Source organism: Ranitomeya imitator, chromosome 2 (genome assembly GCF_032444005.1).
Source record: "Ranitomeya imitator isolate aRanImi1 chromosome 2, aRanImi1.pri, whole genome shotgun sequence".
Taxonomy (NCBI): Eukaryota; Metazoa; Chordata; class Amphibia; order Anura; family Dendrobatidae; genus Ranitomeya; species Ranitomeya imitator.
Window position 1 is genome coordinate 560,266,037 of NC_091283.1, and position 121,896 is coordinate 560,387,932.

Sequence of the window (121,896 nt, forward strand, 5' to 3'; positions counted from 1 at the left end):
CTGGCAGACGCAGTGCTGCACATCTCGCATACACTGGCAGTGCTGCACATCTATACTGGCAGTGCTGCACATCTCCTTATCTATACTGCCAGTGCTACACATCTCCTTATCTATACTGGCAGTGCTGCACATCTCCTTATCTATACTGGCAGTGCTGCACATCTCCTTATCTATACTGGCAGTGCTGCACATCTCCTTATCTATACTGGCAGTGCTGCACATCTTATCTATACTGGCAGTGCTGCACATCTCCTTATCTATACTGGCAGTGCTGCACATCTCCTTAACTATACTGGCAGTGCTGCACATCTCCTTATCTATACTGGCAGTGCTGCACATGTTATCTATGCTGGCAGTGCTGCATATCTCCTTATCTATACTGGCAGTGCTGCACATGTTATCTATACTGGCAGTGCTGCATATCTCCTTATCTATACTGGCAGTGCTGCACATCTCCTTATGTATACTGGCAGTGCTGCACATCTCCTTATCTATACTGGCAGTGCTACACATCTCGTTATCTATTCTGGCAGTGCTGCACATCTCCTTATCTATACTGGCAGTGCTGCACATGTTATCTATACTGGCAGTGCTGCATATCTCCTTATCTATACTGGCAGTGCTGCACATGTTATCTATACTGGCAGTGCTGCATATCTCCTTATCTATACTGCCAGTGCTGCACATCTCCTTATGTATACTGGCAGTGCTGCACATCTCCTTATCTATACTGGCAGTGTTACACATCTCGTTATCTATTCTGGCAGTGCTGCACATCTCCTTATCTATACTGGCAGTGCTGCACATGTTATCTATACTGGCAGTGCTGCACATCTTGTATACACTGGCAGTGCTGCACATCTCGTATACACTAGCAGTGCTGCACATCTCGTATACACTAGCAGTGCTGCACATCTCCTTATGTATACTGGCAGTGCTGCACATCTCCTTATCTATACTGGCAGTGCTGCACATCTCCTTATGTATACTGGGAGACGCAGTGCTGCACATCTCGCATACACTGGCAGTGCTGCACATCTATACTGGCAGTGCTGCACATCTCCTTATCTATACTGCCAGTGCTGCACATCTCCTTATGTATACTGGCAGTGCTGCACATCTCCTTATCTATACTGGCAGTGCTACACATCTCGTTATCTATTCTGGCAGTGCTGCACATCTCCTTATCTATACTGGCAGTGCTGCACATGTTATCTATACTGGCAGTGCTGCACATCTTGTATACACTGGCAGTGCTGCACATCTCGTATACACTAGCAGTGCTGCACATCTCGTATACACTAGCAGTGCTGCACATCTCCTTATGTATACTGGCAGTGCTGCACATCTCCTTATCTATACTGGCAGTGCTGCACATCTCCTTATCTATACTGGCAGACGCAGTGCTGCACATCTCGCATACACTGGCAGTGCTGCACATCTATACTGGCAGTGCTGCACATCTCCTTATCTATACTGCCAGTGCTACACATCTCCTTATCTATACTGGCAGTGCTGCACATCGCCTTATCTATACTGGCAGTGCTGCACATCTCCTTATCTATACTGGCAGTGCTGCACATCTCCTTATCTATACTGGCAGTGCTGCACATCTTATCTATACTGGCAGTGCTGCACATCTCCTTATCTATACTGGCAGTGCTGCACATCTCCTTAACTATACTGGCAGTGCTGCACATCTCCTTATCTATACTGGCAGTGCTGCACATGTTATCTATACTGGCAGTGCTGCATATCTCCTTATCTATACTGGCAGTGCTGCACATGTTATCTATACTGGCAGTGCTGCACATCTTGTATACACTGGCAGTGCTGCACATCTCGTATACACTAGCAGTGCTGCACATCTCGTATACACTAGCAGTGCTGCACATCTCCTTATGTATACTGGCAGTGCTGCACATCTCCTTATCTATACTGGCAGTGCTGCACATCTCCTTATGTATACTGGCAGACGCAGTGCTGCACATCTCGCATACACTGGCAGTGCTGCACATCTATACTGGCAGTGCTGCACATCTCCTTATCTACACTGCCAGTGCTGCACATCTCCTTATGTATACTGGCAGTGCTGCACATCTCCTTATCTATACTGGCAGTGCTACACATCTCGTTATCTATTCTGGCAGTGCTGCACATCTCCTTATCTATACTGGCAGTGCTGCACATCTCCTTATCTATACTGGCAGTGCTGCACATCTCCTTATCTATACTGGCAGTGCTGCACATCTCCTTATCTATACTGGCAGTGCTGCACATCTCCTTATCTATACTGCCAGTGCTGCACATCTCCTTATGTATACTGGCAGTGCTGCACATCTCCTTATCTATACTGGCAGTGCTACACATCTCGTTATCTATTCTGGCAGTGCTGCACATCTCCTTATGTATACTGGCAGTGCTGCACATCTCCTTATCTATACTGGCAGTGCTACACATCTCGTTATCTATTCTGGCAGTGCTGCACATCTCCTTATCTATACTGGCAGTGCTGCACATCTCCTTATCTATACTGGCAGTGCTGCACATCTCCTTATCTATACTGGCAGTGCTGCACATCTCCTTATCTATACTGCCAGTGCTGCACATCTCCTTATGTATACTGGCAGTGCTGCACATCTCCTTATCTATACTGGCAGTGCTACACATCTCGTTATCTATTCTGGCAGTGCTGCACATCTCCTTATCTATACTGGCAGTGCTACACATCTCCTTATCTATACTGGCAGTGATGCACATCTCCTTATCTATACTGCCAGTGCTGCACATCTCCTTATGTATACTGGCAGTGCTGCACATCTCCTTATCTATACTGGCAGTGCTGCACATCTCCTTATCTATACTGGCAGTGCTGCACATCTCCTTATGTATACTGGCAGTGCTGCACATCTCCTTATCTATACTGGCAGTGCTACACATCTCGTTATCTATTCTGGCAGTGCTGCACATCTCCTTATCTATACTGGCAGTGCTACACATCTCCTTATCTATACTGGCAGTGCTGCACATCTCCTTATCTATACTGGCAGTGCTGCACATCTCCTTATGTATACTGGCAGTGCTGCACATCTCCTTATCTATACTGGCAGTGCTACACATCTCGTTATCTATACTGGCAGTGCTGCACATCTCCTTATCTATACTGGCAGTGCTGCACATCTCCTTATCTATACTGGCAGTGCTACACATCTCCTTATCTATACTGGCAGTGCTGCACATCTCCTTATCTATACTGCCAGTACTGCACATTTCCTTATCTATACTGGCAGTGCTGCACATCTCCTTATCTATACTGGCAGTGCTGCACATCTCCTTATGTATACTGGCAGTGCTGCACATCTCCTTATCTATACTGGCAGTGCTACACATTTCCTTATCTATACTGGCAGTGCTGCACATCTCCTTATCTATACTGGCAGTGCTGCACATCTCCTTATGTATACTGGCAGTGCTGCACATCTCCTTATCTATACTGGCAGTGCTACACATCTCGTTATCTATACTGGCAGTGCTGCACATTTCCTTATCTATACTGGCAGTGCTGCACATCTCCTTATCTATACTGGCAGTGCTGCACATCTCCTTATCTATACTGGCAGTGCTGCACATCTCCTTATCTATACTGCCAGTACTGCACATTTCCTTATCTATACTGGCAGTGCTGCACATCTCCTTATCTATACTGCCAGTACTGCACATCTCCTTATCTATACTGGCAGTGCTGCACATCTCCTTATCTATACTGGCAGTGCTGCACATCTCCTTATCTATACTGGCAGTGCTGCACATCTCCTTATCTATACTGGCAGTGCTGCACATCTCCTTATCTATACTGCCAGTGCTGCACATCTCCTTATCTATACTGGCAGTGCTGCACATCTCCTTATCTATACTGGCAGTGCTACACATCTCGTTATCTATTCTGGCAGTGCTGCACATCTCCTTATCTATACTGGCAGTGCTGCACATCTCCTTATCTATACTGGCAGTGCTGCACATCTCCTTATCTATACTGGCAGTGCTGCACATCTCCTTATCTATACTGCCAGTGCTGCACATCTCCTTATGTATACTGGCAGTGCTGCACATCTCCTTATCTATACTGGCAGTGCTACACATCTCGTTATCTATTCTGGCAGTGCTGCACATCTCCTTATCTATACTGGCAGTGCTACACATCTCCTTATCTATACTGGCAGTGCTGCACATCTCCTTATCTATACTGCCAGTGCTGCACATCTCCTTATGTATACTGGCAGTGCTGCACATCTCCTTATCTATACTGGCAGTGCTGCACATCTCCTTATCTATACTGGCAGTGCTGCACATCTCCTTATGTATACTGGCAGTGCTGCACATCTCCTTATCTATACTGGCAGTGCTACACATCTCGTTATCTATTCTGGCAGTGCTGCACATCTCCTTATCTATACTGGCAGTGCTACACATCTCCTTATCTATACTGGCAGTGCTGCACATCTCCTTATCTATACTGGCAGTGCTGCACATCTCCTTATGTATACTGGCAGTGCTGCACATCTCCTTATCTATACTGGCAGTGCTACACATCTCGTTATCTATACTGGCAGTGTTGCACATCTCCTTATCTATACTGGCAGTGCTGCACATCTCCTTATCTATACTGGCAGTGCTACACATCTCCTTATCTATACTGGCAGTGCTGCACATTTCCTTATCTATACTGGCAGTGCTGCACATTTCCTTATCTATACTGGCAGTGCTGCACATCTCCTTATCTATACTGGCAGTGCTGCACATCTCCTTATGTATACTGGCAGTGCTGCACATCTCCTTATCTATACTGGCAGTGCTACACATTTCCTTATCTATACTGGCAGTGCTGCACATCTCCTTATCTATACTGGCAGTGCTGCACATCTCCTTATGTATACTGGCAGTGCTGCACATCTCCTTATCTATACTGGCAGAACTACACATCTCGTTATCTATACTGGCAGTGCTGCACATCTCCTTATCTATACTGGCAGTGCTGCACATCTCCTTATCTATACTGGCAGTGCTGCACATCTCCTTATCTATACTGGCAGTGCTGCACATCTCCTTATCTATACTGCCAGTACTGCACATTTCCTTATCTATACTGGCAGTGCTGCACATCTCCTTATCTATACTGCCAGTACTGCACATCTCCTTATCTATACTGGCAGTGCTGCACATCTCCTTATCTATACTGGTAGTGCTGCACATCTCCTTATCTATACTGGCAGTGCTGCACATCTCCTTATCTATACTGCCAGTACTGCACATTTCCTTATCTATACTGGCAGTGCTGCACATCTCGTTATCTATACTGGCAGTGCTGCACATCTCCTTATCTATACTGGCAGTGCTGCACATCTCCTTATCTATACTGGCAGTGCTGCACATCTCCTTATCTATACTGGCAGTGCTGCACATCTCCTTATCTATACTGCCAGTACTGCACATCTCCTTATCTATACTGGCAGTGCTGCACATCTCCTTATCTATACTGGCAGTGCTGCACATCTCCTTATCTATACTGGCAGTGCTGCACATCTCCTTATCTATACTGGCAGTGCTGCACATCTCCTTATCTATACTGGCAGTGCTGCACATCTCCTTATCTATACTGCCAGTGCTGCACATCTCCTTATGTATACTGGCAGTGCTGCACATCTCCTTATCTATACTGGCAGTGCTACACATCTCGTTATCTATTCTGGCAGTGCTGCACATCTCCTTATCTATACTGGCAGTGCTACACATCTCCTTATCTATACTGGCAGTGCTGCACATCTCCTTATCTATACTGCCAGTGCTGCACATCTCCTTATGTATACTGGCAGTGCTGCACATCTCCTTATCTATACTGGCAGTGCTACACATCTCGTTATCTATTCTGGCAGTGCTGCACATCTCCTTATCTATACTGGCAGTGCTGCACATCTCCTTATCTATACTGGCAGTGCTGCACATCTCCTTATCTATACTGGCAGTGCTGCACATCTCCTTATCTATACTGCCAGTGCTGCACATCTCCTTATGTATACTGGCAGTGCTGCACATCTCCTTATCTATACTGGCAGTGCTACACATCTCGTTATCTATTCTGGCAGTGCTGCACATCTCCTTATCTATACTGGCAGTGCTACACATCTCCTTATCTATACTGGCAGTGCTGCACATCTCCTTATCTATACTGCCAGTGCTGCACATCTCCTTATGTATACTGGCAGTGCTGCACATCTCCTTATCTATACTGGCAGTGCTGCACATCTCCTTATCTATACTGGCAGTGCTGCACATCTCCTTATGTATACTGGCAGTGCTGCACATCTCCTTATCTATACTGGCAGTGCTACACATCTCGTTATCTATTCTGGCAGTGCTGCACATCTCCTTATCTATACTGGCAGTGCTACACATCTCCTTATCTATACTGGCAGTGCTGCACATCTCCTTATCTATACTGGCAGTGCTGCACATCTCCTTATGTATACTGGCAGTGCTGCACATCTCCTTATCTATACTGGCAGTGCTACACATCTCGTTATCTATACTGGCAGTGCTGCACATCTCCTTATCTATACTGGCAGTGCTGCACATCTCCTTATCTATACTGGCAGTGCTACACATCTCCTTATCTATACTGGCAGTGCTGCACATCTCCTTATCTATACTGCCAGTACTGCACATTTCCTTATCTATACTGGCAGTGCTGCACATCTCCTTATCTATACTGGCAGTGCTGCACATCTCCTTATGTATACTGGCAGTGCTGCACATCTCCTTATCTATACTGGCAGTGCTACACATTTCCTTATCTATACTGGCAGTGCTGCACATCTCCTTATCTATACTGGCAGTGCTGCACATCTCCTTATGTATACTGGCAGTGCTGCACATCTCCTTATCTATACTGGCAGTGCTACACATCTCGTTATCTATACTGGCAGTGCTGCACATCTCCTTATCTATACTGGCAGTGCTGCACATCTCCTTATCTATACTGGCAGTGCTGCACATCTCCTTATCTATACTGGCAGTGCTGCACATCTCCTTATCTATACTGCCAGTACTGCACATTTCCTTATCTATACTGGCAGTGCTGCACATCTCCTTATCTATACTGCCAGTACTGCACATCTCCTTATCTATACTGGCAGTGCTGCACATCTCCTTATCTATACTGGCAGTGCTGCACATCTCCTTATCTATACTGGCAGTGCTGCACATCTCCTTATCTATACTGGCAGTGCTGCACATCTCCTTATCTATACTGCCAGTGCTGCACATCTCCTTATGTATACTGGCAGTGCTGCACATCTCCTTATCTATACTGGCAGTGCTACACATCTCGTTATCTATTCTGGCAGTGCTGCACATCTCCTTATCTATACTGGCAGTGCTACACATCTCCTTATCTATACTGGCAGTGCTGCACATCTCCTTATCTATACTGCCAGTGCTGCACATCTCCTTATGTATACTGGCAGTGCTGCACATCTCCTTATCTATACTGGCAGTGCTACACATCTCGTTATCTATTCTGGCAGTGCTGCACATCTCCTTATCTATACTGGCAGTGCTGCACATCTCCTTATCTATACTGGCAGTGCTGCACATCTCCTTATCTATACTGGCAGTGCTGCACATCTCCTTATCTATACTGCCAGTGCTGCACATCTCCTTATGTATACTGGCAGTGCTGCACATCTCCTTATCTATACTGGCAGTGCTACACATCTCGTTATCTATTCTGGCAGTGCTGCACATCTCCTTATCTATACTGGCAGTGCTACACATCTCCTTATCTATACTGGCAGTGCTGCACATCTCCTTATCTATACTGCCAGTGCTGCACATCTCCTTATCTATACTGGCAGTGCTGCACATCTCCTTATCTATACTGGCAGTGCTGCACATCTCCTTATCTATACTGGCAGTGCTGCACATCTCCTTATCTATACTGCCAGTGCTGCACATCTCCTTATCTATACTGCCAGTGCTGCACATCTCCTTATCTATACTGGCAGTGCTACACATCTCGTTATCTATTCTGGCAGTGCTGCACATCTCCTTATCTATACTGGCAGTGCTACACATCTCCTTATCTATACTGGCAGTGCTGCACATCTCCTTATCTATACTGCCAGTGCTGCACATCTCCTTATGTATACTGGCAGTGCTGCACATCTCCTTATCTATACTGGCAGTGCTGCACATCTCCTTATCTATACTGGCAGTGCTGCACATCTCCTTATGTATACTGGCAGTGCTGCACATCTCCTTATCTATACTGGCAGTGCTACACATCTCGTTATCTATTCTGGCAGTGCTGCACATCTCCTTATCTATACTGGCAGTGCTACACATCTCCTTATCTATACTGGCAGTGCTGCACATCTCCTTATCTATACTGGCAGTGCTGCACATCTCCTTATGTATACTGGCAGTGCTGCACATCTCCTTATCTAAACTGGCAGTGCTACACATCTCGTTATCTATACTGGCAGTGCTGCACATCTCCTTATCTATACTGGCAGTGCTGCACATCTCCTTATCTATACTGGCAGTGCTGCACATCTCCTTATCTATACTGGCAGTGCTGCACATCTCCTTATCTATACTGGCAGTGCTACACATCTCCTTATCTATACTGGCAGTGCTGCACATCTCCTTATCTATACTGCCAGTACTGCACATTTCCTTATCTATACTGGCAGTGCTGCACATCTCCTTATCTATACTGGCAGTGCTGCACATCTCCTTATGTATACTGGCAGTGCTGCACATCTCCTTATCTATACTGGCAGTGCTACACATTTCCTTATCTATACTGGCAGTGCTGCACATCTCCTTATCTATACTGGCCGTGCTGCACATCTCCTTATGTATACTGGCAGTGCTGCACATCTCCTTATCTATACTGGCAGTGCTACACATCTCGTTATCTATACTGGCAGTGCTGCACATCTCCTTATCTATACTGGCAGTGCTGCACATCTCCTTATCTATACTGGCAGTGCTGCACATCTCCTTATCTATACTGGCAGTGCTGCACATCTCCTTATCTATACTGCCAGTACTGCACATTTCCTTATCTATACTGGCAGTGCTGCACATCTCCTTATCTATACTGCCAGTACTGCACATCTCCTTATCTATACTGGCAGTGCTGCACATCTCCTTATCTATACTGGTAGTGCTGCACATCTCCTTATCTATACTGGCAGTGCTGCACATCTCCTTATCTATACTGCCAGTACTGCACATTTCCTTATCTATACTGGCAGTGCTGCACATCTCGTTATCTATACTGGCAGGGCTGCACATCTCCTTATCTATACTGGCAGTGCTGCACATCTCCTTATCTATACTGGCAGTGCTGCACATCTCCTTATCTATACTGGCAGTGCTGCACATCTCCTTATCTATACTGCCAGTACTGCACATCTCCTTATCTATACTGGCAGTGCTGCACATCTCCTTATCTATACTGGCAGTGCTGCACATCTCCTTATCTATACTGGCAGTGCTGCACATCTCCTTATCTATACTGGCAGTGCTGCACATCTCCTTATCTAAACTGGCAGTGCTGCACATCTCCTTATCTATACTGCCAGTGCTGCACATCTCCTTATGTATACTGGCAGTGCTGTACATCTCCTTATCTATACTGGCAGTGCTGCACATCTCCTTATCTATACTGGCAGTGCTGCACATCTCCTTATGTATACTGGCAGTGCTGCACATCTCCTTATCTATACTGGCAGTGCTACACATCTCGTTATCTATTCTGGCAGTGCTGCACATCTCCTTATCTATACTGGCAGTGCTGCACATCTCCTTATCTATACTGGCAGTGCTGCACATCTCCTTATCTATACTGGCAGTGCTGCACATCTCCTTATCTATACTGCCAGTGCTGCACATCTCCTTATGTATACTGGCAGTGCTGCACATCTCCTTATCTATACTGGCAGTGCTACACATCTCGTTATCTATTCTGGCAGTGCTGCACATCTCCTTATCTATACTGGCAGTGCTACACATCTCCTTATCTATACTGGCAGTGCTGCACATCTCCTTATCTATACTGCCAGTGCTGCACATCTCCTTATGTATACTGGCAGTGCTGCACATCTCCTTATCTATACTGGCAGTGCTGCACATCTCCTTATCTATACTGGCAGTGCTGCACATCTCCTTATGTATACTGGCAGTGCTGCACATCTCCTTATCTATACTGGCAGTGCTACACATCTCGTTATCTATTCTGGCAGTGCTGCACATCTCCTTATCTATACTGGCAGTGCTACACATCTCCTTATCTATACTGGCAGTGCTGCACATCTCCTTATCTATACTGGCAGTGCTGCACATCTCCTTATGTATACTGGCAGTGCTGCACATCTCCTTATCTATACTGGCAGTGCTACACATCTCGTTATCTATACTGGCAGTGCTGCACATCTCCTTATCTATACTGGCAGTGCTGCACATCTCCTTATCTATACTGGCAGTGCTACACATCTCCTTATCTATACTGGCAGTGCTGCACATCTCCTTATCTATACTGCCAGTACTGCACATTTCCTTATCTATACTGGCAGTGCTGCACATCTCCTTATCTATACTGGCAGTGCTGCACATCTCCTTATGTATACTGGCAGTGCTGCACATCTCCTTATCTATACTGGCAGTGCTACACATTTCCTTATCTATACTGGCAGTGCTGCACATCTTCTTATCTATACTGGCAGTGCAGCACATCTCCTTATGTATACTGGCAGTGCTGCACATCTCCTTATCTATACTGGCAGTGCTACACATCTCGTTATCTATACTGGCAGTGCTGCACATCTCCTTATCTATACTGGCAGTGCTGCACATCTCCTTATCTATACTGGCAGTGCTGCACATCTCCTTATCTATACTGGCAGTGCTGCACATCTCCTTATCTATACTGCCAGTACTGCACATTTCCTTATCTATACTGGCAGTGCTGCACATCTCCTTATCTATACTGCCAGTACTGCACATCTCCTTATCTATACTGGCAGTGCTGCACATCTCCTTATCTATACTGGCAGTGCTACACATCTCGTTATCTATTCTGGCAGTGCTGCACATCTCCTTATCTATACTGGCAGTGCTGCACATCTCCTTATCTATACTGGCAGTGCTGCACATCTCCTTATCTATACTGGCAGTGCTGCACATCTCCTTATCTATACTGCCAGTGCTGCACATCTCCTTATGTATACTGGCAGTGCTGCACATCTCCTTTTCTATACTGGCAGTGCTACACATCTCGTTATCTATTCTGGCAGTGCTGCACATCTCCTTATCTATACTGGCAGTGCTACACATCTCCTTATCTATACTGGCAGTGCTGCACATCTCCTTATCTATACTGCCAGTGCTGCACATCTCCTTATGTATACTGGCAGTGCTGCACATCTCCTTATCTATACTGGCAGTGCTGCACATCTCCTTATCTATACTGGCAGTGCTGCACATCTCCTTATGTATACTGGCAGTGCTGCACATCTCCTTATCTATACTGGCAGTGCTACACATCTCGTTATCTATTCTGGCAGTGCTGCACATCTCCTTATCTATACTGGCAGTGCTACACATCTCCTTATCTATACTGGCAGTGCTGCACATCTCCTTATCTATACTGGCAGTGCTGCACATCTCCTTATGTATACTGGCAGTGCTGCACATCTCCTTATCTATACTGGCAGTGCTACACATCTCGTTATCTATACTGGCAGTGCTGCACATCTCCTTATCTATACTGGCAGTGCTGCACATCTCCTTATCTATACTGGCAGTGCTACACATCTCCTTATCTATACTGGCAGTGCTGCACATCTCCTTATCTATACTGCCAGTACTGCACATTTCCTTATCTATACTGGCAGTGCTGCACATCTCCTTATCTATACTGGCAGTGCTGCACATCTCCTTATGTATACTGGCAGTGCTGCACATCTCCTTATCTATACTGGCAGTGCTACACATTTCCTTATCTATACTGGCAGTGCTGCACATCTCCTTATCTATACTGCCAGTGCTGCACATCTCCTTATGTATACTGGCAGTGCTGCACATCTCCTTATCTATACTGGCAGTGCTACACATCTCGTTATCTATTCTGGCAGTGCTGCACATCTCCTTATCTATACTGGCAGTGCTGCACATCTCCTTATCTATACTGGCAGTGCTGCACATCTCCTTATCTATACTGGCAGTGCTGCACATCTCCTTATCTATACTGCCAGTGCTGCACATCTCCTTATGTATACTGGCAGTGCTGCACATCTCCTTATCTATACTGGCAGTGCTACACATCTCGTTATCTATTCTGGCAGTGCTGCACATCTCCTTATCTATACTGGCAGTGCTACACATCTCCTTATCTATACTGGCAGTGCTGCACATCTCCTTATCTATACTGCCAGTGCTGCACATCTCCTTATGTATACTGGCAGTGCTGCACATCTCCTTATCTATACTGGCAGTGCTGCACATCTCCTTATCTATACTGGCAGTGCTGCACATCTCCTTATGTATACTGGCAGTGCTGCACATCTCCTTATCTATACTGGCAGTGCTACACATCTCGTTATCTATTCTGGCAGTGCTGCACATCTCCTTATCTATACTGGCAGTGCTACACATCTCCTTATCTATACTGGCAGTGCTGCACATCTCCTTATCTATACTGGCAGTGCTGCACATCTCCTTATGTATACTGGCAGTGCTGCACATCTCCTTATCTATACTGGCAGTGCTACACATCTCGTTGTCTATACTGGCAGTGCTGCACATCTCCTTATCTATACTGGCAGTGCTGCACATCTCCTTATCTATACTGGCAGTGCTACACATCTCCTTATCTATACTGGCAGTGCTGCACATCTCCTTATCTATACTGCCAGTACTGCACATTTCCTTATCTATACTGGCAGTGCTGCACATCTCCTTATCTATACTGGCAGTGCTGCACATCTCCTTATGTATACTGGCAGTGCTGCACATCTCCTTATCTATACTGGCAGTGCTACACATTTCCTTATCTATACTGGCAGTGCTGCACATCTCCTTATCTATACTGGCAGTGCTGCACATCTCCTTATGTATACTGGCAGTGCTGCACATCTCCTTATCTATACTGGCAGTGCTACACATCTCGTTATCTATACTGGCAGTGCTGCACATCTCCTTATCTATACTGGCAGTGCTGCACATCTCCTTATCTATACTGGCAGTGCTGCACATCTCCTTATCTATACTGGCAGTGCTGCACAAGTCCTTATCTATACTGCCAGTACTGCACATTTCCTTATCTATACTGGCAGTGCTGCACATCTCCTTATCTATACTGCCAGTACTGCACATCTCCTTATCTATACTGGCAGTGCTGCACATCTCCTTATCTATACTGGCAGTGCTGCACATCTCCTTATCTATACTGGCAGTGCTGCACATCTCCTTATCTATACTGGCAGTGCTGCACATCTCCTTATCTATACTGCCAGTGCTGCACATCTCCTTATGTATACTGGCAGTGCTGCACATCTCCTTATCTATACTGGCAGTGCTACACATCTCGTTATCTATTCTGGCAGTGCTGCACATCTCCTTATCTATACTGGCAGTGCTACACATCTCCTTATCTATACTGGCAGTGCTGCACATCTCCTTATCTATACTGCCAGTGCTGCACATCTCCTTATGTATACTGGCAGTGCTGCACATCTCCTTATCTATACTGGCAGTGCTACACATCTCGTTATCTATTCTGGCAGTGCTGCACATCTCCTTATCTATACTGGCAGTGCTGCACATCTCCTTATCTATACTGGCAGTGCTGCACATCTCCTTATCTATACTGGCAGTGCTGCACATCTCCTTATCTATACTGCCAGTGCTGCACATCTCCTTATGTATACTGGCAGTGCTGCACATCTCCTTATCTATACTGGCAGTGCTACACATCTCGTTATCTATTCTGGCAGTGCTGCACATCTCCTTATCTATACTGGCAGTGCTACACATCTCCTTATCTATACTGGCAGTGCTGCACATCTCCTTATCTATACTGCCAGTGCTGCACATCTCCTTATGTATACTGGCAGTGCTGCACATCTCCTTATCTATACTGGCAGTGCTGCACATCTCCTTATCTATACTGGCAGTGCTGCACATCTCCTTATCTATACTGGCAGTGCTACACATCTCGTTATCTATTCTGGCAGTGCTGCACATCTCCTTATCTATACTGGCAGTGCTACACATCTCGTTATCTATACTGGCAGTGCTGCACATCTCCTTATCTATACTGGCAGTGCTACACATCTCCTTATCTATACTGGCAGTGCTACACATCTCGTTATCTATTCTGGCAGTGCTGCACATCTCCTTATCTATACTGGCAGTGCTGCACATCTCCTTATCTATACTGGCAGTGCTGCACATCTCCTTATCTATACTGGCAGTGCTGCACATCTCCTTATCTATACTGCCAGTGCTGCACATCTCCTTATGTATACTGGCAGTGCTGCACATCTCCTTATCTATACTGGCAGTGCTACACATCTCGTTATCTATTCTGGCAGTGCTGCACATCTCCTTATCTATACTGGCAGTGCTACACATCTCCTTATCTATACTGGCAGTGCTGCACATCTCCTTATCTATACTGCCAGTGCTGCACATCTCCTTATGTATACTGGCAGTGCTGCACATCTCCTTATCTATACTGGCAGTGCTGCACATCTCCTTATCTATACTGGCAGTGCTGCACATCTCCTTATCTATACTGGCAGTGCTACACATCTCGTTATCTATTCTGGCAGTGCTGCACATCTCCTTATCTATACTGGCAGTGCTACACATCTCGTTATCTATACTGGCAGTGCTGCACATCTCCTTATCTATACTGGCAGTGCTGCACATCTCCTTATCTATACTGGCAGTGCTACACATCTCCTTATCTATACTGGCAGTGCTGCACATCTCCTTATCTATACTGCCAGTACTGCACATTTCCTTATCTATACTGGCAGTGCTGCACATCTCCTTATCTATACTGGCAGTGCTGCACATCTCCTTATGTATACTGGCAGTGCTGCACATCTCCTTATCTATACTGGCAGTGCTACACATTTCCTTATCTATACTGGCAGTGCTGCACATCTCCTTATCTATACTGGCAGTGCTGCACATCTCCTTATGTATACTGGCAGTGCTGCACATCTCCTTATCTATACTGGCAGTGCTACACATCTCGTTATCTATACTGGCAGTGCTGCACATCTCCTTATCTATACTGGCAGTGCTGCACATCTCCTTATCTATACTGGCAGTGCTGCACATCTCCTTATCTATACTGGCAGTGCTGCACATCTCCTTATCTATACTGCCAGTACTGCACATTTCCTTATCTATACTGGCAGTGCTGCACATCTCCTTATCTATACTGCCAGTACTGCACATCTCCTTATCTATACTGGCAGTGCTGCACATCTCCTTATCTATACTGGTAGTGCTGCACATCTCCTTATCTATACTGGCAGTGCTGCACATCTCCTTATCTATACTGCCAGTACTGCACATTTCCTTATCTATACTGGCAGTGCTGCACATCTCGTTATCTATACTGGCAGTGCTGCACATCTCCTTATCTATACTGGCAGTGCTGCACATCTCCTTATCTATACTGGCAGTGCTGCACATCTCCTTATCTATACTGGCAGTGCTGCACATCTCCTTATCTATACTGCCAGTACTGCACATCTCCTTATCTATACTGGCAGTGCTGCACATCTCCTTATCTATACTGGCAGTGCTGCACATCTCCTTATCTATACTGGCAGTGCTGCACATCTCCTTATCTATACTGGCAGTGCTGCACATCTCCTTATCTATACTGGCAGTGCTGCACATCTCCTTATCTATACTGCCAGTGCTGCACATCTCCTTATGTATACTGGCAGTGCTGCACATCTCCTTATCTATACTGGCAGTGCTGCACATCTCCTTATCTATACTGGCAGTGCTGCACATCTCCTTATGTATACTGGCAGTGCTGCACATCTCCTTATCTATACTGGCAGTGCTACACATCTCGTTATCTATTCTGGCAGTGCTGCACATCTCCTTATCTATACTGGCAGTGCTGCACATCTCCTTATCTATACTGGCAGTGCTGCACATCTCCTTATCTATACTGGCAGTGCTGCACATCTCCTTATCTATACTGCCAGTGCTGCACATCTCCTTATGTATACTGGCAGTGCTGCACATCTCCTTATCTATACTGGCAGTGCTACACATCTCGTTATCTATTCTGGCAGTGCTGCACATCTCCTTATCTATACTGGCAGTGCTACACATCTCCTTATCTATACTGGCAGTGCTGCACATCTCCTTATCTATACTGCCAGTGCTGCACATCTCCTTATGTATACTGGCAGTGCTGCACATCTCCTTATCTATACTGGCAGTGCTGCACATCTCCTTATCTATACTGCCAGTGCTGCACATCTCCTTATGTATACTGGCAGTGCTGCACATCTCCTTATCTATACTGGCAGTGCTGCACATCTCCTTATCTATACTGGCAGTGCTGCACATCTCCTTATGTATACTGGCAGTGCTGCACATCTCCTTATCTATACTGGCAGTGCTACACATCTCGTTATCTATTCTGGCAGTGCTGCACATCTCCTTATCTATACTGGCAGTGCTACACATCTCCTTATCTATACTGGCAGTGCTGCACATCTCCTTATCTATACTGGCAGTGCTGCACATCTCCTTATGTATACTGGCAGTGCTGCACATCTCCTTATCTATACTGGCAGTGCTACACATCTCGTTATCTATACTGGCAGTGCTGCACATCTCCTTATCTATACTGGCAGTGCTGCACATCTCCTTATCTATACTGGCAGTGCTACACATCTCCTTATCTATACTGGCAGTGCTGCACATCTCCTTATCTATACTGCCAGTGCTGCACATTTCCTTATCTATACTGGCAGTGCTGCACATCTCCTTATCTATACTGGCAGTGCTGCACATCTCCTTATGTATACTGGCAGTGCTGCACATCTCCTTATCTATACTGGCAGTGCTACACATTTCCTTATCTATACTGGCAGTGCTGCACATCTCCTTATCTATACTGGCAGTGCTGCACATCTCCTTATGTATACTGGCAGTGCTGCACATCTCCTTATCTATACTGGCAGTGCTACACATCTCGTTATCTATACTGGCAGTGCTGCACATCTCCTTATCTATACTGGCAGTGCTGCACATCTCCTTATCTATACTGGCAGTGCTGCACATCTCCTTATCTATACTGCCAGTACTGCACATTTCCTTATCTATACTGGCAGTGCTGCACATCTCCTTATCTATACTGCCAGTACTGCACATCTCCTTATCTATACTGGCAGTGCTGCACATCTCCTTATCTATACTGGCAGTGCTGCACATCTCCTTATCTATACTGGCAGTGCTGCACATCTCCTTATCTATACTGCCAGTACTGCACATTTCCTTATCTATACTGGCAGTGCTGCACATCTCGTTATCTATACTGGCAGTGCTGCACATCTCCTTATCTATACTGGCAGTGCTGCACATCTCTTTATCTATACTGGCAGTGCTGCACATCTCCTTATCTATACTGCCAGTACTGCACATCTCCTTATCTATACTGGCAGTGCTGCACATCTCCTTATCTATACTGGCAGTGCTGCACATCTCCTTATCTATACTGGCAGTGCTGCACATCTCCTTATCTATACTGGCAGTGCTGCACATCTCGTATACACTGGCAGTGCTGCACATCTCCTTAGCTATACTGGCAGTGCTGCACATCTCCTTATCTATACTGGCAGTGCTGCACATCTCCTTATCTATACTGGCAGTGCTGCACATCTCCTTATGTATACTGGCAGTACTGCACATCTCCTTATCTATACTGGCAGTGCTGCACATCTCCTTATCTATACTGGCAGTGCTGCACATCTCGTATACACTGGCAGTGCTGCACATCTCCTTATCTATACTGGCAGTGCTGCACATCTCCTTATCTATACTGGCAGTGCTGCACATCTCCTTATCTATACTGGCAGTGCTGCACATCTCCTTATCTATACTGGCAGTGCTGCACATCTCCTTATCTATACTGCCAGTACTGCACATTTCCTTATCTATACTGGCAGTGCTGCACATCTCCTTATCTATACTGCCAGTACTGCACATCTCCTTATCTATACTGGCAGTGCTGCACATCTCCTTATCTATACTGGTAGTGCTGCACATCTCCTTATCTATACTGGCAGTGCTGCACATCTCCTTATCTATACTGCCAGTACTGCACATCTCCTTATCTATACTGGCAGTGCTGCACATCTCCTTATCTATACTGGCAGTGCTGCACATCTCCTTATCTATACTGGCAGTGCTGCACATCTCCTTATCTATACTGGCAGTGCTGCACATCTCCTTATCTATACTGGCAGTGCTGCACATCTCCTTATCTATACTGCCAGTACTGCACATTTCCTTATCTATACTGGCAGTGCTGCACATCTCCTTATCTATACTGGCAGTGCTGCACATCTCCTTATCTATACTGCCAGTACTGCACATTTCCTTATCTATACTGGCAGTGCTGCACATCTCGTTATCTATACTGGCAGTGCTGCACATCTCCTTATCTATACTGGCAGTGCTGCACATCTCCTTATCTATACTGGCAGTGCTGCACATCTCCTTATCTATACTGGCAGTGCTGCACATCTCCTTATCTATACTGGCAGTGCTGCACATCTCGTATATACTGGCAGTGCTGCACATCTGGTATACACTGGCAGTGCTGCCTGTTTGGATGGTTCTGCCCAGCTCTCTGCTGACGCCCACCTTCCTCCTCTGCAGCGCCCCTTCCTGTTCGCACTTGTCAGCACAGAGGTTTCACTTTCTTTTCCAGGCTCTGGAGCTGCACCTGCATTTACAATGGAGGCGGACGAGGGTTTGTCCCACGTACTGAACGAGCTAAACTGCAGCATCTGTTGGGAGCTGTTCGCCACCCCCCTCAGTCTCTCGTGCGGGCACAGCTTCTGCCTGACATGCATTAATAAGTACTGGGACAAGGAGATGCCTTACTACATCTGCCCGGAATGCCGGTTCCCCTTCACCCAGCGGCCGGAGCCTCACAAGAACGTCAACCTCAGTAAGGTGGTGGATGGCATGAAGGCGCTGGAGCTTGGCAGAGCCATGGTGCCCCCTGTGCAGGCAAGCCCCGGTGCCGACAATACCGCGCCAACGCTGTGCCAGCGCCATCACCAGCCGCTGACCATGTACTGCGCCACCGACAGTCGCAGCATCTGCGGCAAGTGTCTGCTGACAGGCTGCCGGCAACATGACGTGCAGGACGTGGAGGAGCTGAGTGGGCAGAAGAAGGTGAGGACCGCCATGGCCTGCTAATGCTGAGCACTATAATGTCCTGTGGGTGTAGTGCCATGCATGCTCTGTATACACTGTACATAACTGGGCATGGATGTGTATCAGCACAGGCAGGGCAGCAGCTAAAGCCCTTCATCCCCGGAGCTTTTTTCGTTTTCGTTTTTCGCTCCCCTCCTTCCCAGGGCCATAACTTTTTTTTTCTCCGCCAATTTGGCCATGTCAGGGCTTGTTTTTTGCGGGACGAGTTGTATTTTTGAACGACATCATTGGTTTTAGCATGTCGTGTAACAGAAAACGGGAAAAAAATTCCAAGTGCGGTGAAATTGCAAAAAAGTGCAATTCCACACTTGTTTTTTGTTTGGCTTTCTTGCTAGGTTCACTAAATGCTAAAAATGACCTGACATTATGATTCTCCAGGTCATTACGAGTTCATAGACACCAAACATGTCTAGGTTCTCTTTTATCTTAGTGGTAAAAAAAAATTCCAAAGTTTGCTTAAAAGGAAAAAAAAAAGCGCAATTTTCCAATACCGGTAGCGTCTCCGTTTTTCGTGATCTGGAGTTGGGTGAGGGCTTACTTTTTGCGTGCCGAGCTGACGTTTTTAATTATACTATGTTTGTGCAGATATGTTCTTTTGATCATCAATTATTGCATTTTAATGTAATTTCGCAGCGACCAAAAAAACGTAATTTTGGCATTTTGATTTTTTTTCTCACTACGCCGTTTAGCGATCATGTTAATCCTTTTTTTATTGATAGATTGGGAAATTCTGAACACGGGGATACCAAATATGTGTAGGTTTGAATTTTTTGTTTTATTTTGATTGGGGCAAAAGGGGGGTGAGTTGAAGTTTTATATATTTTTTATTTTTTTATATTTTGAAACACTTTTTTTAAATTTTGGAATGCTTCAATAGCATCCATGGGAGGCTAGAAGCATGCACTACTCGATCGCCTCTGCTACATAGAGGTGATGCACAGATCACCTCTATGCAGCAGAATTACAGGGTGGCGCTCATAGCAATCTGCCATCAACAACTATAGAGGTCTCGAGGAGACCTCTGGTTGTGATGGCAACGCACCGATGCCCCCCCCCCCGATCACGTGACGTGGGTCAGCGGTGCGAGTACTTCTTGTTAAATGCCGCTGTCAGAGTTTGACAGCAGCATTTAACTAGTTAATGGGCGCGGGTGGATCGCGATTCCGCTTATGCCCATTATGGGCACATGTCAGCTGTTGAAATCACCGCCGGAGCCCACCTCAAAGCGGGGGATGCTGCCAGCTGAAGTACTATTCAGCTGGCAGAAAGGGTTGCACAAAGTTTCCATCGGGTAGGATACTTTCCTGACCGTTGGGACCCCCACTGATCTGGAGAACTTGAGCTAATGTAACAGTGATCGATCATGTGCACCTCTACCCCATTCATTATCAAAACTGATATATCTGCAGTCACTCTGTGTGACTGCAAACTTATGATTTCCCCCCGGCACAGAATTGGTGATTCGTCGGTTTCAGATCCGGGACCGGAGGGTATGTGCGGTATACATACTCATGTCCACTTGCATGGAGCGAGGCTGCGCCCTCTATTCGGAAATGCTCACTGGCTATCCATGTCACTGGTGTGTATGTTGTAAGGCTGCAACTAGTGATGAGCGAGTATACTCGTTGCTCGGATGATCTCCAAGTATTTGTTCCTGCTCAGAGATTTAGGTTTCCTTGCCGCAGCTGCATGATTTACGGCCGCTAGACAGGCTGAATACATGTAAGGAATGCCTGTTTGTTAGGGAATTCCCACATGTGTTCAGTTTGTCCAGCAGCCGTAAATCATGCAGCTACTGCGAAGAAAACTAAATCTCCGAGCACTAAAGGCCCCGTCACACATAGCGACGCTTAAGCGATCCCGACAACGATACGACCTGTCAGGGATCGTTGCTGCGTCGCTATGTGGTCACTGGTGAGATGTCAAACAGCGAGATCTCCCCAACGACGCAGCAGCGCAGGGCCGCCATCAGGGCATGACAGCCGTGACTGGCGTATGGGGCCCGGTGAGCAGAGGGGGCCCGCATCGGGCTCCGTCTCATCTGGTCACCGGGCCCCCCCTGCAGGCGCTGCGGCAGCGGCAGTGGCGTAACTACCACGGTCGCAGCAGTCGCCACTGCGACCGGGCCCGTGGGAAGTCAGGGGCCCCGGCAGGTCAGATGCACGCCGACACCAGCAAAAAGTTAAAAACGGTTGCCGTGCAGGTGATTCCTCCCGCACGGCAACAGACAGACCGGCCCTCCACCTGACCTGCCGGGCGCACACATCAGATCAGCAGCCGACGCCTGATCTGAAAGGAAGAGCTGAAGATCCTGTGGTGACGTCATCACTATCATAGGGCTTTCACCATTTATCAGCTCCGCCTCCTGATCACATGACGATGACGTCACCACAGGTCCTTCAGCTCTCAGCAGCTCAGTCCTGGTTGTGTGCAGCTCGTGTTCTCTGGTATCAACCAGCAGCAGATTTCCGGTTCCTGCTGTTCTGGTGAGATGTGGAGACAGGGGCAGAATGTGGAGACGGATGGGGCAGAATGTGGAGACGGATGGGGCAGAATGTGGAGACGGATGGGGCAGAATGCGGAGACGGATGGGGCAGAATGGGGAGACGGATGGGGCAGAGTGCGGAGTCGGATGGGGCAGAGTGAGGAGTCGGATGGGGCAGAGTGAGGAGTCGGATGGGGCAGAGTGAGGAGTCGGATGGGGCAGAGTGAGGAGTCGGATGGGGCAGAGTGAGGAGACGGATGGGGCAGAATGCGGAGACGGATGGGGCAGAATGGGGAGACAGATGGGGCAGAATGCGGAGACGGATGGGGCAGAGTGCAGAGTCGGATGGGGCAGAGTGAGGAGTCGGATGGGGCAGAGTGAGGAGTCGGATGGGGCAGAATGAGGAGTCGGATGGGGCAGAGTGCGGAGTCGGATGGGGCAGAGTGCGGAGTCGGATGGGGCAGAGTGGGGAGTCGGATGGGGCAGACTGAGGAGTCGGATAGGGCAGAATGCGGAGACGGATGGGGCAGAGTGCGGAGACGGATGGGGCAGAGTGCGGAGTCGGATGGGGCAGAGTGCGGAGTCGGATGGGGCAGAGTGCGGAGTCGGATGGGGCAGAGTGCGGAGTCGGATGGGGCAGAGTGCGGAGTCGGATGGGGCAGAGTGAGGAGTCGGATGGGGCAGAGTGAGGAGTCGGATGGGGCAGAGTGAGGAGTCTGATGGGGCAGAGTGCGGAGTCGGATGGGGCAGAGTGCGGAGTCAAATGGGGCAGAGTGCGGAGTCGGATGGGGCAGGAGCATGGGCAGGATGTGGATTTGGGTGAAAAATATTTTGGCGGGGGGGGCCCCATTTGAAAGTTCGCACCGGGGCCCATAACTTTGTAGTTACGCCACTGGGCAGCGGCACACTATTGACGTGCGGGCCCGCGCCCGCACGTCAATAGTTAACAGCCGCCCGCCAGTCTGAGGCTGGCGGCTGAATAGGGCCGCAGTGCGCACTCGCCGGCGTCGCCGGCGTCTAACGTCATTGTCAGCAGCCGGGCCTGGCGGCGAGTGCGTCTGTGTGGAGCCTGGAGAGGGAGCTTCACCCGGCGCTGGAGCTTGGCCAGGTAAGAAGTTGTGTTTTTTTTTTTTCTTTGAGAGCTGCTGCGATCCAGGGGGGCCCGGGGGGCAGGATGATGGACACACAGGGGCAGAAATGCTGGACACACAGGGGCAGAATGGTGGACACAGTGGGGCAGAATGCTGGACACAGTGGGGCAGAAATGCCGGACACAGTGGGGCAGAAATGCTGGACACAGTGGGGCAGAATGGTGGACACAGTGGGGCAGAATGGTGGACACACAGGGGCAGAAATGCTGGACACAGTAGGGCAGAAATGCTGGACACAGTGGGGCAGAATGGTGGACACACAGGGGCAGAATGGTGGACACACAGGGGCAGAATGGTGGACACACAGGGGCAGAATGGTGGACACACAGGGGCAGAATGGTGGACACAGTGGGGCAGAATGCTGGACACACAGGGGCAGAAATGGTGGACACAGTGGGGCAGAATGCTGGACACAGTGGGGCAGAAATGCTGGACACAGTGGGACAGAATGGTGGACACACAGGGGCAGAATGGTGGACACACAGGGGCAGAATGGTGGACACAGTGGGGCAGAATGCTGGACACAGTGACACAGGGGCAGAAATGCCGGACACAGTGGGGCAGAATGGTGGACACAGTGGGGCAGAATGCTGGACACAGTGGGGCAGAAATGCTGGACACAGTGGGACAGAATGGTGGACACACAGGGGCAGAATGGTGGACACACAGGGGCAGAATGGTGGACACAGTGGGGCAGAATGCTGGACACAGTGACACAGGGGCAGAAATGCCGGACACAGTGGGGCAGAAATGCTGGACACAGTGGGGCAGAATGGTGGACACAGTGGGGCAGAAATGTGGACACACAGGGGCAGAAATGCTGGACACAGTGGGGCAGAAATGCTGGACACAGTGGGGCAGAAATGCTGGACACAGTGGGGCAGAAATGCTGGACACAGTGGGGCAGAAATGCTGGACACAGTGGGGCAGAAATGCTGGACACAGTGGGGCAAAAATGCTGGACACAGTGGGGCAGAAATGCTGGACACAGTGGGGCAGAAATGCTGGACACAGTGGGGCAGAAATGCTGGACACAGTGGGGCAGAAATGCTGGACACAGTGGGGCAGAAATGCTGGACACAGTGGGGCAGAAATGCTGGACACAGTGGGGCAGAAATGCTGGACACAGTGGGGCAGAAATGCTGGACACAGTGGGGCAGAAATGCTGGACACAGTGGGGCAGAAATGCTGGACAGAGTGGGGCAGAAATGCTGGACAGAGTGGGGCAGAAATGCTGGACAGAGTGGGGCAGAAATGCTGGACAGAGTGGGGCAGAAATGCTGGACAGAGTGGGGCAGAAATGCTGGACAGAGTGGGGCAGAAATGCTGGACAGAGTGGGGCAGAAATGCTGGACACAGTGGGGCAGAAATGCTGGACACAGTGGGGCAGAATGCTGGACACACAGTGGGGCAGAATGCTGGACACAGTGGGGCAGAATGCTGGACACACAGTGGGGCAGAATGCTGGACACAGTGGGGCAGAATGCTGGACACAGTGAGGCAGAATGCTGGACACAGTGGGGCAGAAATGCTGGACACAGTGACAGGGGCAGAATGCTGGACACAGTGACAGGTGCAGAATGCTGGACACAGGGGCAGACTGTGAGACCCAGGGGCAGAATGGAGATACGGGGCATGATTGGAGACACGGGGCAGGATGAAAGACATGGGGGCATGACTGGAGACAGATGGGGCAGGATTGGAGACAGATGGGGCAGAATGGAGACACAGGGGGCATGATTGGAGACAAGTGTCAGGATTGCAGACATGGGGGCATGGTTGGAGACATAGGGGGCAGAATGGAGACATGGGGCATGATTGGAGACACTGGGGCAGAATTGGAGACAGATCGTGCAGGATCATGGGGCAGGATGGATATGATGGAGACAGATGGGGCAGGATGGAGAGATCACATGGGGCGATCATATGGGGCAGGATAAGGAGATCATATGGGGCAGAATGGATACTCATGAGGGCAGGATGGGAGAATATCTGGCTGACGCCAGGAATGAGACACACGGGGCCAGGCTGGGTGATATTATTAATACCATAGGGGCTAATTTAGGGATATTATTACTGCAGTGATGTATTTATTTTATTTTTTGAGTATACTATTTTAAATGGGGGGCGGTCCTGTTACTGTATAGAGTGATACTATGTCGCCTTCTTCATGTGGTGTAATGTAGAAGTTGTGAAAAATTAAGTAATGTGTTCTGCAAGCGGAGCTCGAGATAACTGTGTTATGATGGAGACAGATGGGGCAGGATGGAGAGATCACATGGGGCGATCATATGGGGCAGGATAAGGAGATCATATGGGGCAGAATGGATACTCATGAGGGCAGGATGGGAGAATATCTGGCTGACGCCAGGAATGAGACACACGGGGCCAGGCTGGGTGATATTATTAATACCATAGGGGCTAATTTAGGGATATTATTACTGCAGTGATGTATTTATTTTATTTTTTGAGTATACTGTTTTAAATGGGGGGCGGTCCTGTTACTGTATAGAGTGATACTATGTCGCCTTCTTCATGTGGTGTAATGTAGAAGTTGTGAAAAATTAAGTAATGTGTTCTGCAAGCGGAGCTCGAGATAACTGTGTTATTTCCTGCAGAGAGAAGTCCTGGCTGGATGAAATGATGGCGGTCTGTGCTGGATGAAAGATGAAGGACTTCACCTAGAGACGTCACTGGTGAGTCAGTGTGTTACCTATACACTGACACTATACACTGTATACAGAGCTCCTGTGTATAATTTCACTAGTGATCACTATATTATCTGTACACAGACACTGCATACTAAGTACAGATCTCCTGTGTATAATGGCACTTACGGTGATAGTATGGTGCTTTTTTAAAAATTACTGATCAGAATTGTAGTATTCAGTCACTATGTGGTGGTAATATGTGGTCTGGACATGGTGTTGTGGTATTTGTTCCTTGTATGTGATATTATTCGATCCCTGTGGTGGTAATATGTGGTCTGGTCATGGTGTTGTGGTATTTGTTCCTTGTATGTGATATTATTCGATCACTGTGGTGGTAATATGTCATCTGGTCATGGTGTTGTGGTATTTGTTCCTTCTATGTGATATTATTGGGCATTTTAAAAATTGATAAATAAATAAAAATATACCTAAATTGTATTGCATATTTTAACAAATATTTAATAGGTTACAGCAGAGTAGGGCCCGGCCAAAAGTGTCTACCGTGTTATGGTGGCGGCTTAAAAAATCTTTTGGCCAAAACAAAAGCTGCCTGCTATATGTGTGATCTGGTGATGGGAACTGTTAATGTGTGATTGGTGAGAAGTGGAGTTTTTCCAAGAGAGAGCGGTGGGACTGTGGACAGTTCGAGGGGGTGGAGCCTGGAGGCGGGGCTGGGGTGGAGCCTGGGCGGAGTCTCAAGGGGGCCCCGAAAATTTTGCCAGTATGGGGCCCCGAAATTTCTAGTGGCAGCCCTGCAGCAGCGATGCGGCGACCTGTACAACAATGCTATTTCATGACGATTCAATGGGACGTCCTGTCAACGAAGTCGTTGGTAAGGTGTCAAACACAGCGATGTGTGCTACCCAGCGGGACCTCAACGATCAAAAAACGGTCCAGGCCATTCCGACACGACCAGCGATCTCACAGCAGGGGCCTGGTCGCTACTACGTGTCACACATAGCGAGATCGCTACTGAGGTCGCTGTTGCGTCACAAAACTTGTGACTCAGCAGCGATCTCGCTGTGTGTGACGGGGGCTTAACAAATACTGGAGACCACCCAAGCGTGCTCGGGAAAATCCAAGCAACGAGTACACTCGCTCATCACTATCTGCAACCATTGGCTGGGGGTATGTATAACTCATACATACCCTCTGGTCCCGGGCACTGTGCATAAGTCTTAAGTCACACAGAGTGACTGTAGACTTATCAGTTTTGAACAGACAACCCTTTTAAGGGAGTGCTGTAGATCTGCAAAACGCTGAGTTCCCAGAAAGAAAGGAATGGTGGTGCGCATGATCGACCATGGCTCCCTTTGTCCCTTTTATCAGTAAAGTTAGGTTTCCCAGTGTTCGGTAGGGGATAGGCCCAAACTTGGTACAACCCCTTTAACCTCTTTCTGACCTCGGACGGGATAGTACGTCCGAGGTCAGATACCGTTCTTTGATGCAGGGCTCCGGCGGTGAGCCCGCTTCAAAGCCGGGACATGTCAGCTGTTTTGAACAGCTGACATGTGCCCGCAATAGCGGCGGGTGAAATCGCGATTCACCCGCCGCTATTAACTAGTTAAATGCCGCTGTCAAACGCTGACAGCGGCATTTAACCGGCGCTTCCGGCCGTGCGGCCGGAAATGAGTGCATCGCCGACCCCCGTCATATGATCGGTGGTCAGCGATGCGTCAGAATGGTAACCATAGAGGTCCTTGACACCTCTATGGTTACTGATGCCAGCCTGCTGTGAGCGTCCCCCTGTGGTCGGCGCTCATAGCACACCTGCATTTCTGCCTCATAGCAGCGATCTGATGATCGCTGCTATGTAGCAGAGCCGATCGAGTGGTGCCAGCTTCTAGCTTCCCATGGAGGCTATTGAAGCATGGCAAAAGTAAAAAAAAAAAAGTAAAAAAAAATGTGGAAAAAATAAAAAAATATAAAGGTTTAAATCACCCCCCTTTCGCCCCATTCAAAATAAATCAATAAAAAAAAAAAATCAAACCTACACATATTTGGTATCGCCGCGTTCAGAATTGCCCGATCTATCAATAAAAAAAGGATTAACCTGATCGCTAAACAGCGTAGCGAGAAAAAAATTCAAAACGCCAGAATTACCTTTTTTTAGTCGCCACGACATTGCATTAAAATGCAATAAAGGGCGATCAAAAGAACGTATCTGCACCAGCTCAACACGCAAAAATAAGCCCTCAACCAACCCCAGATCATGAAAAATGGAGACGCTACGGGTATCGGAAAATGACACTTTTTTTTTTTTTTTTTTAGCAAAGTTTGGAATTTTTTTTCACCACTTAGATAAAAAATAACCTAGACATGTTTGGTGTCTATGAACTCGTAATGACCTGGAAAATCATAATGGCAGGTCAGTTTTAGCATTAAGTGAACCTAGCAAAAAAGCCAAACAAAAAAACAAGTGTGGGATTGCACGTTTTTTGCAATTTCACCGCACTTGGAATTTTTTTCCCGTTTTCTAGTACATGACATGCTAAAACCAATGATGTCGTTCAAAAGTACAACTCGTCCTGCAAAAAATATGCCCTCACAAGACCATATTGACGGAAAAATAAAAAAGTTATGGCTCTGGGAAAGAGAGGAGCGAAAAACGAACACGGAAAAACTGAAAATTCCAAGGTCATGAAGGAATTAAGGATCAGGGGTAACCTTTACAATGAACAACCGTATAAAAATAGATAAAAAAAAGTGGCAAAAAACTATGGAATAAGGCTCCTTTCACACTAGCGTCGGAATCTCCCCGTCGCAATGCGTCGGGGAGAGATTCCGACGCTAGCGTTTGCTGCATTGCACAATGGAGGCAGCGGATGCATTTTTCCGGCGCATCCGCTGCCCCATTGTAAGGTGCGGGGAGGTGGGGGCGGAGTTCCGGCCGCGCATGCGCGGTCGGAAAAAGCGGTCCGTCGGGAGAAAAAAACGTTACATGTAGGGTTTTTTTCTCCCGACGGTCCGCCAAAGCACGACGCATCAGTAGCAAGACGGATGTGAAGTGTGCCAATCCGTCGCAAATGCGTCATCAATAGAAGTCTATGGGGAAAAAACGCATCCTGCAAGCACTTTTGCAGGATGCGTTTTTTCTGCAAAACGACGCATTGTGACGGACTTAAAAAAATGCTAGTGTGAAAGTAGCCTAAGGCACAATTAAAAAGGCTTATGTAAATAAAAAACGTCATCTTGTCCCGCAAAAAACCAAAACTCCATACAGCTCCGTCAGTGGAAAAATATATATAGCTCAGAATATAGATGCAAAAACAATATTTTTTTAATAAAATTATTTTATTGTGTAGAAGCGACAAAATCTCAAAAATATAAAACTGGTATTGCTGTAATTGTACTGAACCAAAGTATAAAGTTGTCTATTATTATTATTATTATTTATTTATATAGCACCATTGATTCCATGGTGCTGTACATGAGAATGAGTTACATACAAGTTACAGATATCACTTACAGTAAACAAACTAACAATGACAGACTGATACAGAGGGGCAAGGACCCTGCCCTTGCGGGCTTACATTCTACAGGATTATGGGGAAGGAGACAGTAGGTTGAGGGATGCAGGAGCTCCGGTGTTGGTGAGGCGGTAGCTCCGGTGTTGGTGAGGCGGTAGCTCCGGTGTTGGTGAGGCAGTATCTTCGATAGTGATGAGGCGGCAGCGGTGTCAGTGCAGGATGTAGGCTTTCCTGAAGAGATGGGTTTTCAAGTTCCGTCTGAAGGATCCGAATGTGGTTGATAGTCGGACTTGTTGGGGCAGAGAATTTCAGAGGATGGGGGATATTCGGGAGAAGTCTTGGAGGCGGTTGGATGAGGAGCGATTAAGTGTGGAGGAGAGTAGGAGGTCTTGGGAGGACCGGAGATCACGTGAGGGAAGATATCGGGAGATTAGTTCAGAGATATATGGAGGAGACAGGTTATGGATGGCTTTGTAGGTCAGTATTAGTAATTTGAACCGGATTCGCTGATGGAATGAGAGCCAGTGAAGCGATTTGCAGAGGGGGGAAGCGGAGGAGTAGCGAGGAGAGAGATTAATTAGTCGGGCAGCAAAGTTAATGGGACTCTGTCACCTAAATTTGGTGGGCTCTCTGTACGGTCCGGTGGGCAGTGTTTTCTCTCCTTTCATTCACCCCTTCCTTTCCCACTGGCCGCAATATTATTTTGAATATGAGTCTGTTTCCTCCGTAGTTCACGCGTGCGCAAAGCAATCTTGCCTTGCGCACAAGCAGTATGCTTTGCCCAACTACGGGCAAAACCGAAAAGCATTAGTGCGCATGCGCAGCCGCACTATGTCACGGAAGTTTCGCTGTGTTCCGGGACATAGTGCGGCGACGCATGTGCACTAATGCTTTTCGGCTTTGCCCGCAGTTGGGCAAAGCATACTGTGCGTGCACAAGGCAAGATTGATTAGCGCACATGTGAACTACGGAGGAAACAGACTCATATTTAAGATAATATTGCGGCCAGCGGGAAAGGAAGGGGTGAATGAAAGGAGAGAAAACACCGCCCATCGGACCGGACAGAGAGCCCGCCAAATTCAGGTGACAGAGTCCCTTTAAGGATGGACTGGAGAGGTGCAAGGGTGTTAGCAGGGAGGCCGCAGAAAAGGATGTTGCAGTAGTCAAGGCGGGAGATGATGAGGGCGTGCACAAGCATTTTAGTAGATTGACGGTTGAGGAAAGGACGGATTCTGGAGATATTTTTGAGCTGGAGGCGACAGGAGGTGGATAGAGCTTGGATGTGCGGTTTGAATGACAGAGCAGAGTCAAAGGTTATTCCGAGGCAGCGGACTTCCGGTACGGGGGAAAGCATGATGTCGTTGATTGCGATAGATAGATAGGTCAGGTAAGGAAGATCTATGGGATGGAGGAAGATGATGAGTTCAGATTTGTCCACATTGAGTTTGAGGAAGCAAGAAGAGACGAAGGAGGATATGGCTGATAGACACTCTGGGATTCTGGACAGCAGAGTGGTGACGTCTGGGCCAGAGAGGTAGATGTGAGTGTCATCAGCATAGAGGTGGTACTGGAGTCCATGGGACTTTATGAGTTGTCCCAGGCCAAGTGTATAGATTGAGAAGAGTAGGGGTCCTATAACAGAGCCTTGGGGGACTTCAACAGAGAGAGAGTGGAATGAGGAGGTGGAGTGGGAGTGGGAGACGCTGAATGTGCGGTTGGAAAGGTACGAGGAGATCCCGGATAGGGCAAGGTGCCAAAGGAGGAGAGGATCTGTAGTAGGAGGCAGTGGTCAACTGTGTTGAAAGCAGAGGACAGGTCTAAAAGGAGTACAGAGTATTGTCCGTTAGCTTTGGCGGTAAGTAAGTCGTTAGTGATTTTGGTCAGAGCTGTCTCGGTTGAGTGATGTAGATGTAGAATGTAGATTGTCAAAGAGCAAGTTAGATGAGAGGTGGGAGGAAAGTTCAGAGTGGACGTGCTGCTCCAGGAGTTTGGAAGCGAATGGGAGCAGCGATATTGGGCGATAGCTGGACATAGCAGTTGGATCAAGGGTTGGCTTTTTAAGGATAGGCGTGATTGTGGCACGTTTGAAAGCAGAAGGGAAGGTGCCAGAAGTTAGTGATAGGTTGAAGAGGTGGGTTAGGGATGGGATAAGTGTGGTGGTGAGGTTGGGGAGGAGGTGGGATGGGATAGGGTCGTGCGCACAGGTGGTAAGGTGCGATTTGGAGAGGAGACAATTAAGCCATAGGGGGTTCAGTGATGTTGGATAGGGAGGTTATGGGGTCTAATCACTTATACCGCATAAGGAACGGCGTAAAAAAAACAATCTCTGAGTTGCTGGTTTTTGTTTATTCTGCCACCCAAAAATTGGAATAGAAAGCCATCAAAAAATATTATGTTTCCAATAAGGGTACTAATAAAAACTCCGACTCATCCCGTAAAAAACAAGCCCTCACATGACTGTTGGCAGAAACATAGGAAAAAGGGGTCTTTTAGTGTGTGATATTAGCAAAACCTAAAAAAACTTTATAAATCTGGTATTGCTGTATTCGCACGAAACCTGAAGAATAAAGTCAACTAATCGCTTATACTGCACGAGGAGCGGCGTAACAAATAAATAGAACCAATTCTTCACCTGCTGTTGATTTGTTCATTCTGCCTCCCAAAAATCGCAGTAAGGCGCAGCTTACATTTATCCTGCACTCTACACTGTGCACTTATACCGGGGTTTCTGTGGAAATCTCTGAGATAATTGATCCCCCGGCAGAAGATTCCCTATAATAAGGCAGATGGAGGCACTGTGAACTTTGTCTGGCTTGTGATCTGTCGGTGTCTGACTTTTTAGTCGTGTGTAAAAGCACGGTCTTCCACAGTTTTCAGTTTTGTGCTCTTCTGAAATGCCGAACAGAAGCCACACACAGTCCAGAATAACTCTGCTGCCTCATTAGTGAATTGATCCCTCGGGAGTTGCATCCAAATCATGTATTTTGTAGCTTTAGATGAAAACCTTTATGTAAGGCCGGCGTCACACACAGCGTAAAACAATACGGTCCGTATATTACGGCCGTAATACGCTGAAAAGTCCCGAAAATAGTGGTCCGTAGCTCCTCCGTAGGCAGGGTGTGTCACCGTTTTTTGCGCATGGCATCCTCCGTATGTAATCCATATGGCAGCCGTACTGCGTGTTTTTATCGCAGGCTTGCCAAACCGACATACGCCTATACAAGGGATCCATGTGTTAAAAAAAATAAAAACATATATACTGTCTATATATATATATATATATATATATATATATATATATATATATATATATATATGTCAGTAGACACATATATATATATATATATTATTCCTTCATACAGCGCGAGATAGCAAAAAGCCGGTAATTCAATTACCGGCTTTTGCTTTCTCCTTCCTAAACCCGACATGATATGAGACATGGTTTACATACAGTAAACCATCTCATATCACCATTTTTTTTGCATAATCCACACTACTAATGTTAGTAGTGTGTATCTGCAAAATTTGGCCGTTCTAGCTCTTAAAATAAAGGGTTAAATGGCGGAAAAAATTGGCGTGGGCTCCCGCGCAATTTTCTCCGCCAGAGTAGTAAAGCCAGTGACTGAGGGCAGATATTAATAGCCTGGAGAGGGTCCACGGTTATTGGCCCCCCCCTGGCTAAAAACACCTGCCCCCAGCCACCCCAGAAAAGGCACATCTGGAAGATGTGCCTATTCTGGCACTTGGCCACTCTCTTCCCATTCCCGTGTAGCGGTGGGATATGGGGTAATGAAGGGTTAATGCCACCTTGCTATTGTAAGGTGACATTAAGCCTAATTAATAATGGAGAGGCGTCAATTATGACACCTATCCATTATTAATCCAATTGAATGAAAGGGTTAAAAAAACACACACATTATTAAAAATTATTTTAATTAAATAAAAACAAAGGTTGTTGTAATATTTTATTTAACGCCCAATCCAATCACTGAAGACCCTCGCTCTGTAAAAGAAAAAACATAATAAACCAACAATATACTTACCTTCCGCAGGCTTTCTAGGAAAGTTCCCACGATCTATGAACAGCCAGCAGAGGGCGCCTCACCGCAAATGAAGCTAAATATAGATCAATGACCTATATTTAGCTTCATTCCCCGGGGTTTTGCAGCAAGGAGCAGCCTGCATTAGCGGAACTCCTTGCTGCAAAATGTTTTAACCCCTTCAGAAGGATTTACATCGTTGGACTTTACAGATCTGCGGAAGGTAAGTATATTGTTGGTTTATTATGTTTTTTCTTTTACAGAACGAGGGTCTTCAGTGACTGGATTGGGCGTTAAATAAAATATTACAACAACCATTGTTTTTATTTCATTAAAATAATTTTGAATAATGTGTGTGTGTTTTTTTAACCCTTTCATTCAATTGGATTAATAATGGATAGGTGTCATAATTGACGCCTCTCCATTATTAATTAGGCTTAATGTCACCTTACAATAGCAAGGTGGCATTAATCTTTCATTACCCCATATCCCACCGCTACACGGGAATGGGAAGAGAGTGGCCAAGTGCCAGAATAGGCGCATCTTCCAGATGTGCCTTTTCTGGGGTGGCTGGGGGCAGGTGTTTTTAGCCAGGAGGGGCCAATAACCGTGGACCCTCTCCAGGCTATTAATATCTGCCCTCAGTCACTGGCTTTACTACTCTGGCGGAGAAAATTGCGCGGGAGCCCACGCCAATTTTTTCCGCCATTTAACCCTTTAATTTAGTAGATAGAACGGCCAAATTTTGCAGATACACACTACTGACAGTAGTGTGGAATCTGCAAAAAAAAGGAGAGAAGACATGGTTTACTGTATGTAAACCATGTCTCAAATCATGTCGGGTTTAGGAAGGAGAAAAAAAAAGCCGGTAATTGAATTACCGGCTTTCAAGCTGTATAGCGCTGGAATAAATATTAATATATATACATATATGTGTCTCACTGACATATATATATATATATATATATACTAGATGGCAGCCCGATTCTAAAGAATCGGGAGTCTAGAATCCATATATACTTGAAATTCGGCAGGAGCTTGAAGAGCAACGTCACTGGGCCCGCCTCCACGCAGTAGAAACTTGCTGTGAGGTAAAAATTCAAAAATCACACCAAAATGGCGGGCGGAGTGTGTCACAGTACGGCACGTTTCTGATTGGTCGCTCGCAGCAGGCGGCAACCAATCAGACACTGGACACTGTTGACGTCACTTATCTCCGGACATTAGCTCCGGACATTAGCTCCGGACATTAGCTCCGGACAAAGCCACGGAAGTTGGCACAAATTGCAGGAAGTAGTATTCTAGGCAATTATATATAAGATACCTATTCTATGTGTACACATTTATTCTACCTATTGGACTGTAAGCTGTCAGTGTGATTTTACTGTACACCGCACTGAATTACCGGCTTTTCTCTCTAATACCGCTGCGTATTTCTCGCAAGTCACACTCCTTGTCCGTGTGTAATCCGTATTTTTCACGCTTCCATAGACTTTCATTGGCGTATTTCTTGCGCAGTACGGTGACAAACGCAGCATGCTGCGATTTTCTACGGCCGTAGAAAGCCGTATAATACTGATCAGTAAAATACGGCAGATAGGAGCAGGGGCATAGAGAATAATTGTGCCTTTTTTTTGCGAGTTTTACGGACGTAGTTTCTGCGCTCTTACGTCCGTAAAACTCGCAAGTGTGACGCCGGCCTAAGTGCTCAGTGTAGAGTGCAAGATAAATATAATCTGATCCAAAATGCCACCAATAAAAGCTTCTACTCAATACACAAAAAACAAGTTCCTACTTAGGTCTGTCATCTGTTAACTGAACTATAGGGGTGTCCACATTACTGGTATTACAAAGGCTTTGGAACACTTTACATGGCTCCCTCCAAAAGAAATCCAGCTCCCAAATCCAAACGCCCCCCTCTTCCTGAGCCCCACATGTGCCTAATCCACAGTTAGCATCCATATGTGTGGTATTACTGTAGCTATGAGAGCCCACTTCATTTAGGCCGGGTTCACACTTGCGTTTGGGTAGAGTGCGTAGGGCTGCGTACTTCCTTAAGCTCCGCCTACTTCTGAACGTCTTCTCTTAAGCTCCGCCTACTTCTGTATGCGTCCTGTGTACCTATCTTTAACATTGGGTATGCACGGACATGTGTTGTATGCGGATGCGTCCGCAAGAGTCGTTTTGACATGCACGAAGATGATGATCTCATCGGAGTTAAGGACTGGCTAGCGGCTCTCCTGACCTGAATGTGACAGCTTCATGTATTTCTATTCAGCTGTCATGCTCGGAGCAGGAGAGGTGCTGGTCAGCCCATGCACTGCTATTCTATAATCGCCTGTGTTATATGGCTGTCTGGCAGCTTTCAACTTTAGGGCGCAATTAGTTATACAGCTGTCCGACTTTGTCCATATACACATTGTACATGGAAAGCTGCCAATCAGTCGTGTGAGCAGGGTTGTAGAGAGCTCAGCTTTCAGAGCACTGTTAAATCTGCAGCAGAATAAAAAGTTATTTTGTCAAAACTGCAGCAAGCAGCCCAGTAAGTGATGCATCATTAGAATCAGGGTCTCTGCCTCTACATCATGCTGCTCGCAGGTCGTGTAGCTAAAACCTGGTGATAGATTCCTTCTAATGTGGATTTCTCAATAGATTCATTGCACGATCGAAATTGTGTATGTTATTAAAATAGAAATGTTTGACCTGATGGGACAGGTGTACTCCCTGTCAGAATGTTTTATTCCTGATATTAAGATGAGCATTTTATGATCTTAGCTATACAGTGAAATAGATCATGTGTACATGTGTATGCAGTCTCCACTCTCACCTGCAGCTTGTACTGAAATGTGTGAGATCTCAGCAAGAGGGACACTGAGGAGCTACCAATCAGGCTTGGTAAGTTGAGATGGAGGTAAACTTTCATAAAGGATTATACAGCCATTTTTACACAGATTTTTAAAGTAAGTACAACATCCTCGTGATGTCTAGGATCTATTTAAAAATATATGCAGTTTGCATTTGGGGATTGGGTGACAGACCAGCTTTAAAGGGCATCTGTCAGTAGGATCAACCCTTGTAAGCCGTTTATATGGGCATGCATCTCATAGAAAGTTCATACATGTAATGACTGACACTTTGCTCTCATCATCATACGCAGCATTACAGTGATATCAGATTTAACACAGTACAGCAGAGCTAACACAGTAGAACAGAAGTGAACTTTGTCTCATTACAAACATTTGCAGCAGCATTTGTCCTCTCATTGTGCTGTCAGCTCTGTTGCAGAGCTGTGTCTGATTATAACTAACACAGTGCAGCAGAGTTGAACGGTGTCTCATTACAAATACAACAAGCACATTTGCAGCTATCGGCTCTGCTGTACTGCCCTTCCCCCACACTAGCTGCCTGTGAGAAGGAAGCTGAAGTACTGTGAGTGGACCGCAGCTGCAAATATTTTTGTAATGAGGCACAGTTCACTGCTGTTGTGCTGTGTTAGTTCTGATCTCCCTGCAGAGCTGTGTATGATTATGAAAGCGAAGTGTCAGTCAATACATGTCTCACTGGTAATGCCTTCTTTTATTTAAAATAACCTCTGAAGGCAGATTCTCAGGGAGATCTGTGTCCAGCCCATAGTTCTGAACAGCTTATTTACATATAAAAAAAAGGTGGATTACTGTGGAATAAGACATCAGATCGCAGATATCAGGGTGTCACTTTATTCAGCTTCCTATGACCTACATGCCCACGTAGACAGCATGGGAGGGTTGATCCTATTCTTTTTAAGTCAACCCTGTTGCTAGATGTGACAAGTAATCCATTCATCCTATACCTGTATAATGCTGTTTTTTATTTCATACATTTTCTTTATTTCCACACAAACAGAAGAAACTCTCAAATGACTTGATAGCCAGCGTCCATCAACAGAAGCATACGGAAGAAGAGATTGAAAAATGGAAGTGTAAAATAGAAGACATTAAGGTAGTATGCATGCAGCAGGGTTACTGTACCTGTTATTGTGCTTTGCTGGAGATTTCTAGTGAATGGGGCACAGCAGTGCTGGGGGTTCTGTGCTCTTTAGAGCATTTTTGCTTCAGCGTGAGATCGAAGCTCAAAGAATGTTATATGATTATTTTATATATGACGTGCTAGAAGGCTTCTACTTATAAGTGCTATTTTAAGGTGGCTGTGTCGTGCCATGCTTCTCAAACTCTGAGGGTATGTGCACACGTCAGGATTTTTTCCTGACAAAATCCTGAGTATCCTGCCAGAAATCCGCGTGCTTTTTTCACGTGGATTTCTCGCGGAATTTGCGCGTTTTTTTGCACGGATTTTGCGCGGATTTTTTGCGTTTTTTTTCTTTTTCTGAATGACCTTTTTGATAGGAAATCCGCAAAAAATCCGGAAAAAGATAGAGCATGTCCGGATTTTTTGCGGGATGCGTTTTTTTTGCGGAAAAAAACGCTAACATCTGCACAAAAAATGCGGAATGCATTCTAAAAGATAGGATGCATAATGTTAGCATTTTTTTACCGGATTTATAGCGTTTTTATGGCAAAATTCCGCAAAAAAAACGCTAAAAATCCTGACCTGTGCACATACCCTGAGACATGTCTTGTCAGCTGGTGTGGCAGAGGTTCGTTCTTGTGTTAGGCTTTGCGAAAAGTTGGGACTCCAGAGCACAAACTACACATTTAGAAAGCAGGCAAAGGGAAGAAAGTCCCTCTGTCCTAGAATCGGAGACGCAGCGATGTCATGCAGCGATGCCTACAACCTTCACTGACCCTGCTGCCTCCTCACCACTACCGAAGCTACCGCCTCACCAACATCGGAGCTCCTGCAACCATCAACCTATTGTCTCCTTCCCCTTCATCCTGTAGACTGTAAGCTCGCAAGTTTGTTTTATCAGAAGGAGATTATCACTCTCATCTTATTGAAACAAACACACAACCCAGTAAGTGACCCATCCCTGTAACCAGGGTCCCATCACTTACATCATGCTGCTCTCAGATTACATAGTAAAAACATGGTGACACATTCCCTTTAAATCTATGTGCACATGGCGACTTATCGCTGAGTTCTATAGGAAGAAGTTATGGGAAGCATCTTCTTTGTCATTTTTTTATCATTGTGGTGGCTTGGCTGCTCAATTTGTTGACTACCACATATACTCAAGCATAAGCCAACCCGAGTATAAGCCGAAGTTCCTAATTTTACCACAAAAAACTGTGAAAACTTATTGACTCGAGTCTAAGCCTGGTATGCATTGTCCCCTCATCCTCATCCTGGTATGCATGGCCTCCTCATCCCCATCCTGGTATGCATGGCTCCTCATCCCCAACCTGGCATGCATTGTCCCCTCATCCCTATCCTTGTCTGCATGGCTTCTCATCCCTATCCTTGTCTGCATGGCCCAATCCCTATCCTTGTATGCATGGTCCCATCCATATCCTGGTATGATTGGCCTCCATCCCTATCCTTGTATGCATCGCCCCATCCCTATCCTGGTATGATTTGCCTCCATCTCTATCCTTGTATGCATGGCTCCATCCCTATCCTTGAATGCATGGCTCCATCCCTATCCTTGAATGCATGGCTCCATCCCTATTCTTGAATGCATGGTCCCATCCCTATCCTGGTATGATTGGCCTCCATCCCTATCCTTGTATGCATGGCTCCATCCATATCCTTGTATGCATGGCTCCATCCCTATCCTTGAATGCATGGCTCCATCTCTGTCCTTGAACGCATGGCCCCATCCCTATCTTTGTTTGCATGGCTCCATCCCTATCCTTGTATGCATGGCCCCATCCCTATCTGTGTATGCATGACCCCATCCTTATCCTGGTATGATTGGCCCCCCATCAAAAAATATAAAAAAAATAAACCATTATACTTATCTTCCTGTGCTCCCTCGCAGCGTCTTGTTCCGGTGCCAGCAGCTGCTGTATGCTTGAAAGCAGCGCATGGCAGGGATGTCATGCGCTGCTCAGAAGCAGAGCACAGCTGCCGGAATACTCACCGCTCCCCACTCGGGAACTATGTGCGTGGAGGGCAGTGAGTATTAAGTAGCGTGCACAGTGTCAGCCACTGGGCGGTCACGTGTGCCGCTACTTAAGAGAAATGAATATTCATTTATATCCATGCCCATGATAGTGGAGAGAGGTGAATATTGATTTCTCTTAAGTAGCGGTCACACGTGACCATCCGGCAGCTGCAGTAGACGGTTGTGGCTGACACTGTGTGCGCTTTTACAGAGAACTACATATTATAATAATAATAATTTGCCAGTGCAGTGAATATTCATTTCTCTTTAGCATTTGGAACATGAGTTAGCCGCAGCAGCCAGCTCCTGCCTTCTTTTGTTAATTTACATAATTTTAAGAACCATTAAAAAATTATGCACCCCTTCTGAGGAAGATTCAACATCAAAACGTGCGTCAAGGGGTACGCTTGACGTGACCACACACAGGGTATCTATACTGGTTCTTGGTATCTATATTGTTCATTGTCACTACCTTGGGCTATGGTGTGCACATTACTATCTCTGTTTTCCCCTGGAAGCTGTGTACTTCTTATTGATACTCTGTGCTCCCAGGTGAAATCTGACAAAGCTAATATAACATTATATAGATAGGTAGATATCACCCCTAATTGTGCATGACCATCTCTTATAAACCTTGCATCCTTGTACACCATTCAACCATTTTGCATTATGCACTTTATTTTGCATGTAATTTATATATATAATTGTCTAAGGTCCATTTCCGTCTTTTTGTCTGTAACGGAAATCTTCCGTCGCTGATTGGTCGCGCCCAGCCGGCCGCGACCAATCAGCGACAGGCTTTACTATTGATGCTGCACATGCAGCATCAATAGTAAAAAGATATGTTAAAAATAATAAAAAAATAAACAATTGTGCTATTCTCACCTTCCGGCGGCCCCCGAGGCCTTCCCCATCCTCGCAATGCTCTCGGCAGCTCCGTTCCAAGTAATGCTTTGCGAAATGACCCCAGATGACGTAGGATCACGCGAGACCGCTACGTCATCACGGGTTATTGCCGCAAAGCATCACTGGGAACGGACCTGGCGAGAGCATTGCTAACTCCTGGGCTGGATCCAGGGGCTGCCGGAAGGTGAGTATATAACTATTTTTTATTTTAATTCTTTTTTTAACAGGGATATGGTGCCCACACTGCTATATACTATGTGGGCTGTGCTATATACTACGTGGGCTGTGTTATATACTCTATGGCTGTGCTATATACTACGTAGCTGCTATATACTACGTGGCTGTGCTACATAGTATGTGCACTGTGCTATATACGTGCTATATACTACGTGGATTGTGCTATATACTACGTGGACTGTGCTATATACTACATGCACTGTGCTATATACTACGTGGGCTGTGTTATATACTACGTGGACTGTACTATATACTACGTGGGCTGTGTTATATACTATGTGGACTGTACTATATACTACGTGGACTGCTATATACTACGTGGCTGTGTTATATACTACGTGGACTGTACTATATACTACGTCGACTACTATATACTACGTGGAATGCGCTATATACTACGTTGTTATGATCAGGTGACCTTGGAGCCGCATGGAACTTTCTCTGGAGTAGGTGGTAACTATACTGACAGCAAACCCTGATCTTAACACCGCAACTAGAAGTAGCCGTGGGGTGTGCCTAACAAAACCTAGACACCTCGACACAGCCGGAGGACTAAATACCCCTATAGATGGAAATAGGAATTCTACCTTGCCTCAGAGCAGAACCCCAAAGAATAGGCAGCCCCCCACAAATAATGACTGTGAGTAGTAGAGGAAAAGACACACGCAGGCAGGAAACAGGATTTAGCAAAAGAGGCCACGCTAGCTAAAATAGGAAAGGATAGGACAGGATACTAAGCGGTCAGTATTAAAATCCTTCCAAAAATATCCACAGCAGAAAATACAAAAACTCCACCATCTAACTAAAGATGCGGAGCGTATATCTGCAACTCCAGAGAATCCAACAAGACTGAGAAAACACTGACACAGTCTAAGCTGGACAAGAGAAAACAAATGAATAGCACAGAAAATAAGCACACTGCATGTGTGCCACAGAAAAAGAAACAGACACTTATCTTTGCTGAATTGGCAGCTAAGCTGGAGAAGCCAGAAAGAGATCCAACACTTCCCAAGAAACATTGACAACTGGCAAGGACTAAAGAATCCTGCACACCTAAATATCCCAGTCAGAACTGCAATCAGCAGATACACCTGGCCAGGACTGCGACTGAGAGACAACTGCATTCCCACCTACAACCACTGGAGGGAACCCAAAAGCAGAATTCACAACAGTACCCCCCCTTGAGGAGGGGTCACCGAACCCTCACCAGGGCCCCCAGGACGATCAGGATGAGCCAGATGAAAGGCACGGACCATATCAGCAGCATGGACATCAGAGGCAAAAACCCAAGAATTATCCTCCTGGCCATAACCCTTCCATTTGACAAGGTACTGAAGCCTCCGCCTCGAAAAACGAGAATCCAAAATCTTCTCAACCACATACTCCAACTCTCCATCAACCAACACAGGGGCCAGAGGATCAACAGAGGGAACAACGGGCACCACATATTTCCGCAATAAAGATCTATGGAAGACATTATGGATAACAAAAGAGGCCGGAAGCGCCAGACGAAAAGACACCGGATTAATAATCTCAGAAATCTTATAAGGACCAATAAACCGAAGCTTAAACTTAGGGGAAGAAACCTTCATAGGAACATGACGGGAAGACAACCAGACCAGATCCCCAACCTGAAGCCGGGAACCAACACACCGACGACGGTTAGCAAAACGTTGAGCCTCCTCCTGAGACAGCACCAAATTGTCCACCACATGAGCCCAAATCTGCTGCAACCTGTCAACCACAGAATCCACACCAGGACAGTCAGAAGGCTCAACCTGCCCAGAAGAAAAACGAGGATGAAAACCAAAATTACAAAAGAAAGGCGAAACCAAAGTAGCCGAACTAGCCCGATTATTAAGGGCAAACTCGGCCAATGGCAAAAAGGCCACCCAATCATTCTGATCAGCAGACACAAAGCATCTCAAATAAGTCTCCAAAGTCTGATTAGTTCGCTCGGTCTGGCCATTTGTCTGAGGATGAAATGCAGAAGAAAAAGACAAATCAATGCCCAGCCTAGCACAAAAGGCCCGCCAAAACCTAGAAACAAACTGGGAACCTCTGTCGGACACAATATTCTCCGGAATACCATGCAAACGAACCACATGCTGAAAAAACAATGGAACCAAATCTGAAGAGGAAGGCAATTTAGGCAAAGGCACCAAATGAACCATCTTAGAGAACCGGTCACAAACAACCCAGATAACAGACATCTTCTGGGAGACCGGAAGATCAGAAATAAAATCCATCGAAATATGCGTCCAGGGCCTCTCAGGGACTGGCAATGGCAAAAGCAACCCACTAGCACAGGAACAACAACAAGGCTTGGCCCGCGCACAAGTCCCACAGGACTGCACAAAAGAACGCACATCACGCGACAAAGAAGGCCACCAAAAGGACCTACCAACCAAGTCTCTGGTACCAAAAATACCAGGATGACCAGCCAACACAGAACAGTGAACCTAAGAACATCAGCACCTTTCTTCGTCAAATCGGTCAAGGGTTTAACCACGCTGGAAAAATTAGCAATGAATTGGCGATAAAAATTTGCAAAACCCAAAAATTTCTGAAGGCTCTTCACGGATGTGGGCTGAATCCAATCATGAATGGCTTGAACCTTAACCGGATCCATCTCTATAGACGAGGGAGAAAAAATAAAGCCCAAAAAAGAAACCTTCTGCACCCCAAAGAGACACTTAGACCCTTTCACAAACAAAGCATTGTCACGAAGGATCTGAAATACCATCCTGGCCTGTTGCACATGAGACTCCCAATCATCGGAAAAAATCAAAATATCGTCCAGGTATACAATCAAGAATTTATCAAGATAAGTCCGGAAGATATCATGCATGAAGGACTGAAAAACAGATGAAGCATTAGAGAGTCCGAATGGCATCACAAGGTATTCAAAATGGCCTTCGGGCGTGTTAAATGCAGTTTTCCATTCACCACCCTTAATACAAACAAGATTATATGCCCCCCGAAGGTCAATCTTCGTAAACCAACTAGCTCCCTTAATCCTAGCAAACAAATCGGAAAGCAAAGGTAAAGGGTATTGAAACCTGACCGTAATCTTATTCAAGAGGCGATAATCAATACAGGGTCTCAAGGAACCATCTTTTTTAACAACAAAAAAGAACCCCGCTCCCAACGGTGAAGAAGATGCTCGAATATGCCCTTTCTCCAAAGACTCCTTAATATAGCTCCGCATGGCAGTATGTTCAGGCACAGACAGGTTGAAAAGTCAACCCTTAGGAAACTTACAGCCTGGAATCAAGTCAATAGCACAATCGCAGTCCCTGTGCGGTGGAAGGAAACTGGACTTGGGCTCATCGAATACATCCTGAAAATCAGACAAAAACTCTGGAATTTCAGAAGAGGAAGAAGAGGAGATTGACATCAAAGGAACATCATTATGAACCCCCTGACAACCCCAACTAGTCACAGACATGGACTTCCAATCCAACACAGGATTATGTACCTGCAACCACGGAAAACCCAGCACGATAGCATCATGCAAATTATGCAACACCAGAAATCGACAATCTTCCTGATGGGCTGGCGCCATGCGCATGGTCACCTGTGTCCAAAACTGGGGCTTATTTTTAGCCAAGGGTGTAGCATCAATGCCCTTTAAAGGAATAGGGTTCTGCAAAGGCTGCAAGGGAAAACCACAACGCTTGGAAGTCCATTAAGTTCAAGGCGGCGCCTGAATCCACAAACGCCATGACAGAAAATGATGACAATGAGCAGATCAAGGACACAGATAACACAAATTTAGGTTGTACAGTACTGATGGTAATTGAACTGGCGATCCTCTTTGTCCCCTTAGGGCAGACAGAAATAACATGAGAAGCGTCGCCACAATAATAACACAACCTATTCTGACGTCTGAAACCTTGTTGTTCCGTTCTAGACAGAATCCTATCACACTGCATTGGCTCAGGAATTTGCTCTGAGGATAACGCCACAGCGCACACAGTTCTGCGCTCCCGCAAGCGCCTGTCAATCTGAATGGCCAGAGACATAGAATCACTCAGACCGGATGGCGTGGGTAACCCCACCATAACATCTTTAACGGATTCAGAAAGATCCTTTCTGAAAATTGCCGCCAAAGCATCATTATTCCATTTAGTCAACACAGACCATTTTCTGAATTTCTGACAATACAATTCTGCCGCCTCTTGACCCTGAGACAGGGCCAACAAGGTCTTCTCAGCTTGATCCACAGAATTAGGTTCATCATATAATAATCCTAAAGCCTGAAAAAAGGAGTCTACATTAAGCAAAGCCGGATTCCCAGATTCCAGGGAAAACGCCCAATCCTGCGGGTCGCCACGCAGCAGAGAGATGACGATTTTAACCTGCTGAATGGAATTACCGGAGGATCGAGGTCTCAAAGCAAAAAACAGTTTACAGTTGTTTTTAAAACTCAAAAATTTGGACCTGTCACCAAAAAACAAATCAGGAGTAGGAATCTTCGTTTCTAAGACAGGAGTCTGAACAATATAATCAGAAATACCCTGTACCCTAGCAGCAAGCTGGTCTACACGAGAAGCTAATTCCTGAGCATTCATGCTAGCACAAGGCTCTTCAGCCACCCAGAGATAAAGAGGGAGGAGAAGACAAAGTAGACTGAAGAAAAAAAAATGGCTCAATACCTTTCTTCCCTTCTGAGATGCATTTAACTCATTATGGGCCAGTTGTACTGTTATGATCAGGTGACCTTGGAGCCGCATAGAACTTTCTCTGGAGTAGGTGGTAACTATACTGACCGCAAACCCTGATCTTAACACCGCAACTAGAAGTAGCCGTGGGGTGTGCCTAACAAAACCTAGACACCTCGACACAGCCGGAGGACTAAATACCCCTATAGATGGAAATAGGAATTCTACCTTGCCTCAGAGCAGAACCCCAAAGAATAGGCAGCCCCCCACAAATAATGACTGTGAGTAGTAGAGGAAAAGACACACGCAGGCAGGAAACAGGATTTAGCAAAAGAGGCCACGCTAGCTAAAATAGGAAAGGCTAGGACAGGATACTAAGCGGTCAGTATTAAAATCCTTCCAAAAATATCCATAGCTGAAAATACAAAAACTCCACCATCTAACTAAAGATGTTGAGCGTATATCTGCAACTCCAGAGAATCCAACAAGACTGAGAAAACACTGACACAGTCTAAGCTGGACAAGAGAAAACAAATGAATAGCACAGAAAATAAGCACACTGCATGTGTGCCACAGAAAAAGAAACAGACACTTATCTTTGCTGAATTGGCAGCTAAGCAGGAGAAGCCAGAAAGAGATCCAACACTTCACAAGAAACATTGACAACTGGCAAGGACTAAAGAATCCTGCACACCTAAATATCCCAGTCAGAACTGCAATCAGCAGATACACCTGGCCAGGACTGCGACTCAGAGACAACTGCATTCCCACCTACAACCACTGGAGGGAACCTGTTGTGAATTCTGTGGCAGAGCTCCCTCCTGTGGTCACAAGTGGTACTTCGGCTGGTTCTCTCTGTGAGCTTCCGTTGGTGGAGGAAAGTGGTACTGCGGCTTCTGAGTTTCCTTCCTCAGGTAGTGTGGTGAAGTCGTTAGGTGCTGCTCTATTTAACTCCACCTAGTGCTTTGATCCTGGCCTCCAGTCAATGTTCTAGTATTGGACCTGTTTCCTCCTGGATCGTTCCTGTGGCCTGCTGCTCTGCATAGCTAAGTTACTCTTTGCTATTTGTTTGCTGTTTTTTTCTTTCCAGCTTGTCAATTTGTTTTTTTCTGCTTGCTGGAAGCTCTGGGACGCATAGGGTGTACCTCCATGCCGTTAGTTCGGTACGGAGGGTCTTTTTGCCCCCTTTGCGTGGTTTTTGTAGGGTTTTGTGTTGACCGCAAAGTTACCTTTCCTATCCTCGCTCTGTTCAGAAAGTTGGGACTCACTTTGCTAAATCTATTTCATCTCTACGTTTGTCTTTTCATCTTAACTCACAGTCATTGTATGTGGGGGCTGCCTTTTCCTTTGGGGTATTTCTCTGAGGCAAGGTAGGCTTATTTTCTATCTTCAGGCTAGCTAGTTTCTCAGGCCGTGCCGAGTTGCATAGGGAGCGTTAGGCGCAATCCACGGCTGCCTTTAGTGTGGTTGGAGAGGATTAGGGATTGCGGTTAGCAGAGTTCCCACGTCTCAGAGCTCGTTCTTGTTTTTTGGGTTATTGCCAGGTCACTGTATGTGCGCTGACCTCTATGTCCATTGTGGTACTGAATTACCTCTCATAACAGTACTGGAGGCCAAAAGTACTAATGATTCTCAATAGAGGGAAAAAAGAAGTTCTGAGACCATTTTTTTTTTCTTTGCACTGTGTTTTGCCTTTTTCTTTTCCCCTAGACATTTGGGTGGTTCAGGACACAGGTGTAGCAATGGACATTAAAGGTCTGTCTTCATGTGTGGATCAGCTCACGGCAAGAGTACAAAGTATTCAAGACTTTGTGGTTCAGAATTCTATGTTAGAACCGAGAATTCCTATTCCTGATTTGTTTTTTTGAGATAGAACTAAATTTCTGAGTTTCAAAAATAATTGTAAACTATTTCTGGCTTTGAAACCTCGCTCCTCTGGTGACCCAGTTCAACAAGTTAGGATCGTTATTTCTTTTTTGCGTGGCGACCCTCAGGACTGGGCATTTTCTCTTGCGTCAGGAGATCCTGCATTAAGTAATATCGATGCATTTTTCCTGGCGCTCGGATTGCTGTACGATGAGCCTAATTCTGTGGATCAGGCAGAGAAGAATTTGCTGGCTCTGTGTCAGAGTCAGGATGAAATAGAGGTATATTGTCAGAAATTTAGAAAGTGGTCCGTACTCACTCAGTGGAATGAAGGTGCGCTCGCAGCTATTTTCAGAAAAGGTCTCTCTGAAGCCCTTAAGGATGTCATGGTGGGATTTCCTATGCCTGCTGGTCTGAATGAGTCTATGTCTTTGGCCATTCAGATCGGTCGACGCTTGCGCGAGCGTAAATCTGTGCACCATTTGGCGGTATTACCTGACCTTAAACCTGAGCCTATGCAGTGCGATAGGACTTTGACCAGAGTTGAACGGCAAGAACACAGACGTCTGAATGGGCTGTGTTTCTACTGTGGTGATTCCACTCATGCTATCTCTGATTGTCCTAAGCGCACTAAGCGGTTCGCTAGGTCTGCCACCATTGGTACGGTACAGTCAAAATTTCTTCTGTCTGTTACCTTGATCTGCTCTTTGTCATCATATTCTGTCATGGCATTTGTGGACTCAGGCGCTGCTCTGAATTTGATGGACTTGGAGTATGCTAGGCGTTGTGTGTTTTTCTTGGAGCCCTTGCAGTGTCCTATTCCATTGAGAGGAATTGATGCTACGCCTTTGGCCAAGAATAAGCCTCAGTACTGGACCCAGCTGACCATGTGCATGGCTCCTGCACATCAGGAGGTTATTCGCTTTCTGGTGTTGCATAATCTGCATGATGTGGTCGTGTTGGGGTTGCCATGGCTACAAGTCCATAATCCAGTATTAGATTGGAAATCCATGTCTGTGTCCAGCTGGGGTTGTCAGGGGGTACATGGTGATGTCCCATTTCTGACTATTTCGTCATCCACCCCTTCTGAGGTTCCTGAGTTCTTGTCTGATTACCGGGATTTATTTGATGAGCCCAAGTCCGATACCCTACCTCCGCATATGGATTGTGATTGTGCTATCGATTTGATTCCTGGTAGTAAATTCCCAAAAGGTCGACTGTTTAATTTATCTGTGCCTGAGCACGCCGCTATGCGGAGTTATGTGAAGGAGTCTTTAGAGAAGGGGCATATTCGCCCGTCATCGTCGCCATTAGGAGCAGGGTTCTTTTTTGTAGCCAAGAAGGATGGTTCACTGAGACCTTGTATTGATTACCGCCTTCTAAATAAGATCACGGTTAAATTTCAGTACCCCTTGCCATTGTTATCTGATTTGTTTGCTCGGATTAAGGGGGCTAGTTGGTTCACCAAGATAGATCTTCATGGTGCGTATAATCTTGTGCGTATTAAGCGAGGCGATGAGTGGAAAACTGCATTTAATACGCCCGAGGGCCATTTTGAGTATCTAGTAATGCCGTTCGGACTTGCCAATGCTCCATCAGTGTTTCAGTCCTTTATGCATGACATCTTCCGAGAGTACCTGGATAAATTCCTGATTGTGTACTTAGGTGACATTTTGATCTTCTCGGATGATTGGGAGTCTCATGTGAAGCAGGTCAGAACGGTGTTTCAGGTCCTGCGTGCTAATTCTTTGTTTGTGAAGGGATCAAAGTGTCTCTTTGGTGTTCAGAAGGTTTCATTTTTGGGGTTCATCTTTTCCCCTTCTACTATCGAGATGGACCCTGTTAAGGTCCAAGCCATCCATAATTGGACTCAGCCGACATCTCTGAAAAGTCTGCAAAAGTTCCTGGGCTTTGCTAATTTTTATCGTCGCTTCATCTGCAATTTTTCTAGTATTGCTAAACCATTGACCGATTTGACCAAGAAAGGTGCTGATGTGGTCAATTGGTCTTCTGCTGCGGTGGAAGCTTTTCAAGAGTTGAAGCGTCGTTTTTCTTCTGCCCCTGTGTTGTGTCAACCAGATGTTTCGCTTCCGTTCCAGGTCGAGGTTGATGCTTCTGAGATTGGAGCAGGGGCTGTTTTGTCGCAGAGAAGTTCTGATTGCTCGGTGATGAAACCATGCGCCTTCTTTTCCAGGAAGTTTTCGCCTGCTGAGCGAAATTATGATGTGGGCAATCGAGAGTTGCTGGCCATGAAGTGGGCATTCGAGGAGTGGCGTCATTGGCTTGAAGGAGCTAAGCATCGCGTGGTGGTCTTGACTGATCATTAGAACTTGACTTATCTCGAGTCCGCCAAGCGGTTGAATCCTAGACAAGCTCGTTGGTCGTTGTTTTTTGCCCGTTTTGACTTTGTGATTTCATACCTTCCGGGCTCTAAAAATGTGAAGGCGGATGCTCTGTCTAGGAGTTTTGTGCCCGACTCTCCGGGTGTATCTGAGCCGGCGGGTATCCTCAAAGAGGGAGTAATTGTGTCTGCCATCTCCCCTGATTTGCGGCGGGTGCTGCAAAAATTTCAGGCTAATAAACCTGATCGTTGCCCAGCGGAGAAACTGTTTGTCCCTGATAGGTGGACGAATAAAGTTATCTCTGAGGTTCATTGTTCGGTGTTGGCTGGTCATCCTGGAATCTTTGGTACCAGAGAGTTAGTGGCTAGATCCTTTTGGTGGCCATCTCTGTCGCGGGATGTGCGTACTTTTGTGCAGTCCTGTGGGATTTGTGCTCGGGCTAAGCCCTGCTGTTCTCATGCCAGTGGGTTGCTTTTGCCCTTGCCGGTCCCGAAGAGACCTTGGACACATATCTCTATGGATTTTATTTCAGATCTTCCCGTCTCTCAAAAGATGTCAGTCATTTGGGTGGTCTGTGATCGCTTCTCTAAGATGGTCCATTTGGTACCCTTGTCTAAATTGCCTTCCTCCTCTGATTTGGTGCCATTGTTTTTCCAGCATGTGGTTCGTTTGCATGGCATTCCAGAGAATATCGTTTCTGACAGGGGTTCCCAGTTTGTTTCGAGGTTTTGGCGAGCCTTTTGTGGTAGGATGGGCATTGACTTGTCTTTTTCCTCGGCTTTCCATCCTCAGACTAATGGCCAGACCGAACGAACCAATCAGACCTTGGAAACATATCTGAGATGCTTTGTTTCTGCTTATCAGGATGTCTGGGTGTCCTTTTTGCCTTTGGCTGAGTTCGCCCTTAATAATCGGGCCAGCTCGGCTACCTTGGTTTCACCGTTTTTCTGCAACTCTGGGTTCCATCCTCGTTTCTCTTCAGGGCAGGTTGAGTCTTCGGACTGTCCTGGTGTGGATACTGTGGTGGACAGGTTGCAGCAGATTTGGACTCATGTGGTGGACAATTTGACTTTGTCCCAGGAGAAGGCTCAACGTTTCGCTAATCGCAGACGCTGTGTGGGTCCCCGACTTTGGGTTGGGGACTTGGTTTGGTTATCTTCTCATCATATTCCTATGAAGGTTTCCTCTCCTAAGTTTAAACCTCGTTTTATTGGTCCGTATAGGATTTCTGAGGTTCTTAATCCTGTGTCTTTTCGTCTGACCCTTCCAGATTCTTTTTCCATACATAACGTATTCCATAGGTCATTGTTGCGGAGATACGTGGCACCTATGGTTCCATCTGTTGATCCTCCTGCCCCGGTTTTGGTGGAGGGGGAGTTGGAGTATATTGTGGAGAAGATTTTGGATTCTCGTGTTTCAAGGCGGAAACTCCAGTATCTGGTTAAGTGGAAGGGTTATGCTCAGGAAGATAATTCCTGGGTCTTTGCCTCTGATGTCCATGCTCCCGATCTTGTTCGTGCCTTTCATATGGCTCATCCTGGTCGTCCTGGGAGCTCTGGTGAGGGTTCGGTGACCCCTCCTCAAGAGGGGGGGTACTGTTGTGAATTCTGTGGCAGAGCTCCCTCCTGTGGTCACAAGTGGTACTTCGGCTGGTTCTCTCTGTGAGCTTCCGTTGGTGGAGGAAAGTGGTACTGCGGCTTCTGAGTTTCCTTCCTCAGGTGATGTGGTGAAGTCGTTAGGTGCTGCTCTATTTAACTCCACCTAGTGCTTTGATCCTGGCCTCCAGTCAATGTTCTAGTATTGGACCTGTTTCCTCCTGGATCGTTCCTGTGGCCTGCTGCTCTGCATAGCTAAGTTACTCTTTGCTATTTGTTTGCTGTTTTTTTTCTTTCCAGCTTGTCAATTTGTTTTTTTCTGCTTGCTGGAAGCTCTGTGACGCAGAGGGTGTACCTCCGTGCCGTTAGTTCGGTACGGAGGGTCTTTTTGCCCCCTTTGCGTGGTTTTTGTAGGGTTTTGTGTTGACCGCAAAGTTACCTTTCCTATCCTCGCTCTGTTCAGAAAGTTGGGCCTCACTTTGCTAAATCTATTTCATCACTACGTTTGTCTTTTCATCTTAACTCACAGTCATTATATGTGGGGGCTGCCTTTTCCTTTGGGGTATTTCTCTGAGGCAAGGTAGGCTTATTTTCTATCTTCAGACTAGCTAGTTTCTCAGGCCGTGTCGAGTTGCATAGGGAGCGTTAGGCGCAATCCACGGCTGCCTTTAGTGTGGTTGGAGAGGATTAGGGATTGCGGTCAACAGAGTTCCCACGTCTCAGAGCTCGTTCTTGTTTTTTGGGTTATTGCCAGGTCACTGTATGTGCGCTGACCTCTATGTCCATTGTGGTACTGAATTACCTCTCATAACAGGAACCCAAAAGCAGAATTCACAACACTACGTGGGCTGTGTTATATGCTACGTGGGCTGTGTTAGATACTACATGGCTGTGCTATATGCTACGTGGCTGTGCTATATACTACGTGGGCTGTTATATGCTATGTAGGCTGTGTTATATACTGCGTGGCTTTGCTATATGCTACGTGGCTGTGCTATATACTACTTGGCTGTTATATACTACATGGCTGTGCTTTATACTACGTGGGCTGTTATATGCTACGTGGCTGTGCTATATGTTACATGGGGTGTGCTATATGCTATGTGGGCTGTTATATGCTACGTTTATGTTTACTGAACAAGTTCTGTCATACATATTCTAGAATACCCGATGCGTTAGAATCGGGCCACCATCTAGTATTATATAAATAGGTAGATATACAGTGGGGCAAAAAAGTATTTAGTCAGTCAGCAATAGTGCAAGTTCCACCACTTAAAAAGATGAGAGGCGTCTGTAATTTACATCATAGGTAGACCTCAACTATGGGAGACAAACTGAGAAAAAAAAATCCAGAAAATCACATTGTCTGTTTTTTTTAACAATTTATTTGCATATTATGGTGGAAAATAAGTATTTGGTCAGAAACAAACAATCAAGATTTCTGGCTCTCACAGACCTGTAACTTCTTCTTTAAGAGTCTCCTCTTTCCTCCACTCATTACCTGTAGTAATGGCACCCGTTTAAACTTGTTATCAGTATAAAAAGACACCTGTGCACACCCTCAAACAGTCTGACTCCAAACTCCACTATGGTGAAGACCAAAGAGCTGTCAAAGGACACCAGAAACAAAATTGTAGCCCTGCACCAGGCTGGGAAGACTGAATCTGCAATAGCCAACCAGCTTGGAGTGAAGAAATCAACAGTGGGAGCAATAATTAGAAAATGGAAGACATACAAGACCACTGATAATCTCCCTCAATCTCGGGCTCCACGCAAAATCCCACCCCGTGGGGTCAAAATGATCACAAGAACGGTGAGCAAAAATCCCAGAACCACGCGGGGGGACCTAGTGAATGAACTGCAGAGAGCTGGGACCAATGTAACAAGGCCTACCATAAGTAACACACTACGCCACCATGGACTCAGATCCTGAAGTGCCAGACGTGTCCCACTGCTTAAGCCAGTACATGTCCGGGCCCGTCTGAAGTTTGCTAGAGAGCATTTGGATGATCCAGAGGAGTTTTGGGAGAATGTCCTATGGTCTGATGAAACCAAACTGGAACTGTTTGGTAGAAACACAACTTGTCGTGTTTGGAGGAAAAAGAATACTGAGTTGCATCCATCAAACACCATACCTACTGTAAAGCATGGTGGTGGAAACATCATGCTTTGGGGCTGTTTCTCTGCAAAGGGGCGAGGACGACTGATCCGGGTACATGAAAGAATGAATGGGGCCATGTATCGTGAGATTTTGAGTGCAAACCTCCTTCCATCAGCAAGGGCATTGAAGATGAAACGTGGCTGGGTCTTTCAACATGACAATGATCCAAAGCACACCGCCAGGGCAACGAAGGAGTGGCTTCGTAAGAAGCATTTCAAGGTCCTGGAGTGGCCTAGCCAGTCTCCAGATCTCAACCCTACAGAAAACCTTTGGAGGGAGTTGAAAGTCCGTGTTGCCAAGCGAAAAGCCAAAAACATCACTGCTCTAGAGGAGATCTGCATGGAGGAATGGGCCAACATACCAACAACAGTGTGTGGCAACCTTGTGAAGACTTACAGAAAACGTTTGACCTCTGTCATTGCCAACAAAGGATATATTACAAAGTATTGAGATTAAATTTTGTTTCTGACCATATACTTATTTTCCACCATAATATGCAAAATAAATTTTTAAAAAAACAGACAATGTGATTTTCTGGATTTTTTTTTCTCAGTTTGTCTCCCATAGTTGAGGTCTACCTATGATGTAAATTACAGACGCCTCTCATCTTTTTAAGTGGTGGAACTTGCACTATTGCTGACTAAATACTTTTTTGCCCCACTCTACCTCTAATTGTGCATGACTATCTTTTTTAAACCGGTACCTTGCATCCCTGTACACCATTCAACTATTTTGCATTATGCACTTTATTTTGTATGTATTGATCTTGTTTACCTATACTGTATTTCCAGTTGAAAAATGTGTTTCATGATGTGATATACTCTGTCAGGGCACAAATATAGTATTCTTCATGTCCAGTGTTTGTTTTTTTCCATCACTTGTATGGTTAGCTTGCATTTCCAATTTTTTAATGGTTCTTAAAATTATGTAAATTAGTAAAATTATTTATTCATTTTGAGAATTTGTGTTGGAGGACTTTGTCTGTTCTATAAATTTTTTGAGTTGCATATGGTCCTCCATATATTTCAGGGCTATTCATTTGTAGTTCACTCGAGTATAAGCCAAGGGAGGCGTTTTCAGCACAAAAAAATGTGCTGAAAAACTCGGTTAATACGTGAGAATATACGGTATATATAAAGTAGTGTAAAGAATGAACAGTTCGCTTCTTTTTAGCCACTTTACAGCATTCACAGCCTAAATCAGTTAAAAAAAACTGAAAAGGACTGAACACAGCAAGTATTTTGACATTGCCGTGGATGTGTTCATTATTTTTAACGTTTATTGAGCACTTTTTCTGGCACATTTCAGGCAAAATCTGCCAGAAATTGGCATCGTGTGCACATGCAGAAAAAAAGGTACGGTATATTCAGCTCACCCTTTAGATGAATTTCCTTATGAGTCCAGGATCCAAGAAGCATCGTTTCTCCTTGCGGAGAGTGGCATGATAAGCATGTCGAGGTGAGGAGACTTAAAGCCGCAATGCTCCTCTGGGAAATATGCAAATTGTCTCTTCAGAGAGGAAGAGAACAAGAACTCTAGTGCCACCTATTGGAAGTAGCAAACAGTCAATGTCGACCCTTAACATGACTTAGGATAATAGACAAACCAGAATCTCAATTCTGTGTCTGCAAATTGAGATTCTGGTTTGGCTATCATCCGAAGTCATGTGACAAGGCTCGCTAAAGGGTCGACATTGACTGTTAGGATTGCTACTTCCAATAGGTGGCACTAGAGTTCTAGTTCTCTTCCTCTCTGAAGAGACAATTTGCTTATGAGTCCAGGAAATCTTGAGCACGGATTCACGTCTCTGCCAGACACCTAGAGATGCACATGTGGAAAAAAGGGAATCCAGCTCCAAGATATAAAATCACTTAACTTTAAGGCCGGGATCACACATACGCGAGATACGGCCGAGTCTCGCAGGTGAAAACCCAGCTCTGGCGCTGGCACTCCGCAGCGGAGCATGCAGATGCATAGCAATACATGGAGCCGCAATACATGGAGTGCCGGCGCCAGTGCTGGGTTTTCACCTGCGAGACTCGGCCGTATCTCGCGTATGTGTGATCCCAGCCGAATAGTATTCATTTAAAATAGAAATAGGCTATAAGGCCGGTTTCACACGTCCAGATAATTCCAGTACCGTATAAAATCGGTACTGGAGTTATCCGTGTCCGTGTGCTCACGTGGCACATCAGTGTGGCACACGTGCGGCACAAGTGTGCCGCCCGTGTGCCCACTGGGTACCACACGCACCGTGCAGGAGACAGCGCTAAAGTTTAGCGCTGTCCCCTGCATCGTACTTAATCCGCGATTCATATCTTCCCTGCAGCAGCGTTTGCTGCAGGGAAGATATGAATAATAGTGTTTAAAATAAAGATCTATCTTCCCCCTGCCCTTCCACCCCCTGTGCGCCCCCCCACCCCCTGTGCGCCCCTCCCCCCCCATCCCCCGCTGTTCAGAAAATACTCACCCGGCTCGCTCCCTCGCCGGCGCTGCTTCCTCTCCTGGCCGCAGCTTCTCCTGTATGCGGTCACGTGAGGCCGCCGATTACAGTAATGAATATGCGGGTCCACCCCTATGGGAGGTGGAGCCGCATATTCATGACTGTAATCGGCGGCCCCACGTGACCGCATACAGGAGAAGATGCGGCCAGACCAGGAAGCAGCGACAGCCAACGAGGGAGGCGTGTGAGTATTTTCAGAACAGCGGGGGGGCGCACAGGGGGTGGGAGGGCGGGGGGCACATAGATCTTTATTTTAAACACTACTATTCATATCTTCTATGCAGCAAACGCTGCTGCAGGGAAGATATGAATCGCGGATTCAGCACCAGTGGGGGGGGACAGCGCTTAATGTAGCGCTGTCCCCTGCACGGCACACGGACTGCACACGGACAATGTCCGCGTGCGGTACGTGTTTTACACGGACCCATTGACTTTAATGGGTCCGTGTAATACGTGCGCTCCCACGAACACTGACATGTCTCCTTGTTTGGCACACAGAGACACGATCCGCAAAAAATCACTGACATCTGAACAGATGTGTGTCTTTGTCTCCGGTACGTGAGGAAACTGTCACCTCACGTACCGGAGACACTGACATGTGAAACCGGCCTAAGACATACAAAAGCACAGGAGAGTGCCTGTGTAAACTGTACGCACTTGTGTGTTCGAAACGCATACAGTGTACACAGGCACTCTCCTTCCGGTATATCCGGTTTTTGTATGTCTTATAGCCTATTTCTATTTTAAATGAATACTATTAGGCTGCCGTCACACTAGCAGTATTTGGTCAGTATTTTACATCAGTATTTGTAAGGCTATGTGCACAAGTTCAGGATTTCTTGCAGAAAATTCCTGAAAAAAACCTGAAATTTTCTGCAAGAAATCTGCATGCGTTTTTTGCGCGTTTTTACTGCATTTTTGGTGCGTTTTTGATGCGTTTTTTTCCGGACATTTCTCAATGCATTTGATAGTGGGAAATCCGCAAAAAAAAAACGGAAAATTCATGAACATGCTGCGTTTTTTACGCGATACGTTTTTTTCGCGGAAAAAATCGCATCATGTGCACAAAAATTGCGGAATTCATTCTAAATGATGGGATGCATAGTGTATGCTGTTTTTTTTGCGGTTTTATAGCGTTTTTATCGCGAAAAAAATGCAAAAAATCTGCACCGTGTGCACACAGCCTAAGCCAAAACCAGGAGTGGGTGATAAATGCAGAAATGGTGCATATGTTTTTATTATACTTTTCCTCTGATTGTTCCTCTCCTGGCTTTGGCTTATACGTACTGAGGTAAAATACTGACCAAATACTGCTAGTGTGACGGCAGCCTTTAGGGCTTGTTTCCACTTGCGAGATATACGTCCGTGTCTCGCATGTGGAAACGAAGCTCTGTTGCCGACACTCCGGAGCGGAGCGTGCGGCTCCATGTGTTGCTATGCGGCCGCACGCTCCGCTCTGGAGTGCCGTCACCAGAGCTTCGTTTCCACATGCGAGACACGGATGTGTTTCTCGCAAATGGAAACAAGCCCTTAGGGTATGTGCACACGTCAGGATTTTTTCCTGACAAAATCCGGAGAATTCTGCCAGAAATCCGCGTGCTTTTTTCGTGCGGATTTCTCACGGAATTTGCGCGTTTTTGACGCGTTTTTTGCGCTGATTTTTTGCAGAATTTGTGCGGATTTTTCCGGAATGTCCATTTTGATAGGAAATCCGCAGAAAATCTGCAAAAAGATAGAGCATGTCCGGATTTTTTGCGGTATGCGTTTTTTTTTGCAGAAAAAAACGCTAACATATGCACAAAAAATGCGGAATGCATTCTAAATGATAGGATGCATAATGTTAGTGTTTTTTCAGTGGATTTATAGCGTTTTTATGGCGAAATTCCGCAAAAAAAACGCTAAAAATCCGGACGTGTGCACATACCTTTAAAGTTGTGATTTTATCTCATGGAGCTGGATTCCCTTTTTTCCACATGTGCATCGTGTACACATACCCTTAGGACACGTGCACACGTTGAGTATTTGGTGAGTTTTTTACCTCAGTATCTGTAAGGCTACGTTCACATTAGCGTTGCGCCGCTGTTGCGTCGGCGACGCAGCGGCGACGCAGCGGCGACGCGCCCCTATGTTTAACATAGGGGACGCGTGCGTTTTTTGGGTGGCGTTTTTCGCCACATGCGTCGTTTCCGACGCTAGCGTCGGACGCAAGAAAATGCAACAAGTTGCATTTTCTGTGCGTCCGATTTTCGTCAAAAACGACGCACGCGTCGCAAAACGCAGGGCGGCGCAACGCTAATGTGAACGTAGCCTAAGCCAAAACCCGGACAGGGCAAGTAACACAGAAGTGGTGATGTTTTTCTATTATACTGTTTCTCTGATTGTTCCACTCCTGATTTTGGCTTACAAATATTGAGGTAAAATACTGAACAAATACTGAACGTGTGCATGTGGCCTAATAGAGACACATCACCACTTCTGCATGTATCACCCACTCCTGGTTTTGGCTTACGAATACTGAGGTAAAAACCTCATCAAATACTTAACGTTTCTACGTGACCTAAGAGGACATATGGAAAGGCATTATCTTGGAGGGATTTACCTCAGGTTGTGGGAATTCCCAGGGAGACTAAACATTAGAATTCAGATGGAAAATTTCACGTGTCTGGAGATATGCTAGAAATCCAAAAGCTTTGCTAAAAACAGTGATGTCCGCCCTTCTTTTATAACCTTTTTCGTTTCACTACCCTGTAGGATTGTTATGAAAAGATTGTGTCCGGAATGACAGGGAAATTTAATCAAGTGCAAAAGACTTTGATGGAATGCCACATTCTGGCTGTAGAGGCCGTGGACTGTGAAAAGATTGTGGCACAGACACAGGCAGAAGAGCATGTTCTGCGTCTACAAAGCCACCTGCAAAAGCTGGAAAAGCATCGCATGGAGGCGTCAGTGCTGCTGAGGAATGATGGAGTGGCATTTCTTGAGGTAAAGTGGTTATTTGCTAAATTAAAGGTTATTGAAATGTAGTGTAAGGGTATGTGCACACGTCAGGATTTTTTCCTGACAAAATCCTGAGATTTCTGCCAGAAATCCGCGTTTTTTTTTGCGCGGAAATTGCGCGGGATTTTTTACGGAATTTTTGCTGATTTTTTTTTTCTTTTCCGGAATGTCATTTTGGCTTAGAAATCCGCAAAAATTCCGGAAAAAGATAGAGCATGTCCGGATTTTTAGCAGTAAGCATTTTTTTTGCGGAAAAAAACGCTTACATCTGCACAAAAAATCCGGAATGCATTCTAAATGATAGGATGCATAATAGCGTTTTTTTTTTTAATTATAGCATTTTTATAGCGAAATTCCGCAAAAAAAAACGCTAAAAATCCTGACGTGTGCACATACCCTAAAACTTATTTTTATTACAGATAAAAACTAGTGATGGGCAAACGGGCTTGGATAAGAGGTAGTGATGAGCGAATATACTCGTTACTCGAGATTTCTCGAGCACGCTCAGGTGACCTCCAAGTATTTTTTAGTGCTCGGAGATTTAGTTTTCCTCACCTAAGCTGAATGATTTACATTTGTTAGCCAGCTTGATTACATGTGGGGATTCCCTAGCAACCAGGCAACCCCCACATGTACTTATGCTGGCTAACAGATGTAAATCATTCAGCTGCGGCGATGAAAACTAAATCTCCGAGCACTAAAAAATACTCAGAGAACACCCGGCGTGCTCGGGAAATCTCGAGTAACGAGTATATTCACTCATCACTAATAAGAAGTTATCAGAGCATGCTTGGGTGCTAACCGAGGGTCTTTGGCGTGCTCGAAATATATGTTTGAGCATGCCAAAGACAGTTGGTTAGCAAACGAGCATGCTCTGATAACTTCTTATGCGAGCACGTTCGCTCATCACAAATCAAAACCTATTTAGCACATTTTTCGTTGTACCATAAACTTTTATATTCTGATAAAAAAAGGTACCCAGTCTGAAAATGAGGGCTCATGCAGATGACAATAGTTTCAGTCCGAGTGGATTCCGTCAAAATATCAAATCGCACTCGGACCAATGTTAATCAATGAGGCAGTGCACACGTCGGATTTTTTTTTCCTCGAACCAAGTGGTCTGAGGAAACAAAATCGCGGCATGCTCTATTTGCCTCCCTGGTTTGTTGCCACTTTCTGAGAGCCATAACATTTTTACATTTTCTGTCAATCCAATTGTGGGAAGGCAGATTTTATTGGTACAATTTTTATGTCCCATATGACCTACTGATCTCTTTATTCCATAACAATTATTATGATATTTCATTATTTCGGACTATTAGGCCGGCTTCACACTTGCGAGTTTTACGGACGTAAGAGCGCAGAAACTACGTCCGTAAAACTCGCAAAAAATACGGCACAATTATTCTCTATGCCCCTGCTCCTATCTGCCGTATTTTACTGATCAGTATTATACGGCTTTCTACGGCCGTACAAAATCGCAGCATGCTGCGTTTGTCACCGTACTGCGCAAGAAATACGCCAATGAAAGTCTATGGAAGCGTGAAAAATACGGATTACACACGGACAAGCAGTGTGACTTGCGAGAAATACGCAGCGGTGTTAGAGAGAAAATCCGGTAATTCAGTGCGGTGTACAGTAAAATCACACTGACAGCTTCCAGTCCAATAGGTAGAATAAATGTGTACACATAGAATAGGTATATATATATATATGTCAGTGAGACACATATATGTATATATATTAATATTTATTCCAGCGCTATACAGCTTGAAAGCCGGTAATTCAATTACCGGCTTTTTCTTTCTCCTTCCTAAACCCGATATGATTTGAGACATGGTTTACATACAGTAAACCATGTCTTCTCTCCATTTTTTTTGCAGATTCCACACTACTAATGTCAGTAGTGTGTATCTGCAAAATTTGGCCGTTCTAGCTCTTAAAATAAAGGGTTAAATGGCGGAAAAAATTGGCGTGGGCTCCCGCGCAATTTTCTCCGCCAGAGTAGTAAAGCCAGTGACTGAGGGCAGATATTAACCCCTTCATGACCAGGGGATTTTTCGTTTTTCCGTGTTCGTTTTTCGCTCCCCTCCTTCCCAGAGCCATAACTTTTTTATTTTTCCGTCAATTTGGCCATGTGAGGGCTTATTTTTTGCGGGACGAGTTGTACTTTTGAACGACATCATTGGTTTTAGCATGTCGTGTACTAGAAAACGGGAAAAAAATTCCAAGTGCGGTGAAATTGCAAAAAAAGTGCAATCCCACACTTGTTTTTTGTTTGGCTTTTTTGCTAGGTTCACTAAATGCTAAAACTGACCTGCCATTATGATTCTCCAGGTCATTACGAGTTCATAGACACCAAACATGTCTAGGTTATTTTTTATCTAAGTGGTGAAAAAAAATTCCAAACTTTGCTAAAAAAAAAAAATGGCGCCATTTTCCGATACTCGTAGCGTCTCCATTTTTCGTGATCTGGGGTCGGTTGAGGGCTTATTTTTTGCGTGCCGAGATGACGTTTTTAATGATAGCATTTCGGTGCAGATACGTTCTTTTGATCGCCCGTTATTGCATTTTAATGCAATGTCGCGGCGACCAAAAAAACGTAATTCTGGCGTTTCGAATTTTTTTCCCGCTACGCTGTTTAGCGATCAGGTTAATACTTTTTTTTAATTGATAGATCGGGCGATTCTGAGCGCGGCGATACCAAATATGCGTAGATTTGATATTTTTTTTATTGATTTATTTTGATTGGGGCGAAAGGGGGGTGATTTAAACTTTTATGTTTTTTTTATTTTTTTCACATTTTTTTAAACTTTTTTTTTTTACTTTTGCCATGCTTCAATAGCCTCCATGAGAGGCTAGAAGCAGGCATAGCACGATCGGCTCTGCTACATAGCAGCGATCTGCTGATTGCTGCTATGTAGCAGAATTGCACGTGTGCTGTGAGCGCCGACCACAGGGTGGCGCTCACAGCGACGGGCAATCAGTAACCATAGAGGTCTCAAGGACCTCTATGGTTACCATTCACAAGCATCGCCGACCCCCGATCATGTGACGGGGGTCAGCGATGACGTCATTTCCGGCCGCCCGGCCGGAAGCGGTAGTTAAATGCCGCTGTCTGCGTTTGACAGCGGCATTTAACTAGTTAATAGGTGCGGGCAGATCGCGATTCTGCCCGCGCCTATTACGGGCACATGTCAGCTGTTCAAAACAGCTGACATGTCCCGGCTTTGGTGCGGGCTCACCGCGGAGCCCTGCATCAAAGCAGGGGAGCCGGCATCGGACGGTATAGTACGTCCGATGTCGGTAAGGGGTTAATAGCCTGGAGAGGGTCCACGGTTATTGGCCCCCCCCTGGCTAAAAATATCTGCCCCCAGCCACCCCAGAAAAGGCACATCTGGAAGATGCGCCTATTCTGGCACTTGGCCACTCTCTTCCCATTCCCGTGTAGTGGTGGGATATGGGGGTAATGAAGGGTTAATGCCACCTTGCTATTGTAAGGTGACATTAAGCCAAATTAATAATGGAGAGGTGTCAATTATGACACTTATCCATTATTAATCCAATTGTAGTAAAGGGTTAAATAAAACACAAACACATTATTTAAAATTATTTTAATGAAATAAAAACAATGGTTGTTGTTACCTAGAAAGCCTGGGAGCTTTCTAGGTAAGTTCCCACGATCTATGAACATCCAGCAGAGGGCGCCTCACCGCAAATGAAGCTAAATATAGATCATTGATCTATATTTAGCCTCATTCACCGGGGTTTTGCAGCAAGGAGCAGCCTGCATTAGCGGAACTCCTTGCTGTAAAATGTTTTAACCCCTTCAGAAGGATTTACATCGTTGGACGTTACAGATCTGCGGAGGGTAAGGATATTGTTGGTTTATTATGTTTTTTTACTTACAGAACGAGGGTCTTCAGTGACTGGATTGGGCGTAGAATAAAATACTCCCAACAACCATTGTTTTTATTTCATTAAAATAATTTTAAATAATGTGTTTGTGTTTTATTTAACCCTTTACTACAATTGGATTAATAATGGATAGGTGTCATAATTGACACCTCTCCATTATTAATTTGGCTTAATGTCACCTTACAATAGCAAGGTGGCATTAACCCTTCATTACCCCATATCCCACCGCTACACGGGAATGGGAAGAGAGTGGCCAAGTGCCAGAATAGGCGCATCTTCCAGATGTGCCTTTTCTGGGGTGGCTGGGGGCAGATGTTTTTAGCCGGGGGGGGGGCAATAACCGTGGACCCTCTCCAGGCTATTAATATCTGCCCTCAGTCACTGGCTTTACTACTCTGGCGGAGAAAATTGTGCGGGAGCCCACACCAATTTTTTCCGCCATTTAACCCTTTAATTTACTAGCTAGAACGGCCAAATTTTGCAGATACACACTACTGACATTAGTAGTGTGGAATCTGCAAAAAAAAGGAGAGAAGACATGGTTTACTGTATGTAAACCATGTCTCAAATCATGTCGGGTTTTAGGAAGGAGAAAGAAAAAGCCGGTAATTGAATTACCGGCTTTCAAGCTGTATAACGCTGGAAAAAATATTAATATATATACATATATGTGTCTACTGACATATATATATATATATATATATATATATATATATACAGTATATATATATATTTTTTTTCTTTTTGGGACACATGGATCACTTCTATAGCGGTATGTTGGTTTTGCAAGCCTGCGAGAAAACCACGCAGTACGGATGCCATACGGATTACATACGGAGGATGCCATGCGCAAAAAACGCTGACACACCCTGCCTACGGAGGAGCTACGGACCACTATTTTTGGGACTTTTCAGCGTATTACGGCCGTAATATACGGACCGTATTTTCATACGCTGAGTGTGAAGCCGGCCTTAGGGTATGTGCACACGATGCAGATTTTGCTGCGGATCCGCAGCGTTTCTGCAGCTGCGGGTCCACAGCAGTTTCCCATGAGTTTACATTACAATGTAAACCTATGGGAAACCAAAAACGCAGTGCATATGCTGCGGAAAAAACCACGCGAAAACGCAGCGGTTTACATTCCGCAGCATGTCACTACTTTCTGCGGATTCTGCAGCGGTTTTACAGCTGCCCCTATGTAAACCCGCAGTTGTAAAACCGCAGTGAAAACCGCAGAAGAACCCGCAGTAAATCCGGGATAAATCTGCAGCAAAAACGCAGCGTTTTTGTTATCAAATCTGCTGCGGGAAAATCCGCAGTGGCCAAGAATGCGTGTGCACATACCCTTAGGCATGCAGCAATACAAATATGTTATTTTTTTTTTAGTTTGCTATTTATAAAAACAATATCAGGGTGATTTCAACCCCTTTCTACCAGCTGACAGAATAGTAAGTCAGCTGGCAGCATCCCATCCTCCACCTCTCCGGCGGTGAGCCCACCTCAAAGCCGCGACATGTCAGCTGTTTTCAACAGCTGACATGTGTCCACAATGGCCGTGAGCAGAATCACAATCTGTCTGCACCCATTAACTCTGACAGCGGCATTTAACAACTGCTGCCGTCCGCCTGAAGTACGCGCACCGCTGACCCCGTTACTTGATCGGGGGTCATCAGTGCGTTGCCATCACAACCAGAGGTCTCCCCAAGACCTCTATGGTTGTTGATGATGGATTGCATCCTGTGGTCGGCGCTCATAGCAGTGCTGTAATTCAGCTACATAGAGGTGATCTGTGCATCACCTTTTTGTAGCAGAGGCGATCGAGTAGTGGATGCTTCTAGCCTCCCATGGAGGCTATTGAAGCATGCCAAACTTTTTTAAAAAAAAAAAGTGTTTAAAAATATAAAAGTTCAAATCGCCCCCATTTCGCCCCAATCAAAATAAAACAATTAAAAATATATCAAACCTACACATATTTGGTATCACCTTCGTTCAGAATCGCCTGATTCATCAATAACAAAAGGATTAACCTGATTGCTAAATGGCATAGCGAGGAAAAAAAATCAAAACGACAAATTAACGTTTTTTTGGTCGCCAGGACATTGCATTAAAATGCAATAACGGGTGATCAAAAGAACGTATCTGCACAAAAGTGGTATAATTGAAAACGTCAGCTCGGCACGCAAAAAAGAAGCCCTCACCCAACCCCAGATCACGAAAAAAGGAAACGCTACCGGTATACGAAATGTGCGCAAATTTTTTTTTTTTTTTTTTTAGCAAACTTTGGAATTTTTTTTTTTTACCACTTAGGTAAAAGAGAATCTAGACATGTTTGGTATCTATGAACTTGTAATAACCTAGAGCATCATAATGGCAGGTCAGTGTTAGCATTTAGTGAACCTAGCAAACAAGTCAAACAAAAAACAAGCGTGAGATTTCACTTTTTTTTGCCATTTCATCGCACTTGGAATTTTTTTCATATTTTGTGTTACAAGACATGCTAAAACCAATGGTATCGTTCAAAAGTACAACTCGTCCTGAAAAAATAAGCCCTCAGAAAAATAAAAAAGTTATGGCTCTGGAAAGAAGGTGAGCGAAAAACGAAAAAAGCTCCGGGGGTTAAGGGGTTAAACTTTTTTAGATTTTTTTTTAAAATCCCTTCATGACAATGGGATTTTTCATTTTTCCGTGTTCGTTTTTCACTCCCCTCCTTCCCAGAGCCATAACTTTTTTATTTTTCTGTGAATTTGGCCATGTGAGGGCTTATTTTTTGCGGGACGAGTTGTACTTTTGAACGACATCATTGGTTTTAGCATGTCGTGTACTAGAAAACGGGAAAAAAATTCCAAGTGCGGTGAAATTGCAAAAAAACTGCAATCCCACACTTGTTTTTTGTTTGGCTTTTTTGCTAGGTTCACTAAATGCTAAAACTTTATGATTCTCCAGGTCAGTACGAGTTCGTAGACACCTAACATGACATTTTTTAACTAAGTGGTGAAAAAAAATTCCAAACTTTGCTAAAAAAAAAAAAAAAAAATTGCGCCATTTTCCGATACTCATAGCGTCTCCATTTTTCGTGATCTGGGGTCGGTTGAGGGCTTATTTTTTGCGTCCCGAGATGACGTTTTTAATGATAGCATTTTGGTGCTGACACGTTCTTTTGATCGCCCATTATTGCATTTTAATGCAATGTCGCGGCGACCAAAAAAACGTAATTCTGGTGTTTCGAATTTTTTTCCCCGCTACGCTGTTTAGCGATCAGGTTAATGCTTTTTTTTAATTGATAGATCGGGCGATTCTGAGCGCGCCGATACGAAATATGTGTAGATTTGATATTTTTTTTTATTGATTTATTTTGATTGGGGCGAAGGGGGGGTGATTTAAACTTTTATATATTTTTTATTTTTTTAACATTTTTTTCAACTTTTTTTTTAACTTTTGCCATGCTTCAATAGCCTTCATGGGATGCTAGAAGCTGGCACAACGCGATCGCCTCTGCTACATAGCAGCGATCTGCTGATCGCTGCTATGTAGCAGAAATGGAGGTGTGCTGTGAGCGCCGACCACAGGGTGGCGCTCACAGCCACTGGTGATCAGTAACCATAGAGGTCTCAAGGACCTCTATGGTTACAATGGAGACGCATCGCCGACCCCTGATCATGTGATGGGGGTCGGCGCTGACGTCATTTCCGGCCTCCCGGCCGGAAGCGGTACTTAAATGCCGCTGTCTGCGTTTGACAGCGGCATTTAACTAGTTAATAGCTGCGGGCAGATCTCGATTCTGCCCGCGCCTATTACGCGCACATGTCAGCTGTTCAAAACAGCTGACATGTCCCGGCTTTGGTGCGGGCTCACCGCGGAGCCCTGCATCAAAGCAGGAGATCTGACCTTGGACGTACTATCCCGTCCAAGGTCAGATAGGGGTTAAATACATTTTTAAAATAATTTTACATTATCTCTAAATTCATTCCATCTTGAGAAGAGATGTTGTCTAAGGGGGCACACGATTATGGTAACTTGTATAAGTACATACAGTGGGGCAAAAAAGTATTTAGTCAGTCAGCAATAGTGCAAGTTCCACCACTTAAAAAGATGAGAGGCGTCTGTAATTTACATCATAGGTAGACCTCAACTATGGGAGACAAACTGAGAAAAAAAAATCCAGAAAATCACATTGTCTGTTTTTTAACAATTTATTTGCATATTATGGTGGAAAATAAGTATTTGGTCAGAAACAAAATTTCATCTCAATACTTTGTAATATATCCTTTGTTGGCAATGACAGAGGTCAAACGTTTTCTGTAAGTCTTCACAAGGTTGCCACACACTGTTGTTGGTATGTTGGCCCATTCCTCCATGCAGATCTCCTCTAGAGCAGTGATGTTTTTGGCTTTTCGCTTGGCAACACGGACTTTCAACTCCCTCCAAAGGTTTTCTATAGGGTTGAGATCTGGAGACTGGCTAGGCCACTCCAGGACCTTGAAATGCTTCTTACGAAGCCACTCCTTTGTTGCCCTGGCGGTGTGCTTTGGATCATTGTCATGTTGATAGACCCAGCCACGTTTCATCTTCAATGCCCTTGCTGATGGAAGGAGGTTTTCACTCAAAATCTCACGATACATGGCCCCATTCATTCTTTCATGTACCCGGATCAGTCGTCCTGGCCCCTTTGCAGAGAAACAGCCCGAAAGCATGATGTTTCCACCACCATGCTTTACAGTAGGTATGGTGTTTGATGGATGCAACTCAGTATTCTTTTTCCTTCAAACACGACAAGTTGTGTTTCTACCATACAGTTCCAGTTTGGTTTCATCAGACCATAGGACATTCTCCCAAAACTCCTCTGGATCATCCAAATGCTCTCTAGCAAACTTCAGACGGGCCCGGACATGTACTGGCTTAAGCAGTGGGACACGTCTGGCACTGCAGGATCTGAGTCCATGGTGGCATAGTGTGTTACTTATGGTAGGCCTTGCTACATTGGTCCCAGCTCTCTGCAGTTCATTCACTAGGTCCCCCCGCGTGGTTCTGGGATTTTTGCTCACCGTTCTTGTGATCAATCTGACCCCATGGGGTGGGATTTTGCGTGGAGCCCCAGATCGAGGGAGATTATCAGTTGTCTTGTATGTCTTCCATTTTCTAATTATTGCTCCCACTGTTGATTTCTTCACTCCAAGCTGGTTGGCTATTGCAGATTCAGTCTTCCCAGCCTGGTGCAGGGCTACAATTTTGTTTCTGGTGTCCTTTGACAGCTCTTTGGTCTTCACCATAGTGGAGTTTGGAGTCAGACTGTTTGAGGGTGTGCACAGGTGTCTTTTTATACTGATAACAAGTTTAAACAGGTGCCATTACTACAGGTAATGAGTGGAGGAAAGAGGAGACTCTTAAAGAAGAAGTTACAGGTCTGTGAGAGCCAGAAACCTTGATTGTTTGTTTCTGACCAAATACTTATTTTCCACTATAATATGCAAATAAATTGTTAAAAAAACAGACAATGTGATTTTCTGGATTTTTTTTCTCAGTTTGTCTCCCATAGTTGAGGTCCACCTATGATGTAAATTACAGACGCCTCTCATCTTTTTAAGTGGTGGAACTTGCACTATTGCTGACTGACTAAATACTTTTTTGCCCCACTGTAAATGCAAATATATGATCAAAAAGATGTAGAACCCTCAAAAGACAAGGGTTCTATCTCTCCACTTGGAGAAAGACAGGTTCAATCTCCAAAGCAGACATGCCTTCTTTACGAACTATCAATCAATGGAATAATCAACCTCAGGAGCTGGCCACAGCAGGAATCATTGAAGGTTTCAAGAAAGGCTTACCGTAAATTCTTTTTTAGTAGAAAATAACATAAATTTATTTAGTAAATGTTTGGTCCAGTAGATCAACTATTGGGATCTGGAGGGAAAGATTAGCTCTTCTGGAGCAGATCGGATCAAGTCTCGTGTCTGTACATACTGTAGAACACTTCTTTTTATCCTTTCCCATTCTTTGGGTGAGCTGGATGGACATTTGTCTTATCACAATCATATTAATTATGTAACTTTTTTTTTGTCTGCATCCAATCACTGATCTTGGTGTCTTGTGTCCTCTCCATCGGCAGATAAATAACAAAAGCCTGACCATCACATGCAAACATAAATAGGTCTGAACAGGTGCTTACCTAGAGTCGCCAACTCATATACATTCAAACAAAAAGCAGCACACTGTAACGCTAAAACATGAAATATAAGATATGAAAAATGAATTGCATAACTGCACTAGAAATATGAAAAATTGAGTATTCTTAGCGCATAAATTGGCCAATTCCTATGTACCTGGGAGCCACGATAAGGCGATTCTCTTTGCCAGGACGTAACTACATGCCAATCCTGTCTTAGACTGAAGTCTAAATCTCTATGGAGGGGTAGGATCCTGCTACAATTAAAAACTCCTGAAGCTAAGGGGCAGAGTGCTCAGTCAGAAGGCTAATGTATACAAATATCAAAAGACTGACCATCAGGGGCTGACTGCCAAATTTTAGCCTGGGGGGCAAGCACACAGCAGTTGCCCATGAGTAGCGGCCCATCCTTAAAGGGGTTGTCGGATCTTAAGCTACATGTCTACAGTCACTATGTGTGAATCCTCATATCGCACGCACTGTGCGCTGTGAGGATTCTCCAGTGTCTGCGCCAGGAACAGGTGGTTGCAAGCATGCGATATATATAAATATATATATCTATATATATATATATATATATATATATATATATATATATATATATATATATATATATATATATATATATATATATATATATATATATATATATATATATAGTGCATATGTGCAGTCCCACTGTATAATCACACACACAGGGCTGGACAGGGACAAAAAAGCAGCCCTGCCACAAAAAACCCCACCAGTCCACATACTCAAACACTCCCCACCCCCAATCAGTGAATTTTGCTATACTTTGTCCTGCCCTTCAACACTCCTCTTAAAGGCGTTATTTGAAGAGCCACATGTGAATGGCGCCGAAGTGCGCATGATCGACCACAGGTCCATTTACATGGTGCTCTTTAGAGCTCCAGCTCTCGGGATCATGGGGGGTCTCAGCGGTTGGACCCTGGCGATTCCAAGTTCTCGGCATAGGAGATTACTTGGGATAATCCATTTAACCCCTTAGTGACAGAGCCAATTTGGTACTTAATGACCAGGCCAATTTTTGCAATTCTGACCACTGTCACTTTATGAGGTTATAACTCTGGAACGCTTCAACGGATCCCGCTGATTCTGAGACTGTTTTTTCGTGACATATTGTACTTCATGTTAGTGGTAAAATTTCTTCGATATTACTTGCGATTATTTATGAAAAAAACGGAAATATGGCGAAAATTTTTAAAATTTTGCAATTTTCAAACTTTGTATTTTTATGCCCTTAAATCAGAGAGATATGTCACGAAAAATAGTTAATAAATAACATTTCCCACATGTCTACTTTACATCAGCACAATTTTGGAAACAAAAACTTTTTTTTGTTAGGGAGTTATAAGAGTTAAAAGTTGACCAGCAATTTCTCATTTTTACAACACCATTTTTTTTTAGGGACCACATCACATTTGAAGTCATTTTGAGGGGTCTATATGATAGAAAATAATGAAGTGTGACACCATTCTAAAAACTACACCCCTCAAGGTTCTCAAAACCACATTCAAGAAGTTTATTAACCCTTTACGTGCTTCACAGGAACTGAAACAATGTGGAAGGAAAAAATGAACATTTAACTTTTTTTTGCAAACATCTTAATTCAGAACCATTTTTTTTATTTTCACGAGTGTAAAAACAGAAATGTAACCATAAATTTTGTTATGCAATTTCTCCTGAATACGCCAATACCCCATATGTGGGGGTAAACCACTTTTTGGGCACACCGCAGAACTTAGAAGTGAAGGAGCGCCGTTTGACTTTTTCAATGCAGAATTGGCTGGAATTGAGATCGGACGCCATGTCACGTTTAGAGAGCCCCTGATGTGCCTAAACAGTGGAAACTCCCCACAAGTGATACCATTTTGGAAACTAGACCCCTTAAGGAACTTATCTAGATGTGTGGTGAGCACTTTGAACCCCCAAGTGCTTCACAGAAGTTTATAACGTAGAGCCGTGAAAATAAAAAATCGCTTTTGTTTACACAAAAATGATCTTTTCGCCCACAAATTCTTATTTTCACAAGGGTAACAGGAGAAATTAGACCACAAAAGTTGTTGTGCGATTTCTCCTGAATACGTCGATACCCCAAATGTGAGGGTAAACCACTGTTTGGGCGCACCGCAGAGCTTGGAAGTGAAGGAGCGCCGTTTTATTTTTTCAATGTAGAATTGGCTGGAATTGAGATCGGACACCATGTCGCGTTTGGAGAGCCTCTGATGTGCCTAAACAGTGGAAACCCCCCACAAGTGACCCCATTTTGGAAACTAGACCCCTTAAGGAACTTATCTAGATGTGTGGCGAGCACTTTGAACCCCCATGTGCTTCACAGAAGTTTATAACGTAGAGCCGTGAAAAAAAAAAAATTGCATTTTTTCTACAAAAATGATCTTTTTGCCCACAAATTTTTATTTTCACAAGGGTAACAGGAGAAATTAGACCACTAAAGTTGTTGTGCAATTTCTCCTGAGTACGCTGATACCCAATATGTGGGGGTAAACCACTGTTTAAGCGCACCGCAGAGCTTGGAAGAGAAAGAGTGCCGTTTTACTTTTTCAATGTAGAATTGGCTGGAATTGAGATCGGACGCCATGTCGCGTTTGGAGAGCCCCTGATGTGCCTAAACAGTAGAAATCCCCCACAAGTGACCCCATTTTGGAAACTAGACCCCCCATGGAACTTATCTAGATGTGTGGTGAGAACCTTGAATGCCCAAGTGCTTCACAGAAGTTTATAATGCAGAGCCGTGAAAATAAAAAATATTTTTTGTTTCCACAAAAAAGATTTTTTAGCCCCCAAGTTTTTATTTTCACAAGGGTAACAAGAGAAATTGGACCCCAAAAGTTGTTGTCCAATTTGTCCTGAGTGTGCTGGTACCCCATATGTGGGGGTAAACCACTGTTTGGGCGCACGGCAGAGCTCGGAAGGAAGGAGCGCCGTTTTGGAATGCAGACTTTGATAGAATGGTCTGCGGGTATTATGTTGCGTTTGCAGAGCCCCTGATGTACCTAACCAGTAGAAACCCTCCACAAGTGACCCCATTTTGGAAACTAGACCCCCCAAGGAACTTATCTTGATGTGTGGTGAGAACTTTGAATGCCCAAGTGCTTCACAGAAGTTTAGAATGCAGAGTCGTGAAAATAAAAAATATATTTTTTTTCCACAAAAAAGATATTGTAGCCCCCAAGTTTTTATTTTCACAAGGGTAACAGGAGAAATTGGACTGCAATAGTTGTTGTCCAATTTATCCCGAGTACGCTGATGCGCCATATGTGGGGGTAAACCACTGTTTGGGCGCACGGCAGAGCTCGGAAGGGAAGGAGCGCCTTTTTGGAATGCAGACTTTGATAGAATGGTCTGTGGGCATTATGTTGCGATTGCAGAGCCCCTGATGTACCTAAACTGTAGTAACCCCCCACAAGTGACCCCATTTTGGAAACTAGACCCCCCAAGGAACTTATCTAGATGTGTGGTGAGAACTTTGAATGCCCAAGTGCTTCACAGAAGTTTAGAATGCAGAGTCGTGAAAATAAAAAATATTTTTTTTTTCACAAAAAAGATATTGTAGCCCCCAAGTTTTTATTTTCACAAGGGTAACAAGAGAAATTGGACCCCAGAAGTTGTTGTCCAATTTATCCCGAGTACGCTGATGCCCCATATGTGGGGGTAACCCACTGTTTGGGCGCACGGCAGAGCTCAGAAGGGAGGGAGCACCATTTGACTTTTTGAGCGCAAAATTGGCTATCGTGTTTGGAGACCCCCTGATGTACCTAAACCCCCCAATTCTAGCTCGAACCCTAACCCCAACACACCCCTAACCCTAATCCCAACCTGATCCATAATCCTAATCACTAAGCCTAACCATAATCACAACCCTTACCCCAAAACAACCCTAATGTCAACCCTAACCATAACCCTAATCAAAACCCTAAATCCAACACACCCCTAATCCTAATCTCAACCCTAACCTCAAACCTAACCCTAATCCCAATACACCACTAATCACAACCCTAACCTTAACCCTAATCCCAAACCTAACCCTAATCCCAAGCGTAACCCTAATGCCAACCCTAACCCTAATACCAACCCTAATCCAAACCCTAACCCTAATCCCAGCTCTAACCCTAACTTTAGCCCCAACCCTAGCCCTAACTTTAGCCCCTAACCCTAGCCCTAAGGCTACTTTCACACTTGTGTCGTTTGGCATTCCGTCGCAATCCGTCGTTTTGGACAAGAAACGGATCCTGCAAATGTGCCCACAGGATGCGTTTTTTGCCCATAGACTTGTATTGCCGACGGATCGTGATGGATGGCCACACGTCGCGTCCGTCGTGCACTGGATCAGTTGTGTTTTGGCGGACCGTCGGCACAAAAAAACGTTCAATGAAACGTTTTTTTGTACGTCGCATCCGCCATTTCTGACCGCGCATGCGTGGCCGTAACTCCGCCCCCTCCTACCCAGGACATAGATTGGGCAGCGGATGCGTTGAAAAACTACAGCTGCTGCCCACGTTGTGCACAATTTTCACAACGTGCGTCGGTATGTCGGGCCGACGCATTGCGACGGCCCCGTACCGACGTAAGTGTGAAAGAAGCCTAACCCTAAATTTAGCCCCAACCCTAATCCTAAATTTAGCCCCAACCCTAACCCTAAATTTAGCCCCAACCCTAGCCCTAACCTTAGTCCTAACCCTAGCCCTAACCCTAGCCCTAACCCTACCCCTAACCCTACCCCTAACCTAAACCCTAATTTTAGCCCCAACTGCTGTTCTCCTGCCGGCCGTTAGATGGAGACAGATGGCGGGCGCACTGCGCATGCGCCCGCCATTTTCTTCTGCCGGCGGCCAGGAGGAGCAGCAAGAGGATCCAGGGACACAGGTGAGTATGATAGGGTCCCCGAATCCCCCTATTTCTCTGTCCTCTGATGTGCGATCACATCAGAGGACAGAGAATTACACTTTACTTTTTTTTTTTTTTTTGCGGTCGCCGGTAAACAGTTAATTACCGGCGATCGCAAAACAGGGGTCGGTAAAACCGACCCCGATCATGCTCTTTGGGGTCTCGGCTACCCCCGGCAGCCGAGACCCCAAAGATTCTCGCGGGGCCGGCCGGCGGGCGCACTGCGCATGCGTCCGCCATTTTGAAGATGGCGGCGCCCACCGGGAGACACGAGGAGCATCGGGGGAGATAGGTGAGTATTGGGGGGCTACCTGGGACCCCTTTTCTCTGTCCTCCGATGTGCGATCACATCGGAGGACAGAGAAATTAAAAAGAGATCGCGGTTTTTTTTTTTGCGATCGCCGGTAAACGGTTAATTACCGGCGATCGCAAATGCGGGGTGGGTTAAAACCCCCCCGAATCATGTTCTCTGGGGTCTCGGCTACCCCCGGCAGCTGAGACCCCGGAGAAAATCCGACTCTGGGGGGCGCAATTCACTTTTTCCACAGCGCCGTTAATTAACGGCGCTGTGGTTTAAGTACCCTTAGCGGCCGCCGTTAAAAGGCGTATCGGCGGTCGCTAAGGGGTTAAATGGATTTTCCAATATTTTTTTTTAATTTTCCCATAAAAAAACTGAAAATAATAAACCAGTATTGACCTTCCCAAAGACCAATGTCGCCTCTCTGACAACAGAACAGGAGAAATGGTACCGTGCAGTGTACAGTATATATAGAGGACAGGAGGAGTGGTACTGTGCAGTGTATATATACAGGACAGGAGGAGTGGTACTGTACAGTGTATGTATACAGGACAGGAGGAGTGGTACTGTGCAGGGTATATATACAGGAGGAATGGTACTGTGCAGTGTATATATACAGGACAGGAGGAGTGGTACTGTGCAGTGTATATATACAGGACAGGAGGAGTGGTACTGTGCAGTGTATATATACAGGACAGGAGGAGTGGTACTGTGCAGGGTATATATACAGGAGGAGTGGTACTGTGCAGTGTATATATACAGGACAGGAGGAGTGGTACTGTACAGTGTATGTATACAGGACAGGAGGAGTGGTACTGTGCAGGGTATATATACAGGAGGAATGGTACTGTGCAGTGTATATATACAGGACAGGAGGAGTGGTACTGTGCAGTGTATATATACAGGACAGGAGGAGTGGTACTGTGCAGTGTATATATACAGGACAGGAGGAGTGGTACTGTGCAGTGTATATATAGAGGACAGGAGGAGTGGTACTGTGCAGTGTATATATACAGGACAGGAGGAGCGGTACTGTACAGTGTATATATACAGGACAGGAGGAGTGGTACTGTGCAGGGTATATATACAGGAGGAGTGGTACTGTGCAGTGTATATATACAGGACAGGAGGAGTGGTACTGTGCAGTGTATATATACAGGACAGGAGGAGTGGTACTGTGCAGTGTATATATACAGGACAGGAGGAGTGGTACTGTGCAGTGTATATATAGAGGACAGGAGGAGTGGTACTGTGCAGTGTATATATACAGGACAGGAGGAGTGGTACTGTGCAGTGTATATATACAGGACAGGAGGAGTGGTACTGTGCAGTGTATATATACAGGACAGGAGGAGTGGTACTGTGCAGTGTATATATACAGGAGGAGTGGTACTGTACAGTGTATATATACAGGACAGGAGGAGTGGTACTGTGCAGGGTATATATACAGGAGGAGTGGTACTGTGCAGTGTATATATACAGGACAGGAGGAGTGGTACTGTGCAGTGTATATATACAGGACAGGAGGAGTGGTACTGTGCAGTGTATATATACAGGACAGGAGGAGTGGTACTGTGCAGTGTATATATAGAGGACAGGAGGAGTGGTACTGTGCAGTGTATATATACAGGACAGGAGGAGTGGTACTGTGCAGTGTATATATACAGGACAGGAGGAGTGGTACTGTGCAGTGTATATATACAGGACAGGAGGAGCGGTACTGTGCAGTGTATATATACAGGACTGGAGGGGTGGTACTGTGCAGTGTATATATAGAGGACAGGAGGAGTGGTACTGTGCAGTGTATATATACAGGACAGGAGGAGTGGTACTGTGCAGTGTATATATACAGGACAGGAGGAGTGGTACTGTGCAGTGTATATATACAGGACAGGAGGAGTGGTACTGTGCAGTGTATATATACAGGACAGGAGGAGTGGTACTGTGCAGTGTATATATACAGGAGGAGTGGTACTGTGCAGTGTATATATACAGGACAGGAGGAGTGGTACTGTGCAGTATATATATACAGGAGGAGTGGTACTGTGCAGTGTATATATACAGGACAGGAGGAGTGGAACTGTGCAGTGTATATATACAGGACAGGAGGAGTGGTACTGTGCAGTGTATATATACAGGACAGGAGGAGTGGTACTGTGCAGTGTATATATACAGGACAGGAGGAGTGGTACTGTGCAGTGTATATATACAGGACAGGAGGAGTGGAACTGTGCAGTGTATATATACAGGACAGGAGGAGTGGTACTGTGCAGTGTATATATACAGGACAGGAGGAGTGGTACTGTGCAGTGTATACAGTGGGGCAAAAAAGTATTTAGTCAGTCAGCAATAGTGCAAGTTCCACCACTTAAAAAGATGAGAGGCGTCTGTAATTTACATCATAGGTAGACCTCAACTATGGGAGACAAACTGAGAAAAAAAAATCCAGAAAATCACATTGTCTGTTTTTTTAACATTTTATTTGCATATTATGGTGGAAAATAAGTATTTGGTCAGAAACAAACAATCAAGATTTCAGGCTCTCACAGACCTGTAACTTCTTCTTTAAGAGTCTCCTCTTTCCTCCACTCATTACCTGTAGTAATGGCACCTGTTTAAACTTATTATCAGTATAAAAAGACACCTGTGCACACCCTCAAACAGTCTGACTCCAAACTCCACTATGGTGAAGACCAAAGAGCTGTCAAAGGACACCAGAAACAAAATTGTAGCCCTGCACCAGGCTGGGAAGACTGAATCTGCAATAGCCAACCAGCTTGGAGTGAAAAAATCAACAGTGGGAGCAATAATTAGAAAATGGAAGACATACAAGACCACTGATAATCTCCCTCGATCTGTGGCTCCACGCAAAATCCCACCCCGTGGGGTCAGAATGATCACAAGAATGGTGAGCAAAAATCCCAGAACCACGCGGGGGGACCTAGTGAATGAACTGCAGAGAGCTGGGACCAATGTAACAAGGCCTACCATAAGTAACACACTACGCCACCATAGACTCAGATCCTGCAGTGCCAGACGTGTCCCACTGCTTAAGCCAGTACATGTCCGGGCCCGTCTGAAGTTTGCTAGAGAGCATTTGGATGATCCAGAGGAGTTTTGGGAGAATGTCCTATAGTCTGATGAAACCAAACTGGAACTGTTTGGAAGAAACACAACTTGTCGTGTTTGGAGGAAAAAGAATACTGAGTTGCATCCATCAAACACCATACCTACTGTAAAGCATGGTGGTGGAAACATCATGCTTTGGGGCTGTTTCTCTGCAAAGGGGCCAGGACGACTGATCCGGGTACATGAAAGAATGAATGGGGCCATGTATCGTGAGATTTTGAGTGCAAACCTCCTTCCATCAGCAAGGGCATTGAAGATGAAACGTGGCTGGGTCTTTCAACATGACAATGATCCAAAGCACATCGCCAGGGCAACGAAGGAGTGGCTTCGTAAGAAGCATTTCAAGGTCCTGGAGTGGCCTAGCCAGTCTCCAGATCTCAACCCTATAGAAAACCTTTGGAGGGAGTTGAAAGTCCGTGTTGCCAAGCGAAAAGCCAAAAACATCACTGCTCTAGAGGAGATCTGCATGGAGGAATGGGCCAACATACCAACAACAGTGTGTGGCAACCTTGTGAAGACTTACAGAAAACGTTTGACCTCTGTCATTGCCAACAAAGGATATATTACAAAGTATTGAGATGAAATTTTGTTTCTGACCAAATACTTATTTTCCACCATAATATGCAAATAAAATGTTAAAAAAAACAGACAATGTGATTTTCTGGATTTTTTTTTCTCAGTTTGTCTCCCATAGTTGAAGTCTACCTATGATGTAAATTACAGACGCCTCTCATCTTTTTAAGTGGTGGAACTTGCACTATTGCTGACTGACTAAATACTTTTTTGCCCCACTGTATATACAGGAGGAGTGGTACTGTGCAGTGTATATATACAGGACAGGAGAAGTGGTACTGTGCAGTGTATATATTCAGGACAGGAGGAGTGGTACTGTGCAGTTTATATATAGAGGACAGGAGGAGTGGTACTGTGCAGTGTATATATACAGGACAGGAGGTGTGGTGCTGTGCAGTGTATATATACAGGACTGGAGGAGTGGTACTGTGCAGTGTATATATAGAGGACAGGAGGAGTGGTACTGTGCAGTGTATATATACAGGACAGGAGGTGTGGTGCTGTGCAGTGTATATATACAGGACAGGAGGAGTGGTACTGTGCAGTGTATATATAGAAGACAGGAGGAGTGGTACTGTGCAGTGTATATATACAGGACAGGAGGAGTGGTACTGTGCAGTGTATATATACAGGACAGGAGGAGTGATACTGTGCAGTGTATATATACAGGACAGGAGGAGTGGTACTGTGCAGTGTATATATACAGGATAGGAGGAGTGGTGCTGTGCAGTGTATATATACAGGACAGGAGGAGTGGTACTGTGCAGTGTATATATACAGGACAGGAGGAGTGGTACTGTGCAGTGTATATATACAGGACAGGAGGAGTGGTACTGTGCAGTGTATATATACAGGACAGGAGGAGTGATACTGTGCAGTGTATATATACAGGACAGGAGGAGTGGTACTGTGCAGTGTATATATACAGGATAGGAGGAGTGGTGCTGTGCAGTGTATATATACAGGACAGGAGGAGTGGTACTGTGCAGTGTATATATACAGGACAGGAGGAGTGGTGCTGTGCAGTGTATATATACAGGACAGGAGGAGTGGTACTGTGCAGTGTATATATACAGGACAGGTGGAGTGGTACTGTGCAGTGTATATATACAGGACAGGAGGAGTGGTACTGTGCAGTGTATATATACAGGAGGAGTGGTACTGTGCAGTGTATATACAGGAGGAGTGGTGCTGTGCAGTGTATATATACAGGACAGGAGGAGTGGTACTGTGCAGTGTATATATACAGGACAGGAGGAGTGGTACTGTGCAGTGTATATATACAGGACAGGAGGAGTGGTACTGTGCAGTGTATATATACAGGACAGGAGGAGTGGTACTGTGCAGTGTATATATAGAGGACAGGAGGAGTGGTACTGTGCAGTGTATATATACAGGACAGGAGGAGTGGTACTGTGCAGTGTATATATACAGGACAGGAGGAGTGGTACTGTGCAGTGTATATATACAGGACAGGAGGAGTGGTACTGTGCAGTGTATATATACAGGACAGGAGGAGTGGTACTGTACAGTGTATATATACAGGACAGGAGGAGTGGTACTATGCAGGTTATATATACAGGAGGAGTGGTACTGTGCAGTGTATATATACAGGACAGGAGGAGTGGTACTGTGCAGTGTATATATACAGGGCAGGAGGAGTGGTACTGTGCAGTGTATATATAGAGGACAGGAGGAGTGGTACTGTGCAGTGTATATATACAGGACAGGAGGAGTGGTACTGTGCAGTGTATATATACAGGACAGGAGGAGTGGTACTGTGCAGTGTATATATACAGGACAGGAGGAGCGGTACTGTGCAGTGTATATATACAGGACTGGAGGAGTGGTACTGTGCAATGTATATATATAGAGGACAGGAGGAGTGGTACTGTGCAGTGTATATATACAGGACAGGAGGAGTGGTACTGTGCAGTGTATATATACAGGACAGGAGGAGTGGTACTGTGCAGTGTATATATACAGGACAGGAGGAGTGGTACTGTGCAGTGTATATATAGAGGACAGGAGGAGTGGTACTGTGCAGTGTATATATACAGGAGGAGTGGTACTGTGCAGTGTATATATACAGGACAGGAGGAGTGGAACTGTGCAGTGTATATATACAGGACAGGAGGAGTGGTACTGTGCAGTGTATTTATACAGGACAGGAGGAGTGGTACTGTGCAGTGTATATATACAGGAGGAGTGGTACTGTGCAGTGTATATATAGGACAGGAGAAGTGGTACTGTGCAGTGTATATATTCAGGACAGGAGGAGTGGTACTGTGCAGTGTATATATAGAGGACAGGAGGAGTGGTACTGTGCAGTGTATATATACAGGACAGGAGGTGTGGTGCTGTGCAGTGTATATATACAGGACTGGAGGAGTGGTACTGTGCAGTGTATATATAGAGGACAGGAGGAGTGGTACTGTGCAGTGTATATATACAGGACAGGAGGTGTGGTGCTGTGCAGTGTATATATACAGGACAGGAGGAGTGGTACTGTGCAGTATATATATAGAGGACAGGAGGAGTGGTACTGTGCAGTGTATATATACAGGACAGGAGGAGTGGTACTGTGCAGTGTATATATACAGGACAGGAGGAGTGATACTGTGCAGTGTATATATACAGGACAGGAGGAGTGGTACTGTGCAGTGTATATATACAGGATAGGAGGAGTGGTGCTGTGCAGTGTATATATACAGGACAGGAGGAGTGGTACTGTGCAGTGTATATATACAGGACAGGAGGAGTGGTACTGTGCAGTGTATATATACAGGATAGGAGGAGTGGTGCTGTGCAGTGTATATATACGGGACAGGAGGAGTGGTACTGTGCAGTGTATATATACAGGACAGGAGGAGTGGTACTGTGCAGTGTATATATACAGGACAGGAGGAGTGGAACTGTGCAGTGTATATATACAGGACAGGAGGAGTGGTACTGTGCAGTGTATATATACAGGACAAGAGGAGTGGTACTGTGCAGTGTATATATACAGGACAGGAGGAGTGGTACTGTGCAGTGTATATATACAGGACAGGAGGAGTGGTACTGTGCAGTGTATATATACAGGAGGAGTGGTACTGTGCAGTGTATATATACAGGAGGAGTGGTACTGTGCAGTGTATATATACAGGACAGGAGGAGTGGTACTGTGCAGTGTATATATACAGGACAGGAGGAGTGGTACTGTGCAGTGTATATATACAGGACAGGAGGAGTGGTACTGTGCAGTGTATATATACAGGAGGAGTGGTACTGTGCAGTGTATATATAGAGGACAGGAGGAGTGGTACTGTGCAGTGTATATATACAGGAGGAGTGGTACTGTGCAGTGTATATATACAGGACAGGAGGAGTGGAACTGTGCAGTGTATATATACAGGACAGGAGGAGTGGTACTGTGCAGTGTATTTATACAGGACAGGAGGAGTGGTACTGTGCAGTGTATATATACAGGAGGAGTGGTACTGTGCAGTGTATATATAGGACAGGAGAAGTGGTACTGTGCAGTGTATATATTCAGGACAGGAGGAGTGGTACTGTGCAGTGTATATATAGAGGACAGGAGGAGTGGTACTGTGCAGTGTATATATACAGGACAGGAGGTGTGGTGCTGTGCAGTGTATATATACAGGACTGGAGGAGTGGTACTGTGCAGTGTATATATAGAGGACAGGAGGAGTGGTACTGTGCAGTGTATATATACAGGACAGGAGGTGTGGTGCTGTGCAGTGTATATATACAGGACAGGAGGAGTGGTACTGTGCAGTGTATATATAGAGGACAGGAGGAGTGGTACTGTGCAGTGTATATATACAGGACAGGAGGAGTGGTACTGTGCAGTGTATATATACAGGACAGGAGGAGTGATACTGTGCAGTGTATATATACAGGACAGGAGGAGTGGTACTGTGCAGTGTATATATACAGGACAGGAGGAGTGGTGCTGTGCAGTGTATATATACAGGACAGGAGGAGTGGTACTGTGCAGTGTATATATACAGGACAGGAGGAGTGGTACTGTACAGTGTATATATACAGGACAGGAGGAGTGGTACTGTGCAGTGTATATATACAGGACAGGAGGAGTGGTACTGTGCAGTGTATATATACAGGACAGGAGGAGTGGTACTGTGCAGTGTATATATACAGGACAGGAGGAGTGGAACTGTGCAGTGTATATATACAGGACAGGAGGAGTGGTACTGTGCAGTGTATATATACAGGACAAGAGGAGTGGTACTGTGCAGTGTATATATACAGGACAGGAGGAGTGGTGCTGTGCAGTGTATATATACAGGACAGGAGGAGTGGTACTGTGCAGTGTATATATACAGGACAGGAGGAGTGGTACTGTGCAGTGTATATATACAGGAGGAGTGGTACTGTGCAGTGTATATATACAGGACAGGAGGAGTGGTACTGTGCAGTGTATATATACAGGACAGGAGGAGTGGTACTGTGCAGTGTATATATACAGGACAGGAGGAGTGGTACTGTGCAGTGTATATATACAGGAGGAGTGGTACTGTGCAGTGTATATACAGGAGGAGTGGTGCTGTGCAGTGTATATATACAGGACAGGAGGAGTGGTACTGTGCAGTGTATATATACAGGACAGGAGGAGTGGTACTGTGCAGAGTATATATACAGGACAGGAGGAGTGGTACTGTGCAGTGTATATATACAGGACAGGAGGAGTGGTACTGTGCAGAGTATATATACAGGACAGGAGGAGTGGTACTGTGCAGTGTATATATACAGGACAGGAGGAGTGGTACTGTGCAGTGTATATATACAGGACAGGAGGAGTGGTACTGTGCAGTGTTTATATACAGGACAGGAGGAGCGGTACTGTGCAGTGTATATATACAGGAGGAGTGGTACTGTGCAGTGTATATATACAGGAGGAGTGGTACTGTGCAGTGTATATACAGGAGGAGTGGTACTGTGCAGTGTATATATACAGGACAGGAGGAGTGGTACTGTGCAGTGTATATACAGGAGGAGTGGTACTGTGCAGTGTATATATACAGGACAGGAGGAGTGGTACTGTGCAGTGTTTATATACAGGACAGGAGGAGCGGTACTGTGCAGTGTTTATATGCAGGACAGGAGGAGCGGTACTGTGCAGTGTATATATATATAGGACAGGAGGAGCGGTACTGTGCAGTGTTTATATACAGGACAGGAGGAGCGGTACTGTGCAGTGTTTATATGCAGGATAAGGCCACGGTCACATGTTCAGTATTTGGTCAGTATTTTACATTAGTATTTGTAAGCCAAAACCAGGAGTGGGTGATAAATGCAGAAGTGGTGCATATGTTTCTATTATACTTTTCCTCTAATTGTTCCACTCCTGGTTTTGGCTACAAATACTGATGTAAAATACTGACCAAATACTGATCGTGTGAACGTGGGCTTAATACAGGTACTCATTAGGGTGGAATCACAGTAGAATATGGCATCGGATGTGAGAAGAAAATCATACCACTTTTGTGGAAGAAAATGGAACAGATTTTTTTCTTTATACTCTTTATTAGCCCATGTGGCAACATTTCACTTCCATGTCAGGGAAATGTTCAGTTATGGATCCAAAAATGTTGCCACATGGACTAATAAAGAGTCCGCTAGTTTTCTCACAATTAATCGGAATTATAGCTAGATATATAGATACACACATACATAATAAGAATAGATACTGAGAATTACACAATGTATGCAGGATAGTAGAAGTATACACAGCTCCACAATATACCGTATATACTCGAGTATAAGTCGACCCGAGTATAAGCAGAGGCACCTAATTTGGCCACAAAAAACTGGGAAAACTTATTGACTTGAGTATAAGCCGGGTATACATTGTCCCCACATCCCCGTCCTTGTATGCATGGCTCCCCATCCCTGTCCTTGCATGCATTGTCCCCACATCCCCGTCCTTGTATGCATGGCTCCTCATCCCCATCCTTGTATGCATGGCTCCTTATCCCCGTCCTTGTATGCATGGCTCCTTATCCACGTCCTTGTATGCATGGCTCCTTAACCCCGTCCTTGTATGCATGGCTCCTCATCCCCATCCTTGTATGCATGGCTACTTATCCCCGTCCTTGTATGCATGGCTCCTTATCCACGTCCTTGTATGCATGGCTCCTTAACCCCGTCCTTGTATGCATGGCTCCTTAACCCCGTCCTTGTATGCATGGCTCCTTAACCCCGTCTTTGTATGCATGGCTCCTTATCCCCGTCCTTGTATGCATGGCTCCTTATCCCCATCCTTGTATACATTGTTCCTTATCCCCGTCCTTGTATGCATGGCTCCTTAACCCCGTCCTTGTTTGCATGGCTCCTCATCCCCATCTTTGTATGCATGGCTCCTTTTCCCCATCTTTGTATGCATGGCTCCTTATCCCCATCCTTGTATACATTGCTCCTTAACCCCGTCCTTGTATGCATGGCTCCTTATCCCAGTCCTTGTATGCATGGCTCCTTATCTCCGTCCTTGTTTGCATGGCTCCTTATCCCCGTCCTTGTCTGCATGGCTCCTTATCCCTGTCCTTGTATGCATGGCTCCTTATCCCCATCCTTGTATACATTGCTCCTTATCCCCGTCCTTGTCTGCATGGCTCCTTATCCCTGTCCTTGTATGCATGGCTCCTTATCCCCATCCTTGTATACATTGCTCCTTATCCCCATCCTTGTATGCATGGTATTCTTATTACCATTCTTGTATGCATGACTCCTTATCCCCGTCCTTGTATACATTGCTCCTTATCCCCGTCCTTGTATGCATGGGCTTCTTATTATCATTCTTGTATGCATGGCTCCTTATCCCCGTTCTTGTATGCATGGCTCCTCATCCCCGTCCTTGTATGCATGGCTCCTTATCCCTGTCCTTGTATGCATGGCTCCTTAACCCCGTCCTTGTATACATTGCTCCTTATCCCCATCTTTGTATGCATGGGCTTCTTATCCCCATCCTTGTATACATTGCTCCTTATCCGCGTCCTTGTATGCATGGCTTTTTATTCCCGTCCTTGTTTGTATGGCTCCTTATCCCCGTCCTTGTATGCATGGCTCCTTATCCCCGTCCTTGTATGCATGGCTCCGTATCCCCGTCCTTGTATGCATGGCTCCTTATCCCCATCCTTGTATGCATGGCTCCTTATCCCTGTCCTTGTTTGCATGGCTCCTTATCCCCATCCTTGTATGCATGGCTCCTTATCCCTGTCCTTGTGTGCATGGCTCCTTATCCCCATCCTTGTATACATGGCTCCTTATCCCTGTCCTTGTTTGCATGGCTCCTTATCCCTGTCCTTGTATGCATGGCTCCTTATCCCCGTCCTTGTATGCATGGCTCCTTATCCCTGTTCTTGTATACATGGTTCCTATTAAAAAAACCAAAACACATCCTACTTACCTTCCCTGCATTCCCTCGCAGCATCTCGTTCTGGTGCCAGCAGCTCCTATGGCTGGGCGATCACGTGTCCCCCGGTCATTAAGGTAACGAATATTTACCCACACCTATGGGAGTGGAGAGGGGTGAATACTTATTACCTTAATGAGTGGAGGACATGTGATCGCTCGGCCTGAAGAGCTGCTGGCCCCGGAACAAGATTCAGCGAAGGCGCGCAGGGAAGGTAAGTAGGATGTGTGCTGGAAGACAGCGGCTGTGCACACTGTAAGAGAAATGAATATTCACTGCCAGCGCAGTGAATATTCATTTCTCTTTAGCAGCGGCACAGGCTTTAGCCTCAGCCGCCGGCTCCTGCCTCTGTGACCCGCTGCTCCCTCTCCGTCTTTCTGTGACAGTGACTCGTGTATAAGCCAAAGGGGGCGATTTCAGCACAAAAAAAAATGCTGAAAAACTCTGCTTTATACACGAGTATATACAGTTTACTACAATCTATTATATACACAGCTGAATATTATATACTGTGTTAAGGAATATAGAGCCGTGTATATATTATATAGTAATTAAGTATATAACACAGTACCCAAGATTATAACCAAATAAGATTAATAATGGAGATTAAATGCAATAATATAAAATATATATAGGGTGCTGTGCAGGAGTACAGTGAAAACCCACTGTGAGGAAGACCTAACAACCAGCGTAAAGTGACATGGGACAGAGTCCGAAAAGACGCAACCAAGGCTGAGATAGGGAAAATAAGGCTTTATTGATCGGATGCCTATGATTACATAAAGTCAAAATCAATACATTAATTTAAGTAAAAGTCTCGAAAAAATTAAAATAAAAGCTTACGCACACTGATAATATATAAAAGAAAAATTGTAGCCGAACCTACCACCAGGATATAATTTATATCTATATATGATTATATGACTGCACCAAAGAGTAAAAATGATATAAAAATTATTTGAGAATTATATAAAAGATAAATATATAAAAAATGTGTATACAATATATTATATTTTTCCAAAAAATGGGTATACTGTGCCAAATCAAAGTGACTAATGCAAATAAACAGCAGGAGGAGGGGAATGGAATATCCTGATCTCTATTAAACTCTCTATTGTATCGCCCAGAAAAGAGAAAATGTGAATAAACAAAGGTGTAATTACACTTGAAAATTGATTATCAAAACAATCCACTGCATATGAAACAACAATTAAATGTGCAAAATGTGCTAATTAAAGTGACAGTGTGCAAAATATAAAAAAGGGGGAGAAACAGGGAAAAATGAGAGATAAATAGTTATATACCCTATCCTGTTGTTGTTTATCCGTGTCCACTCCAGGGACTGAAACATACGGGAATAATTCTAAATAAAAAAACTCCAAATGCACCGTGACCATCAGAAATGTTAGAAATAAAGTGCACAAGTGCAGATAATCAGCCTAAATACTACCCATCGATCAAAAAGTGCTAACAAATTGGTGCCAAATATATACCTGTGGTGTTTAGGCCAGTGTGCGCGCTCACTCGACCAGCGTTTCGGAAACGATCCTTCTTTCCTTCGTCAGGGGTGATGGTCACGGTGCATTTGGAGTTTTTTTTATTTAGAAGAAGAGGACGCTGCGGCGAGGGATCCGGAAGCTAGGTGAGTATTTTAATCACAGCGGGGGGGTGGGAGGGGGGGTGACCTGGATCTGCATTTTAAACACTAATATTCATATGTTCCCTGCAGCAAACGCTGCTGCAGGGAACATATGAATCGCGGCTTAATGTAGCGCTGTCTCCTGCACGGCACACGGACTGCACACGGACAATGTCCGTGTGCCGTACCTGTTTTACACGTCCAGCACAGCCACCCCAGCACAGCCACGCACAGCCACGCACAGCCGCCCCAGCACAGCCACGCACAGCCACCCCAGCACAGCCACAGCCACGCACAGCCACGCACAGCCGCCCCAGCACAGCCACGCACAGCCGCCCCAGCACAGCCACAGCCACCCCAGCAAAGCCACGCACAGCCGCCCCAGCACAGCCATGCACAGCCGCCCCCAGCACAGCCACGCATAGCTGCCCCAGCACAGCCACAGCCACGCACAGCCGCCCCCAGCACAGCCACAGCCATGCACAGCCGCCCCCAGCACAGCCACGCACAGCTGCCCCAGCACAGCCACGCACAGCCGCCCCCAGCACAGCCACGCACAGCCGCCGCCAGCACAGCCACAGCCACGCACAGCCGCCCCCAGCACAGCCACGCACAGCCGCCCCCGCCACGCACAGCCGCCCCCAGCACAGCCGCCCCCAGCCCCCAGCACAGCCACGCACAGCCGCCCCCAGCACAGCCACGCACAGCCGCCCCCAGCACAGCCACGCACAGCCGCCCCCAGCACAGCCACACACAGCCGCCCCCAGCACAGCTAGAGCCACGCACAGCCGCCCTCAGCACAGCCACGCACAGCCGCCCCAGCACAGCCACGCACAGCTGCCCCCAGCACAGCCACGCACAGCCGCCCCCAGCACAGCCACGCACAGCCGCCCCCAGCACAGCCACAGCCACGCACAGCCGCCCCCAGCACAGCTGCCCCCAGCACAGCCACGCACAGCTGCCCCCAGCATAGCCAAGCACAGCCGCCCCCAGCACAGCCACAGCCACACACAGCCACCCCCCAGCACAGCCACGCACAGCCGCCCCCCAGCACAGCCGCCCCCAGCGCAGCCACGCACAGCCGCCCCCAGCACAGCCACAGCCACCCCCAGCACAGCCACGCACAGCCGCCCCCAGCACAGCCGCCCCCAGCACAGCCACGCACAGCCGCCCCCAGCACAGCCACGCACAGCCGCCCCCAGCACAGCCGCCCCCAGCGCAGCCACGCACAGCCACCCCCAGCACAGCCGCCCCCAGCACAGCCGCCCCCAGCCCCCAGCACAGCCACGCACAGCCGCCCCCAGCACAGCCACGCACAGCCGCCCCCAGCACAGCCACGCACAGTCACCCCCAGCACAGCCACGCACAGCCGCACCCAGCACAGCCAAGCACAGCTGTCCCCAGCACAGCCACACACAGCCGCCCCCAGCATAGCCACGCACAGCCGCCTCCAGCACAGCCGCCCCCAGCACAGCCACGCACAGCAGCCCCCAGCCGCGCCACGCCCAGCCGCGCCACGCACAGCCTCCCCCAGCACAGCCACACACAGCGCCCCCAACACAGCCACGCACAGCCGCCCCCAGCACAGCCACACACAGCGCCCCCAGCACTGCCGCCCCCAGCACAGCCACGCACAGCCGCCCCCAGCACAGCCGCCCCCAGCACAGCCACGCACAGCAGCCCCCAGCACAGCCACGCCCAGCCGCGCCACGCACAGCCTCCCCCAGCACAGCCACACACAGCGCCCCCAACACAGCCACGCACAGCCGCCCCCAGCACAGCCACACACAGCGCCCCCAGCACTGCCGCCCCCAGCACAGCCACGCACAGCCGCCCCCAGCACAGCCACCCGCACTCGGGCAGTAGAGCCGGAGAGAGAAAGATGGGAGCACAGCCACGCACAGCCGCCCCCAGCACAGCCGCCCCCAGCACAGCTGCCCCCAGCACAGCCACGCACAGCTGCCCCCAGCATAGCCAAGCACAGCCGCCCCCAGCACAGCCACAGCCACCCCCCAGCACAGCCACGCACAGCCGCCCCCCAGCACAGCCGCCCCCAGCGCAGCCACGCACAGCCGCCCCCAGCACAGCCACAGCCACCCCCAGCACAGCCACGCACAGCCGCCCCCAGCACAGCCGCCCCCAGCCCCCAGCACAGCCACGCACAGCCGCCCCCAGCACAGCCACGCACAGCCGCCCCCAGCACAGCCACGCACAGCCACCCCCAGCACAGCCACGCACAGCCGCACCCAGCACAGCCAAGCACAGCTGTCCCCAGCACAGCCACGCACAGCCGCCCCCAGCATAGCCACGCACAGCCGCCCCCAGCACAGCCGCCCCCAGCACAGCCACGCACAGCAGCCCCCAGCACAGCCACGCCCAGCCGCGCCACGCACAGCCTCCCCCATCACAGCCACACACAGCGCCCCCAACACAGCCACGCACAGCCGCCCCCAGCACAGCCACACACAGCGCCCCCAGCACTGCCGCCCCCAGCACAGCCACGCACAGCCGCCCCCAGCACAGCCACCCGCACTCGGGCAGTAGAGCCGGAGAGAGAAAGATGGGAGCAACATATGGCAGAATGGAAACAGGAACAGGCAGAATGGGTGCAGCACATTACAACAGAATGGGGGCACAGGATGGCAACAGCACATGACAGAATGGTTGCGCACCATGGGAGCAGCACATGACAGAATGAGGGTGCACGATGGGAGCAGCATATGACAGAATGGGGGCGCACACATGACAGGATGGGGGTGCAGGATGGGAGCACATGACAGGATGAGGGTGCAGGATGGTAGCACATGACAGGATGGGGGTGCAGGATGGGAGCACATGACAGGATGGGGACGCAGGATTGGAGCACATGACATGATGGGGACGCAGGATGGGAGCATATGACAGGATGGGGACGCAGGATGGAGCAGCACATGACAGGATGGGGGTGCAGAATGGGAGCAGCCCATGACAGAATGGGGGCGCAGGATGGGAGCAGCACATGACAGGATGGGGGTGCAGGATGGGAACTGTTGTGAATTCTGTGGCTGAGTTCACTTCTGTGGTCACAAGTGGTATTGCAGTCTCTGGGCTTCCTCCCTCAGATGTTTTGGTGAGCTCGTTGGCTGCCTTGCTATTTAGCTCCACCTGAGTCTGTCTTCCTTGCTCCTTGTCAATGTTCCAGTGTTGGATCTGAGCTACTGCATCTTTCCTTGGGCCTGCTGCTCTGCTAGATAAGTGCTTCTAGTTTGTTTTCTGTTTTTTCTGTCCAGCTTGCTATTAACTTTTGCTGGAAGCTCTGAGAAGCAAAGGGGTGCACCGCCGTGCTGTTAGTTCGGCACGGTGGGTCTTTTTGCCCCTTTGCGTGGTTTTCGTTTTAGGGTTTTTTGTAGACTGTATAGTTCTCTTTGCTATCCTCGCTCTGTCTAGAATATCGGGCCTCACTTTGCTGAATCTATTTCATTCCTACGTTTGTCTTTTCATCTTGCTAACAGTCATTATATGTGGGGGGCTGCCTATTCCTTTGGGGTATTTCTCTGAGGTAAGTCAGGCTTGTATTTCTATCTTCAGGCTAGTCAGCTCCTCAGGCAGTGCCGAGTTGCATAGGTAGTGATAGGCGCAATCCACTGCTGCTTATAGTTGTGTGAGGATAGATCAGGTACTGCAGTCTACAGAGATTCCACGTCTCAGAGCTCGTCCTATTGTTTTTGGTTATTGCCAGATCTCTGTATGTGCGCTGATTACTGCACGCTGTGTTGCCTGATTGCCAGCCATAACAGTACAAGGAGCCATACCAATGATTCCCAATAGAGGGAAAAAAGAAATCCTGACATCATTTTTTTTTCTTAGCTCTGTCTTCAGTCTTTTTTTTCCCCTAGACATTAGAGTGCTTCAGGACACAGCTGTGGACATGGATATTCAGGCTCTGTGCTCCTCAATGGATAATCTCGTTGTAAATGTACAAAAGATTCAAGATACTATTGATCAGAAATCGATGCTAGAACCAAGAATTCCGATTCCTGATTTGTTTTTTGGTGACAGAACTAAGTTCCTGAGCTTCAGAAATAATTGTAAGCTATTTTTGGCCTTGAAACCTCATTCTTCTGGTAATCCTATTCAACAGGTTTTGATTATTATTTCTTTTTTGCGCGGCGACCCACAGGACTGGGCGTTTTCTCTTGCACCAGGAGATTCTGCATTGAGTAATGTTGATGCATTTTTCCAGGCGCTGGGATTGCTTTACGATGAGCCTAATTCAGTGGATCAGGCTGAGAAAAATCTGCTGGCTTTATGCCAGGGTCAGGATGATGTAGAAGTATATTGTCAGAAATTTAGGAAGTGGTCAGTACTCACTCTGTGGAATGAATCTGCACTAGCGGCTTTGTTCAGAAAGGGTCTCTCTGAAGCTCTTAAGGATGTAATGGTGGGATTTCCTATGCCTGCTGGTTTGAATGAGTCTATGTCCTTGGCCATTCAGATCGGTCGTCGCTTGCGCGAGCGTAAATCTGTGCACCATCTGGCGGTATTGTCTGAGAGTAAACCTGAGCCTATGCAGTGCGACAGGACTATGACTAAAGTAGAACGGCAAGAACACAGACGTCTGAACAGACTGTGTTTCTATTGTGGTGATTCTACTCATGCTATTTCTAATTGTCCTAAACGCACTAGGCGGTTCGATAGCTCTGCCGTTATTGGTACTGTACAGTCCAAATTCCTTTTGTCCATTACCTTAATGTGCTCTTTGTCATCGTATTCTGTCATGGCGTTTGTGGATTCAGGCGCTGCCCTGAATCTGATGGATTTGGATTATGCTAAACGTTGTGGATTTTTCTTGGAGCCTTTGCGGTGTCCTATTCCGTTGAGAGGAATTGATGCTACACCTTTGGCCAAGAATAAGCCTCAGTACTGGGCCCAGCTGACCATGTGCATGGCTCCTGCACATCAGGAAGTTATTCGCTTTCTGGTACTGCATAATTTGCATGATGTGGTTGTGTTGGGGTTGCCATGGCTACAAACCCATAATCCAGTATTGGATTGGAACTCTATGTCGGTAACCAGCTGGGGTTGTCAGGGAGTACATGGTGATGTTCCATTTTTGTCTATTTCGTCATCCATTCCTTCTGACATCCCAGAGTTCTTGTCGGACTTTCAGGATGTATTTGAAGAGTCCAAGTCTGATGCCCTACCTCCGCATAGGAATTGTGATTGTGCTATCGATTTGATTCCTGGTAGTAAATTCCCTAAGGGTCGTTTATTTAATTTGTCCGTACCTGAACACACCGCTATGCGCAGTTATGTGAAGGAGTCCCTGGAGAAGGGACATATTCGCCCATCGTCGTCACCATTGGGAGCAGGGTTCTTTTTTGTAGCCAAGAAGGATGGTTCGCTAAGACCGTGTATTGATTACCGCCTTCTTAATAAGATCACTGTTAAGTTTCAGTATCCCTTGCCATTGATTTCTGACTTGTTTGCTCGGATTAAGGGGGCTAGTTGGTTTACTAAGATTGATCTTCGTGGTGCGTATAATCTGGTGAGAATCAGGCAGGGAGATGAATGGAAAACGGCATTTAATACGCCCGAGGGTCATTTTGAGTATCTGGTGATGCCGTTCGGACTTGCCAATGCTCCATCTGTTTTTCAGTCTTTTATGCATGACATTTTCCGTGAGTATCTGGATAAATTCTTGATTGTTTACTTGGATGACATTTTGATCTTCTCAGATGATTGGGAGTCTCATGTGAAGCAAGTCAGAATGGTTTTCCAGGTACTGCGTGCTAATTCCTTGTTCGTGAAGGGATCAAAGTGTCTCTTCGGTGTGCAGAAAGTTTCATTTTTGGGGTTCTTCTTTTCCCCTTCTACTATCGAGATGGATCCGGTTAAGGTTCAGGCCATCCAGGATTGGACTCAGCCGACATCTCTAAAAAGTCTGCAGAAATTCCTGGGCTTTGCTAATTTTTATCGTCGCTTCATCTGTAATTTTTCTAGCATTGCCAGACCATTGACCGATTTGACCAAGAAGGGTGCTGATTTGGTTAATTGGTCTTCTGCTGCCGTGGAAGCTTTTCAGGAGTTGAAGCGTCGTTTTTGCTGTGCCCCTGTGTTGTGTCAACCTGATGTTTCTCTTCCGTTCCAGGTCGAGGTTGATGCTTCTGAGATTGGTGCAGGGGCGGTTTTGTCACAGAGAGGTTCTGGTTGCTCAGTGTTCAAACCATGTGCTTTCTTTTCCAGGAAATTTTCTGCTGCTGAGCGTAATTATGATGTGGGCAACCGAGAGTTGCTGGCCATGAAGTGGGCATTCGAGGAGTGGCGTCATTGGCTTGAGGGTGCTAAGCATCGCGTGGTGGTTTTGACTGATCATAAGAACCTTACTTATCTTGAGTCTGCCAAGCGCTTGAATCCTAGACAGGCCCGTTGGTCGTTATTTTTTGCTCGTTTTGATTTTGTGATTTCATACCTTCCGGGCTCTAAAGATGTGAAGGCGGATGCTCTGTCTAGGAGTTTTGTGCCCGACTCTCCGAGGTTATCTGAGCCGGCGAGTATCCTCAAGGAAGGAGTCATTGTGTCTGCCATCTCCCCTGATTTGCGGAGAGTGTTGCAGAAATTTCAGGCTAATAAACCTGATCGTTGTCCGGCCGAGAAACTGTTCGTCCCTGATAGGTGGACTAGTAAAGTTATCTCTGAACTTCATTGTTCGGTGCTGGCCGGTCATCCAGGAATCTTTGGTACCAGGGAGTTGGTTGTTAGATCCTTCTGGTGGCCGTCTCTGTCACGGGATGTGCGTGCTTTTGTGCAGTCCTGTGGAATTTGTGCTAGGGCTAAGCCCTGCTGTTCACGTGCCAGTGGGTTGCTTTTGCCCTTGCCGGTCCCGAAGAGGCCTTGGACACATATTTCGATGGATTTCATTTCTGACCTTCCCGTTTCTCAAAAAATGTCGGTCATTTGGGTGGTCTGTGATCGCTTTTCTAAAATGGTCCATCTGGTGCCCTTGGTTAAATTGCCTTCCTCCTCTGATTTGGTGCCTTTGTTCTTCCAGCATGTGGTTCGTTTACATGGCATTCCTGAGAATATTCTTTCTGACAGAGGTTCCCAGTTTGTCTCGAGGTTCTGGCGAGCCTTTTGTGGTAGGATGGGCATTGACCTATCTTTCTCCTCGGCCTTCCATCCTCAGACTAATGGCCAGACCGAACGAACCAATCAGACCTTGGAAACATATCTGAGATGTTTTGTTTCCGCTGACCAGGATGATTGGGTGTCATTTTTGCCGTTGGCTGAGTTCGCCCTTAATAATCGGGCCAGCTCGGCTACCTTGGTCTCTCCATTTTTCTGCAATTCTGGGTTCCATCCTCGTTTCTCTTCAGGACAGGTTGAGTCTTCGGACTGTCCTGGTGTGGATTCTGTGGTGGACAGGTTGCAGCAGATCTGGACTCAGGTAGTGGACAATTTGACCTTGTCCCAGGAGAAGGCTCAGCTTTTCGCTAATCGCAGACGCCGTGTGGGACCCCGACTTCGTGTTGGGGATCTGGTTTGGTTATCTTCTCGTCATATTCCTATGAAGGTTTCCTCTCCTAAATTTAAACCTCGTTTTATTGGTCCGTATAGGATTTCTGAGATTCTCAATCCGGTGTCTTTTCGTCTGACCCTCCCAGACTCCTTTTCCATACATAATGTATTCCATAGGTCGTTGTTGAGGAGATACGTGGCACCTATGGTTCCATCTGTGGAGCCTCCTGCCCCTGTTTTGGTGGAGGGGGAATTGGAGTATATTGTGGAGAAGATTTTGGATTCTCGTGTCTCTAGACGGAAACTCCAGTATCTGGTCAAATGGAAGGGTTATGCTCAGGAAGATAATTCCTGGGTTTTTGCCTCTGATGTCCATGCCCCAGATCTTGTTCGTGCCTTTCATGTGGCTCATCCTGGTCGGCCTGGGGGTTCTGGTGAGGGTTCGGTGACCCCTCCTCAAGGGGGGGGTACTGTTGTGAATTCTGTGGCTGAGTTCACTTCTGTGGTCACAAGTGGTATTGCAGTCTCTGGGCTTCCTCCCTCAGGTGTTTTGGTGAGCTCGTTGGCTGCCTTGCTATTTAGCTCCACCTGAGTCTGTCTTCCTTGCTCCTTGTCAATGTTCCAGTGTTGGATCTGAGCTACTGCATCTTTCCTTGGGCCTGCTGCTCTGCTAGATAAGTGCTTCTAGTTTGTTTTCTGTTTTTTCTGTCCAGCTTGCTATTAACTTTTGCTGGAAGCTCTGAGAAGCAAAGGGGTGCACCGCCGTGCTGTTAGTTCGGCACGGTGGGTCTTTTTGCCCCTTTGCGTGGTTTTCGTTTTAGGGTTTTTTGTAGACTGTATAGTTCTCTTTGCTATCCTCGCTCTGTCTAGAATATCGGGCCTCACTTTGCTGAATCTATTTCATTCCTACGTTTGTCTTTTCATCTTGCTAACAGTCATTATATGTGGGGGGCTGCCTATTCCTTTGGGGTATTTCTCTGAGGTAAGTCAGGCTTGTATTTCTATCTTCAGGCTAGTCAGCTCCTCAGGCAGTGCCGAGTTGCATAGGTAGTGATAGGCGCAATCCACTGCTGCTTATAGTTGTGTGAGGATAGATCAGGTACTGCAGTCTACAGAGATTCCACGTCTCAGAGCTCGTCCTATTGTTTTTGGTTATTGCCAGATCTCTGTATGTGCACTGATTACTGCACGCTGTGTTGCCTGATTGCCAGCCATAACAGGGAACAGCCCATGACAGAATGGGGGCGCAGGATGGAGCAGCACATGACAGGATGGGGACGCAGGATGGGAGCAGCACATGACAGGATGGGGACGCAGGATGGTGCAGCACATGACAGGATGGAGACCATATACTAATATAAATGCTCGCCACCCGGGCGTAGAACGGGTTCAATAGCTAGTATATAATATAATTAAGACAGCATTATACTATAATATGATGCATACATTATGATGCATACATCACATAAGAGACACCGCGACTGCTGAATATATATCACATTGAAACTACTGTATATACAATATATAGTTAATACTGCGACTGATGTGTATAGTTGTAGTATCACCTATATATTGTATGTGATACTGTGACTGCTGTACACATATTATATAGATGAAACTGCTATATATATATATATCTACTATATAATTGTCTAAGGGTCACTTCCGTCTGTCTGTCTGTCTTTCTGTCACGGATATTCATTGGTCGCGTCCTCTGTCTGTCATGGAAATCCAAGTCGCTGATTGGTCGCAGCAAAACAGCCACAACCAATCAGCGATGGGCACAGTCTGGAAGAAAATGGCCGCTCCTTACTCCCCGCAGTCAGTGCCCGGCGCCCGCATAATCCCCTCCAGTCACCGTTCACACAAGGTTAATGCCGGCAGTAACAGACCGCGTTATGCCGCGGGTAACGCACTCCGTAACCGCTGCTATTAACCCTGTGTGACCAACTTTTGACTACTGATGCTGCCTATGCGGCATCAATAGTAAAAAGATCTAATGTTAAAAATAGTTAAAAAAACAAAACACCTGCTATTCTCACCCTCCGTAGTCCGCCGAGCCGCTTGCGCCGGCCGCCATCTTCTGTTCCCGGCGATGCATTGCGAAATTACCCACAAGACTTAGCGGTCTTGCTAGACCGCTAAGTCATCTGGGTAATTTCGCAATGCATCCTGGGAACGGAAGATGGCGACAGCCGCTCGCGTATCGCCGGAGCTTCGCTGGATCCCAGGGGTGAGTATATAACTATTTTTTATTTTAATTATTTTTTTAACCGGGATATGGTGCCTACACTGCTGTATACTACGTGGGCTGTGTTATATACCGCGTGGCTGCTATATACTACATAGGCAGTGTGATATACTCCGTGGGCTGTGCTATATATTACGTGGCCACTGTTATATACTGCATGGGCTGTGCTATATATTACGTGGCTAGTGTTATATACTATGTCGCCTGTGTTATATACTGCGTGGCTGCTATATACTGAGTGGGCTGTGTTATATAGTACGTGCTGCCCAACGTTTTACTATTGATGCTGCCTATGCGGCATCAATAGTAAAAAAATGTAATGTTAAAAATAATAAAAAAATCAAAAAACCTGCTATTCTCACCCTCCGTAGTCTGCCGAGCCGCATGCGCCTGCCGCCATCTTCCGTTCCCGGCGATGCACTGCGAAATTACCCAGAAGACTTCGCGGTCTCGCGATACCACTAAGTCATCTTGGTAATTCGCAATGCATCCTGGGAACGGAAGATGGCGGCAGCTGTGCGCGTATCGCCGGAGCTTCGGTGGATCCTAGGGGTGAGTATATAACTATTTTTTATTTTAATTATTTTTTTAAAAGGGATATGGTGCCCATACTGCTAAATACTGTGTGGGCTGTGTTAGATACCGCGTGACTGCTATATACTACATAGGCAGTGTTATATACTATGTGGGCTGTGTGATATACTCCGTGGGCTGTGCTATATACTGCGTGGGCTGTGCTATATATTACGTGGCCACTGTTATATACTGCGTGGGCAGTTTTATATACTACGTGGCTGCTATATACTGCGTGGGCTGTGCTATTTATTACGTGGCCAGTGTTATATACTGCGTGGCCTGTGTTATCAGGGGTGAACCTAGCCTCTCTGGTGCCTGAGGTGAACGGAAAAATGGCGCCCCCCCCCCCCACAGTCCCTGCCTCACTGCCTGTGCACACACATCCCTCCACCGGACCCGGTAATCGCCGCTCGCAGTAGCATACCGGCAGAGGTGTATCTAGGTTTTCTGGCACCAGGGACAAGAATTCATTTTGGTGCCCCCCTCCACCAAGGACATATGCGATTTGCACACTTAGTCATGTACCCACGAGCTCCTCTCCCTAATGCTCTCAATGTTCAGTCAAAAACTGAGAGAAGCAGAAGAGAAGCTCGTTGTCACAGGACCATAAGTATGAAAATCGCATATGAGTGAAGTGTCCATGTGACAACTACTGGAACCTGCAGAGCTGAATCCTGACATCGCAGCTTCTGAATTCTCACAACGCATGCACTGCACACTACTAGGATTCTCCCTTGCCGGTGGACGGTCATGTCAGCACAAGCATGTGATTTGTATACTTCTGACCACATTCCGCCTAGACGTGCCCGGCCTCGCTTAGTTCATTTTCAATGACGGAGGCTACACATGTCTAGTCAGCACGTGACCGCATGTATGTAAATCACCAGCACGAGAGAATCCTGACAGCGTGCAGTTCGCACTGTGAGAAGTCAGAAGTGTGCAGTCACAAAGAATGACTGCAGACTCATTACAAACCTGGACAACCCCTTTAAAGCTCCTAACATAAATAAAAACATGAGAATTAGTTAGTATCACAAATAACATTTACATCCAGGTACCTTACAGATGACGTCGTCTCTGGAGTCAGTCTTCTTTTCTTCATCTTGTCCAGACCCCATGATGAGTTTTCTCAGCGACAGCCGTCTCTGCAGACGTCCATCTTTTCCGCTCTTTTGCATAAAATCTCCACAAGATGCCCTTAAAGATACAAGTGTCATTATAATGCTCCGGAATAAAAAATTGCCCCTCACTATATTGTCTGCACAAAATATGACCCCCACACTGTCCCTCTTATGGTACATGCTCTTCACACTGACCTCTCCTTTCTATACCGGCCCCCTCTTCACACTGTCCTCTCACACTGTGTCCCCCCTATAGTATTTATACTCCATATTTATACTCCATCCTCACATCCTCTGTGCATGGCTCCCCCATCCTTCTACCCTGCGTGCATGGCTCACCCATCCTTCTCCCCTGCGTGCATGGCTCCCCCATCCTTCTCCCCTGCATGCATGGCTCCCCCATCCTTCTCCCCTGCGTGCATGGCTCCCCCATCCTTCTCCCCTGCGTTCATGGCTCCCCCATCCTTCTCCCCTGCGTGCATGGGTCCCCCATCCTTCTCCCCTGCGTTCACGGCTCCCCCATCCTTCTCCCCTGCGTTCACGGCTCCCCCATCCTTCTCCCCTGCGTTCACGGCTCCCCCATCCTTCTCCCTTGCGTTCACGGCTCCCCCATCCTTCTCCCCTGCGTTCACGGGTCCCCCATCCTTCTCCCCTGCGTTACGGCTCCCCCATCCTTCTCCCCTGCGTTCACGGCTCCCCCATCCTTCTCCCCTGCGTTCACAGCTCCCCCATCCTTCTCCCCTGCGTGCATGGGTCCCCCATCCTTCTCCCCTGCGTTCACGGCTCCCGCATCCTTCTCCCTTGCGTTCACGGCTCCCCCATCCTTCTCCCCTGCGTTCACGGCTTCCCCATCCTTCTCCCCTGCGTTCACGGCTCCCCCATCCTTCTCCCCTGAGTTCACGGCTCCCCCATCCTTCTCCCCTGCGTTCACGGCTCCCCCATCCTTCTCCCGTGCGTTCACGGCTCCCCATCCTTCTCCCCTGCGTTCACGGCTCCCCATCCTTCTCCCCTGCGTTCATTGCTCCCCCATCCTTCTCCCCTGCGTTCATTGCTCCCCCATCCTTCTCCCCTGCGTGCTTGGCTCCCCTATCCTTCTCCCCTGCGTGCATGCCTCCCCTATCCTCCCACCCTGCGTGCATGGCTCCATATCCTTTTTCCCTGTCATACTCACCTCTCACCGCGCGGCACAGAGCAGAACTTCCTGGCATCTCTTCTGCAGCGTCTTCCTTCCTGTCTTCAGCGGTCACATGATAGTGCTAATTAAGGTCATGAATATGCGCATATTCATGACCTTAAATGAGCGGTACCATGTGACCGCTGAAGACAGGACGCGCTGCCGGCGCTGAGACACAGTTGCAGCCACCGCTGGAGGAAGGTGAGTATTACGTCTTCTTTAAGGAGGGAGGGAGGAGGGGGGGCGAGAGGGAGGAGGGGGGGCGGGCACTTGACCCCGGAGTTTTATAAAAAAACCAAAAAAAAACCGAGCAGCGCAAATCCAGTTACTACGGAATCTGCCGCCCCCTCTCTTCTGCCGCCTGAGCCAAAGGGCTCAAATCGCCTAATGGAAGCAGTGTCCCTGTGTGTTATATACTATGTCGCCTGTGTTATATACTGCGTAGCTGCTATATACTGCATAGGCTGTGTTATATAGTACGTGGCTGTGTTATATACTGCGTGGCCTGTGTTATACACTACGTGGCTGCTATATACTGCGTGGGCTGTGTTAAATAGTACGTGGCTGTGTTATATACTGCGTGGCCACTGTTATATATTGCGTGGCCTGTATTAACGCATCGGGTATTCTACAATATGTATGTATATAGCAGCCACATAGTATATAGCACAGGCCACATAGTATTTGTCTGCTATATACTACATGGCTCCTATATACTACGTGGCCTGTGCTATATACTATGTGGCTGCTATATACATACATACATACGTATTCTAGAATATCCGATGCTTTAGAATCGGGCCACTATCTAGTATATATATATATATATATATATATATATATATATATATATATATATATATATATATATATATATATATATATATATATATATATACATACATAGTGCGACTATACATAGCAGTATCATCTATATAACGTATATGCAGTAGTCTACATTATACAGGTGATGCTGCAAATGTTGGATACACATTATATAGGCGATACTGCTGTATATGACAGTATCACCTATACAGTGTATATACAGCAGTCTATATACATTATATAGGCAATACTTTTACTGGTGTGTATATACGTTACATATAGGTGATACTGCTGTGTGTATGTATGTGTGTGTGTGTATATACACACACACCAGTATCGCCTATATAACGATATACAGTATATACACAGCAGTATCACCTATATAACGTATATACATATCAGTAGCAGTATTGCCTATATAATGTATATAGACTGCTGTATATACATTATATAGGTGATACTGTGATTATATACAGCAGTAGCAGCCAGTATCACCTATATAATGTATGTATAGCAGTTTGTATCTTATATATGGGCAATACTGCTACTGATGTGTATATACGTTATATAGGTGATATTGCTGTGTATACAGTGGTGTGATATATACACAGACACCCCGCAGTGTCACCTATATAAGGTATAGACGCATCAGTAGCTTTGTCACCGATATAACATATAGACTGCTATAAGTACATTATATAGGTGGTATAATGATTATATACAGCAGTATCACCTATATAATGTATATATAGCAGTCTATACACATTATATAGCTGCAACTGCTGTATATACATTAAAAAAATTCATCTTGGGACTCACCCAGGTCCCTGAGATGGGGTGAGGTCGGGAGGATGAAGAGCAGAAGTGGGTCGGGTCCTGGCCAGCATAGGCGGTGAAGAGGAGACGATCAGATTCATCCCAGGCATTGGTGAGGAGAGCGCTCTTCCCTGACGCTGGTGCAGGCCGGCCAGCGTCAGACACAGACAGTCAGGTGGAGGCGCCCTATGCGCGCCGGACTTTTTAAATCTCTCCATGTGTGCGTGGTCTCCTGCTTGCCCGCGCTAGCACACAGCACAGGCAGCAGACAAGCACGCGCAGGACCTAGGAACGCGGCCTTGCTCGTGCACTAGCATGGGCCACCTTGGCACTTCAAAGCGCGGGCAATGCGCGCACACAGGACCTGACTAGTGACTACAAGATTTAAAGGGCCGGCTGGCGGGATGCTCTATGTATTAAAATCGCTGCCGGTCCTCCAGCGGCCCTGTGCAGCTGCTCAGGCATCGGCCCGGGGGGCATATGCATTCCTGCCACCCGGCCCAGTCCGCCCTTGCTGACCGTCACATCCAAACATAAATAGGTCTGAACAGGTGCTTACCTAGAGTCGCCAACTCGTATACATTCAAACAAAGCAGCACACTGTAACGCTAAAACATGAAAAACTAATTGCATTGCTGCACTAGAAATATGAAAAATCTCCATCGGCAAAGCTGTGGAGCTCAGTGGTTGGCTAAATTGGTGATGTTAACTGTCAGCACCCTGCACCACAAGCATAATCCAACTACGCTGTATTGCTCTCTCATCTACGTCACAGTGGTTGGCCCATTGTGAATCCTCTCCAACACGTCCATTTGAAGGATGCCTTACAATTAATCCCTAAACAGGATATCCCAGGATTATCAGTGTGCATGTTAAAGGTCTGTGTTAGACCAAAACGTCACGTATTGTACACACTGTTTGGACCACATAATACTTTTTTCATCCTATTTCACCATATTCCCCAGTCAAATGGCAGATTTTTTCTATTCATCAACTGTTAATGCTACATCATCACTACTGCCAAAACTTTGAGACTGGAGCAGCGCCAAACAGTCGACGGTGACTCCAGGGAGGGTGAGTATCTGCTTGCTTTGTTATGTTACAAATATAAAAGCTTATGGGATCCACAGGTTCTCAAACCAGACACCTGTATTTAGTGACGTACTGCACTCTCAAAATAACTTTAGTTTTTGTTTTAGTCACACAAGTTAACAGGACAATAAATATGTGGTAAGATCTTCATCAGACCAGATAATCCTGAGCAGCATACTTCACAGGGAGTAAATATAGATTAAAATTAGACACTTGTAGCCATGCAGATCAAGATGACTTAGCTCTGTCCCACTTCGCATCGGAATTCATCTTAAAGGGCATGTCTCAGTAAGGATTTGTTCACATTACATCAGAGGTCTACATCTAGAGTAGTTCCAGCTATATAGTCCGGTTCACTATGTATTGATTTAGGCCTTCGCCGGATTTTTTTGGAGAGTCTGAAAACTATACATTTTTGGAAAGGTTATAGTATAAGCAATACGAAAAACAATGTTTCCATTTGCCCCGAGTCCCACGTGACCGCCATATTGGATTTGACAAAATGGCTGACGTAAAACCAATTTTCGTTAATATCTCAGCTTATAAATAACATAAAAATAAAATTTGACAGCTAAACATACATTTTAGGGCTAAGAAATGCAATATTACTAGTTGCAGATGTGTTTTAGATATTTACTACAGCAGTTTTTTATAATTAATTAGTATTGACATAATAATACATAATGACAGGAATCACATGTTTTTTTTTTCTTTTATTACAGGAGTTGAACATGACAGACAAACCACAAGCTACTGAAGTCACTTGTGAAGGTGAGGCACCTATCAACTGGAAGCTATGTATGCTCTGTCAGTCTTCCAATGGCAATGAGAAGTTGGTGCAAAATCCTCAGATACAGTCTTACCAGCGCGTTTTGGACATAGTAGCAGAGAGGGCAAGTTTACAAGATGGCAACTATGTTGATATCCATCGACGGATTAGCAACAGGAAAGACACAATCGATACACATCAGGCAGTCTACCATCGAAGTTGTTAATTAATTAACAACGACCAAATACAACGAGCCCGGGACCGTTATGCACATGCATTAGCTACTGGTAGCCACATTACCAAGAAACGAGGATTAAAAAGAGGACGTGCTGAAATGGACGAATCAGGTTCATTAACATCTGACTCTTCATCACCATTCACGAGGTCACATACATGGCCACTGGATAAGGAAAAATGTTTCTTTTGTCAGAACGATGAGAATGAGAAGCTTTATAATGTGAGGACAGTCAACGCAGGGAAATCGTTGAAACAAGCTATTGAAACATCAGATAATTTAACACTGAAAACAAGACTGAACACATGCATTGCACCAGGGGATGCACATTCTATTGACGTCCGGTACCACAAAAGCTGTTGGACAAAGCATGTTTTTCATGGACAACGAGAACGTAGTACCAACAGAACAGACCACAAAGAACCCTTATTACAACATGCAAGTCTGCTAGAGTTGATAAACCTAGTGGATATTCAAACACAGAACCAATCATATCTATCTATACAAGATATCGAAACCACTTATTTGAATATGCTTGGTATAGAAGGCGTGGAAAATCACAAACCTACATTCACTAGAAAGTGGCTCAAAGAAATTATAATGAATGCCTTGCCACATCTGAAATCCTGTCTTTCAAAAAACAGAAGGGAATCAGCAGTTCTTTATTCACCAGAAGCCTGTGAGGAAATCATGGTTAATTCTGCAATGGAATGTCGTAGTGATGATGCAGACAACATGCAGACAATCTACAAAGCAGCACAGTTAATTAGGAAAAGCATTGCTAATTTTACAACGGAAGTCAATGATAAAAACACCATAACGGTCACTAGTGACATAAACGACGTTCCAGCAGAATTATATTCCGCTATCCGTTGGATCATAACAGGGCCGATTGACAGCCTTGAAACTCAAAGAAGGACCAAAATTGTTGACCGAGCAGCACTCACTATGAGTCAGAACATCATGTATGAATTCAAATCAAAACGCCAGGTCAACTACAAGCCAAAAACCGAATCATCAGTATTCAGACAACCCAACGCACAAGAAAACCCACAGGTCCTGGGGCTAGCTCTGACTGTTCATCACACAACTCGCGATAAGAAATTAATGAATCTTCTTAGTTCACATGGGTTTTGTGTTCCCTATGGCCGTACCCTACGAATGGAAACTGCTTTGGCTAATGCTGTTGTAGAAAACACCCGAGAGTTAAAAGGTCTTTACGTGCCACCATTCTTGAAGAAGGGTACCTTTGTGTTCTTTGCAGTTGATAACACAGACTTTGCAGAGGATACCCCTGATGGGAAAGGAACCACACATGGAACTATTACTGCTGTATATCAGCAAGTAGATGCTGTTGGAGAACCAGTTGCACCACCCTTGAAGATAACAGATGCCCACACTTTATCTGTCACTCCATACCATGTACATATGTTGCACTGTGACAAGCCAAAAGTACAACATACCCAAAGATCAGAACACTTTGTCACAAACAAGGAAATATCAGGTTCTTCCCAACTTTCACAATTTGGATGGATTGTTGCTACTGCTGTATCCAGAATGCAGCAACTAGAGAAAGCATCGAGCAAAATTCCTGGATGGTCAGGATACAACTCACTGTTGTCCGAAAGCAAGCGATTTACCAACGTTGGAGCCTTACCACTGCTACCAGAGCTAGCACACGAGTGGTCAACCTTGCTGACTGTGATCATGCAAGCAAGTGAACTGAGGAAGTTGACTGTTGGTGAAGATCATCCCACTGTTATTTCATTTGATATGGCTCTGTATGAGAAGGTTGTCCAACTTCTAGATGCAAGACCTGATCTGAAACGCACCGTTGTTCCACGACTGGGAGAGCTACATGTTGTAATGGCTGCCCTGCGCGCTCTGGGTACCTCTACGGAGAACTCGGGTATTGATGATGCATGGATAGAAGGTGATGTGTATGGGTCTGCAACAACAAGGCAAATACTGAAATGTACCCATTACAAGCGTGCTCTTCGTGCTCACACATATACATATGTTGCTCTGTATGAACTGTTGCTGGACGAGTTCTTCATTGATAATCCAGAACTAAAACAGGTGTGTTTGATGGCAACAGAGGGAATTGAAGCTGCCTGTTCTGAGGAAAACAAGAACACAAAAAGTAAGTCAGTGAAACAAGCAAGCACTACCCTACTAGAGGCCTTGACCACTGCTGACATAATCACAGTCTTTCAAACATGGGTGAAACAGAGATCCAAAAATGCAATGTTCAAGTCAATGATGAACTACCTACAACGAGTGGAAACAATCCTTTTATTTGTTGCTGCAACCAGGAATGCAGACCTTGAGCTTCATCTTCAAGCCGGAGAGCAGCTCAGCAAGCTCTTCTTTGCATTTGACCGGATGAAATACAAGCGATTGTGGCCAAGGTATATCACGGACATGCATGACCTTAAAATAAATCACCCTCAAACATGGGAAGAAATGAAAGCGGGTAACATTTCAGTCACGAAAAGTGCTATCCCATTTGTATCCATTGGGGCGGACCATGCATGCGAGCATCTGAACAAGCTGATGAAAATCCATGCTGGCATAGTCGGCATCTCGAACAATGCCAATGCTCGTCAGAGATTCTTCATGGCCACACCTGAACTCTCCCGAGTTGTCAAAGAATATACCAGACAGTTTGATTTAGAACGTGACAAAACCAGAGAGCATCACGATCTTGGGCCAAGTGCAGTCAAGAAGTGTCATCATGTTATTGACAAGATTAAGGAAGCAATTTTGAAACATGGCAACCCATTTGCTGTTGCAGGTGACAAGTTGCACAATGTAATCACCCATGCCTACATCCCTGATGAGTATGTAAAAATGATCCTGAATGCAGATGAGACAGGTCAAAAGCTGTATGAAGACTATGTGTTGGCGCGAATCAATGGGGATGTTAGCCTATGGGCACCAGTAAAGAAGGAGAACAACAGGATGTTCATGTCGGCAAACAAGAAAACCACAGTAAAACTCCGAGACAAGACTGTTGATCTTAAGGAGACCAAGGACTTGTATGGAAGAATGATGGTTTTGGCAAGGTCCAACAGAGACATAAACCAGAAAGTGGCCATTGGGAACTACGAATTCACTCTGACCCCAAGAGCCTTTTTTGCTCCAGATGGTACAATGTTACCATGCCATGACAAATCGAAACTGATCAGTCTCCTTAACAAGTTGGTTATAGTAGAAACTCCACAGAAAGATCTGCAGCCAGAAGATAGGATGGACACAAGATCAGATGATCCAAGTCGCAAGATAGCCCTGGTAGATGGAATGGTTCTTCTGCAAAAGATGGCCAAGAAACCGGCAACACTAGTGACAGTCAAAGATCTCAGTTACTGCTTCAATGACAGGCTTATGTCTCTCACAGAAAATTACGATGAAATAATCCTTGTGTTTGATACGTATAGGGAAAATTCTCTCAAGGATGCTACCAGGGATAAAAGAAGAAAAGGAAAGGCACCAATTCAGTACCAGGTCAGAGATGAAACAAACATTAATCATATTCCAATGAACAGGTTCCTTTCACATGACAAGACAAAGGCTGACCTGACCAAGTATCTTGCTGCAAAGACTCTAGAGTTCAACAGTTCATCACAAAAACTGGTCATCACTTGTTCTTCAGGGTGTACCAGGAGCAACAAAAACTTAGTTTTCGACGACAACAATCACGAAGAAGCAGACACACTGTTGATCTACCAAGCTGTCTTGGCAACACAACGAAACCCACCGGATGCAAGGATGGTTTTCTTCTCCCCTGATACCGATGTACTGGTGTTGGTCATAGCTAACTATGACCTCATGCTGAAGAATACATCGATTTCAATGGTCTCTGGGATGATCGAGATAGAGCCAATAAGGAGAGTCATAGGGGCAGACAGAGCAAAGGCTTTGACAGCCTTCCATGCATTCACTGGTGCTGACACAACTGGAAGGTTCTCTCGAATTGGCAAAGCAATCTGGCTGCAAGCTTACATGAACGCAACACCAGATGTAATCAGTTCTCTGCAGATGCTTTCGACTGAAAAAGAAGTGAGCAAAACTATGTTGTCAACTCTTGCTACCTTCGTATGTTTTGCTTACTCTCCAAAAGGCATTTTTATTAAGAATATTCCCGAACTGCGATGGCATCTATTTTGCAAGCATATGGCAGAAAGTGACAGGTTACCTCCTACACTCGGAGCTCTAAAACAACATGTCCTCAGAGTCCATATCCAAGCCAGAGTGTGGGGACAAGCTAACATTGCTTTGCAGGATTCTCAGCTGGATCCCGAGAAGAATGGCTATCACAAAGGGTTGGATGGACAGTTGAAACCAACCATGACAGATGTTCTTCCAGCTCCAAAAGCAATAATCGAGATGATTAGTTGTCAATGCAAACATGACTGTTCTTCTTCAAGGTGTTCGTGCCGAAAAAATAACTTATCCTGTACCGATCTTTGTCAGTGTGACAGCGAGTGTATGAATGACGAGGACACTCAGACCAAATATGAAACTGATGATGACAGTGATGGTGGCGATATGTAAAGACACTCTGGTTGTTCAAAAGTTAAAAACATTAACTCTCTGCTTTTCGAGTTCGAAAATTTGTTCAAATATAAACCGATACAATTTGTAGTCGTATATAGAGTATTTATTTGGATACCACTGCATTTCTTAGTACTCAAAATGTATGTTTAGCTGTCAAAATTTAAGTTTTACGTTACTTACAAGCTGAGATATTAACAAAAATCGATGTAAATCAGCCATTTTGTAAAATCCAAGATGGCGGCCACTTAGGACTCGGGGCAAATGGAAACATTGTTTTTCTTATTGCTTATACCATAGCCTTTCCAAAAATGTACATATTTGAAACTCTCCAGAAAATTCCGGCGAAATTACATAGTGAACCGGGCTATATATACCTCTGACAGAGACTCATGCTTGCTCTGTTGTATAGCCTAAGGGCTCGCTCACTCGCTCACACAGTGTATAACATTGCTGAGTGCTATGCGATAAAACAACGCGTAGCACTTGGACCAGTGTTATACTACGGGGCAACTCACATCTGCAATTATTTTCTAATGCCGATTTGGTATGAGAAAACAATGGCAGCATGCTGCCAAGTGCAGTGCAATTACCACGGAAACTGGCAATAGAGGAGATGGAGAAATTAATTTCTCCGTCTCCTCCGTACCCGTGCTGTGATTCTCTCATGTGAGACAGTCGGAGCACAATGCACTGACAATTGGCTCACACTCACAGCAGAGTTTGAGCCGAGTGTCATTAGCATATCACATTGAATTCTCTCACATGGGATGCTACACACTAATTTGACCCATTATGTGTCAATACATATAACCAATTTCATTTGCACTGCCCAGGTCCAGTGTCCAGTCCGTTACTATTTGGCAGACAGTATTAATTTCTGTGGCATCCTTGCCTCCTCTGGCGCTTATTTGGCCACATGACAACACATGAGGTCTAGTGACTAGGCTGGGTACAGAAGTGAAGACTGCCTGCCATGTTGGACCAGACTAGATGCCAGGCCAGGCCAAAGCAGTACAAATTGAATTTCTTCTCACTATTGGCCGACCATTTACCCAAATGCAACTTTGAAAAAGGCTTCAGATTACAAACTCAAATGTTGCATCGCAGTGAATAAATCCCACACATTTTTTCACCTTATATCTTTGGAGTGCTGCCTTTATTTTTGTCTATGTATATTGGAAGGAATGTTCCTGGCTAAAATACTGAGCAGATCATGTTTGCACCCACAGTTGTGCATAGTGTTGCTGCTGAGGCCTTCATGAGGGAATATCACACGGGTTCTAATCCCATAATTATGGTGTGGGGTGGCATAATGTATGGTAGCCAAACCTCTCTAGTCTTAATTCCAGGTACACTAACAGCTTGATGTTATATTTATTTGGTCTTGGAAAAAGGGGTATGGCCACTTCTCCAAAGTGGCCCAGTAACAGTTTTCCAAGATGACAGCGCCAGGCTACATGTTGCTTGTGCTACTATGAGTAGTTTGTGTGGACCAAAACTTGCTACCATGTCCTGCAGCATCTACAGACTCATCTCTCATATCTGGGTCATAATTTGTTAGCAATTGCAAAGGGAGCTGTCAGCAGCGGATCTTGATGATTTGCCAAAGTGCATTTAGCGTGGCAGAACATTCCTCTGACAACCATTAATAACCTCATTGGTAGCAGCCAAGGTGGTGTAACTGGAGGGATTTCTGCATGTGTACATTCTTAATGCTGAAAATATCGAGACATTTTGAAAACCTTTTTTCCATCTTTTTATCATTTACATATCAGGAACATGTTTATTCATGCAGTGATTTCCATAATTCCATGACTTTTCCATCTCGGTGTTTGCAATTTAATTGTTGAGAAGTAAAGGTATAATAAATAAAATTGTACTTATTATTTTCTTGTATGCACAGCACTATGCATGGATGTCTAAATCCCACAATGTAACTGTTTTAGGGTCTTCCGAAACTTGTACCAGTTGGAATTGCTCCAGTATCCCCAAATGTTCCGTTGTATGGTAACTTACAAATGGAAGCAGTAACTAGGATTCTTCCAGAAGTCACCAGGCTGCTTCAACAGGAATTTCCTACTTTGTTACACCCTCAAAGCCCAAGCCCAATAGGTAAACTTAAAGGCTTGAATAATGCAAGAGATGTGCATTGCTTTATATCATATAACACATTTCACACTCTGTTCTCCAGAGGCCTCAGTTATTCCGTCTGGTATTACTGTAAATGACCCCTGTTGTATAGCAGTACCATCTTTGAGTGAACATAAAACATCTCCTCAGAAAACTCCTGGAAGGATCAGTGCCCTCAGAACACAGCTTTGTAAAGGTAAATTACAAATCCTATGAGAAAAATTGGCCACACGTTTATAAAGAATAAAATATAATATTTATTAAATCTTGCTAAAAACACGTCATTATATTAAAAAGAGTTCCAGAAAAGTCAGCACAATGAGCAGATCACAGGGAACTGGAAATGTGATGCTTAGGACATGTATATATTTAAAAAGGGGTCCAAATCACGTAAATAGCCATCTCATAATAAATACAATCAGAGAATCATAGATATCATAAATATGAAGTGCAAGTGCATTGATGTATTTAGAACTAATCATAGATATTTATAAAGTGCAAGTGCATTATTCTATTCAAACATGATCATGTGCAACTAAATTAATGAAATATATCTAATCATGATTGTATAGATGGAATGCATAATTCATGACCCATTACAGTACCTTGCGAAAGTATTCAGCTCCCTGGAACTTTTCAACCTTTTCCCACATATCATTCTTCAAACATAAAGATACCAAGTGGAACACAATTGTGAAGTTGAACGAAATGTATTGGTTATTTTAAATTTTTGTGGAAAATCAAAAACTGAAAAGTGGGGCGTGCAATATTATTCGGCCCCTTTACTTTCAGTGCAACAAACTCACTCCAGAAGATCATTGTGGATCTCTGAATGATCCAATGTTGTCCTAAATGCCTAATGATGATAAGTATAATCCACCTGTGTAATCAAGTCTCCGCATAAATGCACTTGCAATATTATTCGGCCCCTTTAACTTAATACTTTGTTGCGCCACCTTTTGCTGCGATTTAAAATCACCAATACATTTCGTTCAACTTCACAATTGTGTTCCACTTGTTGATTCTTCATCAAAAATTTACATGTGCTATCTTTATGTTTGAAGCATGTTGGGGAAAGGTTGAATAGTTCCAGGGTGCTGAATACTTTCGCAAGGCACTGTAAATCAATATAACAGTAATATCAACTAAAATAGATATGAATGTAAAAAAATTATGATGTATAACCCATACCAATTTGCAGCAACCTGTGCCCTGACGCGCATTTCGCATCTAGCTTCCTGAAGGGGGAAAGGTAAAGGAACATTACCTAGATCAGTGCTGCTTAGTATTATGTGCTATATTACCCAATACATTTGCAGCATGGGTTACCGGGGATTGTTCTTATCCACTTTTCTCCATAAATCAGTTGCACATTGTCTATTGAAGGTCGTTCCTCCTTTACCTAGAACATTTGGAATTTGCCACTTGTCTTAATATCAATTATGAGTATTGGTGAGGGTTGAGCTTGAGAAATGTGGCATAATTGCCTTAATATAAAATGAATGCTCATGGCAATTATTGACATCAATATGCAATAAAAAAAATCTTACTCTTAGTGTATTCATTAAAAATAAACTTTAAAGCGCATAGATCATGGGCTTTCTTTCATGACTTTTGACATTCAAGGACTTTTTTGCAGTTTTCATGTCATGGTTACAGCAACTTGGAAGTCACAACGCAACCACATTCACTTACATTATGCTGTGATGTTGCATTTGCATAGTACAATCATTGGTTGTGTCGTGGTCTAAGATCATCATATAGCCCTAGGTATAGATATTATATTATGATCAGCAAAGATCTGACTGTCGCAACCCCTACCAGTCCAGAAAATTAGGGGACCACAGCCATATTTTGGCACCGCTGGACACTTTTTTTTATTGAGGGAACTGCAGGATGGCCTCAATTACTGTGCAGGAGAAAAATGTTCAGCGCCAAACCAGCACTGAGGTCCTTTCATTCTCAGGATATATAGGGGCAACAGTCGGACCCCCAAGAATAATAAAGTGAAGGCATATCCAAGCAATATGAGTGGCAGAAGTTACCCTTCAATTTTTATTTAATTTGGACATTTTTCACTGGTTGCAAGTGACCTAAAACTGACAATTGAAACCAGAAGTTTACATACACTATATAAAATGACACATATGCATGGTTTTCTCAATAGCTGACATGAAATCAGAATAAACCTTTCCCGTTTTAGGTCAAGTAGGATTACCATAATTATTAATATTTTCCAAATGCCAGAATAATAAGTCATTTTTATTACGGTACTTACTGCAAAGTCAAAAGTTTACATACAATTCATTAGTATTTGGTACCATTGCCTTTAAACTGAATGACTTGGGTTAAACGTTTGGGATATCCTTCCACAAGCTTCTCAAAATAGTTGGTCGGAATTTGGGCCCACTCGTCCTGACAAAACTGGTGTAACTGATCCAGGTTTGTAGGTTGCCTTTTTGATAGCCACTACAAAACATTGACTTTGATATCCTTAAGCCACTTTCTTACCATTTTGGCAGTATGTTTTGGGTCATTGTCCATTTGGAAGACCCATTTCCGCCCAAGCTTTAATTTCCTGGCTGATGTCTTGAGATGTTGCTTCAGTATTGCCATGTAATCTTTTTTCTCATGATGCCATCTATTTTGTGAAGTGCACCAGTCCTTCCTGCAGAAAAACAAACCCACAACATGATGCTGCCACCTCCATGTTTCACAGTTGGTATGGTGTTCTTAGGCTTCCAAGCTACTACATTTTTACTCCAAACGGAACGCTGGTCATTATGCCCAAAAGTGTTCAATTTTAGTTTCATCACACCACAGACAATGTCTCCAAAAATTAAGCTCTTTGTTCCTGTGTGCATTTGCAAATATCTGGCTTTTTTATGTTTCTTTTAGAATATTGGCTTCTTCCTGGCAGAGTGGCCTTTCAGCACATGTTGATAAAGTTCTCGTTTCACTGTGGATATTGACAAAGTCTTACCAGCTTCTGCCATCATCTTCACAAGGTCATTTGCTTTTGTCCTTGGGTTGATATGCACATGTGCGACCAAAGCATGTTCATCTCTGGGACACAGAACCAATCTCCTTCCTGATCAGTATGATGGCTGAACATTCCCATCTTGTTTGTACTTGCATATAATTGTTTGTACAGATGAAGGAGGCACCTTCAGGTATCTTGAAATTGTACCCAAGGATGAGCCCACAATTCTCTTCCTGATATCTTGGCTGATTTCTTGAGACTTTCCAATGATGCTGCACAAAGAAGCAGTGTGTTTCAGGTGTGCATTAAAATACATCCACAAGTGTGTCTCTAATTAACTTAGATGTGGCCAAAAATCAGAAGCTTCCAAACACGACATCATCATATGGGCAGTCAAGAATTGTTTAACCCCTTAACCCCAAAAGGTGGTTTGCACGTTAATGACCGGGCCAATTTTTACAATTCTGACCACTGTCCCTTTATGAGGTTATAACTCTGGAACGCTTCAATGGATCCCAGTGATTCTGACATTGTTTTCTTGTGACATATTGTACTTCATGATAGTGGTAAAATTTCTTTGATATTACTTGCGTTTATATGTGAAAAATGGAAATTTGGCAAAAATTTAGAAAATTTTGCAATTTTCCAACTTTGAATTTTTATGCCCTTAAAACTAGAACTACCGGAGGGGTCATTTTGACTCTTTTGCTATTTCTTTTTCCTATAATTTCTAAAATTTTAACAAATGAGTTCTGAGTTTTTTTGACTTTTATTTATTCATGGTAGTGTATATTTTAGGACACAAAAATTAATTGAAAACTTTTTCAGGGGCCCCGATTTTACAATTCATACCTATAACATAGTAACATAGTAACATAGTTAGTAAGGCCGAAAAAAGACATTTGTCCATCCAGTTCAGCCTATATTCCATCATAATAAATCCCCAGATTTACGTCCTTCTACAGAACCTAATAATTGTATGATACAATATTGTTCTGCTCCAGGAAGACATCCAGGCCTCTTTTGAACCCCTCGACTGAGTTCGCCATCACCACCTCCTCAGGCAAGCAATTCCAGATTCTCACTGCCCTAACAGTAAAGAATCCTCTTCTATGTTGGTGGAAAAACCTTCTCTCCTCCAGACGCAAAGAATGCCCCCTTGTGCCCGTCACCTTCCTTGGTATAAACAAGTCCTCAGCGAGATATTTGTATTGTCCCCTTATATACTTATACATGGTTATTAGATCGCCCCTCAGTCGTCTTTTTTCTAGACTAAATAATCCTAATTTCGCTAATCTATCTAGGTATTGTAGTTCTCCCATCCCCTTTATTAATTTTGTTGCCCTCCTTTGTACTCGCTCTAGTTCCATTATATCCTTCCTGAGCACCGGTGCCCAAAACTGGACACAGTACTCCATATAAGTACTGAAGGGGTCAATTTGACCCCATACATAAAAGTAGTAGTAGGCAAGTCTCCTAATAGGTAAGGCAGCCGTCACACTAGCAGTATTTGGTCAGTATTTTACATCAGTATTTCTCAGCCAAAACCAGGAGTGGAACAATTAAGAGGAAAAGTATAGTAGAAACATATGCACCACTTCTGCATTTATCACCCACTCCTGGTTTTGGCTGAGAAATACTGATGTAAAATACTGACTAAATACTGCTAGTGTGACGGCAGCCTAAGCCAAATAAAAATGTCATTTTGCTCAGTAGTCTTCACCCAGATGTAGCAGTTGGAAGCGACAAGAAAAAAAAAACGGAAACGGTACAATTTTTCAATAAAACATAGGTTGGAGTGGACACAGTAGACCAGATGGCTCGAAAGTACACCGCAAAATCTGGAAGCTGCCGATGGCCTGTTCAGGTGTTTTGTAATGTACTTGATTTAGCAGCTATAAACACAACTATACTGTATAAAACAGCAACTGGGAGTAAAATTAGCAAATGGGAGATCATTCTTCATCTTCATGCTATGACCATGTAAAAGGAAAATGCGTGCTGTACTTGATCTTAACACTGTTCCTACTAAGTTAAAATAAATGTTCTTTAATTTGTTGGCAAAAAAAAAGTTATTTTTACTTCAGAGTCAGTACTTTTGAATGGGGGTCAAAATGACCCCTAAAGGTAGTTATAGGTATTATGAAACCTGCGGTAGTCTAGTGTTAAATCACAGAGATATGTCACACAAAATACTTAATAAGTAACATTTCCCACATGTCTACTTTACATCAGCACAATTTTGGAACCAACATTTTTTTTTGTTAGGGAGTTATAAGGGTTAAAAATTGACCAGCAATTTCTCATTTTTACAACACCATTTTTTCTTAGGGACCACATCACATTTGAAGTCACTTTGAGGGGTCTATATGATAGAAAATAACCAAGTGTGACACCATTCTAAAAACTGCACCCCTGAAGGTGCTCAAAACCACATTCAAGAAGTTTATTAACCCTTCAGGTGTTTCACAGGAATTTTTGGAATGTTTAAAAAAAAAATGAAGATTTAACTTTTTTTCCCAACAAATTTACTTCAGCTCCAATTTGTTTTATTTTACCAAGGGTAACAGGAGAAATTAGACCCCAAAAGTTGTTGTACAATTTGTCCTGAGTACGCCGATACCCCATATGTGGGGGTAAACCACTGTTTAGGCGCATGGCAAAGCTCGGAAGGGAAGGAGCGCCATTTGACTTCAATGCAAAATTGACTGGAATTGAGATGGGACGCCATGTTGCGTTTGGAGAGCCCCTGATGTGCCTAAACATTGAAACCCCCCACAAGTGACATCATTTTGGAAAGTAGACCCCATAAGGAACTTATCTAGATGTGTGGTGAGCACTTTGACCGACCAAGTGCTTCACAGCAGTTTATAATGTAGAGCCGTAAAAATAAAAAATCATATTTTTTTTTTTATAAAATGAGCTTTTCGCCCCCAATTTTTTATTTTCCCAAGGGTACCAGAAGAAATTAGACCCCAGAAGTTGTTGTGCAATTTGTCCTGAGTACACCGATACCCCATATGTGGGGGTAAACCACTGTTTGGGTGCATGGCAGAGCTCGGAAGGGAAGGAGCGCCATTTGACTTTTCAATGCAAAATTGACTGGAATTGAGATGGGACGCCATGTCGCGTTTAGAGAGCCCCTGATGTGCCTAAACATTGAAACCCCCCACACGTGACACCATTTTGGAAAGTAGACCCCCTAAGGAACATATCTAGATGTGTTGTGAGAACTGTGAACCCCCAAGTGTTTCACTACAGTTTATAACGCAGAGCTGTGAAATTAAAAAATCTTTTTTATTTTTCACAAAAATTATTTTTTAGCCCCCAGTTTTATATTTTCCCAGGGATAACAGGAGAAATTGGATGCCAAAAGTTGTCCAATTTGTCCTAAGTACGCTGATATTCCATATGTGGGGGGAACCACTGTTTGGGTGATTGGCAGAGCTCGGAAGGGAAGGAGCGCCATTTGACTTTTCAATGCAAAATTGACTGGAATTGAGATTGGACACCATGTCGCATTTGGAGAGCCCCTGATGTGCCTAAACAGTGGAAACCCCCCAATTCTAACTGAAACCCTAACCCAAACACACCCCTAACCCTAATCCCAACCATAACTCTAACCACACCCCTAATCCCAACCGTAAATGTAATCCAAACCCTAACTTTAGCCCCAACCCTAACCCTAACCACACCCCTAACTCCAACACCCCTAACCCCAACCATAACCCTAACCACACCCCTAACCCTAATCCCAACCCTAATTGCAACCGTAAATGTAATCCAAACCCTAACTTTAGCCCCTACCCTAACTTTAGCCCCAACCCTAACTGTAGCCCCAACCCTAACTTTAGCCCCAACCCTAACGGGAAAATGGAAATAAATACATTTTTTAAAATGTTATTACCGTATTTTTCCCTAACTAAGGGGGTGATGAAGGGGGGTTTGGTGTACTTTTATAGTGTTTTTATTAGCTGATTTTTATGATTGGCAGCCGTCACACACTAAAAGACGCTTTTTATTGCAAAAAATAGTTTTTGCGTCTCCACATTTTGAGAGCTATAATTTTTCCATATTTTGGTCCACAGTGTCATGTGAGGTCTTGTTTTTTGCGGGATGAGTTGACGTTTTTATTGGTACCATTTTCGGGCGCGTGACATTTTTTGATCGCTTTTTATTCCGATTTTTGTGAGGCAGAATGAACAAAAACCAGCTATTCATGAATTTCTTTTGGGGGGGCTTTTATACCGTTCCACGTTTGGTAAAATGGATAAAGCAGTTTTATTCTTCGGGTCAGTACGATTACAGCGATACCTCATTTATATCATTTTTTTAAGTTTTGCCACTTTTATATGATAAAAACTATTTTATCTAAAAAATAATTATTTTTGCATCGCTTTATTCTGAGGACTATAACTTTTTTTATTTTTTCGCTGATGACGCTGTATGGCGGCTCATTTTTTGCGGGACAAGATGACGTTTTCAGCTGTACCAGGTTTATTTATATCCGTCTTTTTGATCGCGTGTTATTTCACTTTTTTGTTGGCGGTATAATGAGTTGTTTTTTTTTTGCCTCATTTTTTTTTTTTTACGGTGTTCACTGAAGGGGTTAACAAGTGGGCCAGTTTTATAGGTCTGGCTGTTCCGGATGCGGCGATACTAAATATGTATACTTTTATTGTCTTCTTTTTATTTAGATAAAGAAATGTATTTATTGGAACAATATTTTTTTTGTTTTTCATTATTTAGGATTTTTTTTAAATTTTTTTACACATGTAATTTTTTTTTTTACTTTGTCCCGGGGTGGACATCATGGTAAAGTGTCAGATCAGCGATCTGACAGGTAGTGCCGGGTGGCTTCCTCCCTGCGCCTACTCTGAGCAGGCGCTTGCAAGCCAACTCCCTGCAGGAACCGGATGGAGCCCCGTGACCATTTTGGATCCGGGACCTGCAGGGAGGATGAGGTAGGAGACCCTCGGAGCAACGCGACCACATCGCATTTCACCGAGGGTCTCAGGGAAGCACGCAGGGAGCCCCCTCCCTGCGCGATGCTTCCCTATGCTGCCGGAACGCTGCGATCATGTTTGATCGCAGTGTTCTGAGGGTTAATGTGCCAGGAGCGGTCCATGACCATGTTGGATGTCAGCTGTAATAATCATCTGACACCCGGCGTACTATTCAGTCCATGGCGTACTATTCAGTCCATGGGAAGTAGGGCCCGGGTCACATGAACGGAATAGGACGTTTAATGGCAGAAAGGGGTTAAAGGGAACCTGTCACCCCATTTTTTCAGATTGAGATATAAATACTGTTAAATAGGGCCTGCGCTGTGCGTTACTATAGTGTATGTAGTGTACCCTGATTCCCCACCTATGCTGAGAAATACATTACCAAAGTCGCCGTTTTCGCCTGTCAATCAGGCTGGTCTGGTCAGGTGGGTGTGGTGACATCGCTCTTTTCTTCCCCAGCTTTCCGTTGGTGGCGTAGTGCAAACTCGACTTTGGGAAAATGGCCGCCGCGATCTCTTCTGTGCATGCGCGGCATCCCGCGGCCATTTTCCTGAAGCCCCGTGCAGCAGAGCACTCCATCTGCGCACGCGCGGCCCCAGGAAGATGGCCGCCCCCACCGATGAAAGGGATAACAGCGCAGATCGCGCGCTGTTTCTTCACGTGCGCGCAGGGAATTCGGAACTTGGACATGCGCACACCACTACGCCACCAACGGAAAGCTGGGGAAGAAAAGAGCGATGTCACCACGCCCACCTGACCAGACCAGCCTGATTGACAGGCGAAAACGGCGACTTTGGTAATGGATTTCTCAGCATAGGTGGGGAATCAGGGTACACTACATACACTATAGTAACGCACAGCGCAGGCCCTATTTAACAGTATTTATATCTCAATCTGAAAAAACGGGGTGACAGGTTCCCTTTAAGCATTCTCTCTCTCTCATTATTCTGGCATTTGGCAATTATTAATAATTATGGTAATTCTAACTGACCTAAATCGGGAAAGGTTTATTCTGATTTCATGTCAGATATTGAGAAAAACATGAATGTGTCTTTTTATACAGTGTATGTAAACTTCTGGTTTCAACTGTAGCTGTCTACATGGCTACTGTAAATCAAAATTGACATTCATGACTGAATCTGCTTTAATCCACAGATTACCGCAACTTAAAATTTGACCCCGAGACTGCCAACAAACACATAGCAATATCACATGAGAACTGCAAAGCCACACACAAAGAATGGTTCCGGAAAAATGACGTGGAAGATTCCCCAAACAGATTTCAGAACTGGCATGTAATGTGCACTGAGGGTTTTTCTGAGGGGAGTCACTACTGGGAGGTTGGTATATCCACCTACTTTGTAGATTTAGGAGTAGCGTATGAATCCTTGAAACGTACTAGGGAACAGGAAAATAAAATTGGACATAACAGTTCCTCGTGGAGCTTGCAGCTGCGTAGCATGCGCCAGTCTGTTTGGCATGACAAGAAAGAAACTAAGCTTCAGTCATCAATGTTCACAGAGATTGGCATTCATCTTGACTTGACAGCTGGCAGTCTGACGTTCTACGGAGTTAATGATGGTCGCCCGCATCTTCTGCATTCTTTCTCATGCCTCTTCTCTGAGAAAGTATTCCCAGTTTTTTGGATTGGAGAAGATGCAAATGTCACTATCCGCACTATCCCAAATTTTGAAATAAATGCTGAAAACCAAGGATAATAGGATTAGTTTGGATAAATAGGATTCTGTGCAGCATGGTGGCTCAGTGGATATCGCTGCAGCCTTGCAATGCACGGGTCATGGGTTCAAATCCAATAAAGTACAACATCTACAAGGAGTATATCTCCCCATGTTTGTGTGGGTTTCCTGTGGGTGCTCTGGTTTCCTCCCACACTCCAAAAACATACTGATAGGGAATTTATGTTGTGGGCCCCAATGGGGACAGTGCCAATAATGTCTATAAAGCGCTGTTGCATTAAAGGGAACCTGTCACCTGAATTTGGCGGGACCGGTTTTCGGTCATATGGGTGGAGTTTTTGGGTGTTTGATTCACCCTTTCCTTACCCGCTGGCTGCATGCTGGCCGCAATATTGGATTGAAGTTCATTCTATGTCCTCCGTAGTACACGCCTGCGCAAGGCACAGATTGTCATATTTATGTAATGCAAATATCCTTTACAAAAACATGATGATTCTAAAAGTATAATGTAATGAATAAAGTACATATGGGGAAAAAAATAAATGATGACTAAAATAAGTATACGATGAATGAATAGATTATAATGTACATGATTGGTGAAATAAATACATGATAAATTAATAAATGCCTTTGTCTGGTTTGCATCCATTACAATTGATCATGTCTTCATGAGAGAACCCTTTTAAATCACAATATTTTTATGTTATGCTTTTTCATTATATGCTATAGTCTGAAATCTAGAGAAATATGCAAGGAGACATCCCACCTGGATAGTTCATTAGATGGGTATAGATTACTTTTATTTTTGATTCACTTTACAGCAGAAAGTGATTTATAAAGAGTCGTGGGCATGCACTGTGACATGTGCAGTGGTGATTGGACACTGGGGGAGGGAAGGTTAGCTATGTCCACTCATTGACAATGGTATTATTCTGTGTCACCTGCTTCCATAGTCCAATATTAAAGGGGTTGTTGTGCCATATGTCTGCATGATACAGTGGGTCATTAATAGCAGATCGGTGGGGATCTGACGCTCTCACTGATCTGTTATATGCTTGGGTAGTTCCATTGAAAGCGCAGTGTCCTCTGCCAGTTATTGCCAGCTCTGATTCTTGCGGTCTACAGTTTGGGCAGTATGAATCAGGTGACAGGATCCCTTTAAAAAAAAAATACTGTCAGCTAATGTCTACATAAGGAAATACTGGTATGACTGTAAAGGCGATTGTCCCCCTTTTCTACTTTTTTATATACCGGATATGCTGTTTGTGAGAAATCTACTGGAGAACACTTCGGCAACTCAGGCTGGAAGTGCACTTTGTAAGCTAATGCACGTGGAAGACGCGCTTCCAGCCTTATTTACTTGCCACATAAGATTTTTCATGATTGGTACAGCGGATTTCTGCAAAAGATATCATTTCCTAAGTGGAAAATTGCTTATACAGCCAGAATACAGCTTCCATATGTAAAAAAATGTGCTGACAGATTCCCTTAGAACTGCACTTAACACATTTTTGACATATTATATATACGGTAACCTCTTTGATGCAGTGTTGATTGATCAAGGTCCAGGTCACAGGATTTATGTTAATTGCTAATACTATGGGGCAGAGGAGTTCGGCATGAGAGTGTTCATGGGTCTTGTGGAGTAAATTTGTTACATTAAGGAAGACAGCAGGTCAAAAAGTGGCAAGTTTTTGCTCTTATTTTATTCCTGCTGATCACTTGATTATGCTGTTGTTTCACTTTATTTGGTATTGCTTGATTTAATATATATTCAATAGATTATTATTTTTTTTCCAGCTATTTTACGTTACTTTTTATTACCATTTTCAAATTCCATAATGAGATTTTAATTTTTTCAGATTTTATATAATAAGGTACTTGCATATGACTACTTGCAAAACAATAAAATCACTCACGGGTGAAAAGGATAACAATGATTATACTGTTTTAATGGTATGTAAAGGGGCTGGATGTATTGGGGAATGAGTGAACAGACATTTCTTGAAGCTGATATTTTAGAAGCTGGAAAAATGGACAAGTGTAAGGATTTAAGCGACATAAACATAAGCAAAGTGTGATCACTAGATGACTAGAACACATCTCCAAAAATCACTGGTCTTTTGGGGAGTTCCTTGTAGTCAGTGGTTAGTCCCTACCAAACAGTGGTCCAAGGAACAACTGGTGAACCACTAACATTGTCAGGGGCACCAAAAGTTTTTGATGAATGTGGGAACCAAAGCCTATCCCTTCTCATGCAATTCCACAGAAAAGCTGCTGAATAGTTACTACTGGCTATGATAGAAAGGTGTCACACATCATAGAGAAGCTCATCCTGCG

General features: G+C 45.3%; 1 protein-coding gene across 1 annotated transcript; it reads left to right on the top strand.

Moving 5' to 3' along the window:
* The first annotated feature begins 19,006 nt into the window (after positions 1 to 19,006).
* TRIM65 (tripartite motif containing 65) lies at positions 19,007 to 121,493 on the top strand. Its single transcript, XM_069752055.1, has 6 exons — positions 19,007 to 19,524; positions 37,306 to 37,401; positions 58,495 to 58,725; positions 109,684 to 109,849; positions 109,929 to 110,063; positions 119,015 to 121,493. The coding sequence occupies exons 1-6, from the start codon at positions 19,078 to 19,080 to the stop codon at positions 119,575 to 119,577; spliced, it is 1,638 nt and encodes a 545-aa protein (XP_069608156.1). The 5' UTR covers positions 19,007 to 19,077; the 3' UTR covers positions 119,578 to 121,493.
* Positions 121,494 to 121,896: the final 403 nt, after the last annotated feature.

Excerpts from the sequence above, each read along its gene's own strand:
- TRIM65 (XM_069752055.1), top strand. The coding sequence starts at position 19,078 with ATGGAGGCGGACGAGGGTTTGTCCCACGTACTGAACGAGCTAAACTGC. Across the intron at positions 19,525-37,305 it reads AGCTGAGTGGGCAGAAGAAG|AAGAAACTCTCAAATGACTT; the intron begins GTGAGGACCGCC and ends CCACACAAACAG. Across the intron at positions 109,850-109,928 it reads TCAAAGCCCAAGCCCAATAG|AGGCCTCAGTTATTCCGTCT; the intron begins GTAAACTTAAAG and ends TCTGTTCTCCAG.